At 38.3% G+C, this 105150-nt stretch overlaps 5 protein-coding genes and 1 non-coding gene across 8 annotated transcripts; 3 read left to right on the top strand and 3 right to left on the bottom strand.

Annotated features, from left to right (window-relative positions):
* Positions 1-5167: 5167 nt before the first annotated feature.
* LOC128503618 (zinc finger protein interacting with ribonucleoprotein K-like) lies at positions 5168-19916 on the bottom strand. 2 transcript variants are annotated; one of them, XM_053473760.1, is made up of 8 exons: positions 19638-19916; positions 13987-14370; positions 13644-13754; positions 13091-13213; positions 9979-10105; positions 9056-9166; positions 6527-6637; positions 5168-6267 (listed from the first exon to the last, which is right to left on the bottom strand). In XM_053473760.1, exons 2-8 carry the CDS (start codon positions 14362-14364, stop codon positions 5621-5623), a joined length of 1608 nt encoding a protein of 535 aa, XP_053329735.1. In that variant the 5' UTR covers positions 14365-14370; positions 19638-19916; the 3' UTR covers positions 5168-5620. The 2 variants fall into 2 exon arrangements, with proteins under 2 accessions (XP_053329735.1, XP_053329736.1); XM_053473761.1 differs by lacking the exon at positions 6527-6637.
* Positions 19917-25558: 5642 nt separating this feature from the next.
* On the bottom strand, positions 25559-25630 carry TRNAE-UUC (transfer RNA glutamic acid (anticodon UUC)). The gene has a single exon. It is a non-coding gene; the product is annotated as a tRNA-Glu (tRNA).
* Positions 25631-30382: 4752 nt separating this feature from the next.
* On the top strand, positions 30383-35775 carry LOC128503864 (probable G-protein coupled receptor 34). The gene is made up of 2 exons (XM_053474059.1): positions 30383-30490; positions 34704-35775. The coding sequence occupies exon 2, from the start codon at positions 34711-34713 to the stop codon at positions 35773-35775; it is 1065 nt and encodes a 354-aa protein (XP_053330034.1). The 5' UTR covers positions 30383-30490; positions 34704-34710.
* A 4436-nt stretch (positions 35776-40211) lies between these two features.
* TMLHE (trimethyllysine hydroxylase, epsilon) lies at positions 40212-52718 on the bottom strand. Of its 2 annotated transcripts, none has more exons than XM_053473764.1 (8): positions 52596-52718; positions 48316-48502; positions 47307-47483; positions 46665-46944; positions 46255-46374; positions 44422-44658; positions 43840-43978; positions 40212-41125 (listed from the first exon to the last, which is right to left on the bottom strand). In XM_053473764.1, exons 2-8 carry the CDS (start codon positions 48494-48496, stop codon positions 40994-40996), a joined length of 1266 nt encoding a protein of 421 aa, XP_053329739.1. In that variant the 5' UTR covers positions 48497-48502; positions 52596-52718; the 3' UTR covers positions 40212-40993. The 2 variants fall into 2 exon arrangements, with proteins under 2 accessions (XP_053329739.1, XP_053329740.1); XM_053473765.1 differs by lacking the exon at positions 52596-52718 and adding an exon at positions 48715-49059.
* A 1018-nt stretch (positions 52719-53736) lies between these two features.
* On the top strand, positions 53737-74245 carry LOC128503863 (immunoglobulin kappa light chain-like). The gene is made up of 4 exons (XM_053474058.1): positions 53737-53815; positions 70022-70402; positions 70808-71152; positions 73943-74245. Exons 1-4 carry the CDS (start codon positions 53737-53739, stop codon positions 74074-74076), a joined length of 939 nt encoding a protein of 312 aa, XP_053330033.1. The 3' UTR covers positions 74077-74245.
* A 16260-nt stretch (positions 74246-90505) lies between these two features.
* Positions 90506-96822, top strand: SPRY3 (sprouty RTK signaling antagonist 3). Its single transcript, XM_053473766.1, has 2 exons — positions 90506-90832; positions 95361-96822. The coding sequence occupies exon 2, from the start codon at positions 95453-95455 to the stop codon at positions 96329-96331; it is 879 nt and encodes a 292-aa protein (XP_053329741.1). The 5' UTR covers positions 90506-90832; positions 95361-95452; the 3' UTR covers positions 96332-96822.
* Positions 96823-105150: the final 8328 nt, after the last annotated feature.

Below are 105150 nucleotides of genomic sequence, written 5' to 3'. Positions count from 1 at the left end.
CTGTACAATGGCATACTGGAGTTACTGTTACACTTTGGTTGGACTTGGATAGGCATTATAGCACCATCTGATGATAGAAGTATTAATTCCATCCGATTGATTCAGAAGAGGATAGAGCTATATGGAGGCTGCGTTGAGTTTGTAGAAAAGATCCCGTATATTAATGATTTTAACCCTTCAAGGATCATGCAAATAAGACACAAAATTGAAAAATCAACTGCTAATGTCATACTTGTATACGGGACCAAAAACAATATCCTTCATCTTCAGCAGAATGTAGATATTCTAAATATTCCTGGTAAAGTTTGGATCAGTACTGCAGATTCCAGCTTTAATGTATTGTACAATGTGAATCGAACGGTTAGCAATGGATCTTTACACTTCATCATTCAAAAGAGACACATACCATCATTTTTAAACTTTCTTAGGGACGTGGACCCTAAAAGGTTCCCAGATGGGAAGACCTTTGCAACCTGGTGGGATGAGCTTTGTGCCAACCGTTGCCCGTTTAGTTACAAGAAACGGAATTGCCACGGTGTCGAACGTGAAAGGCACATTCTAAATTCACACTGTAACCTAAAGTTTTATTCTATGAGTTATAATGTTTACAATGCTGTCTACGCTGTAGCTCATGCTTTCCATGATATGTATTTTGGCGCAGAGTTCCAAGATATAAAAAGAACAAACATTCAATATTTTAAACCATGGAAGGTAAAATAAGGATTTATTTTCATGTAAAGATTAATAACTCAATAGTATATTTCCGATAGAGCATACTCTAGAGTGACTTAATGTGCAATAGTAAACTATTTTCAGATAATGCTACGATAATGCAAGGGCTCAATAAAAAATATGTCAGTTCTATAAGCAAAAAAAAACTGAATAGAAAATTCCCATTTATAAAAAGGGTTTTGAGAGAATGTAAGGTTTACAAAGCATTAGGGTACAATAAGTAGGAAAAAGGGAGATGGGATAAAAACGTAACATTTTCCAAAAGTGAGTGGAATTACAATTGCGTTGTCCAAAACGGGAAGTTACCTACAATTAACCCGATCCGGTAAAACCCATACTAAAAAATACCAATTGTGGAGTTGGAAAAGTTGGCTGCTTCAAACAAATTTAAATACAAGTGTTAAAAGATTTAACGTATTCAAGAGGCAGACTCAGAATACAAATATATTGTATAATTAGTTAGCGAAAATGATTATATCTTTCACTGCAATGCGTCCATCGCGCAGTATATGTATTTTTATGCAGTCATTTTTTAATCCGCTGCTGTTCTCGAATTTGCAGTTCCACTATTTCCTTAAAAATGTAAATTTCACAAACCCGCTGGGGGAGAGGGTGTATTTCAACAAGAACGAAATGTCCAATGGATATGATATTTATAACTTGGTCTACTTGCCAAATGGTTCTGTGTTTACTGAACTGGTTGGGAACTTTGATAATTACACCTACCTGGGAAATAATCTGACCATCAATGACAAGTCAATCATCTGGGACAGCAAATTCAAAGAGGTGAGGTATTTTATAAATGTCTTAATATTTTGTCATTTGAAGACTAAAGTAGTAAATTGGTAATATTTAATGATTTCAATAATATAACAAAGTGTATTTCTCAAGTTTTTGAAAACCGCTAAATATAAAAAATATAAATAGGGGGGGGGGAGCAAAAGAGAAACAAACATGTTTTTTTTTTTTTAATGGGACCCTAACAAGTGATCATTATAATAAGCTTTGTTATTTTGTTTCCTATCATTAGATCCCAAGATCTAAATGTAGTAACAGTTGCGTACCAGGATACAGGATGTCTGTTCAAGAGGGCCAACCAGTTTGTTGCTATGACTGCCTTCCATGCCCAGATGGCAAAATTACCAGAGGGTCTGGTAAGTTCTTTGCATAGTTACACCCCTGCTAAAGTACCACTAAGATACTGTAATATTTTACAATCCACCTTTTTCCCATCTATGTCTACTCAACATGTACACAATTTGTCGATCGGTATCATTGGTCTAAATAAACTATGCCAACAGGACATAATCTAGGAAAAATAAATCCTAATAAATCTAATGGTGGTGATACCCTAGGGTATGAGAAGAGCTTGAGAAGCAAACTTTTCGTTCCAAAGCAGTGTTCCTCACAATCATTCAGAAGACACCAAGCTATGTGAAAGAACCATGTGGGTTGATACATTGCATAGTTTGTGACTTATGAATTGTTTAATCCACTTTGGTAAATGCACATTATTGTCCGGTTTTGGTGATTACACAACAGACTTTAAACAGATTAATAGCTGGTTAGAGTTCTGATCCCCTCGATATTGATCACACTTGATATTAGTGAAGACCTCTTTAAATTTCATTTCAGATATGGCGATATGTTCTAAGTGTCCAGAAGACCAATGGCCAAATGAACAAAAATCAGATTGTATCCCAAAAGTGGTAACATTTCTTTCCTACCACGATCCAGTCGGCATTTCTCTGGCTGCTACAGCTATTGGCTTCTCTCTTATGGCTGTTGGATTCCTGGTGGTGCTCATCAAACATAAAAATACACCAATCGTTAAAGCAAACAACAGGAATCTAAGCTTTGTTCTTCTGATATCCCTCATCTTCTCATTCCTCGGCTCTTTGACCTTTATTGGACGACCGCAGCACTGGACCTGCCTTTTGAGACACACAATTTTTGGAATGACATTTTGTACATCAGTGTCCTCTCTTCTGGCCAAAACATTGACTGTTGTAATCGCATTTAACGTAACCAGGACTGGTGATCGTATGCAGAATTGTTTAGTGGTTAAAAATCCAAAACTGATTGTTTATCTATGTTCAGCTATTCAGTGCCTTATATGTTTGTTGTGGTTAATTTTTGCACCGCCATTCCCATACTATAATACGCACACCGAAGCGAGGGAAATCATTGTTGAGTGCAGAGAAGGCTCAAATTTGGTGTTTTATTTTGTTCTTGGATATCTTTTTATTTTAGCCGGCGTCAGCTTTATTGTAGCGTTTTTAGCTCGGAAATTACCGGATGCATTTAACGAGGCCAAGTACATCACTTTCAGCATGCTGGTTTTCTTCGTCGTTTGGCTAGCCTTTGTACCGACTTACTTTAGTTCTAAAGGGAATTCGGTTGTGGCAGTTGAGGTATTTGCAATCTTGGCCTCGAACGCGGGATTATTGTGCTGTATATTTATTCCCAAGTGTACGATAATCATTTTGAAACCTAAGAAAAATCAGAGACGGCGATTGCAAATTCAGTCGCTTGTTATAAAGAATTGCAGTTTGGAAATGTGTTTAAAATGAATAAAATGTTTTAATGGTATGAGGTCAAAGATAGTTCCCAGGCTGCATTCCCGTTTTTCTCAATTTAACGCTTTAAGCGCTGGCTGTGGGAGCACTTTTTTTCCTGGGCAACATATGTACACACACACATACCAACATAACTTTATGTAAATACACTTTTTTTCAAAAAAAATAAATAAAAACGTATAATTGAGATCTTGTAGACTAGAACTCCCATTACGCCATGTCTATTAATTATGATGAGGGTCATGGAAGTTGTAGCGCATAAATGCTGGTGCACCAGTTACTAAAAGGGTGTCGTACTAGTGTATCTTCTCCCTAGATTGTGTTTCTTTAGTATTATTATGGCACTAACCCAATGTCTGCCTACCATAATCTATAAACTTTAAGGCCTGGGTAACAGGAGCCCTTCCTTTCGGGATGCAGACAAGAAGTCCCACTGATGTTTGTGGGCGGTCCCACTGATGTTGGTGGGCGGTCCCACTGATGCCGAGGGGCACACAGTTGTTGAACTGGGAAATTGGTGAGGAGTGGACTCACAAAATAAGCTCCATCTGAAAGCATAGAGCAGCGCAGCAAATATAGAAATTCCTAAGACGTAGACGTAGAGGAGGCTTGCAGAGGAACAATTCAATATGTCACGGAATTATGTACACGCTCCGCTGGGAAATGTGACTTTGGATCACATGATTGAGTCCCTTCTGGCTGACAGTGACATAAGTGTGAAGTTGACATGTTTTTTTTTCTTTTCAATCCTTGCTAATTAAAGAAAAGCTTCACAGACAGACTTGTGAAAAGCACGTTTTCAAAGTTTTTTTTTGTCTTTCGACATAACTTGAACTTAACAGCCTCTTGGCACGCAAGGTTCTTTCATGGATTGTTACTTTGTGACTTTAAGCACGGACAGGCACGTCCGTTTCCTGCAAAGTCACCATGCTTAAAACCAACATTTCTTTCATCATTGGCTGAATGGTTGTACCGACTATTTATTTAGTAAATACTGCACTGGTGGCTGAAGAAAAGATAAAAAAATATATATTTTATCTAAAATTCTAATAGTACATTAAATAGTTTTCAAAATAGTAGAATGCTTTCATCAGTCAAAAACTTGGTACCTGTTTATAACTTGTCCACTTTTCACTGGACTTTTAAGTTCTGCATCGCCATAAATACTTTATCACCGTGAAGCATTTCCTAACCCCTTCATGAACAAGGCTTTACCATCATAGCATCCAAAGCTTTTATTTTTGATATATTTTTTTTTTTTTTTTTTACCATTTTACTATATGTTTATTCAATCATAATTGCTCTTTAGTGTAATGCATTATTTAATATAACGTTAAAAAAATATAAAAAAAAAAAAAGGTGCCATTCATGACGAAAAAAAATTAAAACAAATTTATGTTCAGCAACATTAGTAGAATAGTAAAATAATACCCTGCATCCATATGTTTTTCAAATTTTATAATAAGCAAAATATCTCATAACTTCATTTATTATTTCTTTTACTTTTGGGTTGGGGGAGAGAAGAGTTCAAACTGCAACTCGCATGCCAACTCCCAAGCTAACTCTCCATTTAGTGAATAAACCCCACGTTGTTTGAGATTCTACAAAACTCTCCTACATCATGACTGGAGGGCTGAAACCCCCCCCCCCCCGGCCGAAGAGTGAAAATTGATAAATACTGTAACTGTTATTCTAACAGAGAGAAAAAGGGAAAGCAGAAAGGTATTTTCCCTACTAGCGTATGATGTAAATTATTTAAATTATGTGGAGTCAAGCTTTTGGCGCAGTTTTCCAGAACATAAAAACATACACACACCTCCATTTTGCCTCTGGCAAGATTTTTTTTTTTTTCTTCCTTCTTACACAAGAAGTACTTTTCTTTAATTTTATTCACAAGCATTGAATAGGAAAACAAGAAAAAATACCTTCAGCTCCAATTAGAGATTTAGAAAAGTTTGCTTTTAGAATGGTGGAACATTTTATAGTATTTTAGGAGACACTGTACCAGAGTATTTGCTTAAAGATACAACTGAAAGAGTAAGTTTAGGTGGAGATGGCTGACGTTTCAAATGGTTGCTAAATAAAGGGACTCGCATGCTCAGGGCGTCCTACAACAATTTATGTAGCACTTGCACGGAATCCGTTTGTTTTTTAATAATTTTTGCTCTACCAGCTCCGGGTCATCAAAGGCAACTGCAGGTCTTTTTATTGCTTATTTACCACATTTGGAATTGGCTTTTTATGTATGGAAAGTCTTAAAGTTCTGTAAACTCCATCATATTTTGGACATTGAATGTATATTGTAGTTTCTATCTGGTGTGAGTTCTGTGATGACGGATTAGACATGACTTCTGGCTGAAACTCTTGTTGCACTGATCACATTTAAAGGGTCTCTCCCCTGTATGGATCCTTTGATGCTGGATGAGCACAGAGTTTTGGATAAAGCTCTTGTTGCACTCGCTGCACTTGTAAGGTCTCTCCCCCGTGTGTGTTCGCTGGTGAGTGATTAGGTGAGAGTTGCGACTAAAGCTTTTTGAACAAAGAGTGCACTTGTACGGTCTCTCTCCGGTGTGTATGCGGTTGTGCTTGATCAAGTTCGATTTAACCGTGAAACTTTTGGTGCATTCGGAGCATTTGTAGGGTCTCGGCTCCGTGGGCTTCCCCTGCTTAGGGGTAATACTTGCATGCTGTAATAATGCTTTATCACAAAAGAACCAGCCATATGGAGAATCTCTCTCGTGGTTTTTGGAGATAGCACTTAAACTTCTTTCGGTGGGTCCGACAAAACTGTTGCTTGCCGTGATGTTAGATTTCCATTTTGTCAAAGAGTTCGTATCAGCATTTAAACTTTTACTCAACTGCTGGGAAAGACTATTCTTGCCAGAAACTGTATCTTGAAAGCTTAAACTGCCATTATGTGTGTGTAAATTTTCAGCTTCGGTGCTGGGAACATTATCTGGGGAAAATAGACAATTGTTACTCATACATATCTATACAAGTGCAAGTCTACAGAATACGTCCATAATAAACAATCTCGGAGATCAGCTTCCCATCAGCTACTCAAATCATTTTCAAATAAAGTTCATTTTCTCGAACAGAATAATTGTTTTCGGAGGGAAAAAAAAAAAGGTGTAAGAAAATATCCTGCATTTTTTATCTAAACAATCATAAATACCCAAAGATTCCCCCTTCCAGTTTATAAGTTATTTACTCACATGAGTCAAGATAATTATTTGCCTCTCCCTCTGTTTGTGGACATCCCTCTATGTAATGTTCCTCGTTTTCCTTAATTTGTAACAAGAAGTCAGATTCCATGCTTGAAAAATCTATAAAAATATAATGTAGGTGCCTTATGTGTAAGTAAATAAATGACTGGGCTGAACAAACCCCTGTAGAATTTCAGAGCCAGGACGTGACGCATCCTTAATATAGCCAACATACTCGTGTTATTTAAATATGAACTAAATTGTTATTGAACCATGAAGCACCAATATAATGTTCCTTCTGAATGGACCAAGACCTTACGGAAAGTCACCAAATTCTTGGTAAGTGGATTACTATATATATTTCCAGCTATCAGCAACATCCCAGCTGCGTTCTGACATCCTAGGAATTTTCATTATAAGTCCAATATATACTTACCAATAAAGAGTTGCTTTACATATTCACCCTAGAAAACAATTCATGCAAAAAAAAGATTTACTCCACACTAGGTACACTTGGCCCTAAAAGTCAAAGAGCTGTGGAGCTAAGTTGCTACGTCATAATGAACACCAAAATTGTTATAAATTAAGGTGGAAAAAATGACAACGTTTTCAGTACTAAGTACCACAAGATGTCACTGTTGTATGTTTGACAAACAGGGTAATAATAAAATCAAAGGACCACCGGGTGGCTCATGGGAAACATAATGGATGGTTCTCTCTTTCCAAATGATTACACAGTTAACGAACAAACAAGTAACACAACCCATACTAAGTATAGATAACATGGAAAGATCAAAGTGGAAAAATATAAAAAGTGCCAGCTACACTAAATGCTCTTGGGCAGTTGGTACATTTTATTTAATTTTACTTTGTTAATACAAGCGATTAAATGGAGCTACCGTATACTTTATTTAATACCACTAAAACAAATGAATAGTTATTTAACATAACGTCAGAGCGGATCCTTAACTTTCACAGACCCCTAATCTGTTGAGAAAAGCCCTGGTGTTGGTGACAGTACTGGGTGCTTGTATTGTGTGACGCTGTAAACCCCATTCTGTGGCAAATCCATGCTGACTTTTCCAGGAGGCTAGAAGTCCGCAGGATCCAGTCCAGGATTCTTATGGAGCCTGCATCAGGCACAGGTGCTGGCCATTAAAAAGCCGGCATGGAAACGGTCACCCTCCAGCTTGATGTGGCTTCCATCAACCCCACCTCACCACATTTGCTATCTACAATTAAATTGCCCATTTTTAAGCCATTTAGTGCCTAAATTGATTTACTGCTCCTCTGAGACACCATTAAAGGTCCTGGAATATATCACTCCTGAATTAAAAATACAAAAATATAATATACTTTAAGGCTATCTACTCCAGGGGAATCATGGTGTTTTAATTAGAATAACTTATCTAACAAAATAAAGCGTGGATGAATTTGTTTAATAATCTGGAAATATATTTTAGCAATGATGCAATTGATAAAGAACTGACACATTAGTGAAAACAATCCATTTAATAAGCTGATATATTAATACATTAAATTATTATCAGTAAATCAAGTAAATAATTGATTATTATATTGCAACTCATAGGCTTACACCATACGCTCATACATGCTAGCACCACACTCTTATATACATGCACACACTATCAAACATACACTTGCACACACATACTGACTCTGGCACTATGTCTATACTCTCACAGTATATGTATACTATACACACACACACAGACCCTAACACTATACTGTACATGCACACACTACTCCCCTATGCCTGTATTTACAGCAGTTCACACTCTCTGTGCAAGCTGCGCACCATTGCCTCATTACATGACCCTGCTTGGTGCTTCAGTTCCCGAGTGCCAAGAACTGATTTCTTGTCAGCATGGTGACAGGGGGTCTAATGACGCCCCCTGCCTGCATGTGCAGAAATTTCTCCCCCATGTTAAAGTACGTGAAAGGGAGGCGTCATGGTGGAGATCAGACAAGTTTGCACCCTTGGACTCTTATTGTTGGAAACCATATAAATGTGTATTAAACATCTTGGAAGGGAAAATTAAGGCATTGCGCAGGATCCATGGTAATGGAGCACACATAAACCACAAACAATACATTATACAATAAAAAAGAAAACGTATATTTTTTTAAACAAAATTTGGTAATTTAGTTAATTTGTACGAAAACAAGGAGGGACAACAACGTAACACACAAAAAATGAATTGTCATTGCCCGAAAACTAATGGACCAAAAACAAAACCAGGTCATTATGGTCCATTTTGTAATAAAATTATTAGTGTAAGAGATTCCTGGGTACAGAAGAAGATGTCCACGTGTTTTTATATATATATATATATATATATATATATATATATATATATATATATATACATACATACATATATATATATACATATATATACACATATATACACATATATATATATACATATACATATATATACACACACATATATATATACATATATATACACACACATCACTCAAGCTATTATGACAATGGCCAAATTTACTCACCTTCAATAGGGCTGCCTGGCTGCTCCTGGTCAGATGAGCAATGAGCTGTATATCGCATCACCTCCTCCTGTCTGATTTTATGTAGAATGTTTGGATTCACAGTGGGATAACCTGAAACGAAAATGGAAAGAGGCACTCAATTAAGCTTTTATAAATTTAGCGCAAATATTAGCAGTAAGGGCTATTACAACTGAATGTGACAAGAAAAGAGCAGAACAAAACTGGCCAGGTAGCCATGGGCCCAAGCTTTTTACTGCTGTGCTCAACCGCCTATACTCCTTTATCAATATGGATTAACGTCGTTTTGGTCAACAACACCTTTATTCTGCAAAGATTAGTTGTGCCCTACTCAAGAGGCTTAGATTACGCACATAAACATAATGATGAGCATTTATACGGTACTTCAATCAAACTGAACCTACAGCAGTTCCAAAATAAGTAAATGAACAAAAATGGTAATTTTTATGTTCACACAATTATGCCAAAACTAAAACCTGTCCCTCCACAACGGCTAAAATTCTATAATTTGATATTTCAATTTTTAGAGAAAAAAAGAAGTCTGAATTAGTCTGATAATATTGAAAGTCTTAGTAGGGCTCGACAAACCCCAGGAGCTCAGTCGCGAGGGTGACATAATGTACCTGAATTAGAGAAAAACAGATATGGAACTAGTAAAGCCAATTCTGTCTTTATTAGCGGCTGCTTGCATCATACTTACATAAATATAAACGGACAGTTGATTTCCTACTTATTTAATAGACAAAGAGTGGTAAAGCAGAACTGCCACAAAGAACAGTAAGTCAGATTGAATTAGAGAAGTAAAAACTGAAGTGTAAGGTACGCTACTACCTCAATTTGTAGCTTGATTCAAGGAGAAAAGGTTTAAATATGGATTATTATTGAATATTTTGCTTTATGCTTACCAAGTGAGGCTAAGGCCTCGTAATTCTCTTTCATCATATTCTTGTAAAGTTCTCTTTGCCATTCTTCCAGCTTCTCCCACTCCTCATCTGAGAAATACATAGCTACCCGGTTCAGAGCTGCTGGGGTCTGGGAAATAAGTATGAGAAATGGATGTACGTTAAATACATACTGGGGAATAAGAAACAAGTGTGGGTTTTAGAAATGGATGTACCTTAATTTAGGGCTGCAACTAACGATTATTTTAATAATCGATTAGTTGGCCGATTATTTTTTCGATTAATCGATTAATCGGATAAAAAAAATGAATGTAAATTTTTCATTTATTTAAAATAATTTACTAAACAAATGATGTTAAATACAAACAGCAGAATAAAAAAACTTTGATAATACATTTCTTGTCTTTATTTCCCAACCAGCCCCCCAATATATGCACATTTGAGCCCAGGCTTGCTACGCTGCCTCCCAGACATGCCATGCTGCCCCCCCACCTATGCCACGCTGCCTACCACAGCACTCCACGCTGCCTCCCACATCTGCCACTCCACGCTGCCTCCCACATCTGCCACTCCACGCTGCCTCCCACATCTGCCACTCCACGCTGCCTCCCACATATGCCACTCCACGCTGCCTCCCACATATGCCACTCCACGCAGCCTCCCACATATGCCACTCCACGCTGCCTCCCACATATGCCACTCCACGTTGCCTCCCACATCTGCCACGCCACGCCACCTCCCACATCTGCCACTCCACGCTGCCTCCCACATATGCCACTCCAAGCTGCCTCCCACATCTGCCACTCCACTCTACCCCCCACATGCCACTGTGCCTGATACGCCTTATACCCCCTGAAACACCACTCCATCCTCCCCAGACATGCCACCCTGCCCTCCCCACATATGCCACGCCATGCTGCCTCCCACATCTGCCACTCCACAATGCCTCCCACATATGCCACGCTGCCTCCCACATCTGCCACTCCACGCTGCCTCCCACATCTGCCACTGAGCCTGATACGCCTTATATCCCCTGATACCCCACTCCATCCTCTCCAGACATGCCACCCTGCCTCCCAGACATGCCACTTCTCTACCCCCAGATATGCCACTCTACGCCCAGATATGCCTTATTCACCCTGATACACCACTCCGTCCTCCCCAGACATGCCACACTGCCCTCCCCACATATGCCTTATATACTGTATATGCCTTATACCCCCAGATATGTCACTTCATTGCCCCCAGGATTTAGATTCCCCTAAATTAACCCTAAACTCCCCATTAACCATAACTGCCCCTAAATTAACCCTTAACACCCCCTTAACCACAGCATCCCCTAAATTAACCCTAAAGACCCCATCAACCACAGCATCCCCTAAATTAACCCTAAACACACCATTAACCACAACTGCCTCAAATTAACCCCAAACACCCCATTAACCACAGCTGCTCCTAAATTAACCCTAAACACCCTATTAACATAACTGCCCCTAAATTAACCCTAAACACCCAATTAACCATAACTGCCCCTAAATTAACCCTAAACACCCCACTAACCATAACTGCCCCTAAATTAACCCCCACCTCCCCTAACTTTCAGTAGCCCAAATATATATATATATATTACATACATATATACATATATACATATATATATATACACACACACACACACACACACATTATATATATATATATATATATATATATATACATATATACATATACTTACAGTTAGATGAGTGTCACAGCCATGTGGTTCTGGCCTGGAGAAGGAAGGGGCGGGGCCAGTTGTCACAGTGATTACAGGGAGGGGGAGTAAGTAGGAGCTGCTGCTGTGAGACGGTGAGTCAGACTAAACGGATTATATAATGAGGGGGATTTTTCAGAGCGTTTGCTCTGAAAAAACCCTCATTTTATAATCGATAATAATCGATTCAACTAATCGATAATGAAATTCGTTGCCAACGAATTTCATTATCGATTATTATCGATTTTATCGATTAGTTGTTGCAGCCCTACCTTAATTACCCTGCACTTACTCGGAAACGAGAGGAATCTCAATTTATGCTTCTTGGTAAAATATTTTATAAATAAATAAATAAATGTGTGTAATTTAAGTGGCTCCTAAATTCCAAACAAATGTGGTGATCCCTGCTTTATATCTTTTACCATTAGCTCACATCAGCTAATGATTTGGAAAATGCATGCTTCCACGCGGACCCCAACAAAATAAATTTATAGTTACACAAATGTATTATTACATTATCTGATGGACCAAATGGGAAGGGATGCTGCAAGATGCCATCGGAAGGGAGACTTCAATAACTGTCAACAGTATGTGTCTTTAGAGGCCATGTCTATTTGGAGATACAAATCAAGCCCTACTTACCAGCTGCATTTCTACAAGCCTTCCACAGCTCGAGTAAAATGATCTTGAAGATCGTTGTGGGTACGACTGCATGCAACCGTTATGCCTAATTTGGTCTAATTACTTCAAAGGGACAATCTAATGTCCTTGACTGCCCTGCTATAGAAGAACGCATATCAAAGTACTGCGTGAGTGCTTTAATAACCATTCTTCCAAAACCGGAAAAAATAAAAGCACATGATGTGAATGACGTGCAACCACTCTACAAAATCTTCTTCCTTCTTCCATGACCCAATATATCTGTGTAAGCTGATCAGTGACAGTACAGTACTTGAATGCCAATGAAATCAATGGGCATAATGTTTAGTGCCCTGATAACTTTACTTTCCCCAGAAATGTTAACGAATAGATTGTGATCTTACCTACAATTCTATTAAATGCCTGATAAAGACTTTTATTTGCTAATTCTTAGATTAGGGAAATAATATTACTGCTTATGAAACAGGACAGTTAACAGAATTATTGGTGGAAACAGGGCAGAGGTTGCAACACAACATTTTCTTTATGGGTTCTTTCACAGAAACTGACTAAATATCTTGAACCAAAGACTGCTGGTGTGAGTGGTCAGGTTCCAGCTCTTTTGAGGGTGCCTAACTCAGAATGAAAGCCTTTACTAAAGAAAAGGCTTGTATCTGGTGCTGTTGAAAGAACATAGACTGTAAGCTTCAATGTTTTTCGTACCTTTCTCTGCAGGGCTCTTGGTACGGCAGAACTCCTTTTCAGACTTTGGGACTTCAGAGGAAGAAGCTTTCTCCTCTGTAACTGAGGTTTCTTTGGATGATCACCAAGGCCATCACGATCCTCCTGCATTGAAAACATTATTTAAGGTTGTACCAACACTCTCTCAAAAGTCTCCAAGGCATTCACACCATGCAGTGAAGTCATCACTCATTTCGTAATACTAATATCTGTGATGAGGGTTTGAGAGGCAAGAAAAGAAGATACCATTATATTATTTTTTGTAATGTAGCTGTTAAGCATATTTTGTTATGTTTTCATGCCATCAGAAGTCTACAATTAAGGATCCTTATAATATGAACCATGCACATTGGGCACATAGCAGATGGACAGATATTTCTTGACAATGTTGCCTGGTTTCCGCATATGTGTCCAAACGACAATAGTTCCCTGCTCGCAATTCACATATTTTGAGAGATTAACGTCAAGCTACTAAAAGTCCGGCTGATTTCTTTTTTCTAATGATGTGATTAATTTCAAAATCTTTAAGATGTACCATGAGTTTTGAAGATGCATGTTCTTCAGAATCCTGGGACAGGGACATGTTGCTGGACTGATCAGATTCTGGCTGAGGTCTTTTCTGTTGCTGGAGTAGATTGTCCAGAAGCTGCAAAGAATTCTAAGTCTTAAATAAAGTACAGTTAAGTACCACCAAACATTTCAAACCTGCACACATTTTTTGTGGCACATTACGGAAACAGGCCTGTTATAATATTAAAGTAGAACTGTTTTTATTAATGGTATAAGGTTAATATAAAGTTTTCAATTATTTTGAGATATATGACAGACAAGTAGTTGTGTTATTCCCACCAACCCATTTTACATTGGATATGTGTTACCTGTTTCCTCTCATGTGTTTTTAAATGATGTCCCACTTGCTTGCGCAGCTTGGGGGCACCGGTGGCAAAGAGTGTTGGCACAGCATTCACTTTCAACCTCCGTCTCATCCTCTTGGGTTTCAAATCGGGTGGAGGCAGAGGGGAATCACCGTTCGATTCAAACATCTCATCCTCAAAGTGCTCCGAGCACAGCACAAAGTGCCCCGGCTTTTTCAAGAGAAAGCCTTTCACAAACTCCCGCACATTTCCAACGTCGGTGCGGCTGTGATAGACCCAGGTTTCGGCAAGAAGCAAATCCTTTGGAAAAGAGTGCATGGAAACAGCAGGCGGAAGCTTCCCGCTGTGGTTGGTGCAGCCGTAGGCAAAGCAGTGAGGCATTTCAACCTGCAAAAGAGCAAAGAAATATGTGTGAGAACATAGGGTCCATCTGGACACAGTATAGACCTATAGTAATGGCGACTTTCAAACATAAAAAAAAAAACTAAAATGAAGAGTCAAACTGAATACTTAAAGTGTTATCCCACTTCCCAAACACCAAATGCAATCCAGAATGAAAGAAAAATCCAGCAGCTTAACGTCTTATTATCATATTACTTATGCCTCATGAGCAAACAAAATAAATTGAAATATAGCATTGATTTGCACTTGTTTTCCCAAATTTTACATTAACGACTCCTTATATTTTGCTCACTGGGAGTTGTTGAACAAAAAGCACTTTTCGGATGGAACACGTCAACAGATATACAACAAAAGAACAGAATATATATATATATATATATATATATATACACATATATATATACATATACATATATACATATACATATATATATATATACATATATATATACATATATATACATACATATATATATACATATATACATATACATATATATATATATACATATATATATACATATATATACATACATATATATATATATACATATATATATACATATATATACATACATATACATATATATATTAGACATTCCTGGGAAAAAAGTGACAGGGTATGTCCTCAATCACGCAATCAATGCTTTAAAGTCCCACGGGCTAGGATTATATGATAAAGCTGCTACCTCCCCCCACACGCCATGAAAAGACATTAGTTTGGCTTAGAGCCCTTCTAGGATATCACACCCAAGGCCACAGCATAAAGGTCTACAGATGGGACCTTCAACCTCTCACTGTAAGCAGCCCCGTTAGGCGTGCTTTTCGCTGAGCCGTGTACCATCACAGCGGCGGGGGCAGCATTCCCATCTGTTAAGAAACGGAGATACGTACATAATGCATTCTTCATGCTGTACATGCTAATCCTTCAAACATTTGATTCTCCATGCTACGGCCAGGGAAAAATACAGGAATTCAAAAACATTCATCTGAATTCTCAAGTCCAAAAGCAGACCTGTCAATGGAAGCCGCGGGAGAAAAATGCTACGCGAAAAAATGGCTACATTCAAAAAGCCAAAATTCACACTTTAAAGCCAAAGGCCTTTTACAGAAACAGTTATGCTACAACTATATCACATCGACACATCACAACCTCACATTCTGCCTCCATACCATGCCGCTCGCAAAAAGTATGTATACCGGCTGCTATAATGGCCTGGGGGACAGCCAGCCCAGTTCTGGACTACTGGCTCGTGTATCGTGTAACACTTTACTTCTAAACATATTAGAACATGTACTGGTTTAAAAGCAAAGCATTCATCAGAGCGAACATGAATAATAACTAGTTTCAGCTAGCATAACGAGTGTTCCGAATTAAGACGGCTGGAGAGCCCAATGCTCAGAATTCAATGCATACGCGGAAAATCAGAACAGATATATTAAACTAGAAAGAACTCAACTGTCTGAGACTGCAAATCAGAAAAAAGATCTTAAAATATAAAAATGGGTCAAAGCTATAAAAATCAATGAATAATAATAATAATAAAGAGTGTGTAATAAAACATACAGTGAAAACCTCATAGTCTTAGCATGTTCTGAGTGAGATAAGGGAGGTGTAATTAAAAACGAAATATATATATATATATATATATATATATATATATATATATATATATACATACACTGGCCACTTTATTAGGTACACCTTGCTAGTACCTAGTTGGACGCCCTCTTGTCTTCAGATCTGCCTTCATTCTTCGTGGTGTACTTTCTACATGGTGCTGGAAACATTCCTCAGAGATTTTGGTCCATATGATGTCAGATTTGTCGGCTGCACATCCATGATGAGAATCTCCCGTTCCACCCCATCCCAAAGGTGCTCTATTGGATTGAGATCTGGTGACTGTGGAGGCCATCGGAGTTCAGTGAACTCATCGTCATGTTCAAGAAACCAGTTTGAGATGATGTGAGCTTTGACTCATGTGACATGGTGCATTATCCTGCTGGAAGTATCCATCAGAAGATGTGTACACTGTGGTCATAAAGAGGTGGACATGGTCAGCAACAATACTCAGGTAGGCTTTCGCGTTTTAACGATGCTCAAAGGGGCCCAAAGTGTGCCAAGAAAATGTCCCCCACACCATTACACCTCCATTTTTGGTGAGCTTGTGCAAATTGTGGCTTCGGTTTCCTGTTGTTAGCTGACAGGAGTGGCACCCGGTGGGGGTCTTCTGCTGCTGTAGCCCGTCTGCTTCAAGGTTCGACGTGTTGCGTGCATACCTTGGTTGTAATGAGTGGTTACTTGAGTTACTGTTGCCTTTCTCTCATCTCGAACCAGTCTGTCCGTTCTCCGCTGATCTCCGATATCAACAAAGCATTTGCGTCACACAACTGCCACTCATTGGATATTTTCTCTTTTTCGGACCATTTTCTGTAAACCCTAGAGATAGTTGTGCGTGAAAATCCCATTAGCTTTTGAAAAACTCAGACCAGCCTGTCTGGCACCAATAACCATCCCACGTTCAAAGTCATTTAAATCCCCTTTCTTCCCCATTTTGATGCTCGGTTTGAACTTCGGCAAGTTGTCTTGACCACGTCTACATGCCTAAATGCATTGAGTTGCTGCCATTTGATTGGCTGATTAGTTATTTGTGTTAACAAGCAATTGCACAGGTGTACCTAATAAAGTGGCCAGTAAGTGTCATATGTATATATATATCTCCCCCAATAAAGTTTAACAAGAAAAAACTGTCTAACTACACTTAGAATGAGTTACGAGTTGAAGCATTTTACAAAAGAGCAACAAATCACAAGGATAGCTTTCCAGAATAAATAATGGAGCTGAAGGAAGAAGAAGAAAACGAGAAATTTGAGATTTTTGTGGTTTTATTATTATTATACTATATTTATACTCAATATTTATATGGAAGATTCTATTTTATTATTCCTGGTAGTATACAGATACAGCAGAGGGCCAGATTCCGGCCATGTTTAAAGTGCAAGTCTGTTGCTGCAAGATATGCCGGTACAAATAATTTGCAGTTAGCTTTATTTTGCTCCTGAAGCAGAAGAGTAAAAAAAAAAAAAAAAAATGCAAACGCTTGCTTAACATTGTGCTAAGTGGTTTGGTTGAGCTCCATTCACTGTGTCCCATGATCAGCCCTCCACAAGTTAAGATGAGATGCCTGCGTGATTTCACGAGAAGACAAATTAGACGGAGGGAATTCTCATGACCAGCGGGCGAAGACGTTTCGAGTAATATCAGAGGAATTACGGCAATTAAGGATGTCCCGGCAGTCCGAGCTGCTTTCCTCTTCAGACATCACGCACATTTACAATACCTTTAGGAACCAATTAATTAGTGCTAATTACCGCAACTGTTTACCATGCAGTACGTGCTCAGCTGCAGAGAAACCCCGCTTTTATTTTACGAATGCCAATTAATATTCTTTTGAAGAGACTGCTTGCTTACAAGACATCTCTCGAGATTACAAACCATTGTTCTTGTACATAGGTGGCTCTATACATCCCTCTATGCCGCCGTACAACAAAAACACACTGTTCGTATACACTGATCTTTACGCATGCCGCTCCAATCCATAACCCAAAGCCAATTCCCTGTGCCATGGCAGCTGCTGACCTCTTTCTTAATACTTGCCACCGACTGTGATAAGCCCAGGCAGAGCTTAGAAGCATCCACTGACACCATCTGTTAGGTGGACCATCTCTTACTCAGTCCGGTCAGTGAATAGTCTTCCCTTTTGCTCTATTTGGTTGATAGACAATTCTACCGTTGATCTAGATGTGACTTATACTTAGTCACCCGTAGTGGTTCTGGATACCAACGAGGAGGATGAAGCTCTAAGGATTCCCTGTGAAACAAAGGGACTCATGCTGTGACATGTTAATCTCCGAGACTTCCGTCCCTCTGATCAGAGAGCTTTGCGCAGCTTAGGAACATTCTTCAAAATGAATGATGTCATTACAACAGTCAAAAAGATTTCAGCAGCAAATTTATAATGTAAAAAAAACAAAGTGTAAAAGCAGAGCCCCCCGGCCCAGCATGTGATAGCAGCAAATGTATAGATCAAGCCAAAAAATGGTTTTAAAATAGCTCTAAAAGCAATTGGAAACACATTGCATAATATCAAGGGGATAGGAGAAGAGGAGCCGTACGAGGTACAGAAAGGGAATGTTTTTGATCTCTACGTTGTTCTAAGCAAGTTGCTAGAAGACTGAAGCAAAATATAACTTGGAAATGTTTTATTTACACCTGTCCTGTCATCTGTATGCATAAAGATATAAAGAAACGTGTGCCGGGGATAGTTTGATTGACATTGATCTAACGTTGCATGGTCTAATGATTACAATCAATGACAAGTAAGAACAGTCTCATCAGTCACAGCAGGAATGAAGTATGGTAGACATTTACTTCCCGCTGTCACACGTGCCGTTTACACATAAGACCTTTTTATAACCTATGAAAATGATTGGTCGATGCCTTGCCATTCACAATCCAAATAGTTAATACCCGATGAACCAGTAGCTTACACAAAGATATATTTAATCACTTTTTACTGGGAGAAAATGATCAGGTTGACTATACGCTACAGGTTTCAGTCCACATGACAACTTTCATATTAAACAAAAATTAAAACAAATTGATGGAGATTTATGCTTAACCCCCCCCCTCCCAGAATGACAGAACTAAATAACTAAATTCATCTCATTTATTTTCAAAATCGCTGCGGTAAATAGAAAACAAAAAGCACCTCCAAGCTGCAAAATCAACACAGACATGATATTAACAATGTTATAAAAAAACACCACTGCTTCTGCACAGATAAGTCGTAGTAGTACAATAACACACAAATGGCAATAGACAGCGACACACAAATGGCAATAGACAGTGACACACAAATGGCAATATTATTTATTATTATTTATTGTTTTATATAGCGCCATCAAATTCCGTAGCGCTGTACAATGGCAATAGACAGCGACATGCAATGGGAATAGACACAGACGCACAATGGCAACAGACGGTGACACACAAAGGCAACAGACGCTGACACACAATGGCAACAGACACTGACACACAATGTCAATAGACATTGACACACAATGTCAATAATAGACGCTGACACACAATGTCAATAGACGCTGACACACAATGTCAATAGACGCTGACACACAATATATGAACAGAGCACACATACAGAGCATCTCAATGAACAGAGTTTAATGCTCACCCCGGGCTGCAAACTGCTGGTCTCCTGGATCACAGTCACTGGGTACTAGATGGTACTTTCAGGGTGTGATGTGACTGTCTGATACCCTCTTTATTTACAGTGTGATTACTGCCTACAGCTGCCGATATCCATTCTAAGCCACTCCACCTTCTCCACGCACTTCAGAGAATGTTTGTGTGTTTATACTGGTAAAGTTGTGTTGTTCAGCATCCCGCTGCTTTTTCTCCACATACACTCTACTCCATGTTACTTCTGTATAAGAGAGTGCGAAAGGGGCACTATACAAAGTAGAGCTGATTCTACTTCCCCGTCTACCCGGGACAGACCTACGCTCTCTGTCTGTATTGTTGTTACAGAGACACACAAGATCGGAAGCGGAAGTGTGGATGACACGATTAGCCAATGACAGTGAGAATAAATCTGAGTGACGTTACCACAAACCAATCGCGAGCTCTGTTGTTTATTCGGGCAAAAGCCCCCGCAGCTCGGAGAGAATACAGTACGCGGGGTGCAGTTGGATTCATTGGTATGTGGCTGATCTATCAGCCAATTGGAAGGCGAGGGAGGAGTTGAGTCCAGACGGGACGCCCACTGCTGTCAATTATAGAGTTTTTAAGCACAAAACCGCCACACCTTACGTTTACACACGTAAAGCGTTATAATATTATCAAATAATATTAATAAAATAATAATAATTAATAAAATAATAATAATATGTGTCAGTAGGTAGGGGGTTTACATACATGCCTCACAGCACATGAAATCTCCAAAGAGAGGGCAACTTCCGTGGGGTTAGAGACGCAGTGAGGAGACTTTATGTGTGACTCTGTTACCTGTCCATTTTGTTATTACCTTTTATTTAATTTCAGTGCCAACAAATTACGTACAACTTACACAAAGTTCCTGGCAGGAATGGTGGGCTTTTGGGGCCCCCCCGCTATAACGTGGGATGTTATGCCCCGAAATTTTTAGTTCACCTGTACACATTTCTCCGCTTGAAACCCCTTTGTGCGCTCATGGTGACAGAGTGTGTCGTGGGGGTGTAATGCTAACATGCCACCCATGTGTGGTATCTATGTGTTCATGGGAGATATTCTTTGTGTTTTCTTTCTTGTTCTAGTAGCATGCAGCATTCATCCTCAAACGTGAAAAGGTGGAGAAAATAAAAAACAAAAACATCTTCCATCTTCTTGGAAGATTTGTGGGTGCCGTCTTCTTTGAAATCCTCAGCAGGAGTTCTTTCAGGTAACATATAGTTTGTTGGGATTATTATTATTTTATTTTATTTAGGAGTCGTTATCCCTCCAGAATAAAGAGGCGCGCATTTTTTGGTTCACATCGAATTTTTTTTTCCCAGCTTGAAGCAACTTCGCTCGCTTGTGATTTCGGGGTTTCTCATCAGTGGTGACACTGATATACCAAACGTATGTGGAATTTATGTGCTCAGGAGATATGAAACATTGATTTTTTTTCTTTCTGCAAGTTGGCCAGGATTCAGTGTCCATACTCAAGTATGCTTGGAATAAGAAAAGGTTGAGAAACCTCATCCAAAAATTCTCTGTTCTTGGAATATTCATAGTTGCTGTGGCCTGTTGGTCCCATAGAAGAGCTAAGTGAGGTAGGTGTATTTGGAATCTTCAAGCTTTCAAGCAATATATAGATTGTGGGGTTATTTTGATGGTAATGGGTCTACCCATCAATCTACCCATCAATCTATCCATCAATGCTTTTGGCTCATCTATGAGAATTTCTCACCTTTAAATCTTTTTGCACACTCATGATCATACCTGGGAACTCTCCGGGTTTGACCAGGAGATTGCTGGGTGAATCGAAGAAGAACTGATGCATTGGGCAAAGAGGGCCCTGCTCACAAGCTTACAATCTCATACACAATGCAATCTTAAAAAAAATCCTTTTATAGACACATAACATTTCATTTAACCACATTATCTGTTGTGAATGTCAGCAAGAAGTTTGACACCACCGGTTCAATGAGTTGAATAAGCAGGGTCTTCCTTATTGAAGAGTACACAGGGTAGAGTCCAGTCCGCAGTCTTTTCTCCCCCCACTCCTTAATTCTTTAACAATGTATAGGCAAACAAACGCAAGTCAGTCAGCATACAAACTAGATATCTGAGGATGCAGATTACCAAATATAAACACGTAGATTAGCGTAGATACATAAATCCTATTTAATGAACGTAGAGACCAGACATATAGTCAGACATATAGTGATAAGAGATACCATAATAGTCATAAATCCTTTCTAGTCGGCCTGTACATTCTGCTATTTTCCTGCTATGTATTATTTCTACAGAGGTCAGGAAAGAGACAACCCCGTCCAGGAGGACTTTGATTCTTTTGCAACAAGGCACTTGGAGATAAAAACATATCCCACATACACATTTAACCCATTCATACAAGACAAGCAAGACTTAATGGTAGCTGTAAATCATAAAAATCTTCAACTTCCACACTGTAGAGGATGAAGGATTAGTAGAGAATCTTGTAAGGTGTCTGTAAAACCCTATGACATCCCCTTCATATTGCAGAAAAAAAGCAATGAAAATAGGTTTTATGAATTTAAACCATTGTAGATCTCATTCCTCTCACATTCACGGTTTTACACATGACAACTCTTGTGTAAAAGCATGAAGCACATCCAAAACACATTGATACATGTGACATGATTAATTTACCATCTTGTTGATGTGATGTTGAATTACATACAGTCATTTCTAATGCTCTATTGGTTAAAGTTAAGGATTGGAAGGATTCTTATGTATAATAGTATAGATCAACCTTGCGACTTGTGACTGGAGAGAAAAGAGTTACTCAAGTGGATTAAAGAGTTACTCAAGTGGATTATGCATGTTGCCATACCTTGACGTGAATGCTTGAAATAGATAAAAGGCATCACTGTTTTACAGTCTGTAAGGTTCACTATAAAGTTGCGCCAGGCTTAGTGGAAAGTATCTAAATCGTCACACACAAGAAAGAATAACTTATTGAGAGCGTGAAATTACAGCACCAACAGGAAGAAGAAGAAGAATTGCATTAAACCTGATTAGCTGGTTGTTTGGATCGAAAACTTTCGAAAAAAGCCTGGGGCAAAACATTTATCTATAACAAAATGGAACAGGGTAACATCACAAAGGTTTTGGGAAATGTGTTTACAGCTTAAATAAAGGTTAGACTCTGTGGGGTTTTTTGCATGTTTTACTTGGACCCCCTTTGGGATTCAAATGACCATTCCCAGGGGTCGCCTAAGACCATCGGAAAACACATATTTCACAATATATAATTACATAATTTTATGGTTGGAGGTCATTAGGAAGGTTGAGAACCACTGGCCTAGACTAATAAGGGCTTTAGGTAACGTTATTTCTACACCCCATTTATCTTTTCTTAATGCCACCTGGGCTAAATGTTGCTGATCATGCCATGATGGAATTGATGTCATAAATCTAGCTAACATTCTAATTCACGCTGATGTGTTAACCAGTTTGGTGCTATATGCAAGGGCTTCCCGTTTAATTGTGGATAAATATAAAAGATCCAGACTGCATCGATAATATTAGTGTTTTTATTAGTGTAATATTAATTTACAGTACATATATTTCATAGGTGAGCTATGTTAAAGATGAATTTTGGTGTCCCTATTATAAGGCAATGAGAAGTATTATAAGATATTGTGACAGCTGTGTTTTGAAGCTGCTTTGTGGTGCAGACTTTTCAAAAGTGCCCCAAGGTAAGGAGGTAATATGGTTACTGGTTTTGTATGTATGTTACATGTTTAGCTGATTGAAATGGCCATTGAGAATAAACACAATATAATGAGTTACCTACATTTCCTACTTGGCCAACTTGCCATCTCAGTAGGATGAGAGTTCATCTGAATATCTAGGAAGTTAAAATGCACCACGCAGGGCAGCAACTGGGAACTATGGTTGAATATGAATACAGGTCTGGACAACCTTGGTCAGGAAGGAATGCAGTGGCTAAAAGGCTGAATATTGCAATGTTTGTATTAAAACCAGTCATCATATATTTTTTATTCTTACACAAGTATGTGCAAAGAACCCAACTGTGGAATTTGAGTAATTCGTTTGATTCAAGTAGAAAAGAACAACAGTCACGTTAAACTCTACATATCTATATAACAGTAATCATGTTTTACAATATGTAATATTCAGAATTCATCTATGCCTTCTTTGGTTTTAGAGAAGTGGAAACATCCAGTGGTCTTCTTTGCATGCATTGTATGATTTCGTTCATGACTTTGTACGCTTACATTTCTGCCTTCTACAGATTTAACACTTACTGCTTTTGGGTATCTTTTATCGGTTTTCTTAGAACCAATTCTCCATATCTGCAAGCACTGGTTGCCCCTGTCTTGAGATTCTTCAATTACCTGAGATCTTGGATCATTAAACAGTCTTTTGACCACTGATTTATCCTTGGGCCAAATTGGACGACTCACTTCTCTTATTGTTACGTCTGCTTTAAAAGAGCTGTCCCCACTCTTATCTAAGCTAAGTAATTCAAATGAGTTCATTGGATGCCTTCCAAATGTAATGAGATAACACACTCTTTCCTTATAGAAATCACTGCTAACAAATACATTAGTGTTAATCAGTACATACCACAGCTTTAGAACCATTGGAGAATATTTTTGCTTTAGTTCAATGCTCAAAAACTCAATAACATAACTGATCTGGGCTTCTCTGTCATTAATAACCATTTTGAAATCATGACTTTGGTTCATATAGTTTGCCTGATCCGTGTGCCACCTTTGTTTTTTTTCATGCTCACTAAAGAAGTTTTGCGATCCCTTTTTGCTTAAATTGGGAAATATACAGGAGTCATTGTAACTTAATGATTCTGTGTATTCACCTTTTCTGCTATATCTTATATTATTCATTTTTTCCTGAAATGCGGTGGATCCTTCGATGGCAATGCGTCCAGTAAGATGAGTTTGTTCCCATGCTTTAGAAGGTCGTATATTGATCTGGTAAACCATGGTGCTTAGTAGAGGCCTCAGGTGTGTGTAGATAGCTACACAAACGAAATGTTCATCACCAAAGAAGTTGCTCCAGAATTCTTCACATAAGAAAAGTGCTTTTATGTCATTCATCAGCCACTGACAGGCTGTCAGAAGCACTGTCCTCAGCCCAGCCTCATGTCGACTACACACACATTCCACTAGTTCTCGAGTGTTGATGACTTCTGACAACTTGGTAGCCAAAGAGCCTTCTGATAGCATGTATTCTAGCTCCCCCTCCATTCGGGACATCTCACCTGGGCCACGTGGACATTGAGTTTTTATGAGTTTAGCCAACTCTCTGCATGCAAAAGAAAGGATCTCTTTTTGAGTGACACATCCATCTTCTAATATCCGGAGCTGCACACTCTTCAGGATTGCTTCTGAAAGGGCCTGACAGGCACCATGCAATACATCTCTTGAGCCATCCAAGGACAAAACCTCTTGTTGAAGACATTGCTGAATTAAATTTTTACCGAGGTTCATGCAGGCTGTGAGTAATGATTCCTCCATAAGGCAATGCATTGGCAAAGCCATAGCCTCAGAAAAATCTCACCGTGGCTTCAGCTGAGAAAGGAACGAGTTTACTGAAATGAAGTTGCAAAACAACCCACAATGCAATGCATTTTGGAATGTTTCCATCTTCCTCATTTATGACAAACAATCTAGGTGATTGTTTTGTGACTTCTCACTGTTATTAAATAATGAGTAAATACTGTGAATAACTGTCGATCAAAATTTAAGCATGGAGTTTATTGACAACACAATGTTTTTTTCTTAAAAAAAAAATAATAATAATAAAATAATAATAATAATAATATATATATAATGTTTAATTCATTTGCCACAAGACAAGAGAGGAAAAAAAAAACCTTCATTCCCATACCGGGAGTCGAACCCGGGCCGCCTGGGTGAAAACCAGGAATCCTAACCGCTAGACCATATGGGAACTTCTGCACAAGTCATGAGGTGCAGAACTATTTGACGTTGGTGAGGCTACAGGCCTTCATTCACCTATTATTTCCCTTTAACTCAGTTTACCCCCACAGATTAACTATGAATGCTTCCCATTGGGCTATCTGGAACAAGAAAGAATAAACAAAAAATGCTTTACACGGCACCAAGAGATACCCAAATCACCCAAGTATAAAGGTTTCAAACAGTGGAACCAGGAAGGCACACATCATAATTTTGTGGGGTAAAAATGTTTTCAGTGTTAGGTCATTCATGCTGTTGCTTCTTTGTATGGTGTTTCCTGTTAATACATAAATGAATAAACATTAATATTTTAGAGCTTCTTGATCCAAGGAGAAATCTGGTTGACTTTTGGAGTCGTGAAGGTTTTTGTCTCCCTAAGTGGCAAAATAAAAAAAAAGCTTGTTTCTGTATATACTTGGCTAAGCTGATCTTCAGTGCAGTCTGCCTTTTATATGATATGTATGTTTCTTAGGTGACACTAGGGGGCAGACGTGTGCACAAAGTATACTGATACACCTACAACAATAACATACGGACAAGGACAGGGCAACCCTGGACTTAATATTATGTTTTATTTATATAACTTCCAATACATATATTCAAAGGGTCCGGCAAAACTAGAATTGACAGACTAAAGTGAACTGATACATTTGGTAACAAAAGCACTCTTGGATATATAATCATTCCTAAGGGGAGCAGTTGTTTTTTTACCATCTGTAACAAATAGGCTTACTAAAGGAATTTTGCAACTAATTATTCTTCACTTTTTTTTTTAAAGCCTGATAATTTATCCGCAACTTATTTTCTTCTAAAGACATCCCAAAGACCCCTATTAGTGATTTTAGGTTTCTAAACAGATTTTAGATGGAAAGTAATCAAAAGGCAAAGAACTTTGTGCAGAATGTATGGTAACATATATGTTCTTGAACACTGTTGTAGCTACATAGATGAAACAGAGGCACAACGGCTCTCGTGTCAGCGCTACAGTGCTATATACTGTGATCTATTAGAAGGGAAAAGATCACAATTTTCTTTGCTAGTGCGGTCTCACAAAGTGCAAAGGCGAGTCCACACCGTACACAAATGCCATGCCTGTATATATTGTAGTTGGTCAGGCCATTGATGGTCATGTTGCGCGCTCTCACAGTCAACTTTATACATGACATTTATGATCTGTCATTCAGTAAACTCAATCAATTATGTCTTAGGTTGTTGGTTCTCTTATTCAGATGAAACTTGGTTCATGTTTGTGATCTTGACTAGGTCGATACTAGTCTGATTGGCTGATTGAGATTTTTTTCCCCTCCATAATAGGAACTGTGAGCTAAAATCTGGGAATCACAGTCCTGTGGGTTATTTAACCCTTTCACGGCAAAGCCCGTATATGTACGGGCTCACAATGCATTGTCCTTAAACCCATTAATGACAACGCATTGTGAGCCCGTACATGTATGGGCTTTGTCGTGAAGGGGTTAAATGTTGTGTATTGTTTGTTGACTTATATCTTTGTAGGTATAATAGTATAATAGTAAAGTACATATATTATTACATTTTAGCTGTGTATAAAGCATGTAGGTAGGTATTCACATTAATGCATCTAGTGAATTAATGGTTTATGCATTCTAATGCATATCTTTACTTCCTATACTGAAAGGTCATGGGGCATTGTGTGCAGTCACCACTGCGCAAAGTCATTTTCCTTTTCCTCCCACTGAGGTTCCTGCTTGCACATAGTCATCTTCTATTGTGTATTGTGAACTTGGGCTCTTTACGAAGACAACTGTAACAATAGAATGTCTGCCTATTTAGTGCATTCAAAACCGTGAGAAGACATAGACCAGGTGCAAGGAACAGCTGAGTGTGCACACTTTTCTTTTTTAAACTATGTTTGCATCCAATTGACTCAAGCCCACCTTCTGTGCTTCTTACAAGAATGTAAAGAATCTTAATAATACTTTACATACTAAAAGAATGGTCATTTCAGAGCTAGAATCTGAATGAATAGAAAGGGTACAGGCAGGCTGGGATTTGCATGCATGCATGTTTATATATGTAAAAAGTCAGCCACTGTCAGTGATCATCCACCAACAGCTCTTACATTTACATAAAAAAAGTTTACTAGACAAGTTCTATAAATGCATATACAGAGACATATCTTGGCTAGGCAGTGCCCTAGGCCTCGCCCAGGGTAGCACCCTCAGCTGTCCCCTACCAGTCTCTGTGGCTGCTAGGGGAGAACTGGAACCTTCTGGACCTAGAAGAAAGTGGCCCCATTGACCACTTGTCCCCCAAGTAACGTATTAAATGGCACACATATTTACACACTAACACAAGCTGTAACACACATTTGCTGTAACACTCATTTTAACATACACTTACACAAGGCACTTTTGCTAACACCCACACTTACACATACACACACATCCTAACACACACCATTAACACACGTGCAAACCCCTCACAACTACACATACACACTCATGCTAACATACACTCATACAGAGTCCCTACCTAACTCCCTTACACGCTCTTTCACTCCCTCAGCCCCTTACCCTCTCTCTTACCCCCCAATCATGTTTTCTTCTTTAAGCCAGATGAAGCTATTTGAGGACTAAACCCACAGATCGAGATGAGAACATAAATTATATAATTGTTCTAATGTTCTGAATGTAACACATTTGCAACTAAATCCAGCATCAGAAACACAATTCCTAGTACCGGTAATTTTGAATGCCCAAACCCATCTCATAAATTACATTTAATCATTTGACTGCTAGGCATGGAAAGATGATTGTCCTAAAAAATGAATTCACTTCTTAAAAGTTTTCCATAAGAAGGAATACAAATGACAGATCTGTTACAGGTTATTTCCCTAGAACACTAGATTACAACTGAATTCGGAACAGCGCCTTTAACATTTGGAAATTTATGTTTTCAGCACAATCAATCAAACAAAGTTTTAACGCACACATGAAATAGTTGTGATTGGAATATGATGTTTCACCCTTCGAGACTCTGTGTGAAATGTCTCAGCCTATATAACATCAGCAGTAAAAATATCAAACTGTTTCCAGAAACAAAAATGATTTATTTACCACTAATTACTTTTGTTTTGTTTTTTTGCTGGTATACCATTATATGGGGCAGTAAATATCTGTGCTACCACACAGGTCAGATTATATATATATATACAAAGTTATGAAATTTGTCCATCTCCCAAGAAGAAAAATGTGCCCTGAACTCCGGCGCTACATGGGTTAAATGACCACACTAAATGCTAGAAACCGGTAATGTTCCAGTTTGCAATTTCCTGGATTTAAAGAACACACATGCGGCCCAAACTGGTTGAGAATTCTTTTCATGAGTCAAAATATTTTACAGTGTACCAAATGTACAATTGTTGTGCCAAATTGAAACCGAAACAAACAAACAAAAAACAATGGATACTATAACAGCCAAATACTTGTTTAGTAGCCACTTTCCTTAACCCTTGACTATCTAATATGTAATGTCCCATATCATTGCCAGCATTATGTAAATCAATGTATATTATAACCCTTTATTATCCATTGCCAATCGTATAACAAATGCAGTGGTAAAGAGGTTATAGGTGCAGCAAAAAAGTTATCAACAGTTCTCACTTCACAAACAACAGGTGAGCTACGTCTGCATCCTGTAATATATTCTTCACCCATTTGGCACAGAAAAGTTTGAGCCTTTTTACATAGAAACATAGAAAACACGGAATTTGGCCCATCTAGTCTACCTGCTCTTCTATGCGTAATCAGTTCTTGGTCTTTTTGTAATATTCAGGATTGCTATATGCATATCCCAGGCATGTTCAAATTCCCTTACTGTGTTAACAGCTGTCTTCTCTACTGGGAGGCTGTTCCACTTTTATACCACCCTCTCAGTAAAGTAAAATATGTACTTATCATCTCATTTGACTCTTTGAGTATATCTGTTCCGGTATAAAACTATTGATATAACTGGTATTTTGAGTACAATTACATCTCAACTGATATATGTACCAGTTAACCCTCTGAGTTCAATTAAATAACCCACCTTTTAATAAGTGTCCTTGTTATACAACCGTCAGTTTACCTTATTTTGGGGGAAATCAGTTTTATCAGAATTTGTTATTATAAGGAGGGACACTTTATGGTAACCCCTTAACTTCCAAAAGCAAGTGCAATGTTTTGTGCTCAAACAGTTAATTCACACAATAAATTAAACTAATCACCACCCTGCCCTGGAACTCTCAGGGTTTGACTCTGAGTCTTGGGTTTTTGCCCCAGGGTCTCAGGCTGAAGGGGCAGATTATCAGGGTTGCACAGTCTGCAGCTGCTGTGGTCATATATAAAACTCTCAGTTTTATCTGTTTGAGTATAAGTGATACACTTAGTGGAATCTTAAAATAATGACAGGTCAAGGTGTCCAAGAGGACCAGTGTTACAGCCATTTGGCAAGCACATTTTGGCAAGTCACTACAAATAATCTTCACACTGTGCTATTAAAGGGTTAATATTGAAAGAGTGTCAGGGTCAGCTCATTGTCTATGATCACCATACAGGGGACGTAAACATTACATAGCTTGGTGTTGCAATGTGTATCAATTTCCATAAGTATTGGGTCAGCCTCCTGTAATGTAAAGAGTACAGTGACCACGCCCCTTCTGACCCAAAAAAGGAGCGGATCACAAAACTCTACGTCATCAGATGGAGAACAGCAGGTGATATTGTGGGGAAATGCTGCTCATCACATCTTCAAGTCATTTACAGCAGGAACCTCACACAATCACAAGGAGAAAGAGCTGCTATGACTGCTAGAGGTGAGTGTCTGTCCTTTACCCCCAATGCTCTTTTCTCTAGTTTAGCACTTGAAGGGTTAAACAGACTATAATGGTCTTTGATTGAATCTGATCTGTTTTTAGTATCTGTGTTTTACTGTATCCCAGTTGCCTCCAAGCAGTTTCATAGTCATGGGACAATAAGACGTAGTAAACTACAAGCACCGGTTTGGAAGTTCTGCTGTTTTAATCTAGTTTGTGAAAAAGTCTTAGTTTACTTATTTTTAGAACTAGTTTTTGTGATAGACAACTGTTTAGTATTATTTACATTTCCACCTTTTCATATTAAAATAAGCACTTATTGTGCCCTAAACCCCCAACTCTGAGGACCCTATACAATATATCGTGTCCCCAGTGTTTGAGGTTTAGGGCATTATAGGGAGAGCCCTGATTCATCAATACACGGCAGCGTGAGACGTATGTAAAATATGTAAAATGTAATATATAAGAAAACTTTATTTCCTATAGCTATTGTTTATTGGTTTTCCCTATGTGTTAGAGATATTATTCCAGTGGATGTAATAGCTGTAACCATATCATTAAAAAATCCCAGTCCATAAAACTATCTTGTGTAATAAACGATTACAAGCATTAAGTAGATTGGAGAATCGATAATTACTCAGCATCTCTCATCTCCTACATGTTATCCCACATTAAGCAGATCGGCAGAGGTCCTCATTGGGATCTCTGGTGGTGAAGAACTTCAACTAGATTTGCTGAGATGCCACACCTAAGACGTCAGTATATACCCCAAAACAAGAATTGTGAATTTTTATTGTGGAGCTTGGGCCAACGCAGCCCTAAGTCAATAGACCCCTTATGTTCGCGAGTACTTTACTTATTTTCATTATACCATACTCGTGATGATGTCATTTGTGATGTCAGCAATATTTTGTTGGATGTCTTAGATTGGACATTGCCAGCAGTTATAAATTCTAGAATGCTATTAACAGCAATTTCAAACATAAAACACCAGAGATAATGTTTAGTATAAAAATAATAAAAAAAAAAGAAATGTCACAAAATTGTTGTGAGCTACAGGACGCATATGTTATATTACCGTAAAATCGTACAAATCACATTTGTATTGTACACATATATCATATGCTCGATAGATTGTAAGCTCTTTTGAGCAGGGCCCTCCTCATATATTACTTGTTATGTCCTGTCTACCCATTGTACAGCGCCGCGGAATATGATGGCGCTATATAAAACAATAAATAATAAGATAGAAGGATATGTTCTGGGAAGGCATGGTAATGGCTGATGGAGGCACTTAGACTTAGAGCCACTGTGCAGTGGTGCTGGGGTTTCTGATGTTCTCCTACCACCGACCACACGTGTAATCAGGAAAGCAGTACTGCAGAGCAAGCAGTGAGGTCAAGGTGACAAGAGGAGGAAACACAGTTTCTTCTGCTCTAAAGAAAAGGGGGGGAGGGGGAATAATGATCAAAGATAGGAAAATAAGTATTTATAGGAACCCCAAAAATGTATTCCAAAACACCTGTATTTTATTAATTGAAAATCATTGGCGAGCAATTTAATAGTATTAAAAAAATACTGGATAGTGTTTTGCTGCTGCGCAGCCCACCAGTGTTTCCCTCGGAGTAACATGGCCCTCACTTTCTGAGTTGTACATGACCGACCTAACATGTAAAATCTGGCTTTAACGCTGGTGGATGTAAAACACACAATTATTGCAATTTTATAAACATTTTTTTAATTAAAAAAAAATATTTTGGAGTGCTATCGGTCCCGTCCAGTAAAACCTGTAACTACTGAGTGCCGCAAGCAAATGTTTTTGTGGTGCTTGCTAAGTACTAGTTACTAACGCAGGAAAACAAACCCCATTTGATGAATGATTTCTCACAGACTTGTAAACTCTGCAGCTGTTGGGACTGTTTCCTCGAATCTCCAGGACAGTGAGGTTTCCCATAATTGGGAGAAGAACAGTAAGTTTATTCAACATCATTTCCTATTTAACAAAAATGTAGGTGATGCCAATTTATGATTGATAAATATAATATCCTGGGAAAGCTAACTGCATGGGGCAATTAATGAGTTAAATATCCAAGCTTTAGATAGATAGATGGCGAGAGGGAGATCAAACGGAAGCTGCAGATCCTCTAAGAATTGTGTTTTTGCTTTTTTTTTTGCGAATTACTGTTTTTGGGTGTCGTTTGCACATCGGCTGGAAGTCAGGGGCGTAAAACAGTTAAAGTGGATTATTTGGGGTCCGTTCACTAAAATTTGAGTTGTTAGATTAAAGGGTTAACACAACTCATGTGACTCTCCAACCTGCAAAGCAGCTCAGATATCCATTCATAATATACAGGTTGTTTGCAAACCGATTGGAGTGCCAGCAACTGCGTGTAATAATAATGAAATACCCACGTTAACGAAAAATAAATGCTGTACATACCTATGATGCGTACATAATGATAAAAGATCCTGAAACAAAAAAATTGGAAGAAATGTGTTTATCGACATTTAACTTTAATTCTATGTAATATTTAAAGCCAAATATATATATATATTTTTACCGCATTCCTAATCCAAAAGCGTAGTTAGGCAACATTGATTTTTTTTGTTGTATTTTGGAGCAATCAAACATTGCATGGATATAATATATAAAGAAATAAAAGAGTGGATATAATATATAAGAAAATAAACGAGTAGATATAATATATAAAGAAATAAAAGAGTGGATATAATATATAAGAAAATAAAAGAGTGGAAATAATATATAAAGAAAATAAAATAGTGGATATAATATATAAAGAAATAAAATAGTGGATATAATATATAAAGAAATAAAAGAGTGGAAATAATATATAAAGAAAATAAAATAGTGGATATAATATATAAAGAAATAAAAGAGTGGATATAATACATAGAGAAATAAAAGAGTGGATATAATATATAAGAAAATAAAAGAGTGGATATAATATATAAGGAAATAAAAGAGTGGATCTGTGCTCCTCACCCAAAGTACAGCAACAGGTGTTTTATAAACTGGAAAAGAGCCTGGTGGAGGTAATGCTTTCTTAAGTTGAGCCTAGATACTAAACAGCTGAAGCTACTTTAGTAGACATGGGCCAGTTTACGCCTTAAAACATTTTATATACAGTATGTTACCCGTCAGATACTACTGATACGGCTGGTGGGTGTTTGTAATACTTATGTTAATGCCTTAATAGTTTGTGAATTGGGAAGCTAGTCATGGTCTGAAACAAATATTTAGAGTGATTGGCAAAAGACTTGGTGAGAATGTAAGAAAATAATGCAGTTTGATGCCCAGAAGATAATCATTGGAACGCTTTTCATCTATTTGATATATGCTGCAGAGGGGGAGTGGCTTTGCAGTGGGTGGGGTTACCGTACAAGGGGGATACATTTGCATAGGGGTGGGAGGGGTGTAGGGCAGTTGTGGATGAGGCTTAATGCCCCTCCCATGATCTGGAGATTGAGTATTGTGACCCGGAGAACCCGAGAAGCGGTGCTTCATGCATATGAAGAACTTGTAGAGGAAACCATTAGACGTCAGACAGAGCAGATAACAAGTGGAGCTACAATTACATCATTATTAAAAATAAATGTATTCTTCACTTTAAACTCAATAGTTTCACCACAAGTAATGTGCAGACCTTTTAGAACTGGGTGGCTTTTTGGCTGTGAAGGGTATTCAGGGGTACACATAGTGATTTAAAGGTATTGATCGTGGGTTTATTGGGAAATGCATAAGATGGTTCTTTGTTGACCTTGGTGGATGTTTTTTCACCAACTTAACTATGTACTGTATCTTTACAACTGCAAGACCAGGTAGCTACTGGGTTAGGTAAGTTGGCTAAAACATTGCAGTTACAACACACTGTCTTGAATACACACCATTCAGAAAAAGTGTCTCAGTTTATTGGTTTCCACTCTGGTTTCGTTGCGAAATATCAAATTGCTACCTGGTCCGGAAGGTTCCAGTATGTTGAGAATACAGATTAATAATAACGTATCGTGTATAAAGCACAGAACACAATACCACTCATTGCTCATTGTTTTATTTTCTACTATAGTTATCTAGATTTGCACATAACTTCCACCTAACAAGAATGATTTACATAACAGCTGATATCTCTCTCAGATAGGACATTCTGTTTGTCATAGTAGTGATTAAAATATGTATTTTTGTTTAATTTCCCAGGCGCATAATGGAGTCTCTAACAACGTTGCCAGCTTCCTTGACGACAGAGCTGCATATGTTGGAATACAATGTGTCCATGGCTCTGCATGTAAACGTCTGCCTTATCCATGACGGAGTCCTCTCAGACATACTTCCGGTTATGTACTCGTTCGTGTGCGGTGTCAGTTTACTGAGCAACACTTTAGCCCTCTTTGTGTTTTGGGCAAACAGTCAACGATGTACCTCCATGGTTATATATATGAGGAACCTGGCAGTGGCTGACCTGCTGTTATCGCTCTGTCTACCTTTCCGAGTGGCTTATCAAAACAATGACGGCCCTTTGATCCTCTGCAAGATCATAGGTGCCTTTTTCTACTTAAACATGTATGCTAGTATTATGTTCCTGAGCCTGATCAGCTTTGATCGCTACCTTAAGATTATACGACCTCTGAAACAATTCAAAATCCATAGTGTTTCATGGAGCACCAGAGCCACCCAAGTCATCTGGTTAATTAATGTGGTCTCCATAGTCCCATTTCTCTTCGAACAGAAAAGCAATGAACCCTGCAGTCATAAATGCTTCCACTTCAAGCAGAAGGGGCACCTTGGAGCTGCAATCAATTTTTCTGCAGTGATCGTCTTTTTCATTCTATTATTGCTCTTTGTCTATTTTTATGGAAAAATATCAGCCAAACTCCACCTTGCCTTCCTGGGAAGAACACAGCCACAAACAAAAAGGAACAGCAGCAGGGCAATGAAGAAGACTTTTGTTGTCTTGGTTATCTTCATTGTGTGCTTTGTTCCTTACCACGTTGTGCGAGTCCCTTACATCCTAGCCCAGATTGAAGTCATTTCCAGCCTGCCCTGGAAACAGACGCTGCATATCGCCAATGAGTTAGTGTTGTGTTTATCTACCTTCAACAGTTGTCTGGACCCTGTGATTTATTTCTTCTTGTCAGACAGCTTCAGAAGGGCTATCATGTGCACTTTCCAAGGGAAAATCAAACTCATTATGAATAATCAAGACCACAACAGCTCCTATGTCTACAACCTCCCACAGCCATCGAGGCCCGAAACTCAGCAGTTCTCATAAATACGTACTTGAGTGCCGCTCACTTCTTTATTGTAACAGTGTCCTCTCCTGTGACAGAGGAACAGAGATGCCGAAAGGTATAGTTGTCATGGTACCAAACCTCTACCATTTAACCAGAATTTCCAGAATGCAAGTCTTTGAGTATCGCGCCTGTGATTACCCAGTGAAATATCAGTACACTAATACTTTAATGTGTTCATTAAAAAGGAAACATACAAAGGGGCCCTTATACATTCAGCTAATGTTCACTCAAGCACGGAGACTGTTTTTGATAAAAAGTTGATAATTTTAACAAACATATAGTTTTTTTTTTTTCACTTTTCTCCTGACGGGCTGCTGTCTCTTTTCGGATGTCTGATGTTCCTGCTCTAGAGTCAGCAGTGATGAAGGCTATATTGAAGAGTGCGTAATACATAAATGTATAGAGCCCTTATAGTTTATTTACTGTTTTTTCCTATGGAAATCTGAGTGGAAGTTTCTCATTTGGCAGCCCATGGTGTCGGTAGGCGCATGCACAGTCATTGGGAATACAGATGGATACTTATCTGGTAATGTTAGGTAAATGGTAATCCATTTAATATATTATCATGTTAGCCAGTGTTTGAAAGATGTATTTAGATATACTATATTGTATCATATTTTGTTTAGTTAAATTTTTTGTTCTTACCACCTTGTTTGCTTCTATTGCTGGTTTAATGGCTTGGAAATCCCGTGCACAATGGAGTTTTAGCATACTACATAACTGATGTTCTTTGGGACCAAACCCCTTTTGCCCCTCTTTCCTCTCCTTGGTGTCCCTTTCTTTACTGAGCTAAGAATGTTTGCTAAATTGCTTGTGTAAAGGTGTGTTTACAAAGCAAGTTGTGCACATAGATAACATCATTCTTCAACAGTAAATCCCTGCCTAACTTGGCATTAGCCCTTATATAGTAACTACTGCTGTGGCCATTTAAGAAGATTTGTGTTAGGCAGTGAAAAGTCCAAACAAATGTATGTTTTACTATACAGCTTAGTAGCTTTCATATATATTTTTACTCTCCATTTATCTGCTTCTTAGTGATATGAAATGAATGATATTAAAATAATGCGACTTTGTATACGCGTTCAAAGCTTTGCAGTCACCCCAAGGCAATAAGAATACTGATGATCCTATGCCATAGAAATACATATTATGCCCAAAAATCATGTAGGGTTACCATATTGTCATTATACATTTTATAAGTTGATGGCGAGGACCTGCAAAGTGCTACCCTGCACTATGTGGAATATATCAACAATATTCAATTATAATCAGTTAATCAGTTATATATTCTACATACTACAGGGGGCAGCACTTTACATGTACAGGTCGGCATCATGTGAAATATATATGTGGCCAATGTGGCAACCTTAACCTTACTGGAAGGTGACATCCCCCCTGGAGAGAATGAGTAGAAAACATGGACTTTTTAGTTAATTATATGAACCCTTTCCTTTTAATGCATTAATTTCAGTTTCAGGTAACCTAGACAAGACACTCCATAACATCAGACAATAATGTGACTCCTTTAGAGTCTGTGTATATATAGTGTGGGACTGTTTTAAAGTCTACTAAATATGCTATTGATATTGTAATTTCATTTTTGTATTCAAATTAATTGACTGTTAACCATATAAGCTATAAACCATTAAATACATATGTCGGAAAACTGTACTATTTTTGTCATTGATGTAAATCCATCACCTTTCATATACAAATATATTATTTATCCAGATCGGAAGCAAAAAAAGCCGAATGTTGAGGTATTAACTATGATGCTAAAAGACGTATAAGGTGGTCGCTGGGTTTGTTACAGAAAATTAACCCACAGAAAAAAAACGAGACATCGTTTCTTGAAAATGATCAATTAATGTTTCTTAGTAAGTTTAGTCATTTTCTGCGAATACACCAAGAATAAAACAGTTCTGAGAAAAGGTAGTTAGCACGCAAGATTGCCCGATAAGGAAAGTGAAAATCACCTACTCCCCCCCCCCCGCTGCTCTGCTGAATTTGAGACTTTTACAATTAAATGCGGCAGTAAGAAGAATCGTTCCCAATACTGCTGAATGCCTAAACCCTTCTGAGAAATAACTCTATCACCAAGCCGGGAACACTTTATCACTTATGACACTTGGCACTTAATAGTAGGCGCTGATAGGACGTTGCCATAGAAATTGAAAAACGTTTTACGAGCTTGTGTGTCTTTACGTGATTAAACCTTCGGAGGAATGACTGAAATGACAGATCCACTAAGGGTTATTTGCTTAACATAATCAGCGGCTGGGGATACAAACAGCTGTTAGAAGAGTACCCGGGACCCAGTTCTTTGGGCCGGCAGATGTTAGCAGGCACTTGCCAGGTAAATTAATGTGTTGCATTTCTCGCTAAAATTCTGATGAGAGTTCTAAGAAATAGCGATCAGTGATGCAAACTCATCTTACTTTACTGATCCGTATAAAAAAGAAGAGAAAAAGGTCAAAAGTAGAAACGTCCTGTAGCTTATTTTAAATATATTTTCATATATTTAAGCAGATTTGGCAAGTAATTCATATCGGACATTTCGGCATCAATTATAAAAATATAATTTAAAAAGATACCAGCATGGGTAGCACTATTATTTCAATAAAATGTTACAAGGCATTTTTATAAGCTATAATATCAACTAAAAAAAATTATACTATGGAAAAAATATCTTGATTTAATCATTTTCTCTGGATGCACGATTATTCCTCCCTATTGACTTATCTCTGCGCTATTGTTAAGTTGCTGCTTGTTGTTGATTGGTTCAGACAGTCTAAAGGCGAGGGCTCCAGCACACGAAATTAGGTTCTCCCGTTGATTGTAAGCTCATTTGTTTGTGTCAAGTCCAAGTTGTTCTGCGATGCACTATTTATGTCGTCCTATTCGCCAGCCATACCGAATATGACTATATAAATGTATAAATATTAACAATAATAATGACAACATCGATACACAAGTATGTCCGTTCTGAAGAATGCATTTGCCTACTTCTTTAGTAGGACCGTCACAGACAGTAGTGTCCCCTTAAGAGTAAGATTCAGGCAATATTAATTCCGGTCATAGATGTATACTATAAAAATTGAACTTGTCTTAAACCCCATTTTCCAGGTTGAGCATGCGTGACCTCCCTTTACCTCACATATGTCTTCTCTCAATAGTTCCTCCACTCAAACATTTCTTGTATACGAAACACATATTTGCACGCCAAACACTGAATTCTTTTCTACCTCCTGGGATTCAGACTACAAAGGATCTCAGTTCGCATTCATCCGCTCAGCAGCCTTTTACAGATGCCTTACAAGACGGCTTTCGACGTGACCGAGTAATTACGGCCTTGTCGTTTCGGGAAATTGGATTTAGCAAAGAATGTAAATGAAAATTATACCCTAAGTGTACTATCCACTATTGAATAAATAGTTTGAACAAAAATAATTATAGTCTTTCTCAAGATGAATAATCCTCTAAAATCAGTTCAAGATATCACTTCTTTCTATTATTATTATTTATATAGCGCCATCAAATTCCGTAGCGCTGTACAATGGCTGGACAGGACATAACAAATAGTATATAACATAACAATTTGACTTACAGAGACAACAGGCGAGGAGGGCCCTGCTCAAACGAGCTTACAGTCTATTATTTTGCAATAATCACACATATCTCCGATATCAGGGCAATTATTTTTTTAATTGAGTGATGCCACCATTCTTTATTCTTCAAACCGTCAGCAGTAGCTGATCTCGTTACCTAACTAGAAAACCTTTTCGCCTTTGAAAAACTTTCTCCATGTGGAGTTAGTCCCTTTTCCTCAGACGCCGTGGCAAAGGATGTAAATAAATGAAGCCAACCCAGTTAGAGATGCGTATGAATTAGCAAGACACACTCGTGCCCATAGGACATGTAAGCAAACACAGAACCTAAGTAACACTAAGGAACTTCCCACATGTTTCTTTTTTGTTTCATAGAGTAGTTTTCTACATGCCTCTAAACTGCATTGTGTTACATTGTTATCTTGTATATTCTTTTCTCCCTCAGGTATACTGTATCGATTACATATTTGTATCCGAGCCGCCGTATACAGGCCTCTTTATTGAGCAGAAAGGGGTTTAGATGTCCATATAATATTATTAATATTTTATATTGACAACTTTAATGTTAATTTTGTTTTCTCCCCTATTGTAATAGCACTGTGGAATATATCTATATATATATAATTATATAAATATATTTTACAGGTATTTTTATATGAATTATTATCTCTGTACACAATCATTTTGTTTAATATTTAGAATTTTTTTTAAGGTTAAGTGTGGAGCACATTTGGAAACGCGTGCAGAATATTTACTGATCTAGACAGCGTTTGGAAATATAAAAAGGAGGAGACAAAATCACGAAAACAATTATTATTAGTTTATTTTTTTATATAGCGCCATCACATTCATAATAAAACGCTGACAATAATTTGAATTGCGTACAATAAACATCACTGTAGTGGTGTTTTTACAAATGAAGTTGAGCGCCAACCAAAAGGCACTTAAAATTTACCTAAAAATGTAAAAAAAACAAAAACAAAAATATGGTCAAGTGCCGTTTCAGATGCTGGTCTGAGCGTACCAGATATCCTGCGTCAGATGGGATTTCGTGAACGCTAATAAATGTTGACAATTCCTATATTAAAGCTGAGTTTGCATATTTAGCTGGAAAATAATCTTGGCACTTAGAAACTGAATGCTCGATAGCATTAAAGCAGATGTTTTTAATTCACAACCAGGAGATCGGGGACAAATGTGTATTTCAAAGTGCTGGTGTCCAGTTATCAATGTCCTCAACCATAGTTGACCTTTATGTTGGCCTACATGAAGAGCAAGAGGCTGTCTTGAATTCAGCTGCATGTCTCGTCTTACTTGTCCATAATTCTGTACTTGCGGGAGGTTTAGTAGGAAGGTAGTATATTTTTTAAAATCATATCAGGGAGTAAAATTGGGAGCTAAGAACAAAAATCAGCTTTAAAACCTTAAAAGATAGTCTTGGTCTCGGCCAGTAAAAAAACTGGTTTCAAAAAGTGCGAAAAACCTTCAGAATTCAGGGATTGTGGGAGACTCAATAAGCGAGCTGAGCTCTCTCTGGGTGGTAAAATGCTTTGGAAATGGTTTGCCATGGAGTTTATTATATCTCATCTCAAGCTTTTAGGCCAAGTAGACGTGCAACGTTCAATACATCGTCCCGGGTGAGGTAACAGCCGCAAAGTTGCCTGTATCCTGTAAATGACTCTCGTCCGTGTAATACCCTCCAGTTATCAACAAATAGTACCTACAACAAGAAGAAGCCTTGAATTAAACACAGGTATGAACCGACACTTCATTAAGGGGAGAAGAAGTTCCTATGTGTCCGCAGGGCAAGGAGATGCCCTGAAAGAAGATCTCTGAGCCAAGTGAAGCATTGCTTGCCCGGACCTGTGTGCTGTCTGGGGAAGGTGTATAGACTGGTCAGCCTTCCACCAGCAAAGAATAGACCACAGAGGGACTCAATAGGGAGCTAGGCTTTTATTTCATGATGTCGTAAACTAAACATATATTTAATCAAGGAATAAAGACATGGACAAGGGGTAATGATGAATACGGCTTACCAGCATATCCTTGCACAATCTTGTTTGTTTACATTAAGACAGCGTTGCCAATAAATGAACGGGGTTAATACACACAGAATCAACAAAGGGCCTTTTCATTCTAATGAGACGTTAGTTGGCGTGATGTCGCTATTTTCTGTTAGCGGAACACCTTAAAGGGGTAGAAACTATATTTTGCATTGTGAGGATGCTTTCTTTCACTTGCCTATATCTTTACGTTTAACTCGCCACAACATGCACATGATGTCAACGAAAAGCAAAATCAAATAGTGCCTTACTTGTTAGTGATGTCATCATGTATACAAACGTGAACTTTTTGATTAAAATCTCCCGTCACCGCATGGTATAGGAGAGAATTAATTAACGGAACGCTGATCAGCTCTACATTGCACACTTTCTGGATCAATAAAAATAGACACGTTCTGGAATACTTAAATACATATCCTAATGCCCCTGAATGTGATCTTTTATATAAGGGTCATATATGTTTAGTCATTAATGTCTCTTTCATTAAAACAACAGATTCATTCTCTATTACGCAATCTGTTCCTGATTATCATTACAGCCTAAAGTGTAAACACTGGAGGCTGTAAAGCCACGGGCCAGATAGGAAGCCAATAAAAACAACATGTTAATTTTAACTTCAATTTAGTAAATGTACCATATGAGGTCTTTTGTGCAAATATTTTGCCTGTACACAACTTTCAACACTACAGTGCAATTTTACGCCACATAAGGAACAACCTGATGGTGCTGATTCATGAGTTGGTTGAATGGCATGATATATTGTGACATCTTGATTACTTTAAATGACCTACAAAATGTGGTTATTCACAAGTATTAATGGAAAAAAGCAACAACTGAACAGAAATACTGTATGGTCCCCAATTTAACGTCTGTTATAAGAGAATGTGATCTAGAAAAGGCATTTCTGACCCACAACCCACAAGGAGTGTTGTAAGAGTGCCAGCCTCTGTGAGAAATTCTTAAGCATGACTGTCTTCCATTAATCTATACTGAGACCTACCCTATAGGAGAAAAAAGATATATATGGCAATGATTAAAAATAATGAAGCAGCTCTAGTGAAACATTGTAAAGGGACACTCCAGCCATCAGTGCATATTATAGCTTAGCTCTCCTTTAAATTGCATGTGTTTTCGTGGCTCGGCCCTTTTGCGGAAGTATTCGGAGAGGCCAGGACATTGTAGACAGATTAGAGGAGAAAGAGGTAAGCTGCAGAAACGCTTCTCTTTCTCCACGAATTTGTCTGCAATATTAAGGTCTCTCAAAGTACTTCTGCCAAAAGGCGGATCTAGGGCGCGCACCACGAGGACAGCCTCTCCCCTGTTCCTCCAATCAGCGGATAGGATGTGTGTGGAGGCACCGCCCTTTTGTACCTGAATAATGGAGCTGATAGCACAGAGAAGCAGATGAAGAAAGAAAATAGAAGAACAAGAAGAGGCAAGAGAAGAAGGGGAGCTGCAGAAAAGGAGTCAAGGACACAGAAGCGGTCAGCTGAGAAGGTAGGGAGACATGAAGCGTGAAGGAGTATGAGAGAGTGAATGAGAGTGTGAGAGAGAGTAAGTGAGAGTATGAGAGAGAGTGCATGAGAGTGTGAAAGAGAGTGAGAGCAACAAAAACAAAAACAGTGGTTTACATTTTTTTCTAATAGGGCTGTCTTATATTCAACCCTTTTCTTTTTGTTTTTAAAGTAAGATCCAGAGTTTGGGGGTCCTCTTTTAATCGTTACATATGCTCTGATGGTAAATGCCACAATTTCGCTAGCTTTTTTTATGGGGCCATCATCATCCATGATTCCCAGCATGCTAGGTGCTACACTGCCACCTTGTGGCTAACAATGCTATCTGCAGTATCAGGCAATGCAGAGAGTGCAATGTCGTTTACCAACGTAATATATAAAGTTTAAAACGCTTACAAAGGCAGATTCATGTTTAATACATTACTTGTACAAAGAAAAAAATATGATTATGTCTGGGGCTTAGTCGGTTTTTAATGATTGCCCAAATTCTTAATCTAAGAATCCATGGCTGGTAAAATAACAATAGTCAGGGGTGTCCAACCTGCGGCCCTCCAGCTGCTGCATGACTACACCTCCCGTAATCCTCAGCCAGCCCCTTAGCTGAAAGATGGGAGATGTAGTCCCACAGCAGCTGGAGGGCCACAGGTTGGACACCCCTGCTCTAAATACATAAAGAATCCCATCGTATACATTTACCCCCTTTCCGACCCCCAGCTGCCTGCCATCCAGGAGATGTATTTGGCTCGCTCTGGGTGGAAGTCTAACAAGACCTCCGGGATCATGGGCAAAAAGCGCTCCCATTGAGTTAAATGGGAGCGCTTTCTCTGTCTTCACCGAGACCTGTTTTTAACACCTACCTTTCCTGGTTTGAGCTTCACCCACAGCTCGTTTTCAGGCCTCCTCAGTTCGTTGGTTAGTGTGCGATGTGCGGCATACCACCTCCGTACCACATCGTGCGGTACCGTATTAATAACGGCTCGGTCGTAGTTATTGTACCTGGAAACAGAAGCACAGTGCCATCAATTATGTCTGTATTCAATTCAATATCTATGTTTCTTCTCATTCCTAATCTGTAGGATGAAAGAATGGGGTGGTGGGGGTTAAAACGAAAGAATTACACCTTACAAGAAGGCAAATAGCTAAAATAAACCAGTATAAATTCTACGTCCAAACACAGAAAGGGATTTAAGACGACTTGGGATATTCATAAAGGAATCCTAAAGAACTAATAAGTAAAATATTATTAGAAAAAAAGAAATACAAAATATAAACCAGCCAACTGGTTCTACTCTGGCTTTTAGTTGGACAACCTTGGGTTTCTCTTTCCCCGTAAAAGTGTCGACTCTAAACCAAAGCTCTCAATCAATGGATACGCAAAGCTTAACGCTGACTTCTTGAAGATGTTTTCAGATGAATGTCGTGGTGGAGCAGACACCTACCTGATCATATAAAGCTCTTTATTCCACGGGTAAACGTTGAGCACGGGTCCAATGCCCACCATGTGGTTCTGACTCCCTCCCACGCTCTCGATGTACTCGTGTTTCAGCGGCACGTTGCTGAGCAGCTTGAAATCATCACCGTGGCGTTGACGGACTTGATCTGCGGCGTAGAAGCCGTCCACTAACAAGGTGCGGCCCCCTGTCCCCTCGTGACGCAAGCAATGGAAGAGCTGCATACTGCAACGGAAAAGCGTAGCAGGGAATTGCATTACTACTGTCAACACACAATCCTTATCCTTTGTTACCCACAGAGATGGGACGTTTTTTTTTATTTTTACTGCAAATAAAAGAAAATGGACATATTTGCTTAAAAGGATAACAGGGCAGGTTGAGAAGATACGTGCCACTAGAAGAGCGACGCTTCAATAAGTCCCAAAGGTTTATAGTCTCTGTACGTCCATCCTCTGGGGTGTTCAGAGCAAAAGGCACATTTTGTCAAATAAACCAAAGATGCTTTCATTATAAACACTAAGGCCCTTCAAACACTTTCATTAACAAGGATTTAAGTGAACTGAAGCGTAAAATCCATCACAAAAAAGAAATGATGTTTTTCTTGGCTTTTCTGTAACAATGGGTCCATTAGAAGCGTTATTTTTATTCTCTGTTTGAACAAGTCGATGGGTGTTTGTCCTGCTAATTTCAAAAAGAAACAAGCAGAAGTGGGATAAAAAAAGCAATAGTGGTAAATTCTCGCTCAAACAGGGAGCGTAATGAGAAAATGGGTAAAAACGGGGTGAAGATGAAAAGGACTCAAATGTATAAATCAAGAAGACAAAGAATTTAGGGTTGTCTACATTTTAATTCATTCTATCTACTGTTGGATGCTGCGTTGCAAGGTTTGGGGTGGGTTGTATGGTTTTCCTGATTTTCTGGTATAACCTTGCTGGAGTATCAGTATAAACAGAGAATGTTTCCCAATGTGATTTTTTTTTTTAAGGCGAACACCCAGTATTATTTCAGAGTTTTTAAAATATGACATTGTTTTCTGTGTTTTAAAACTGTACTAGTTGTTAATAGATTCACACAGTCCGTTATTGGTCACGTGTATGTCTTCTAGCTCGAATACCTTAGCCCCATGTAATAGACAGACACTCTGACTCCTTATCATACTGCCTGCGGTAAACAATAGAATGACTCAGTTTTAATTACCCAGCTACTCTAAGTTTTTATAGGCAAGAATCAAGCAGGACTTCATTAGCATTGCCATAAAGAAGCAGCTCAGTGTGGTGTTTGCACCTATAGTATCACATGACTGACAGCAATGGCAATGACACAACCTTCCGGTGCTCCACCATAGGCGTCCACCGGCTGGCCCCGCTAGACACCAGGGAGCCTGGGGGTGCATTGGTAAGTCGGGGGGTGGAATATCTAGGGCAAATTAGGGGGTATAATGCATATCAGGGGGGCACAGTGGCATATCAGGGGGTATAAAGCATATCAGGGGAGCAGAGGGGGATATCTATAAGTAAGGTGCATTATGAATTAAGGTGGGGACCTTAAAATGGCTATTGGTTTCCAAATTTCTGTTTATATATAACATATGCTGACTATGCTACATATTTTACCAAAAATGTTACGATACATGTATTCCTAAGTTTTGTTAACTTACTACGTAGCTACAGGTAACAATAAAGCAATAATATTATACATTTTACCCCAAATGTAAAACTACGGTGAAAACTCTCCCCTGTTTATAGGATGCATTTATATAAAAAAAACAATTATATGTGCTACAGGACGCATAGAGAATAAACCCATCCAAGTGGCACTCACCCGCAGGGCTCCTGGAAGTACGTGGTATCAGTGTGCCGATCCAGAGCTAATTTGGTATACGCGGTGTCACCACGTGAGAAGTCAGAAGTGAGATCCCACATCTTGCCATAAATGGTCTCCCTGCAAGTTTTCCACTGAAAGATTAGTATTCATTTGGTATCCAAATGGTATAAGTTATATACCACTAAGTAACATTAATGGAGCACTCCAACCCTATGTTCATGTTAAATACACATTGAAGACCATTTTGCTTGGGCTCCAGTGCATTTTACTGCTGGCCCATGATCCCCACCGCCCGCGGTGACACACTGGGGGAGCAAAGCTGGACAGTGCTGAAAATCTAGCACTGTCTAGAGATAAACATGACACTTGGGAGTATACCAATTCCAGCGCTCACAAAAATCCATTACCTGATGTGGCTGATGCGCATTGCGACTCTCTCGGTATCTTCTCGGGTAGGGGGGACATCATCCACGAAGGCAATGCCATATAGTAAGAAATTCTGCAGGAAATGTCTCAGTCCTTCATTTGTTTCCAGGAAGTCTAAGAAACTGACGGATGGAACATCTGCCTCCTTGTATATTATTGAATTCCACAAAATCCGAGGCTGGACAAGTTGCTGCTTCTGTCCTTCATAACTATTCTCCATCAACCATTCTAAACCATATCGGGTCATATGTCCATCTGGCCCTTTCAAATAAAAAATAAAATAACAATAAAAAATATATATATAATTATGTATTGGGAGCTTATACCTCTACATTATATTTGATAGGGTAGTGACTCCAACAACTGATTTGTGGCAAATAATTTCTAGCCCTTAGTTCACACATTTCACTTAACTCTTCATTCCTACAATTCTCATATAGTCTATGAAGGAAAGGAGTTCACTAGAATAACATTATTTAATTAGCGCAACTTCTTTTGTCAAGTTCTCTACATTATATGAGTGAACCAACACCAACCAATTTAGTTAGGACCTGATTAAAGCAGCCAGAAGTCCTCATGGATGCTGTTATTTTGATACATTCGGACATAATAATATCACTTACATGTTAGATAGAGGGTTGTCTCGTCCACTCTCACTTGTTTAGGTTTGATGTCCAGTTCCACGCTGGCCGTGTCGAGGCTCCGCTGGTTTGTTTTGGAATTATAACAGGAAGCAGAGCGGCAGTGGTCCCGCAACCAGATGTAATCAAAACGCATACAAGACCCAGAATAGAGTAGCTCTGTGGTGATTTGACAAATAAACACAATATCAAGATCAATTATATCCAATGTTTAGAATGTTGAGTGTATCCGTCACAGTGGATGTTTTGGTCTTCTTCAATTTACTCTTTGACACTCCTTATAATTCATTGAAGACTCCTTGACTTCAATAAACATTATGAAGGGCTGACCCCAGTGAGGTCCTGCTGCAGGGTGAGCCTGGTTGTTCCTGTATAATGAATAGTCCAATCCACAAGACTTCTTCAAAGTCCCCTCAACCATTGGATTATGAATTATACCGGGCCTACCCAGACCTTGCAAGGGTTGGCCCTTCATAATGAATAGTCAAGTGAAGGCATTAAAAGCACAACTTAGTGAATAAACCCCACTTTCTGCCCCAAAGTTATTGCTCTTCTCCTTGCCCCTCAATGAACAATCATCAGCTTACCAACAGGACAGCGATAACTTAATGGGAACAAATAATCATACGGATCCTGAAAACTGCAAGGCTCCTAGTATGCATATGTTGTTTTATTTTAATATGTAATTATATAATATATAGAGTACAAAATGCTAAAATATATATTTGGGATAACAGAGGACCTAATTTAAATATGTAAGAAATCATTTTATTAATTTTCAATGTAGAGCGTTGTCATCAAATATATTACTGGCAGATCAGTCCAAAAAATAGCTTATGTCTATAACAACTGTATGGAATATATAACATGGTTGAATAATAATGGAAAAAAAGCGAACAAAGGAGCTAAAACACTGAGCTGAACATCCTCCCAATTTTGACTATAAGCTTCCCGGTAAAATCCAGAGACCCTGATGGCGATCTCAACTCACCGAGGTGATCATTGTGTAAGTTCCATGAGCAGGCGTGAATCTCTGGTGCCGTACTGAGCCAGCGATTCACAGATGGAGCGGTATTGTGGGGTCTGGATGAAAGACGCGCTTGACTTGTAACCGCTTTTGTTAGGAATCCCCTTGTGACAGGATAAAGCCGTGCCAGCCTTCGACACCACATGCTGCCCTGGAGAGGATCATTCAGAAGATGACACAAGTCAATGTAGATATACAAGTATACGCAATGTGGGGGGAGGCATACTAAAAAAAAGGTGGGAGGGAACAGTAACGACAGGAGAATTCTGTGGTGGACAATTTTTTTTTTTTTAAATGGCAAAAACACAAGAATTCTAAATAAAAGGATTATCTAAACAAATGACCGAGACACATTTTCATCACCTATTATGTGCCATTCAAGATCTAATAGCGCTGGCCTCGACATGCAGCAATGTGTGCACAAAGGTCAACAGAAAGTAAGTAGAAAGCCAAATTTTCTTTGTATACAGGGCACAGAAAAAGATCAAGTTTCTGACCGTTCTCACGACAACAAGTTTTTTTGTTGTTTGATTACATTAGCAAATCACTTGGTTTTAAACCAGTAGGATAGTCCTCTGGAGTCAGTGAGGGTGAGGCTCACATCCTCCGATTTAGCAGAAGGTGGATGGGACTTGGGTTGTTGATTGAATTTAGGAGGCCAGCAAAGGCTATCATTACAGCTACTCCAGGCGCTATACTGTACCCTTCTGAGTTGCGCAACAAAATCTCTCTGCCTTCTTGTGTTTCAAGAAAGTTTAAAGCAATAAAAGCAAATCAGTCTCATTCCGGGATTATTATCTTTTATTAAGCCTCGTTTCTATAACACAAGATTAACTTCACTAGCACACACACACCTATAACACACAATAAAGACTCATCACCCTTTTATTAAATCGTTTTAAGACATTCGGAACAAGCATTACATATTTTAATCTTCTCTGTGAAAAGCTGCAAATTTAATAAAGCCAATGAAAAATAATAAGCCTCTCTCAGATGACTAGCTCTGTGCCTCCTGGTCTGCAATTATACAAAATAAAAGCAGCAAACATTTGGTTCTGAAATATATTAACGGGGTACCACCATAGAAAAATATTATCAAGAATTATAACACATTTAAATGGCTGCTCATGCCCCCCAATTTTCCGTTCATAAGAGTTAAATCGGGGTACATGCAGTGGAACATTCAGCTTAGTATTAAACTCCACCAGGATCCATGGCCACTCCTGCGTTAGTTATATTGTTTTGGACAAAGGAGTCACTCTCCCCATCCCCCATAGATACGTCACTTAAATTTAACTATTAAAACAACTACATAAAATCATCAGGCCTACAACACCGAAAGGTTTGACGATAAAAATGTATGTAAGTTCAGGGAACAAACACTTAAATAGCTTGTCCTCCTATCACAGGAGAGTCGCAAACTGAAGCTCACTCTTTCGAGGACAAATCTCAACCTGCGTGTTGGACCAATCCTATCCAGAAGGACAGTCTAGAAACACGAGGGACCTTCACATGTGCAAAGTTACATGCACATTCTAGAAACTACATGGATTCATCCGTGATGTGCTCTTGCCATTCATCTAAACACTGTAAGCAAGGATGCCCATGTCTGGTCTGAGCGTTTGCTTTTTTGGGATTTTCCCAAGGACAAAAATGTATACAAAATGTGTGAGACTAACCGAGCCAAGAGCAGATAACACTTCATTTGTTTGCTCTACGTAACGCCCCTCTTTGGGAAAGTTTCACATTTTCGCTAATTTTAACCATTTTGGAAGAAAAATCTCCATCTAAGAGCAGTCTAGAACCTTCAGAGACAATATAAAATGCTATTTTAACCTTTTCTGTTTCATAGGGCATCCATCACAATTAGCCTTAAAGTGTCATTTCTCAGTAATTAAGCAGCGTCTTAATGATCTGCTTGCTCATTTACCCAGGGACTGTCTCCTGGCATCTACATACGTACATCTTCCCCTTGAAGTTGGGTTCAGAAGTGAGCCCAGTGGTGACTCTAATGCTAAAGGCACACTAGCCGGACTAGACTCTTGGTGCATGGGCTAGTAGCTCTGAAGAGTGACTCAAGGAGGCAAAGCAGTGCTGGAAATGCTCTTTTTTATTTGAAAATAGAAAAAGACTCACTAACCTGTTTTCAGGTATTCCCTCAGTGTTCTGCCGAAATATACTGACTTGTCCTTAATGCCTAACCGTTTCCTTAACTCCCTGGTATCAAAGGTTGTTGAGGAATATAAAATGAAGGTTGATGAGTAAACGAGATTACTGCAGACCTATCCAGACTGACTAATGTCTATTAATGTGTGTCAGATGTGCTTCCTGACAGAATCCAGGCACCAGGGCACATGCACCTAAACTGTGGTCCACAAAACCACCCTTGTCTTTACAGCAAAATACAAATGAACAGCCTAATATTTGGATACATTTATTGCCATCTTATACTTTTTCTGTTTGCTGACGCAAACTGAAGTTCTTTGACATACTACACAGTATCAAAGCTCGGGCATTCATCATTACTGGCCAGTCTGTTAGAGGTCATCTGCTCAACGAGGAGACTATAGGCTGCCATAAGACACTTTGGGAAATGCCACTATGACATCCTCGTGGCTGTTCAGGACACTTTACATAGATATTAAGAGTATGCCATCATGATGCAGATGTGACTGCACCACTTAGAACAAGAGCAATTCTGGTTCAAAGTGGTGCAACCACCATAGCATCTCCAGCCATTTCTCCACCATCACAAAGTACCAGAACTTTAACCAAGGAGGGGTGAAGTACTGAAGGAATGATCACGCCAAATCCAAGATCATCTAAATCAGACACCTTTCCAAATGGTACATGCCCCCCCCCCAACATTTCAAGTGTTCAAATCAGGACATCCGTGTTGGGATTGCATTTAGTTTTTCTTCTGAAGCCCCAAGGTTCAGTGTTTCACCACGAAAAAGAAAAAAGGGTGGAAACAAGTGCAACAAACGTGTCAACTGAAGGGTTACGGCCAGCACCAGACCCCCCCCCCCGTCTTCTTTACTTCGGGGGCACACTCCCCAAATAGATGTGTCTCCACCTAAAATTTGCTTTGGAAACTTTGTGAATTAGCAAATTCAGAGCGCAATTGTATTGTTATCTTTTATTATTTATTTCATTTGTAAAAACTATAACAGGCTAATTTAGTAAAACCTAACTTATCGAGAAGGGGCTGGTCTACCGCAACACCAGCAACTTCACCACGTATATACAGTTATAGCATCCGTATACTGTCAATAACCAACAGTACACCTGAAACAAAGTCACACAAATTACAGAGAAGCAACAGTAATCACATCATACACTAAAACCCATTAAACAGTTCCAGGGGGCAGAAATAGGGGCTCTGCAGCAGGAGTAACACCTGAGGATGGGGGAGGGGTACTCCTGGCTTTTGAGACACGCTTACAACGGATCTGTTTACCATAGGTTTTGTGATTTACAATATAACGAACATCTGGATTTTTTTTTTATCAGATTGACAGGCATCGCCTGCTTATTTGCATACCTGGGAACTTTCTGACCCTGGGCCCCTAAAGATTCCATGTATGGACTTATCTAATGCATTATCCAAATGACTCTAATACCGGCCCTCATGCCATAATTTAAAGATACACAGATTAAGTCACCCGTATTCAAGCAGGGATACCAACCATGACATACAAGTAACAAAAGCACCAGTTGGCATCTTATACATGATCACAGCAGTGCAGAAAAGCAAGAAGTCTAGATTGTAAGCTTGCGAGCAGGGCTCTCTCCACCAAATGTATCGGTTTGTCTTAGTCTGTCAATTCTTGTCTTGTCATATCCCTTGAATTTATGTATTGTATTAAGCGCTGCGTAAACTGTTGGCGCTATATAAATAAAGGATAATAAAAAGTCGGTTCTAAGTTATATGATGTTGGCCAAACATGCCATAAATACTAGCATCAGTAAGTCACGTGGCTACCAGGTTGACCCCGTGTTTATTCACGATTTGTAACCCCAACTTCCGCCGAGGAAGTTTAATGCCGGGACCCCAGACCAAGAACTCTACAAACCACTCGCACCGCTCAATTTATACACACATGTAGAGAACATACGGGATGCTGCACACAGCACAGCTGCACCCTGGGTAACTTTCTCACAGGCTTCAAAAACATGCAACATTTTCCCGAAATTACAATTTATAAATATATAACATATAAGAAAAGTAAAATGCCGCCTACCTGGAATTTAGGGGCCCCAAATATGATTTTCTTTTGGTTGGACGGTTACACTGGACAGCACGAGCCTTGTTTACAGCATGCTGGGAGTTGTAGTCATCTAGTCTGCAACCCAAAAACGGCTGAAACAATATGGAACTACAATTTCCAGCATCCTTTGCAAGCGGCAAATACGCTTCATCTTCCAACCAATGAGTATCTACAGGCGCAAGGCATGCAGGGAAATGTAGTCCAAATTCTGTTCTCGTCAGGGTGTTTCGCAATGACGTGAACATTAATTCCCAGCATTCCAATCGGTGTCATGCTCTGTTTCAAGCTAAAGCAGCTTGTGCCTGTAGGCTGTGTGAATAGTTATAGCACATCGGAGGTGTCTTTATGTATTTTGTTTTTAAAATACAATTTTGATTGATATTTATGTGGAGAATATTTTAACTTGCTTTGTAAAAATGAGTTATTCGAAAGCCTCAGACTTGACTCTTCAGGTGAACCTGAGCCTTAGGGAGTTGTGAATTTTCAACACATGGACAAAATTTGACCTTAAAAATTATGGAAACTCAAAAGCGCCACAAAATGATGCCACAGCTGTTCTACGTTTAATTTTAGTTACATATTTCCAAGCAGAAATTGCCGAGGCGTTATTAAACGCTAATCTGCCGCCACCAGACAAGCCAGGAGAGGATTCTCTCTGCTCCTGCAGGGGATTCTGGGTAGATGAGTGCAAATTAGGTACCTTTGTACCTCTATATTCACTTGATGTATGGACCCCTTGCAGCAAATGTATGCTGTAGTAGACAGCCTTTAAACAGAGCTCGGGACAGAGGTGCAGAAGCCATATAACTTTATGGACAGCTTTGTTTTGTCCTCCTTGGAGCCGGAGGTTCATGTTCCTCTGTTGTCGTCCGCTACAGTCCTATGTGAAGAATGAAAATAGCGGTCGGGCCACATACCTTGACCTTTGTCTTCTGAGGCCTCTTCCTTCCGTCCTAAACTGAAGTCTAGGGAGTGTCAAATCTTCTATGATCCCCTCAAAAAGGGACCCTGAAGACTTCAAGGGGGATTGTGGCCAAAACGCACAGCCCCTCCCCCCCTTAAAACTAATATCGGGTCTTCAGTTACCCATTTAAAGGGAAAATGGGCAGGGATCATGGCATGGCAAGCTCCCGCGACCTGGAGAAGTGGTGCTCCACCTGGCAAACTCCGGGTCAAACCTGGAGAGTTCTCAGGTATGCTCATTGCACAAGGCTTAGAGCAAAATGTGAAGCACACACCATAAATTATGGGGTGAAGGTGATGGAAAACACCTCCACTTATAATGAAGGGGGTAGCAGAGGTGTCCTTAAACACTTTTCCACATCCACCAGACAAGACCAAAGCCTGGCTGTTCCCCCAGAACTCTTGCCATCACTGCAAGGGATTCTGGGTAATGCTTTAAAACACCTCTGCTACCTCCTTCTTTTTAAGCAAAGGGGTTTTCCATCAATTTTACCCTGCCACAATTTATATTGTGCAAGCGAAAATAGGAATTAAAACCATGTTTCTTTAAGAGTGCATTTTTTTGTGTGTACCTTTCGTGATTTGTCTGCAAGTTTTCTTACAGGACAAGTAGTGTTTATTTTTAAGTACTCTTATCTCGATTGTATAGTTTAATTCACTATAGAAAAGTATATGGCTAAAACACGTGTGCGTGTGTGTGCGTGTGTGCATGTGCGTGTGTGTGTGTGTGTGTGTATTCCTTGTGCTACCCCAAGCCTTAAGCCAGTATCATTACCCCAGTCTGATGAATCCTATGAAGGACAAACCAGCTGTCCATGTGGTGATCTGACTACTGCACCTCATACCTGAGTTTTGGCTAAAGGCTGTCTTGTACAGCAGGCAATTACTTTCAAGGGATCCATGTATAAAGTGGATATAAACGCACAGATGGTAATTGTTAACTTTATTTGCATGCGCCTACCCAGACTCCCTTGTGGTTGTGGCAGCACCTTGAGATTTCTAAAGGAAAAACAAGCCTTCTGGCTTGTCTGGTGTCTGTAGATGAGTGTGTAATAATACTTCTACTACTCCCTTAATTTTAAGTGGAAGGGTTCTCCTATCACCTTTACCCACCATAACTTATGTAATTATACATATACCACTGTCTGTATAATTTCTTCTATTCCGTATAGTATTCCTGGTTGGGAGTACTGAAATCAAGTTATCTCATGAATTGCTGACATGCTCTTCTGCCTTTTGGCTAAGATCCAGCGTAGTACCCTATGGGAAGAGGGGGAATCACTTAATCCTCTGGTTTTAGGACTGCCTATGCAAGGAACCCGAGGTGCAGATTTGCCCTGGTGTAATGCTGGAGTCACGGTTGCACAGATTGCACGGTCTCACTGGTGGCCTTTTCCTTGAACATGCACACTTTCCCCCCTGACCCTTATGGGCTTGGGGTAAGCAGAACTTTTTTTGAATTCAGCTAAGCCAGAAGTGGCAAGCTCTTATTTATTTATTTATCAATCACTCTTTTTGCACAATTTTGCCTATTAATTTTGGTTTGATTTCACGATATCAGATCCACGGCAAGGCCATCACTATGTTTTTGATCACGTTTTTCGGCACCATGTTTTTGGTCACTGTTTCTTTTTGTTAGAGCGGTGAAGCTTGTTTCTGTTGGAGGAGGTGTAGGGAACCTTATGGCTGATGGGTGAGACTTGAAGATCCGGCCCTCCCATGGGGGAGGGAAGGAATTTTTTCTGGGTTTTCCCTTTGGGGGAACCCAGAAAAGTCTACAGGCTTCCGCTGCTCCCTAGCACGGAATGCTGCACCCAGGAGCACGCACCTCGGGCTCCAAAAAAAAAATCAAAAAAAAAATCACTGACCCGCTCCTAGATAGCATGTATCCATATTCCCTGCATGTTTTCTTAATACACTAAACCATGTTTTTTGCCCTTTGCCCGGGAGTAACGTACACTCGAGGTTTGTACTGAATGATTTCCCCGTACGATGCATAAAATCACAGTGTATGTCTGAATTTATGTATGCAGGTCATTGTGTTATTTATACATGCACTTGTTGATATTGCTGTTTGTCTCATATGATAATTGGAAAGGTTTTGGTCTGTAATAGGCCAAGTGAGCTTATTACAGACCTATTACAGTCCGAAGGCTTACCATGAGCCTAGACGGGCAGTTCAGCCTTCTGTCTGAGCTCCTCGACATACGGCATTTGCATGATTTTGTGACATTTATCATTTTCTTTGCTTCCATCTAGTGGCAAATAGCAAAAATATATATTTTTGCTTCAACTTAGACACAAATACACAAAGTATATGATGCACTGTTATTAATCTTAAATTGATTGACATATACACAAAAATCCTGCTGATTTTCCATGTTTATTAGAAAAACATGCTATTTATTTACACAAAAAGCTAATTTTAACTTTTGTGTAGATTCAGAAACATAAGCTGAGGTTTAATAGCTTTATTACACATAAAAAGAAGATGATTTCCTTGATCTCCTAAAAGCATAAAAATCTTATTTTGAGCATTAAATACAGTAACGTAGTTTAGTGTTATTCTAATAAGCTTAAGTTATCTGTAGACATGGAATCTGTCATTGTTGTAAGTCTTGTGAAATTTTGGGATGACTTTCCGGCTCAAACCCTAGACTTGAGTTGATTTTTTTTTTTTTTATGGCAATGCTAACGAAGTCTTGTTTACCCAATGAAACCATTTCCTCCGTAGACTTTCATTAGCCAGAGTGTCAATGTCTGGGTGAGTAAGACCAAGCCATTCCATTGTGTAACACAAGGCAGCCTGATAAGAGGTCAGAATGTTTGTCCAGTTGATTAGGCTAAGATGTGTAAAAACATTATGCAAATAATAAGATCTCTTATTAAGTTCATAAGGGGGGGGGGCAATTCCTAATAGGAAGAAAACAAGCTGATGTGTCTACTGGCCTGGGTTCTAACACACTATTGGTGTTAGAAAATGTAACTCTTCCCACAGCTGCCCTTACGGAAAGTAGGGAACATTCGTTGGTACGCTTCATGCACATGCTCAGTAGAACTTCCATTCTTGTCGATGACGGTATCAGCAATTGCAAGCAGGTTATATGAACAATGATGTTTTGACACCATACATAGCAAGTGTACTTAGTAATGCCTACTGATATCAGCAGAGGCAGCCAGGGGTTAAATGATTCTCAATTCCCAACCTTAATAACAAAAGAATACCAGTACCAATCTGCATTCACTAAAATGTACAGGAGTCATGCAAATCAGCACCCTAAATGCATTTATTATACATAGATTTATTTTAAAATACAGTTTGGTGACCAGACTGTTCTCTTAAAATGGTTTTCTTGCACTATTCACGCACTTGAATGAGACTGCTTTCCAAACCTAATATTAGTTTCATGACATGTGTTACGAGTTAATTCATATTGTAGAAAATAGAACAAAAGAATTTGCCTAAACTCAATTAATGGAAATACTTTTCGCAGGGGAACATAAGTATAAGCCATAAAAAGTAAAGAGAGAAATGTAAGATGCGCAGGAATTGTTCTCGTATAACCTTTACACAGCGACCAATGGGAAGAGAGACAGAAATTCCTTTCCTGTGTTGTATTTGAATAAGGCTGCCAAAATTTACATCTCTGGAATTTTCTGTATTGGGCCCTTTTGTTTATTTCTTTGTTTATTTTCCATCAGAATCAACAAGTTGTTATTCATGTTTTTCCCATGACAACAGTAAGTATATTAATAATATTCATAGATAATAAAATATGACTTTTTTTTTTTTACTTTCAAGAGGTTAGAGGACTGCCTTTTTGTTTCCTCTTTTTCCCATGTCTTACAACGCCTAGATTATCATGCAGTACAGTCAGTGGTATCAAAATGGTGTTTATTGAAGAAGAAACAACTGCATTTGTGGCCTCCTTGAAGAACCTTTCAAGACTCTCTGGTCTTCTCCAACACACTATCCACCTCCCTACAACATTGCTGAAAGATTCAACAGGGACTGCAACTTGCTTCCTGCTGCAGTCCCTCTTCCTATCCCTAAACCTTCTATCCACCCTATACCTTAATGACGATGCAAAGCTTGACCTTGGTGTTACTCCCACCACTGAGCTATTTCTAGGATGTTATATGTATGCAAAAATGCATAGCACATTCCCCCCCCCCTAAATCATCTGCTGTATTTAACATCTAGGACTTTGGGGACCTTATGCCTAGATCACCCTGGAGCCTTTCAGCTTGTTTCCGTTTTGATGCCTTTTATGTCTTATAGAGGCTTCAATTATGCAAATAGATACAAATGTAGCTCAACAAAGGACCTCACTTGTCCTGTGGTATATCCCTGTAAGGGGTTAAAAGCTTATCCTTTCATTATTTGTTTTATTTATCAGTTTTCTTGTAATTGAAATTTATGAGTTTCCATGAGCTAAGATATGTGTTTTGTTGTTGTTTACAATGTTATCATTTAGTGTCCTTTGGTTCATGGGAAGCTCATCTGCATAGTTTATTGGGTCACAAAAATGTCACAGACACAGTTTCTGTTCTTCAGAGTGAATGAATACTTAACCATTCTTAAGACCAGACATTCAATATACGATCTGTGACACATAGTAGGGCAATTCACATACAGCACAAATCATAAAAAGATAGGCAGTTTTTAACAGACACAGGAGGTTTATGATGAAATTGCATAAAATATGGTTTGACATATCAGATAAACACCTGGAGAATGGGGTGGAGTTGTCACAAGGTAGGGGTGGATGTGGGTTAAATGAGGGAGTTGAGAAGGTGAGTGGGTTAGTCCTCCTTCTGTCCGCATGAGCATAGTCTAGGTGCTGTGCTTCAATACTTAAAATTGACCAGGTTTTCCCCTGTCACAGTTGTTCACCTTGTTTGCTCACTCATCGAGATTTTAAATGAATATCACTAATCTAATGTAAATCCTTTTCATCCACAGCTTTTTGGAGTCTCTTGGGGATCTCCCCAAGCGTAAGATGTTCTGGAGTTCTCTTGTCGTTCTTTTGTGTATTGACATTTTCTTAAGAGATCCAGGGGAGCCTGTTGAGAAAGCCTGCTGAGTGATGTGTTGAGTTATGATTTTGTGGTTTGCAGCCTAACTTTCTGAGTGGGTCAATGTGTGGCAGGCTTATCTTCAGTTTGTTTAAAATTATTATGTCGTGGACATTCATGAGAAGGAAAACAGATATGACTCTACTGGCCCCCTTCAGCCCTAGGTCATAACCCTTTCCACTGCTTGTAATTTAGAGTGCCAGGCAATTAGCTTCCCACTATATTTTGAGGGCAGTATAAGCATTATTAAACACTCATCTACAGACACCAGACAAGCCAGAAGGTTTGTTTTTCCCTCAGAAATCTCATGGTGCTGCCACAACCACAAGGGATTCTGGGTAGGAACATGCAAATAAGGTCAACAATAATCACCTTTTGCCGCTATATCCACTTTATACTTCATGCTGACGAGCTGTCCATGAGTGGTGAGCTGGCTATTGCACCTCTTCCCGAGTTTTGTCTAAAGGCTGTCCTGTACAGCGGGCAATTACTTTCAAGGGATCCATGTATAAAGTGGATATAGAGGCAAAGGTGATAATTGTTAACCTTATTTGCATGCACCTACCCAGAATCCTTTGTGGTTGTGGCAGCACCATGAGATTTCTGAGGGAAAACAAATTTTCTGGCTTAGTTGGTGTCTGTAGATGAGTGTTTAATAATACTTCTACTACCCCTTTAATTTTAAGTGGAAGGGTTTTCCCCCCATCACCTTTACTCACCATAACTGTGTAATTATAGGACAATTATAAGCAAATTACCTTGTTTCAGATTTTAAGAGTGGTTGTTTCCATGTACTTAAGTTGAACAAAGATGATTAATACATAATCTTCGCACTGTTTGTAACATAGTTTTTTCTTTATTTATGCTGGATTGCCTTTGTAGTTTTGAGATAAAGAAATTATGGCATCCAGGAGACCCACCCATTTCACAGATTGTACATAAACATATTGAAAAAAAAATGGTTATAGGGTTGGTATAACACAATAGCAATTAAATACGCTGAAGAGGACAGTTCATATGTTTTTATAACATTCCCTACATGCTCAAAAAGTAAACATCATAATGTACTCAGCTGCTGCTAGACATTGGTGGCCTAAAGGCATGGCAAGGTGGCCCTTGGATTTTAAAGCCGGCAACCATCAAATGGCTTTATCATCAAGTATAATCACCTTTTAAAAAGTCTTATTAAATAGGTACTATGTTAAAATGTTCAATTTAGGCCCATATGATACTGTTTGTTTTCTCTATTTGGGATGGAATAAATGAACAGCGCATGTGAGTCTAAAATAATAATTTATTTTAACATTTTGCTTTATTAGTTTTAAATAGATTTTTGTTTAAAAAAGTTATTCACAGTAAGCTTATGCAGAATTTTTATTGGGGTGACTATAAAAGCAAGAATGTTTTCTACCCCTTTTAATGGTTTTTATGGCTGTACAAGACATGAATTAACAGACACTCTGTTGCAAGAGATTAATTAGCACAACATTTTTGGACTGGAATTGTAAAAACAAATATAATTTATTAGTAAATGTCCTCTTTTACAAGAACATTGTATAACCGAGTATTGGTAAGCAATTCGGTATGATAGACTTCCTTATATGACTCTTTTTTTTTTGCAAAGGATGTGAATGAGTTGTGATTTAATGAAGAATCAGCATTCCTTCATTCAAGATCTGCAGCTGTGTCTGTTACCCTTTCATTTCTCCGTTTACTATGGGATTGCTGAAATGTTCTGTTTTCTGTGTTCTTTGGTAAACTGAGTTGTAAAATGGTTAATTTTCCTTTGTCTGATTATTTGCAGCTGGTAAAGTAGTCTGGCTGAGCCTGCTAGATCATGACCCCATAGTCTTCCGTTTCTCCCCTCTCCAGTTTTGTGTGAACAGGCAACTAAGGGAGAGTATTTCCTATGAACTGAAAGCTAATTCAAATGATAAAAAGTGTTATCTCCCAACATGTACCAATGATTCCATCCAAAAAAGCTAAAAAGCTTGCCAAGATTTTTAGTTCAGTTGAATACGGACAGAAAAAAAAATCATCAATTAAGCAGAAGCCAAAAATGTCAATTTTTAAAGATACGTATTTTTAATAGTCCATGGTGCAAGTGCTTCCATATCAAGTGAGGGTGGGGAAAAAAGCAAAACTCCAGAGGAGCCACAGTGCATCACCGGAAACCCAAGTCTTCTTCATTATTATAAAATGTGTCCTCCACTAGCCAACCAAAAGGTCAGGGCAAGTGAATACTCAGACTCGTACACTTGCAATCCTGTGCTGTGCTCAAAACAGGTGTAAGCAAAGGTTTCTTGTACCCATGGTAGACAACTGGGACATTTGTTGTGATGATGGACAGACATACTTTGTGTTTGGGTAGTACCTACCATTTGAACTATTTATACCTAGATAGGGAGGATTCATGGTTATAATGTATTCTGAAGTGAAGATGTCATCAACTAATACATCAATGAGAAAATGAAGTTAGAACTCTTGACGTGCCTTTAAACACTGGTCAAGGTAAACATGGAGATACCAATTTACCAGAATTATCCTTTGGTAGTTTTCCGGATTGATTTTATGAGCAAATGAAACATTCTGGAAACCTGAAACAACCTTTAGGTATGTTAGTTCTACACTAACTTAGTTATATCCAGAGGTTGGCAACAATGCATGTGTCTGGTTTCTTCAGCTGTGCTAGCTTTTGGAACCATGGGTTTCCAATTTCCAAGAGTTTATGAGAAGCCATTGATCACTTTTCCACCTTTCTTTTCCCAGTATTTTAAGCTTATTCACCTTTTAAGAGCACCAAAGATGGAGGCTGTGAAACATCCAACAGATTGGTGGGATTGTCCGCTCTGATGATGCTTCATATTTAGCAAGAACGCGTTTTCAGGACTATCTCTATGTATTCTTATACACTGCTGCTAAATCATCAATTATCATATTTGTTACTGAATATACCATTTCAAAACAGCTGTCTTTTGCACCTTGTCATGTTCTAGCACATGTTTTAACAATCTGCCTTAAATGAGTCATTCTAGAACGTATAACACGCTGATAAACCAATACAAAATTAATAAATTGTTTATGCCATTAAATCATAAAACCCTTGTTGATACAGCTGCACATTACTAATAATACACTTGCCAGAAAAGAAAGATTTATAAGCTAACATTTTAGAACGAAACGATAACTTACAAAAATCACTTATTGTCCCCTAGATACATTATTGTTATTGAAACCTCGTGTCACTTCTTTTTTGTGATCAATGTCCTGGATCAGTGATGGAAAGTCTTTAATTATGTGGATTGTCACATACCATTAGGAAAAATAAGTTAGGGGGGTATCCAAAATTACATTTTAGACAGAATGAGTGCTGTATAAAAAGACTGGCAGTTGGACAACAATAACTAGGATCGTGAACCTATTCTCCTATCTGGCCCATATGGCCCTATTCAGTGCCCATGTTTTATAATTTCTCACGGCTGATTTTTTTTCCCCTTCATAATTCATCTTATATTGTGGTGGAAGGAAGGAAGCCTAGCTGGGATGTTTATATGTTCTGTCCTGTCTGATATGTCTTGGTATTTCTCCCAGTGGCCAAAAATCTGGCAAGCAATTCCCAACTGAAGCATGAGAAAGTTTCTTTATTCCATGTTTTCTTCTGCCTCTCACATAACTGGAAATTCTTAGTGATTAACTCAGAATAGGCACAGTGACTCTTATATTCCAAGTTGAAAGATCATTCGTGTTTGTCATTTTTCTTCTTGTAAAGCATGTTTTGCATACAAACGGTTATACTTATACCGTACACTAGACTATGTATGGAACTGCTGCTGAGTTTATTATTTAATATATTAGAAAGCATGAAGAAGTAATAAAATGACACATGATAAGGTAAGGGTTACTGTTGTAAGCGCAGTTGCTAACTTCCACCACTAGATGCCCCACTGCTGTTAACCCCCCCACACGCAAATAGAGAAACACAAGTTCACAAAAACTATAAGAAGAAGCAAAACTGTACTCCAAACTGGGTCTTAAATATACTACATTTTAATAAATATCTCAGCTACAGTACAATTCTTTTTGGTGTAAGGTAGCATTGAAAATTACATAAAAGTTCCAAAAATTTGTATACAAAAGGCAAATATCAGTAGGTTAAGATACCATTGAAACCATTTATACATTTATAAAAGCATGCAACAATTATGAATGACAGTGACATCAGAGTCCTAAAATTATGATCATTTGGTTCTGTCCCTTTTAGTCTCTAACAAACTCTGAAATCAATGCTAAATATGCCAAAGGAGAGGTTTCTGATACCTGACAAGTATACTTTAATGTTGAGGATGACGGCAAAATCAAACAATCATGAAAAATAGATTTATTTAGTAAAGAGAGAGCGTGCAGGAAGATTGTGGTTACAACTTCCTGACTTCAATATGCATGATAACGGGCCAACTTCAGTGACCGTGTCCAGCAAGAAAAGCTCAGCTGTTTTTAAGGTATTGGTAAATTAATGAGGTTTTTTTAAATAACATTAGTTTTGACCTATACATCATACAGGGTCAACTAAGTGCTTATGCTAAAGAAATTCACCGTGGTTAGTAAGTTGACACTCCAACTCTCCAGCAAAGTGTCCTGCCAACTTAGTAAATAAATTCCTATCCATACTATATTTTTCCAAATATAAAGCAGAATAAAGAATAATAAGAAATGGAATAAGGTATGACCTATAATTTCTTCCATTGTTCCCACTGTAGTCATCTTGTGGCGTTGGTATTTTTTTAACAATGTGCTTTATGTACTGTATATAATTTACATACCATGTACACTAAATACATGTACACTAGGTAAACGGACTCTGGTTTAAGATGATTGTAAGCTTGTGAGCAGAGCCCTCTTCACCTAACGTATCGATTCGTCTTGCTCGGCCAGTTCTAGTTTTGTCGGACCCTTTGAATGTATGTACTGTAAGAAGCACTACGTGCATTGTTGGTGCTAAATAAATAAATATAATAATGATAATAATAATAAGGGGGTTTACTCTATGATCTGTATGACCTGCCTGTGATTAAGCCATTAAATATTTCACTGATATCGCCCAAGGTATACTGTAATCCCCAAAAGGGCCGGTACACACACTAGGTGGCAGTGTGCAGTATTTCTCCGATCGAATGACTTGCAGAAAGTAAATGATGAAACTGCTGGGTTTATTAAATCTCCAAGGAAAGAGATATGAGTGGGCATGATTATTCTGGATAAGAAACCAGCATTGATTCACAAACCGGTGGTTTACAAGACTGCCCATTAGCTTTGATTGGGTTTATATCTAACCTCTAGAGTGCTGTGGCATGTAGCTACTCTGTTATAATGGTGCTGTTCCTGGATCCATTACACGCACTTATAACTTTGTTGTTTGCGCGTCATTGTCCCATGACGTACGGTAGTATATGTTAAATCCCATTGGCTGTTCAAGAAAAATTCCGAATGAAACACTAATTGACAAATCCCAAATGAAATGATCTTGGGAGATGTGACATAAATAGCTGAAACACAGTTCTATACTAATGTACAACCAGAAAAAACACATTGACTTCATATATATATATATATATATATATATATATATATATATAGAAAGGGCTTTCATGACTAGTCACATGAGATAGTTAACCATTGTATTAGCTGCTGCATCTAAGTGGTTCTTTTCTCAACTGATTTCTATTGCATATAATAATAATACGCCAAATACTTGTGTTGAACTAAATTTACAAGGTTACCAATCAAGGTACGTTAGCTCAGGTATATGATCAATATTGTCAAAGGCCATACATAAATAAACAGTCCTGAAAAAAATAAACCGACAATAATAAAACTAGAGCTAAATTTAGGACCAAAGTTGCAAAAAATAAAAACATATGTTGACTATATATATATATATATATATATATGTGTGTGTTAGTTTTTTATATATACATATATATTATTTTTTATTAGTACTTTGCAATAATAAAACTAAAGCTAAGTTTAGGACTAAAGTTGCAAACCCCCCCCCCAAACAATGTATACCCTCTGTTTTTGTTTTCCTACATATTTATAACATGCCCCCAGTGCATTAACAAAGAAAGATGTGATCTTTTACATACTATGGATAAACAATTTTGTTGTTACTCTAATGCCAGATTTGTATTGCACTCTTATTAAAGTGAGTTAGCATTAAAGCTTGGCAACTGCTGCAAATTATGCCCTGTGTACCCGACTTGAGCATAATGGACACAAAAGGCAGCCTAGGGACTTGCTTTAAAAATAACTTTGGCTTTGTCAAAGAAAATGTGTTAATGCACCCAACATTTTGAGAAGTTAGAAGTTTCAAGCTGTCTTCTCAGAGTGACCTCCACTGCCTAACTCTAACAGTAATCCAGATGCCAACCTTCACTTACTGCTCTTACAGTGAGTGACGCGGGTGTTCAGTAGGGTGTTTCTCTGGCCTTAGCTGATTGGCTGAGGCACATGCTGACATCAGAGCACATCTTCAGGCCAACAGGACATGAAAAAGAACAAGTCTCAGTGAAGTGAAGTTATTTTTAAAGTTTACCGGCACAATGGTTCCTCCATGTGCCCCTGTGATTTTAATCTTGCCCTACAGTCATTGTGTCCTATTTTATTTTAATTAGGGCAGAAGACTATGAGGCCTCAGTATTATCCCACTTTGATAAAGAAGTTGTGCATCATCCTGTGTTTGTCATGACATTGGGCCTCAGATCTACCAGATTATTCCGAATCACTTCCAATTTCACACCTACAGATAAAAATTCTATTGGTTTTGGACAAAGAGTAGTTTAGTGCAACACGTTTATCCTCTATGTCCCCCTTAAATAACACATTGTACGCATTTGTTATTGCCCTAGCATGCTCTATATATAAAGTACAGTAATGTAATAGGAAACATGATCATCTGAAAATATGTGATAATATATTGTAAGATATAAGTCTCATTTTAAACTACAATGTTTAGGTAAAATAAGTCAGATACACCTGTAAACAAAGTATTGCCTGCAGAATACCCAACCAACTTTATCTTTCAAAAGCAGCTAAGACTTTTTCTGCTTGAAGGCCTGTGTTTTTCTGGTGATGAGTAATATCAGTTTCTTGTAGGTACACACAAAAGGAAGACGTAACCACAGACACAAAAGGTCACATTTGTAACTGATATTGTCCCTTTTTATCTCATCTTATCTTAATGCATTAGGTGTATGTCGGTCGAACAGATTCTACCTTTGAAGTCTATTTAATATACTTCCTGCGCAAACCAGTGCTTAACAGACAAACAGATGCATTGCAGCTAAAGCCAAGTGCAGATATATAGTGGATTATTATCCCTTAATCACTTATTGTAGCCAACCACTAGCAATGGACGACAATGTGGCCAGTTGATCACCGATTTATTAAAGAAATCTTGGTGGCGTTTGGCCGTATGTATGTTGAAGGTTCAGGTCCTCATTAGTATGTTTGCAGATTTGTTCACAGAACTTGGATTTGATGGCAGATAAGAACCATTTGGCCCAGCAGGAGCAGATTATTAATAATGAGTTGTTTGATGGCTCTGGCTGTTGCATTTTGCAACCTTTTTTAACTGTTTGGCTAATTTTATTGAGAGTTTGATGTAATTTAAAAATGCTTGTCCTGATTCGATTCAAGGTTTGATTTTGTCCAAAAGTTGGGATTCAGAGGGCTTTGGTGGGAATTTGGCTACATCCTTTGTTCCATTTGATGATCTTCTGTTGTACATTACATAAAATGTATCTTCTATCCTTAAATAATATCAGAAAAACACTGATAGTTCCCCTAATATTTCTGGTGATCCTTTGGCCACCACTTTTCATCCTTTTCTTGCCTCATTTCTTGTCTATTCAGTGTCTAGTCCTAGAAACGTAAGTCTTCATTCGTTTATTGACACACTGGCGAGTGACTTTTAGTTTTAATGCGACAAATCATTCATTTAATTAGTATTAGTAATTTAAATTACTGATGATGAGACTACAGCGAGAAAGAAAATAGAATGGGGCACCTCAGTTCTTCCTGAAGGCGATGAGGTTATACATAGTGTAGAACTGTGCTGGAGACTCACTACAATCAATGTCATATCGCTGGCAGGGCTGCCCCATCAGCTCCAGTCCGGCCCTGTATATGATAGTACGAAATGTATTTGTACACCAGTTCCAAGCGTTACAATAAACTCATTTATACTCGAAATATTTCTTGTGGGTAGGGACATAAACCTTGGTGAGGCTTGTTAAGTTTATACACATAAAAATTTGTTTGTAACCAAAGCTCCAAAGCTATATATGGTATTTGCAGAAATATGAAATTGTGTTCCAATTTTATTTTGAGATTGCTCTACACTTCTTTGCAGGCGGTAGAGTTAAAGTGGTAAGTGACTAAAGATGTCACATGAGTAATTGATGTCAAACAGGACCTTCACAGCTATCACAGGTGCTCAAAAGGTGCGTTTAGAAGTCTTCTTTGTTTTGTTGCTTGTTCCTCTTTTGGCTTTTTTGTTTCTTCAAATTCTCTCTTTTTATTAGCATTTTGTTGAAACAATAACAGGAAGGCAAGATACATGTAAAAGAGAAGGAGGGGATAGCGTGAGTTATTGACAAACCCTGTAACCCACAGGTTAGTGTCGGTGTGCATGATTAAGAGTTCACAATGGGCTACTTAATGGTCACTGCTCTTTTTTGGTTCTACATAACAGGTCAGTAGTTTTGTTCAGTGTATTGAGCCTGATCACCAACGTGCGCAAAGTCTAATTCCTTCTATATGTGTTTCTAAACTATTTCCAGACAATAGTTGGCATGTTGAGTAGTTCTAGATACCGTAGCTTTTATTACTTTGTGTTTGTAGTAGTAACCTATTTAAGTTTTGTAGTTTAGGGTGGTGTGTTTATATGTCCATTTTCTTACCAAAAAAGGGAAAAGTGAGAGAAAAAAAAAAGACAAATCATTGGAGGTGCCATTGCAGTCCTCCAAACATGAGCAGGTCTATTAGTAAACATCTCAAGAAACATTAACACGTCAAGGGCTATACTGCAAAGCCTCTATTAAATAAGCAGTTGGAAACACTTTAATTAAATAATCTTTATCTAACATATCTATATATTTATCTATATATGAATGGCCGGCTCTTGTACGTTTCAATTAATGAGCTACCATTATACAGTAAAATATATAACCATTTGACCTATTTCGTGATCATATTGGGGTATTTCTTAAGGAAGGGTCAAAGTTGTACATATTTTTTCATGTTGAAAAGAATGGGAAATTCAAGACCAATATATGTATTTTAAAATGCCAAAATATAGAGACAGTTAAGGTTTTTAAGTAATAATGACGGGGAAATTGTTTACTTTAGAAATTGGTAAATATCTGTACGGGGGATGGTAAGGGAGAAAAAAGGTACTATGCTTAATCTATACGTTATTTTTCTTAATCTCTAAAATGTGAATTTTAATACTGAAATGAAAGACACAAAGGGCACTTTTCTTTTAACGATATTAGTCTACTAACTAGATTTTTTATGTTAAATGGAAATTTGTTTAGCCGCATGTGTAGCATTATATCAGTAATGATCATGATCACTTGAGAATTTTGTAGTTACATATTTAATCCAGTGTTTTTGTTGTTACAAGTAATTAGGGTTTCTCAGTTTTTTCTGACTATACGAAAAGGATTAAATGTGGATTTGCTCTTCATAACTTATAAAATAATGAAAAATGTATAATGAGAGAAAAATATTGATATCAAAGCTTACATGATTCTGTATTTGTGTGTATGCTGTATATATATATATATATATATATATATATATATATATATATATATATATATAAATATATATACCACTTGCCTCTATTGTAATAATGCTACAGTAAATGGTGCAAGATTCAGTAATGTTACTTTAAATATGAATGAGGACAGTTTTTGTCATTTAATAAAAGTGAAATCTAGGAAAAGCCATGGAATTTTTGTTCAAAAATAAAAACCTCTCTAAAGTGTCATTTATTTATTTTTTAAATAATAAAAACACATTTTATAATTGTGTTTCAGATTAAGAATGCCAGTTACAAAAAATGAGCGGAATACAGAAAAAAATATAGAAATAAATGGTTACAAAACATTGAATCAATTTACTTTAACAATCAATGCTTTTCTATTGCAACAAAACAAATTAAAATATATGCTGATATATAAAAAATCCTCATTCCTATGTTTTTTTTTTTATTTTAATATCTGATAATTATGTAAACCGCTAATAACAACCAACGATTAAAAAAAAAGCTTTATAAGAACAGAAAGTAGACTCTGACAGCTCAGTTAGGCTACCTGTCGGCTTAAATATACATTTTACACCGAAAGCATACTTTATAAAAAAAACATTAAAATGACTCAGTGGAGCCGAGTTGCCAAACAATATTAATAGCAAATCTCGCTATTTATTTTTATAAATGATGGTGGAGGCGTGCGGCCGCCATCGCGCATGTTTTATAAATGTGCTTAGCTAAAAGCCACATTTTGTCTTTAATTAAAGGATTGTGGAGCATACGCTTCATATAAATTATACAAAAACATATCAAGATTTTATATTTTGAATTGAAATGATTACTGGAAGAAGAATTGTGCTTGGTATGATAACTGCAGCTCGACAACTTACCAGTTAATGAACTACATGAGTTTGCGGCGGGAGAAATATTCCAGAATCAATAGTAAGCAGAATAGCAAATGAAACCCCAAAATTAATTATGCTGCAGAAAAAAAAAAAAGGTAATGAATTTGCCACGAAATCCGACAATAATCTGAAAGAGGTGTGTGCAAACCTTAGAGTCAGTTCTACAGGTGTAGGCGCTGTGGTAACTTAAGTGTTTTACGCATTTGAAGTAAGGGCTGTATTTACTAAATGGTGTAAATGTATGGGTTGCAAAAAAAACAAAAATTAATTGTTTGGATGCTCTTCTTTGATAACATTTTTGCTTTTGCGTTGACATGTTTTTAAAAAAAATGTTACCAGAATAATATAATATAGCACAAAGTCAATTTAGAATTAGACACTGGCTGGATTCTAAATTGAGGACTCCCATCTTCAAATCATACATTGAATACATGGAAACCACAGTATACAGTTAGGTCCAGAAATATATTATACAAAAATAAATTCAAGTTACAGTTAAATAATAAATATGGGGTTAAAGTAGTAGGAAATGGTTAAAAATTATTATAATGGCTAAAATTATTTAATGGTGCTTGTTCCAGCACTAGGTTTTACTTGTATAGCTTATGTTTTAAACATTTTTATCATCTCAACAGCTCCTAAACCCTCCTTTCAGGCGACTGGAGCACCAGATGGTCCCAGCTTAGAACAGCCACTTCCATCCATCACAACAGCAGGAAGGAACCCTACCCTGACATGTCTAATGAAAGGGAGCAAGACATCTGATCACGTGGTGTACTGGTACCGTCAGAAGCAAGATCGACAGATCCAGTTTCTGGTGAGCTATAGGGAGAAAAGTCGGCCGGTGTATGGAAAGGGAATCACAGAAAGATTTATTCCCGAAGTGGAAGAGTCAAGTAATGCATTCCAACTGACTATTGGCAATGCTGAAATAAGTGATGAGGGAGTCTACTACTGTGCAGTATGGCTTACCAACCAGTATGTTTTCGGAGGAGGAACAGAGATCAGAGTGCAAGGTACGTAAACGTCTGCATAGGGTATATTTCACACTATACATTGATGGAATGCCTTTCATTACTACAGTCACATCACTGGTCTGGTTGGGGACCTTATATATATAATGGGTTGCTCCCAAGGAGGGATGGAAACCTTTACCCATGGGAAAGCTTTGACAAGAGGCCCAGTAATACAGACGCCAAAATGCATTTGATGGACAACATGCCAGGGAAAGCTAAAGAGAGCCCATGAAAGGAACAGAAATTAAATACAGTGAGGGTGTAAATGCCACCTCAGATTCTTTTCATTATGATTATCCTGGTGGCTATTTATTCTACTGCAAGCCATAAAGATTCTGGGGGGACAATTGTTCCTTTTTATTCTTAAGGTCTTTATGGCATTCACAATTATGTTCTTTCTTGTAGGCACAGAAGATACCCACCGACCACATCTGTCTCTTTTTGGTCCCTCTCTCAAAGAGATCCAGTTCCACAATTCTGCTACTATTCTGTGCCACACTGCTAATTTTTCCCCCAGTGCGTTACGTGTAAAGTGGCACCTAAACCAGATATCCATACCTCATGGGACATTTACCTTCCCAGTCATTAAGAATTCCGACAATACATTTGAGCAAACTGCTGGGATTACAATCCCAGCCAAACTGTGGAAGCAAGGAGCTGAAATCATGTGTGTATCGGAACATGAAACGGGTGTCCAAAATGTAAGCGCAAGAACTTCCACTGAAGAGCCATCAATACATGTCCAAGAAGGTAAAAAATAAGTGTAGCAATGTTTTCAGATTACTATATTTCAGATTACTGTTATTTTTACTGCAAGCATTCTTGTGTACAAACATATAGTTTAGCAAGTGAATTTGGTTTCATTTCGTTTTCAAGCTTCCTTTATCTGTAGACCTGGAGGCTGCCATTGTAGGCGGTCGTGTAACTTTACTTGCTTAAGCACCACAATAGCTTTATTGTTCATGGCAACGCTAACAAAATGCAGCTTGCCAGTGAAATCCTTTCCTCTATAGATATGAATTAGACAGATTGTCAAGCTGGGTGGTTAAGAGTGAGCCGTTCTATACACATGACTAACATTCAGATGTCTGAATGCATTATATTATGGATTTAAAAAGGAAAACAGCAGACTATTTTGAAAATCATTTTTTTATGTTATACTAATAATAAAATATTTTGGCGAGAGGTCCCCTTTCAAATTAGCAGTAGTGATGTTTTATTAATTTCACAAATAATACCTTACATTTTACCAAAGAAATTGACTCCTGGCAAACCGGCATAATCTTATTATCTTGCATGAAGGATCATGCGATGTGGCACTTACATACAAAACTTACTAACAAGATGCGTGTCCATTATGCTCGTCATATAATTGCAAAAGCAGGCATTGTTCAAAGATTACCGTATTTGCTCGATTATAAGACGAGGTTTTTTCCTGAAAAATAACCCTCGTCTTATAATCAGGGTCGTCTTATAATCAGACCTCAAATAGGTCTGATTATGAGACTAAGATCCAGATCCCCCGCAGCGATGCAGGGGACCTGGATCCTCCGGTGTTACCCCCCCCCAACTTACCGGTGCTTCTGAGTCCCCGGTGCTTAGTCCGGGCTGCGTGTAGAGCTCTACGCGATACAATCGCGTAGAGCTCTACATGCTTCCCGGACTAAGCACTGGGGACCCAGATGCAGGGGACCTGGATCCTCCTGTGTTAACCCCCGACCCAACTTACCGGTGCATCTGAGTCCCCGGTGCTTAGTCCGGGCTGCGTGTAGAGCTCTACGCGATATAATCGCGTAGAGCTCTACACGATACAATCGCGTAGAGCTCTACACACTGGGGACTCAGAAGCACCGGTAAGCTGGAGGGGGGGGCATAACACAGGTGGTCCAGGTGTTATGCCCCCTCCAACTTACCGGTGCTTCTGAGTCCCCGGTGCTTAGTCCGGGCAGCGTGTAGAGCTCTACGCGATTGTATCGTGTAGAGCTCTACGTGATTATATCGCGTGGAGCTCTACATGCTGCCCGGACTAAGCACCTGGGGCTCAGATGCAGGGGACCTGGACCCTCCTGTGTTATGCGCCCCCCCAACTCAGAAGCACCGGTAAGTTTGGAGGAGGGAGGGGGAGTGTTAAATGGGGGGTGTAAGGCATTTCTGGAGGCAGAGTGCTCTGTGAAATGCCTTTTAACCCCTTTAATGCCACTCTGCCTCCTGAAATGCCTTAAACCTCCCTATATGCCACTCTTCCCCATAATATGCCTTTTAACCCTCTAAGTGCCAGAGTGGCATATAGGGTTAAAAGGCATATCATGGGGCACAGTGGCATATAGGGTTAAAAGGCATATCATGGGGCACTGTGGCATTTAGAGGGTTAAAAGGCATATCATGGGGCACAGTGGCATATAGGGGGTATAAGGCACTTCTGGGGCAGATGTGCATAACTGGGGGGCAGGTTGGAAAATAGAAGGAAATAAAACCAAAATATTTTTCTCAAGCATACCTTTTATTAAAAAAAGTGTTTAAATGAATTAACATTTACTGGTAAAACTTTTTTCCTATAGGGTCGTCTTATATTCAGGCTTTTTCTTTTTTTCCTAAATTAATATTAAGATTTGGGGGGTCGTCTTATAATCAGGGTCGTCTTATAATCGAGCAAATACGGTACTTTGGTTGCCATATAACCGAATAAGCTAATCTTTTGCCATACATTCCTAATTGCATTGATCCTAAAGTCGCTGCCGAATTTAGCTTGACTGCCGTCAATGTGTCTGTGAGTCACGAGTCCAACCTCCCATCGGAGTCTGCCAGTTGTGTGATCATAAATATCTGTTAGTGGAGTAGGTCGCATTTGGCAGCCCTAATGAATGTAATGGGGTTTTGGGCTAGCTCATCTTATCCCAGGTATCATACTGATTTCTGTTACTCTGCAAGTAGGTAGTTGAGAAAACCCAGTTTTAACTGTGGTTAACTTGACCATTTAAGCCAACTCGCTCAAGTTGACTTCAGTGTGTTCCCCATGGAGTTTTTGATAAAATGTACATATACTGTATGTATGTATATATATATATATATATATATATATAATGTATTTGCAATTAAGTGCATAAACCAAGGAAATGCATGGATTAAGCATTTAAACCATCTGGTAATGGGACAACGGAAGTGGATAGTGTAGCCTTTGGTATGTTCTTTTTTTTTGTGTACGACACAGCATATGGTCACCACTTCTGGGAAAGGACACGCGATAAAAAAAAAGTAGACTAAAATATTGCTTACGACTTTTCTCAAGGATGGAAAGTACCCATGGGGAAGTATATTATCAAATGGAAAATTCTGGTGCTCCTGATGAATGTATGAAAATGTACTCTGTTTAGTGAATAATGAAAATGCTTTAACAATGTATATAATTATTATTTCATCAGGGAGAAAGCGTTCCTATTTTATTAAGTTCACAACTAGCCTGTTACTCATATTAATAACTGATCGTTTTCACATGAAATATATATATGTGTAAATACATCATTATCTGCACCCTTATTCCAGATGAACCCTCTTTTCCTCTCCATGCTTTCATTACCTACGCTGCACTCCTCGCAATCAATGGAACGTATGGATTTGCGCTCTTCCTCTGCCTGATCAAGAGAAAGTTAAACCAAAGACAAAGCAAGAGGCTGTGATATCTCCAACACGCAGATCATCAGCGCTAATGCTCCTTCTACTCGCATGGACAAGCAATAGTTGTGCTTAATGTGGTAGACAGATGGCATCTATATTTCCCTGCTTTTATATGTGAACGAATACATTATTAAAGAAAAATAAATTCTTCGTAATAAAATGTATACTAAATCTTTCTCGTGATTCGTCTTTTGTTTTATGTGTTTTCCTATTTTTTTTTTACTTTCACAACTGATGTTGACACTATAATTGCCTTTGTTTTAAGTAGTTTTTTGTAATCTCTGTGTAATATAGTGTTATTAATCATAGAACATTGTGCACTTATACTTTAATAATACCATTTTGGTCTCGTACTATTCTGTCATTATTTTCTCATGTAACTTTTCTTAGTTGTAGCGAAGTGCCACTCATATGAGGTTGTGGCAGCACAAATCCATGTACCATCATAAATAGAGTGTATGATGTGGTAGATGCATACCTCGGAACGCTCTGTGTTTCACCCCCAGAATTCCGGGAGCAGCACCGGTTCTGGGGTGACACCTGAATCCCCTGGGTCGCAGGAGTCGGGGCCTGACACGTCCCACTTCCTGCCCGTTTCCCCTTTAGGTGGGGGTGTTTCACGGGATGTCAGCAGGAATGACCACTGACATAAGTAGTCAGTTCTGGCCGCGTCCCGCAAGGATAGGCTCCGGGTATCCGGAGTGCTCAAGTTCCCAGGTATGGGTAAATGGTATGACTGTTACTGGCCTGATGCACTCCCGAACTATTTGCGTGTTAAATTCATAATGGAGTTATAGGCTGGGGCTAGTGCATACAATAATAAAACGTGCACGTAGGGGTCCGAGGTGCTTACCAGCATGTGACACGTGAAAGGGTGCAGTGCGCTTAACATCACGCTTACACCCGGTGTGCAGCACCCAGTCCTGGACTAAGGACTGGGGACCTAAAAACAACCTTGAGGCTTCATGCATTTCCAGCCCTAAGGCCAAAGGACGAAGCTTCCCCGCTCTCACAGGTACTCGCTTGATCTTAGCCAAAAGGCCAAGAAGCTTCACCTATTTTTTTGTACATCTTATTTTTACACCAAGCAGGGTGGGAGACCCAGCAGTCAAAACTATATATTTTAGCGAGAAAGCTGTGTGCAACAGCCCCCATTCAACATTAGGACCAAGCAGGCCCTTAAGCATCCCAGCCAAGAAAAAGTAGCCCATGAGGCATCTTCCACCATGGAAGGTATAATGAGGTCCAGCAGTCCTACTTCACTACAGGAGCACTATCAAGATACTTAGATGGTGGTATACCACCTGGCCTCTATTGATAGCACTTAGTGCAACCTGGGTCACTTTAGTAAGAAGCAACAGCCCAAGACATGCAAGATGCCCTTCAAAGTCACTATCTATAAGACATAAACAGAGCAGCAGATGCTTCCTATTCAAACAGCTATATAATGAATACAACAAAATAAAATCCAACGTGTATTGGATACGAATACATTACATAAGTTATGGTGGGTAACAGTGATGGAAAACCCTTCCACTTTAAATTAAGGGGGTAGTAGAAGGATTATTAAACAGTCATCTAAAGACATCAGACGAGCTAGAAGGCTTGTTTTTCCCTCAGAAATCTCATGGTGCTGCCACAAGCACAAGGGATTCTGGGTAGGCGCATGCAAATAAGGTCAACAATGATCACCTTTTGCCTCTGCATCCACTTTATACATTGATCCCTTGAAATTGGATAAAATTACAAATAAAGGGATCTAGCCTGGTCCTTTTAAATGACACTGAACTCCTAACATTTAATTGAATTGTAATGGATTAACTTTAGGTATATTTTATTATTTGATTAATGATGTCATATTTTAGCATAATTGTCAATTGAATCTCTCAGTTTTATGTACACCGTATTGTCCTCTCTGTTGGGTGTTGCCTCTCTCCCCGTCATTGGTTCTCTCTCTCTCGTCTTCCTCCCATTACAGATAGGCTGTATTGATTGCTTTGCTTTAGCGAAATCAGGCAGTGAAATGAAGTCATTTGTGTCTGTCTGTGACTGCTATCAATTCTTTGAACGGTATTTGCATTTCATGTTCTCTAAAGGGATCTGCGTATTTTGCTGTATATATGTACGGGTTAAACAGTAGTTAAATATGTACTGCGCATGCATACGATTGTCCCAAATGATGCTTTTCATTCAAATACTTGAATAATTTTTTGATCAGATGTTATTATATTTTATATGTTCAACATCTACGAAATACACTAAATGTGATAGGTTATCCCTCTTAGGAAAATGTGTTGGATCCATACGTGGTTGCATACTATTCTGAAGAAAAACAAACCCCAGGATATCCATGTTCCAGCCAGAAAGGGTTTTCCTAAAATGCCTGATAAACTATTTTTACGGATTCCTCAAAGGATTAATCGTTTTGGCTTAATGGTACAACCACCCACTTCTTGTCTGCACTGAGCGTTTTAGGGCCCCCAACATTCCGTGTTTGGCCCCTGGCTGGACTGATCAAGGTGCTAGGCTTTGGTCCACTTCCAGCCAACAACTGCTCCCCCAGCTATAGTTAGGAGGCTTACACGGTGTTGAGTGACCGCAAAGACTGAGATGACCCCGGTGCCTTTTGTTTTAGAAAAACTTCCCTGTCTATGGCTTTCAGGTCACTGACTCACCGAGAGCCCAGAGATCGCTGACTTTCTACAATCTAATGATTTTTTTTTTCCTTCTGTCTGATTCTCCTCCAGCCAAGTGCTTCCAATCACAGGGTGAGACAGAGGCTCAGTCAGGCCTAACCTAATTACCTTTGATTATATCTAATGGGATGAGGAGTCTAATAACACTTAAGCTTCCTTCCTGTTGCAAGGATCATATCTATTGCCTATCAGTTTTTATATATAACAATCAACTGCAGACAAATGCTATAATAAATGTATATATCGAGGAGAAAGACACAGATGCATAAGCTGGCTGGAGAGTCTCTTTAAAGAAAGTTTTATAAACAGTAATTTCTGTTGAAATACAGAAAATCATACAAAGATCGTAGCTACATTATGTATGCAGAACCAGTAGCCATTCTTGGATTGCTCTAACATGTTTGATATCGTACTGTTGTGTATCTACATTTCTTTATTTCAAACAGGCAGAATTTCCTAGCCACGTGTAACATAAGCCGCTTTATCTAAAGCTTTCCCTCCATCATGTCTGCCCTTAGAGAGTGATGACTCAGGTTATTGTAAATTGACACATGGGAGGTGGATAAACTGCCAGGGAATAAGAAGACATATCTAGAACCTTTAAACGCAGTTAGTCCAGGTTCCAGACTAATTCTGGACAAATTCTTAGTCCAAATGCAAAAATGAAATCTCTCCCACTCAAGAAAGTTAAGTTAAGTTAAGCTTAAGGTATCCTCACATCATCATTAAAAAAGCTAAATAAAGTTAAAGGAATTGAAAAAGAATAATCATTACATATCTGCAGATGGCCCACCCCATGCATGGCTAGGACTTCTTCCACCATAAGCCACTCTCCGGTATTCTAATTTATTAATTGAGTCCATACCAGGGAATCTGCTGGTGAAAATATCTGTGTAGGAGGATAGCTTTGGATGTCAGAATGAAAGTGAGGATGATATGGAAAATCAAATGAATGGCTTCATTAATTAATCAACACAGGAAACATATAGGAAGAAGAACAGAGACGAGGAGTATCCCAACCTTCAAATTGCTAAAGGTGAAATCACGTTACTTAAATTAATACTACGTTTTAGAGAAATACCAGATGTCTGCTGCTGAACATTACATTATGACAGGGCATCTGCTTATTCTTCTATCTTGTAATATCTTTTATCTCAGTTCCGCTCCTGTCTGTCTCCATTCTCACTATCCATGAATCTGTCAAGAGACTCAGGTACATTTTCCTTGGCATATTTATTAACCCATATGATTCCTACTAGAAATAGGGGAGATTGTTGTCTGTAAAGATGGGCTAATTTTTGGTTGCCCGTTCTCTCTTATAACCCTGCTATTTATTTTATAAGATGAGAATGTAGTTAAATCAGTGTTGTGTTGAAATACTTTGGTTACATGGATAATACTTGCAGATCTTTTCATGGAGACGAGGCAAGATTGTTATATTTCCGGCTAAAGTACTGGAGATTGCCTTGCTTTCTTTCATCAAGATTCTATTGTATAAGCTGTTTGGCAGGCTTATGGAAAGAACCTGCATTAGATGGCATCTATATAACACCAGTAGATCAATTATAGTACTAAAAGAAAAGGGCACAATGAACATATTAAAGGAAGACCTTCAAATTCTCCATATACACAACTGGCAATAAGCTTAATATATGTTAAGACATACTGGGACAGAGGGCCCAGCTCCAGTTAAGCCTTCATAGGCCTCACCAGTAGAATGCCTTTTGTATCCCTTCAGGCCCGCGTGAGCAAGGAGGTCCACATCTAGACTTCCCATTACACTTGGGGTGGACTACAGGAGATCATGAAAGGGTGAAATTGAATACACAAGAAGTTTGAGAGCAACTTGACTAAGACACTTTGGGGGATATTAACCAGACCCAACTGATGAAAGCCAAACTGGGGGTTTTAGTTCCCTTGTGCAGAATAAAATTTGTCTTGCGTTTGGGGTTTTCGACTTCCCTTGTGTGAGGATCAGAATATGTCGACTGAGATTGTTCCTCTGTAATGGCACAAATGAGCTAAAACTGGGACTGCATCTTAGGGCAGGCTATTACGTGACTGGCTGTTCTCAAACCTTATTTTTGCATGTTAACCCCTTCAAGGATCTCTTGAGGCTCACCCTAAGTTGTTAAAGTTAGTCAACACATGGACTTCCTTGCTCACTAGTACCTAGAAGGATACCAGCTATGCTCTGCTGAAGAGGCTTATGAAATGGATATCTGTGGTTGTTGGTTTACTCGTGCAGAGGATATTTACATTGCATTTTGGTACTTGGCTGCTTTTAGCTTAGTAGTCAATGAATACATCAACAGAGAGTTTTTTTCTCTCTGTAATGACACAATTGAGCTAAATCTTGAGATGCTCCTAAGCCAAGGCACACTGTGAGCTATTAAGTAGCTGATTGTTCTCAGTGGCATTGATCTCAAACCTTTTTTGTATTTTATTAAACTTAAAGAGAACTTAGGCACCTGACTTTATTTAAGTAAACAAAAATGGCCTGATAAGCTTAATTCTCAGCAAAAATAATGATAAGGGAGATGGGAGTCGTAACTCTCTAAATAAGTTGCACCATTTCTGTACTTGTACTTTTATTACTATCCTTTTATCACGTGATCCAATGGTCTAGGTATCTATAAATGGCTTAACTTGTAAACTGATTATATGGTTATGTTCCCACCCCGGCTCTGCAAAGGCTAAAATATATGCCCTTTCTGACTTTATCCATGTACATATCTGCATTACAGCAAACCATAGCAGCTTCCTTGTGACATTGGCTATAATCTATCGTATTTTTCCAATGTAAAATTACATTTACATGTTTTATTCAATACATCATGCTCTGTCAACAATAAGTCCATTGTCTTGTTGGAAACAAAAATTTCAATATTCAAAATATTTGGAAAGGACAGAAAAAAAAACAGCTCCTGGAAACCAGAAACAGAGCGTCAGATGAAATAAAAGAGAATCATGCGAGAGAGCAGTGTATCAGAAATCAATGGCTGGAGGATGTAAACGTCTAGCAGTAATCCTATCTCATGCTTACCACGCACAGTCCCTTTCCTCTAGCGAACGTGAACAAGAGATTCCGTCAATGCTGTTACCGGAAAAGAAGTCAGTTTTACGTGGTTCTGCACATGTGTTCTCCAAATATGTAATTGCTTTATCTACCATATACTTTTATTTAACTTATCTACCATATACTTTTTTGGGTTGTTCCTGTTGAAATCAGCTGCCTATAAAAAGTGTTGGGCTTTGACCATGTGAAATTAAAATGAATCAAAGCTAACACAACCAGGCCCTCCAATAACAGAGGACATAAAACCCAAATGGGATAATCATCTATACATAAAAGGATTGAGTTCTCTGATTATCCTAACTATATATTTTTATTAATATAAATCACACATCTACAATTGGGATAAGCAGTACTACCCACCTACAACAAATCTTCTGGTCCCTAGATGATGAGTTGTAACATATGGGCTCCTGGGTCCTGGGAAAGGTAAAAAGGTAAGACACTATATGGAGTACATTTCTCTACATAGTATTTAAATACGCTAAATTTTTATGTTTTGTTATTTTATGCTCTCTACCCTTGGAAAGCGAATTTGAACCTGTTGTGCTTCCCTGTCATGCTTCCGCGTGCCTAACCTAACTCAATGGTGCAGTTCTTACACGCCCATGGCTACTTATTTGCCAAAGGTATAAGTCACCTGTGAGAACGCAGGATGGAATTTTCTGAACATAGCAATCCCTTGTTTTTCTTACAATGAATAACAACTCATCAATTTAGTCTTCTCGATTTATCAGGAAATTCTCGGGTACGGGTACGTGGCTTAATGCAAAAACAAGATTAAGCTTCTGCTGTAATCCAAAAAGCCCAAGATTCACAACAGAATCTGAAATGCTGATGCACTACAGATAGGAAAGATAATAAGAGATGTAAAATAAGATCAAAATATAACCAACAGGAAAGGCTATTCCCAGCGGAGATAGCTATTTATAGGCGGGTAGGTGGAGTAACTTCCCCTTACTGATCGGAGACAAGCTTCTGCTCATGACATCATGGTGAAAAGCGTTTAGCCACAGAGAAAGTTAACAGTACATTATAGTTATGGTCATTCTCTGGAAACGTCGAGTTAAAAATACACTGTCATTATGTTATAGTTAAGCCTCTTTGATTCAGGCAAATGATGCTATAGTAAACTTTCTCATCATTATCGTTAATAAAATGGGAAGTCTAGGTCTGGGAGCTGTAAACAGACCACTATTGCATGTTATAGCTCATGCCTGAAAATCTTGGCCAGTCTGTAGATCTTGAGTTGTCAATCATGCCATTGGTCGGGACATGCCATTGGTCGGGACAGCTGATGCAGTGGTTCTAACAATGGTGTATTCTGGCCTAGGCCTCCAGTCGGTGGGGGCAGTTTACAATCTTGAGGAAGCAGCCCCCCCAGTGTGCCGCTGCTCAATGGGATGATTACCAAGGAGATCTGATGACAGCACAATATTTTAAAAACACATATTTTTTAACGCAGGGACGCTGATTACAGGGAATCTTGTAACCTTTAAATCTCCATATGGGGGATTGTTCAGCTCCACCCATGTCTAAATTAGCCACACCCCTGAAATGTCTAGCCGTGCCTACTCCTGACTCCCAGAGAAGGAGACCACAAACCTTGCATACCAAGGAAGTTCTCGGGTATGCTGATCAGAAGCAGACGGTATCCTTAGTGTTCCCGTTGGCTGTGGGATTACTGCGGCATCATGGTTTCTGCTTTATTATTAAAACACTAAGGCAATAAGCATTTTCATTTAAATAAAAGACAACAACTGTCTGCAATACTCAACTGCAGCCTATGCATCAATACCATACTTAAAAAAAAAAAAAGACCTTTCTACGGGTTATATATACCATTGGGTTATAATAGCTGATTTTATGCATTTTGGGTCAATCAGACCATGGAGTGATGAAAAAAAACAATTTAAATGTCAGAGTTCTACACAGCATTTTTTTAATAAAAAAAGAAGGAAGTTAATAAATAATGTAAAGGAACAAATGGATTAATGAAAGAGAGTGAGAGAAAGAGATAGATAGTGAAAAGGGAAAGGACAAGGAGAAAGCCAGTGATATTCCTGCATTTATTGATTGTATATGATTACATTAGGCACATCAAATATTCATAATGACATCCCACAAGAGGTCATTGTGTGCATTCTCTCCAACGCTGCATTGACTAAGTTGTGGGAACAGACAAAGAGATAATACCATGAGCCATGGTCAAGCAACCTTAAGCTGCTTTTGGACTTCAACTCCTATCATAATCCGTGCTAAGTAAATAGGCCTCTACTTTAGGATATTGTCAAAGTAACAGCTGAAGCAGCTGTACATTTCAGAGGCATCTTGGAAAGTGTTGCAGATGAAGAACATCATTGTCTTCTCTTACAACCTGGCTTGAGATTAATATGTGGACATTAGCATTCATCATTATGAACTGCATAGAAAACCCTAGGAACTATGTCTACTAGATGTTTTAAAGTGACCTGCCTTGTAAATAATGTATCCTTATAGTGGGCCCTTATAACATTATAGGATGGCAGGTTTGGAACTCCCAGGATTGTGGCCAGCAGAGAGGGACATGTCGGTATGATGGACATACCTGGGAACTTTCCAGGTTTGACCTGGAGATGTCTGGTTCTCAAGGTCAACACCCGAATCCTCCGGGTCCTGGGAGCTTGACATGCCCTGCTCCCCGCCCATTTGCCCTTTAAATGGGGGTGTTTCCCGCTGACATCAGTGGGAAACACCCCCACAGACGTCAGCGGTATGATGATGGACATGTGGTCGCGTAACGATAAGTTCAGATAATTTCATATGCATTAATTGTCCAGGGGGCTGCCTGGGACACTGGAATATTCCTTTAAAATATGTTTATAAATGTAAAAAGGGATGAATTTACCTAAAAAGCATATAATTACAAAGATTTTGGAATAATTTCAACACCCCAAAATCTTATCTTTACTTGTTAGATCAGTGGTTCACTTCTTGTACCTTTTGTCTTATTATGTATGGCATTTTTCATGTATTAACTTTTTCATTCTTTATTTTGAACTTTTAGATTTGCTCCTAAATCCCAGAGACAGACACTACATTTCCTCAGATAGAAAAGGGAATTAAGCAGCACTCGGAGCAGCCTGTATTAAATTATTCATAGCTGATAGGGAAAGTGTTTTGTGCCTTCTATCTCCTCAGAGCAAAATGCTTACAATTAGCCAAACAACCAGACTAATAACATTTAAATAAGGAAAATTACCTGTTCTTTTACCCTTTTCCATGTGAAATATCTGACAGCTGTAAAACAAATTAACCATTTCCGTACTCAATGGGAATTCCATTTCAAGTCTGTGCTTACATATCCCCACCATAGAGAAACGCCTAGTCACCCTAAGAGGGAAAATACTATTCCACATGTATTAAATATATGGCACAGACTTTGATGACTTCACTTGATTCCACTAGGGAACGCGCAGGATCGCTGTTGGGAGGCGCTCTTTCCATAATATACCATTCAGACGCTAGCGTGAAAATGGTTAACTTCACACTTAATATTTTTTCTAATTATCCAAACTATAATGTGCTCTTCCAGTTTGTCCCAGCCCATTACATGGTGTCATGGGCCACAGTGATATTTGGAACTACACATTTTCCAATGTATCTCATTTATTACTAATGTGTTCTTTTAAATATACTTTAAAACGGCATTGTTTATTCTTATTCTGAACAAAAAATATTAGGGCTGGGACCCCACACGTGTGCCGTATGCACAATAATGACACTATGAAATATGAGGCTGATATTCAATCATTTTCCAGGACTGTTTTTTATTCCCAGTCCGGCCCTGGGCGTTTGATAGTACATAATACAAATATACATATAGTGTTAGAGAGGCTTCACCATACCTGGGGACCACCATCTCACCCGTTCTCTGGGTCAAGACCTGAAACCTCCGGGTCGCGGGAACAGGGTCTTGACATGCTCTGCTCTCCTCCCAATTTCCCTTTAATTGGGGATGTTTGCCCTCTGACATCAGTGGGCAGTCCTGGCCGCGTCCCGCAAGGGAAGGCTCCGGGTAGCTGGAGCTCAGAAGTTCTCAGGTATGGGCTTCGCTTGAGTGAGACACACCCCTACGATTCTTTTATTCTTGGGACCTGTCTACTAAATGTATGATATAAAACATTATTAAAACCACTTTAATAATTATATTTGCCAGTCATGCATTTTTTTTTTTAAAGAAATTTAAAAAAAGGTAAACATTATACATCTAGAAAGTGGCAGTAAAAGCCTGCTCGTTAAAATGATATAACTATTCATATGTATAGAGAACAACAAAAATGGAGCACCCTGAGGACTTCAATAAGTATTGGTGCGTGCACTTCGTACAATCAAAAGGGCTTTGCCTGTTTTATTGGTTTTCATATGGCAAAATAATCAGCATCAAATTAAACAAAACAGAATCCTCGCTCTCCTGAGCCCTTACTAAACAGTACGCTTTAACTGTTACTAGACCTTCCCCTTCTTTTCAAGGCTTTAGTAGGTTTACATGGTAGATTTAGTCTAATTTACGTCTACCTGGCTGTCTTACTTTATAATATACCTCTCCAACCCTTCCAATGATCTCATGTGGTCCATGCCACCTTGCCAGGAATTTATTCTCCACTGGGGGTACTAAAACTGGTACCCTGTCTCCAGGTTTTTCTGGTCTTGCGTGGCCTTCTCCATATGTTCCCAAACTATGGGCACAATAGCTGATAATTCCTGCATTTGAGATACATGCTCAATCACACCGGTGTGAATAAAATCTCCTGAGAATTTGTTCTTTTGTCTTGTCCACTCCTAGATGGCCCCCTACAACATGGCTATGTGCGAGATTCAGTATAGTGTGCGGCACTAACAACTGGTTTATTATTTCAATCTTTTTTTTTCTTGACCCAATATAAGAGATCATTTTTTAACTTCAAAATGTGGAAATTTCATGGGTGTTTCTGAATTAGTAAGAGATCCATTCCTTACTGAAATGGTATTTTTGGCCACTGATGAAGTGGGGTCAGACCATTGTGCACTTTTAATGTTACCTGGATTAACATCTAAATTAGTGAACTCAATGTTCTCCTCAGAATTTTCAGATGGTTCTTCCTCCCTCGGTTCTAGGTCGTCGCCAACTTGTGTCTTCTTAGGGGATAACACCTTATTGTTTGACTCATCACTGCTGTCTATGCTAAAATATCAGCAGAATATATATGAGGAGTGGAGCGCTGGCCCACCCTTCTCTCCAAATGCTCCCCACCAGAGACCCCAAAATACACAGAATAAAATAAACAACAAGTCACTGTGTACAACTCCCTACTCACAATTTATACCCTGCAATATTTGGGGTACTGTATACACACCCCTTGTTAGGATTCCAGGGATATTGTCATAATATATATAATATTTTATGTGACTGTATGAGTGCACTATTTTGCATTTCCCTGCTATTCATCACTATCTGGCGGTTCCAAAGCCAACGATGCATTCTCTCTTTTACATTAATAACATTTTTACTGTGTGGTGGCAGGAAATGCATTTTCAGTTCATCTGCTGCAGCTATTAGATTACCAGGAAATTGCTGCCTGGACAGCAGCCAGGGCTGTTACTTAAAGGCCAACGCACCCAGAGGAAGAAAGAATGAAAGAGCAGAAAAAAGATGCTGGACAGAGCTTCGCCATCTAATGGTTCAGCCTGCTGTATAAAAAGAGGAAGACGTTAAGACGTTGATGTTATAGCAATAATGCTGATTAAATTAAAATGCAAAATATCTTACAACATTCCTAATGTGTTCTAGTATAGGATTAAGGACTCTTTTTCTTGTGACATGGGGCAAGAGTGCTGCATTTCTGGCAATCTATAATAACATCCAACTGGTATCTATGGGACTTGCTTGGGATTGCTCTATTTAGTTTTTTATATATATATAAATGTGACCCAAGTCATTAGGTGATATTGGCTATGAGTTGCAGTTGCCACACAGTTGTTGGTGCCTTATGGGCTTTTCATTTTAAGTAGAACTCACATCTAGCGCTGTGAAGGATTCCATTAAGAACCCCCTTCGGCAATATGGAACCCCCGCAATCAGAAGTAATAGTACCTTACAAGACCCCCCATTGGTCTAATTGGGGTCATGACCTATACAGCTATGACACAGGTTCCTCATAATAATATAGACATGTTATATGCACTGTTATCACAAATATTGTATTTCTTAGTTACAATAATTTAATTTATGTTGGGGTTCCTCTCCTAGGGCCTCTTAAAAAACAAAGACAATTTCTGCCCCTAATACAAAGGGACAATAGTACTTCTCCATGGACTATTCTTGCCACCAATTGGCTGCTTGAAGCAGTCAGTCACTGGCAGGAAAGTGTTCCCATTAAAATCACTCATGCACACTAGGGTCCCTTGCCCCGAGATTTTCCCTAGCCAGCACAGGCCTAAGTGAATCACGTGCAGAGAGATCCGTTCGGCCGATTCTGCATTACCCCCCATACATTTGCAAAACAGACAAATTTAAAGGACCACACAGCTATCATGTGCATTAAAGTGCATGTGATCGCTGGAGGGTACCTTTAAGAAAACAGAACCCTATGGTTTTTTTCAGTAGTGACATCTATAGAGTGAAAGAAATCCAAAGGCAAATCAAGTCTTCTTTAGAGGTTGAGAAAAAGTGAGAGTTTTAATGTTGTGAAATGACCCAGGTTGTCTGATTTTGGAAACACATGCATTTGTGCAGTGAGTTTTGGAATGCGTGAGCATTGTTAAGGCTGCAGTCCAAGCAAACCAAATTTGAAAAAGGTTAGCGCTCGCAAAAATAGATGCCAAGGATAGAGAAAAACCCAAAACAGATGGTGTTTCCAAACGCCAGAAAACTAAATGAGTATATTTCGATTTTGTCCTTTCTATAAGCTGTGTACCATTTTAGTGGTGAAAAACTGTGAAAATAAAGTTTTTCCATTTTTGCCCACTTTTTCAGATCTAGTCAATCTATTTCTCAGTGCAAAATTTCCTTATAATACGGTGGGAAATAGTTTCAACGCATACATTAAAAGACCTCCAAACTAAAATATAATTTGATTTTATCATCCAAACAATATACTCGCAGAAATGTAATAACTGTAGATTTACATTTAGAACCAAAAAAATGCACATAACATGTCTGTTAATATTTTGTACCCCTAGTCTATCCATCATTTCTCTAGAACCAACACAGGCATTCTATTAACATTCTATTAACTGGTATGTATCTGGTGATGAATTGCTCAGGGAAACATTTACCAGACTGGTTTAACTGGAACATTTCTTTTTTTTTCATTCTCCCCTGGGATGTGAAGCGCAAATTTGACTTCTTAGTATCTACTTGGTTGCCCATTAAAATAGTCTTCCTAAGCCAGTGTTCAGCATGCTTATGTACCAGTTTGGGTGGGCGCTTGTTGAAAGCAGGGCTTTGTTTTAAGATGGGATAATCTTTTGTCTAAACACACACTTATTGCTAAACAAGGTGACAAAGAACCTCTCGGTCTTTTGTAAATAGACCAGTGTAGTCTTTGTCTTGTCACCATATTGTTTAGATAAAGACTGTATACTTCAGTGGTAATGTTAAAAGAACAGTCCAATAGTAAATACAGCTCCAACAATGAAGAATGGATTTCGAGAGGATTCTGCTGAATCCCCTTATTAATTTGGAGGAAAAGTGTATAATATAAGGTGACACTCAGTTATTCTATGCATTATGATGTCTAGAGTATCCCTTTAAGTTGTAGTCTTATATCAAGTAGAGGAAAATCGTATTGGTTAGAATTTGAACTTGTCTGGTTCTCTCAAAAGATGGCGCTAAGGAAGCCATTTACTGATATAACGTATCAAGGAGTCATTTCACTTTTTAATGTGAACTTCTCAAGTTTGGAATACTTTATACAGCCTAGAATCTGATAACACTCACATTCAACCTTGACATGTCCTCCTAGTTTCATGTTGTAGCTAATTGTCCTCTGATACAAGTGTGGCAAAGAGTGTCCAACCACCACTTATTTTGTATAAGTGTCCAAGGGGAGATGTCAAGCCCAAGGGTGGATTTTTACATGACAGCAGGTACCACCATCATGGTAGAAACTGTAGCATCAATGATGAAAACGAGTAACTCATTTAATAGATGAATAGGAACCAAGTGAGAAGCTTGTAGGACCCAGGCCACTAAAACAAACTACTAAAGTGACACAGGAAGACCAACAAGAATTATATATAAAACTACTTTCTGGACAACACAAGGTATTCTGCATCACATCATATTATACTGTTTTTAAGAATATCTGGAAAGGGGTTACAGCATAGCGTATACTTAAGTCAACCACAAATATTATTTGAGCTACAATACCAGCACCTTATGACATTTCTACCAACTTTGAGTTCGTATGTTTTTCCCGTAGTCATCCTTTATGGTTCACATTTATACAGATATTCGATTTACTAACATTTCATTGTTATAGAAAATTAGTTACAACTGATCTTTTTGGTCCGTTACACTGGATAAAGTCAACTCTTACAAAGAAATAAGTTAACATTTAGTACAGGTTTATTGAAGTTAGGCAGGAAACCCTTCACCCGATGAGAAGGCTTGCTAATTTTGGAAATGGCTAGAATGACAGGTCTCAAAATAGATTGCTTGGACATCTAAATTTAATTACTTTGTCTGTCACATGCTTCTCCTCAGATTCTGTTTGGAGAGACATGAAGCCAAGTCTTTTCCCTGTGCCAGTTTAGGAAATCCTGCTATCCTCTAAAGATACAACCTGGTATTTTATTTCCCACTGGTGACGACAAAAACATACATTTCCCATAATGCAATATTTGGCATAATATGATATATAAATATTTATGATATATACTAGATACTCACATTTATGTTTTGCTCTTATTAGTTTTAGTTTCTACTCTTTCATTTTTGAATGAAAGACCACATGATTAGATGTCCTTAAAGGTAAACTGTCACTCTTACATTTTATAGCAAAATTAAAATGCTATATAAAAAAACTTGCTAAAATCAGTGATTTTACAAAATGTGAACTAGAGACAGTTCAGAGGAGGGTGACTAAAATAGTAATCATTTGCATGATAAAATTATCATGGATGACTAAGGGATCTCAATACGTATAGCTTGAAGGATTGAAGAGACATAAAGGACGTGGCAAAAACAGTTAGAGCAGGGCTGTCCAACCTGCGGCCCTGCAGCTGCGGCAGGACTATATCTCCCATACTCCTCTGCCAGGTCCTTAGCTGAAAGAGCATTATGGGAGATGTAGTCCTGCCGCAGCTGGAGGGCCGCAGGTTGAACACCCCTGAGTTAGAGAGAGATTTAACAAAATTAGAGGAGGGATGTATATTTAAGAGAACTGTGAGAACAAGAGGTTGTAGTCTTAAACTATAGGGTCAGAGACTTAATGTAAGGAAGTTTTACTTTACTGAGAGGGTAGTAGATAAGTTGATCTGCCTCCCAGCAGAAATAGTAGATGAGTAGTACAATGAGTAAATGTAAACATACATGTGAAAGGCATATGGCTGTCCTTAAGGACCGATGTTCGAGCAGAAGTTATAAACAGACTAGTTAGGTTGAATGTTTTTTTAATGCCGTCAAATTCTATGTTTCTTTAAGGGACCATCCAGACCCAGACATGGAGAACATGCTTCATCAAATCGCAATTTAGAAATAAATATTGTCTAATGGTTACAAAATATTCTAAATATTGTTTAATTGTTACAAAATTTAAAAGGCTAATATTTGTGATAACTGAAAAACCAAAGGCACAACAGGGTAACTGGGGTAATTTACAAAATCATGGGGTTACTTTCCTCCTCTTATGTCAATGAGAAATGTCTGGGGGACAGTATAACATTTAACCCCATGTGATCCAACATCCCCCAAACGTAATAACTCTATTTTGAGCCTGGGCCAGACAAATGGCTGCCTTAAAATGATTTTTGCATTATTTTTCTTTGTTTAATTCTGTTGCTTGCAGAGCCATGGGACCGGATACAGGGAAGCCTACAGGGAGAGCTAATGGACTGATTCAGTTTCCAAAGGATGACGCCACTTAGGCATTAAGAGAGAAAGGAGAGAGAGAGAGAAAAGAGAGAGTAAAAGTGAGAAAGGCTGAGCCATGAGAGACTGAGATGAAATAGAGTGGGATACATGCATTTACAAAATCTGCAAAACCTTCAATAATAAACCATCATTTCTCCCTTTTTTTAGACATTAAAATGTGCATTATTTGAGAAAATAAAAGATGTTTCCTGAGACAGCCCCTTGATGTGAGAGAGCACAGAGCAGGGAAGCTATAGGGCAGATAGAGGAAAACAGATTATAAAATGAATGTACAAGAATAAGGAGAAAGCCAGATTCATAGCCAGTGAGAGAGAATGACAAACCCCACCCACTAGGCCCCGCCCCCTTAACTCATTCACAAGATCAGCTGAAAACATCCGCATTCACAAAACAGACTGTCACAGATCAGCACCACCTCTCTGTGCATTCAAGCCGTATTAGACTGTGCGTTCACAGGCGGAGAGGCAGACAGTGGGAGACTCACCAGTGCACCTATAATATACCCCTGCACTTACAAATATATATATTATATATATATCATACATATATAATAAAACATCATCTTAGGATTTAATAGCAAGACCATCTGACGTGTAACCTTCATTCTGGGGAAGTCTTCATTCTGCAGCATCTTGGAAACATCATTCTTGCAGACAGCTTGTGACTCCAGCCTTGATCAGTGGTGTTTTGGAGAGAGACACACCTTGACGTCTGCAGCTTCCACCAACTAAGGAGGAGTATCCATTGAGACTTTTCACCTAAGTGGGATGCTTCTTAAAGGACAGATACTGTAACAGCATTTCTTCCTATATTAACCTGGGTGGGAATCGCATTCACTTATAGCACCATGGACCTGCAGTCTCACAGAGGTAAGTTCCCGCATTCATTTGTGTTCTTTTTTTCCAAAATGTTCATCGTTGGCATAAAAATATCATTCTATGATACATCTGCCATTAATAATAAAATAAGATTAAACCTACAAAAAATATTGCTGTTGTCTAGTGCATTCACACACACACACACACACATATATATATATATATATATATATCTTACAGTTGATACAACATAGCTGAGATGAGATATTAAAGGTTCTAAGATCACAGGCGCTGAATATTGAAAATGATTCATACTGGTACACACTGTATAATTTTTATTTACCACTATTTGGATGAACATGGCAGTTTAATGTGACCTTAAATGTATCCTGCTGCATATTTTTCTTATAGAAGAGACTTGGTATATATCATGGTTCTAAATTCAACACAAAAAAAGGTTTAAAAAAGATTATAAAATAAAAAACTGTCCTGTTATCCGTTGTCTCCTACCCAAACTAGACCTTGTACTTATTTTTATCTCCATTCATATGCCCCACAACCACTCCTTGGTACCTTCTTCTTGGTCCAAAATGCAAAATACGTTTGGCAAATGTTTTAGCAATCTGCTTTATTTACAACGTCACATAATAAATTAATTAAAAATACACGGTTTGGCCATATATGCGCATCGGCGTATTTGGCCCTTAGATGCACTCCAGAAATGTCACTACGGAAGATTAAAGATGGATACATCCCATTCTCTTGAGTCGTTAAGAGCAAAATGCAGATTGGAAATTAAATATATGACATACAGGTTAAAATCGGGGACTCGATAAGATGTAACTAGTACAGACAGAAGGGTGTGTAAGCAAAGTACAGATCTGTAGCCTATCATACAACCCTATAATGTAACAACACAATTGTCTAAGATGCCAGCAGCCCTTGGAGTGGTAGATTAAGTCGTGGATCCTACCTTATGGTAGGTGATGATACCGTATATAGTGGGAATATGTATATTATCATAACCTTCAGTAACCAATTGCTCGCCATCATCAGTACTGTATTTGTAAATAACAATTTTGGGCAAAGTTCTAAATGTGGATTAATCACCATGAAAAGCAAAAGAAGTTCCCAGTTGATTTTCCCCCTGTTTGATACTTAAGATTTTGATTATTTGACCTCATTGACACCAAAAGAACAGTCCCAAAAATCTCAATGGATGTAGCATACATCACAAACATTAATTACGGTACATGAATGAGGATGGAATATTTTCTTCCATTATTCTAAAAAATCTTTAGAAGATTAGAACGCACGCACGTTCTAAAAATACGAGGCATAATCTGGTATATAGGCTCTGTAGAATGATGTAGAAATGGAAAGATGGCCCTGGCCAGAGTGGAATTTCTACCATATATTAGCGCATTGTTAAAGAAAAAAGCCTTTGTAGAATTCTATGTGTTAGAATGGCCAATGCACATAATATAGTATCCCAAAGCTGATCGTCGCAATATATGACCACCGATTGGAGATTCATTTCTTTAAACATGAATGCATTCTTATAGATACAAAGTAATATCCTCATACATCATCATTAGGTTATTTAAAAGTATATTTCACACAGTCCATAGTTGTTGTAGTTTATGTTATGTTGTTTATGCTAGACATGTATACTAAAATTAACTACAGATTAATTTAAGATTAATTGCCTATTAGATGTGCATTTTATATGATATTGTTGATGTTGTTGCTGTTTGCCCAATTGCCACATATGGTTGCCAGATGGGTTCTGCAACAATACTGGACACAAATGACACAAGAAAACACAAGACATCAAAGCATTGGTTACACAAAAGAGAAAATTCTCAAACACAGGACACTGTTCGGGAACCAGCTCGGCAGGCAGCCATATTGCCAGAGAAGGAAGAGCGGTTGAGAGATTTAGAGAAGTGTGCAATATTATCTCTAAAACAGTAAAGAAGCTGACGCGGCATAGCTAGATTATTGGAAAACGACTGAAATTGCTTACATGCAAAAATATATTGACGGTATTTTTTTCTGACATTGAATACGTAGACAGGGCACTGATACCGAAGGCTCTTTGCAGCCACATGCAGTTTATGACCTGATACTGTTTTTTTTTTTCTCTAGTGGCTGTGATGTGAAGTCTATCAAAGGGTTAACAAAATGACCTTAACCCTTGGAAATCTGAGTTAAATCTTATTTTAGACATTTGTACGCAGGAAGCACACAGGTCAAAATCTACAGCCAATATATATAGAACTGCTGGTTATGATGCATCACGGTGCATCATGGGAAACATGGCTTATCCCACCCCTGGATACATGTGAGATACCAAGTAATGATAATGTGTAGAAAATATCTCTGAAACTGAGAATCAGGGGCATATTTAAGAAGTTAGACTTATATTATGTTACATATATAACTGAAACTTGGCAATATCTATTTTATGATGTCTGCCCATTAAAAGCCCACTTTTTATGGTATTTTTTTTCTTGCAATTTGTGAACCAGTTAAATCTTCGTTTCTTTGTATTAAATGTAAAACACAGTGTAAAGCGGCGTCAAAGCCATTTTGGAATCTTTACGGTACTACGGGTTTTTGTCCCGGTCTTTTGATGCCCAAACCTGGCCGGTGAAACCACAGAATCGATGACCTTGTTTCACAGTAATATTTTGGAGCTGGAGGTCTGCATAGCTGAACACAGACAGAAAATACGGTCCTAAAATTGAAAATATGTCAGTTGAAACAAAAAGGTGTTCGTTCACACACAGGATGACATGTGCTTGAACATGCCTTAGTACATGTCGTCCAGCGTTTGCTTTTGGACATATCTCCTTCATACAGGTTGTACTCTCAACTTCCACAACAGATCCATGAAGCTCACTTGCCCCTGGCAAGGAGTACAGAAGTGACACTGCTGGATCCATGATACAAACATCTGGACCCTCAAGGCTTCTTACTTAGGGGTAACAGTTTGAGAATTTAGGAAAGGGAATATTGAACGGTCTGCGGTGGTTCGGTGGCAAATTAAAATCTAAAAGATCTGAGAGATCTCCTCAAGGAATTGTATACAACTATGTGCTTTGTTATATGTGAATAAAGTGAATATATATATATATATATATATATATATATATATATATATAGTGAATTAAGGCAGTTCTTGGTTTATATCTCCCTTATCTCATTAGATTGGGGGAGTTGAGTTTCACATCAAAATCTAGTGAAACATACTGTTAGGGGGTATTTGTACCAAGTAAAATAAAGGGGAACATAGACTGATGGAATAGGAGACAAACATTTTTTCACCTACTGTGCCTTATACGATAGCGTTGTGTATATTCTAGACATGTTTTAATGTTTTCGCTGAGTTCTCAGCTTTAGAAACACAACTCAAGCCTCAAGCTTTCTTTCCCTAAAAGTATTACTTTTAGTATTAGCTGATTAATAAAGGAAGAGATATCTCGATTTAATGGTCATTTTAAAAGGTATATTGAGGAGGGAGTAATCTAGTTGCATTAATTCAGGAAAGAATTGACTTCCTTGTAACCCTGAGCGGCTCTTTCTTTCTTGGCACAGTGTGAGAGTTAAACTTAATAGTACTGATTAGTTTTCCAGTTGTAACCAACATATTTCCTTAATCATCTATTCATATGTAATGATCGGTGTATTGTGTGAATGCTAGTTAGGAGTTTGCTGAGTGAGAAGATATTGGGATATTCCTTAATGGGAAACTTTGACGTCCATTGGTAAAGTACAGTAAAGGAGTATTTCCTCTGACGTTGTCAAGAGAAGACATTCCTATTATCTCTACTTAATGAGCGATGTCAGAGACGCGGTACATGTGATACCACATGGTCATTGGGTACTGATATGCTATGCAAACCGTTTATGAACAATGGATGCCACAGGGTAAACAAGTCCATAATGCAATATGTATACTATTTTTTTTCATGAATATTGAACAACCATGAACTTAAGTCTAAGATTTATTTTTTATCTTTACAAAATAGGCATTAAATGTCTAGAGTATATACAATACAGTATAGCAATGGTTGATATTTGAATGTAGTAAGGAGGGTTTATTCACTAACCGGAGAGTTGACAGGAAAGTCTACTGGGGAGTTGTGGTTTCAGCTTCAATATACATTATGAATGGGCTAGCCATGTAAGCTTCTGTTGCAGAAAGAACATGGCTGGACCTACATAATATAAAGTTAAATCAGTTTCTTAAAAGTTTTCATACCCTTTAAATTATAAAATATGCAGGGCCAGCTCAGAAGTCCTTTTGTTTGACAATCCCACCACTGTTGGCCCTATTATAATTATTGAAGTGAAGGAGATGTAACCATAACTCTTCTTTTTACCCTCTTGTCATCAGAGGACAAACTCTAATAAAATTAGTCACTTTGCTACAATGAAGATGTTTCACATAGTTATTTTAAGTCTAGACTACATTATTTTACTGGACAAGCTTTAATTTTTTGAGAGAGTTAAAGGTTACTGGAAAGAAATCTGTTCCATATGCTAACATTTTTTTTTTATATTCCTATAGGGTCATCAGATGTTCCGTGATGGAAAGTACCAATTAAAACATATTTCTATACAAAGACTAAAACTGTAAAAATAGATAAGGGAAGGGGTCCAATGAACATGGATATATCTACTGGAGACATCCAACAGGTTCTTTCCATTGACCAAATTCGATCTATCCGGGCCAATAATGATTACGTGGAGCGACCTACAGTCTCATTTATGCAAACCTGGTCTAATCCTTCCCTTTCACAACATGCTGCCAAGCAAGAGTGGCCTCATGATCATCTGGTATCCTACAATCACCACGATCTCCACCGTAGCCAAAGTCATCAACATCCATCACAACATCTTTCACATGAGCTAAGCCATTCCAGTACAATAAGTTCTGTTTCTCGAAGCACTACTGCTTCAGACCAGAGACTGTTAACTGGGATAACTCCATCTCACTCGGGGCACTCACTCAGGAGGACGCAGCCAAAAGATGGTGACCTTAAGCAAGATGAGTTCATCAAAGGAATAATGGAGAAGCCAGATAGATATGTAGGTCATCTCTTCATCTGTGAAGAGTGTGGGCGCTGCATATGTGATGAATGTACACAAGTTCGGAACCTTCCTTCGTGTTGGGTTTGTGACCAGAGGTGCTTGTGCTCTGCAGAAAATGTCATCGACTATGGATCTTGCCTGTGCTGCATCAAAGGCCTATTCTACCACTGCTCTACTGATGATGAGGACAACTGTGCTGATGACCCCTGTTCTTGCAGTCAGGGATCCTGCTGTGCCCGTTGGGCAACAATGAGCTTCCTCTCCTTCTTCATGCCCTGTTTATGCTGCTATCTTCCTGCCAAGGGTTGCCTGAAGCTCTGCCAGAAAGGCTATGATAAAGTAAAAAGACCTGGCTGTCGATGCGAGAATCATACCAACACCGTCTGCAGGAAAATATCCTCATCTAGTGGCACACCTTTCCCAAGGCCTTTTGATAAGCCAGTATGACCTACCGGCTGTGGTTGGATATGACCCTATATCTCGTTTCTTCTTCACTACTTCCTGCTGTGCTCTTTTTCACTGGTGCCAGTGAGAGTGAAAGCCTTACCAAGACCCCATTAACAATTCAGGAATGTAAGAGAGGTTTCAGAACATTATAAATACAACAGAGAGGAATGGGCACTCTTCGTATTCCATGTTGAAAAAGCTGAAGTAGAGTTCATGATGTGACCTTCCCGCACCATGCCCCTGGAATATTGTTATCAGGAAGTCATTCAAAATTGGCTTGATTGTGATATCTTCCATCTGACAATGCAGACAACCAACATCTTCCAAAAAGAAAGGACTCTCGTCTGTCCATTGCTCTCTACAACATTGGCTGAGAAAGTCAACAAGTCCATCTTTCGTTTGAAGAGATTATCGATTAAAGGAAAATTATGCACCTTGTTGTTTCTAAAGAAAAAATATTGGACAAATCAAGCCTGATTAAACAAAAAGAACGTGGAAAAAGTATAGTGAGAAGATATGTGGATTTTACCAATAAGATTTCAGTGCTTATTCAATTGAGACCATGAGCATACCATTTAATTGCAAACCAGGAAATGTTTATTTTTTATTATAATTTTAAATTTAGAATAACCTTTGCAAATGGTGTGTAGGTAAATAATGCATTTTGCCACATATCAAAATATGATATAAACCAAAGAAGATACACTTTTGCATGTCTTCTTTCTGAAGACTTACCCTACTTTTGGTTTGGGTACCAGACACAATTTCTCAGGTGGTAACCCAGCTGAATACCAGGTATGTCAATGCATTGTTCTATTTTCTGACACACAAAAAGGGCAAGTTACCATTTCGTCCCCAATTCCTTCATTCTCTTGCAAAGTAACTGCATTCATAGTGTTCTGTGAATGTTTTTGAATGTTTTTGTTATTTATATGACATTACTTTAGTTGCCCAATATGGAAAACCAAAAAAAAAAATGCATTACAAATTATAAGGTGCAAATTATAGTAAAACTTGGATCATGTAAGTTTGGTGAGCATTGTGGCATAGAAGCTCATGGTCTGTATTAGCACTTCTTGTATTAGCGCTTCTTAATAGTGAACCATTAGCAAAACACAATGGTACCGAGGTGCTATTTGTTTTTGGAGTGGCGGATGGCTGTATAACGCTTACACACAACAATGGAACACTACTTGTGCCAATAAGAATTCGCTGATTCTTTGCATTATGATGAAATTATTTTGCCAGGTTTGACGTAGTTTCAAATGGTAATGTGTGAAAGTTACAAAAATGATTCCTGATATAAAGATTCCATATATTTCCAATAGCTGAACATCAGCTGTGTCCAATAATTTGTGGAAAAATTAAAAAATATCATCATATATTTTCCATAATTTTAAAATAAAAATAATATTTGTCACTTTTCTCAAACTATTGTTTTTTAAAAAATATTCTTTTTTTCTATTTTATATTCTATTTTTAATTTATTAAATATAAATCATTGAGTCTAAACAAATAAGAAAACATATAAACATATTATATACAACCACCAACTGTAATATTACATAAGGTATTAATAGTTATAAAGTAATTTTTGTCCCACATCAATAGGATTTTCCATGTCTTCCGTCTATGAAGACAAATCGCTTGAGTTTTGAGCAGTTTCAACGTTAGGCTTGTAGATTCTTCTTTTGTTAACTATTCGTATTGGACAAAACGAAAAACATCATAAAAATCTCACCTTTACCATGTAGGGCTTATTGTTTAGAGTTATAGTGCACAGTTATAGAAAGATCTGTATGAATAGGCCTACTGTTTCCGACCATGTGAAGCTGTCACCTCCATCTGAAGTATTATTGTCTCTAGAACCAAAGTTTTCTAGAACAGAGAGAAGTCGAGGTTGCATAAAACCATCTGAACTATATGTAAATTGATAAAAAAATATATTTTTGAGGCAATTTTTACAGATAAATTACAAAATATAGTAGTTGGAAGAAATATATGCTCTTATTGTAGTCTGGGTCTTGACGCCAGAAATGTTGAATGCATGCCGATTATTGGCATGATGTTGTTGACTAAGCATGAACCCTCTTTTGATGAAATGCTGTGTATAAAATAGCACTGACTGGAAAATATCCAAATCAATCTTCATATGGAAAAAACCTCATGAATAAAAAGTATTTTTATAGAATATGTTTACCGTATATTGACAGGTGCATAATATGTATAGTAATATAAGCTTTCGTGTGAGGGAGAAAAAAAACCCCTTTCCAGGCCCTGTTTTTCTGTGGAGTTTTCTCACATTCTATACTAGAATATGCACTCTAAAAGGGAGTAAATATTTTCTCCCTTTTAGAGTACATATTCTAGCATAGAGATGTGGGAAAACTCTCCAAGTTTTTTCCCCAAATTTACATTTTTGTCAATTTAGGGGAATAATTTGTTTTTGAAAATGAAGGAGAAATGACATTTGGTGCAAAATACTAGGCTTCTTATGATGCACAGTTATGTTGCATACCACATAAAATCTTGATAAATGCATGTATGCACTTAAAGGCAGGGGACTATCATTTGATTTCCCATAATGCCCTTGAGTAGAACTCCATTTTTAAAATAAGCAGAGGGTGATGAGGGAACGTGGCATGTTGGTAGCCTCCCCCATCCCATCCAAGATGAGTGAACATCCAACTATATTCATAATTTGGCATTTTTCTTCCATCTGTTCCCCATCTAAAAATATAATTTCATTTTGTCGACCCTTTAAGTCTTTCCCACTGGAAAGACTGGAAAAAAATCAAGCCAAGCATGATCTCAACATAGATCGTGGACGGATTGGGGTTAAATTGAATTAGTTTATTTACAAACATAACACGGATATAAGTAATTTTCTATATTATTTAATAAACATTTCCAATTATACCCAAAATGTGGAATCACTGACAGAAGTTAATGTTATTTGTTTCTATGTTGGATCCACCAATTTATTCCTGAAATATTCAAATAAATAAACCCCTATTTAACTGAAGGATAGGTTGTGATACGTCTACCTCTGATCCATAAACCTGGCATGGACCATAATATCACTAGTGATTTCACCAATGTCATTTCTCAAGGTTACTGGGAATTACTGAAATTAATTATTTATAATCCTTCCATATCAGATAACTTCCTTTCCCCTCCTGCTTGTTATCATTCTAGTAGACACAGCCAGATTTCCTGGTTAACACAACGGGCGTTGAACAAGAAAACAACACATACGCACACATATATGTGTATATATATATATACCGTATTGGCTCGAATATAGGCCGCACTTTTTTCCCCCACTTTAAGTTTTTAAAGTGGGGGTGCGGCCTATATTCGGGGTCTAGCGCCCGACGCCCGGGACATGCAGTCCCGGGCGCCGGGCAGGCAGCGGGGTTAAGATACAGATCCCCCGCAGCGGTGCAGGGGACCTGCATCCTTCTCCCCGATACGCTCAGACAGCCTCCCCTGCCAGCACTTCCCACGGGGGGGGGGGGCCGGCACGGGAGGCTATCTAAGCGTTTTACCTCTGCCCACCCCCGACTTACCGGAGCAGACTCCCGGGTGTCTTGCGGGGCCGGCGGGAGACATTTACGCAATACGCAAATGCAACTTCCGGTAACGGTACCGGAAGTTGCATACGCGTATTGCGTAGATGTCCCTCGCCGGCCCTGAAGACACCCGGGAGTCTGCTCCGGTAAGTCGAGGAGGGGGGGCAGAGGAGGACAGCGGCAGCGTATCGCGGGGAGGGAGGGCAGCGGCAGCGTATCGCGGGGAGGGAGGGCAGCGGCAGCGTATCGCGGGGAGGGAGGGCAGCGGCAGCGTATCGCGGGGAGGGAGGGCAGCGTATCGCGGGGAGGGAGGGCAGCGTATCGCGGGGAGGGAGGGCAGCGGATCTCGGGGAGGGAGCGCAGCGGATCGCGGGGAGGGAGGACAGCGGCAGCGTATCGCGGGGAGGGAGGACAGCGGCAGCGTATCTCGGGGAGGGAGGACAGTGGCAGCGTATCTCGGGGGGGGAGGACAGTGGCAGCATATCTCGGGGGGGGGAGACAGAGTGGCAGCATGTTTTTTTTGGTGCTTTTTTAAAGAAAAAAAACTTTTTCTTTAAAAAAGCACCAAACTTTTAGGGTGCGGCCTATATACGGGGGCGGCCTATATCCGAGCCAATACGGTATATATATATATATATATATATTCATTAAACATAATTTCCAGTGCATATGCTAGAAAGTATGCTAATTACGAAAAATAAAAGAATGTGATCTAGAAAGTAGTTAAATGTATAAAACATTCATGTTCTGAATTTGGATTGTTGTCATGAACTAGAATTTACCTTTTGCCCATATGGTTTCTGAAGTGAAATCTGTGTCAGATGACGTTATATGTTGGCTAATTTTTGGAATAACTTTAAAAAGATATTCCTCAGAATAGTAAAGGTGTAAAGCGGGGATATGCAAGACGTGTGTCCCTAGCTGCTGGCCATCTGCAAATTCCAGGGCTCCGCCACGAGACCTACATGGAGGAATATTAAAGTTCATACACAGCTGACCATCAGATTGCCTTTTTCTGACATGAAGTGACCTGGGTGCCTTTACTGAACTAAACAGGAAGTGCCCTTACCCATCTTAAAAGCACATCCTGTCACATTATCGTCAACATTATTTAGCATTTATGCAAAAAACAATGATTTCAGAAAAGAATATATGTCTAGAGCTATCAGAGACGTCACTGTACCTGATAACAGCCAATAGTCCAACATGATAACATCTTGGACTCGTACAACTCCCTCTATAGACGTGATATAACCTAGAACAATTTTGAGGACCTTCTTGAATTAACGATTGGCAGTGAAAACTACACTTCTAGTGATTTCTAAGAAGAAACACTGACCTAAATGTGCCCAATTACTGAGCTATTGAAAGAACTATAACTTTGTTGGAATGTTCCTGAATTCCATTGTCCTTTTGCTTCCGTGTGTACCCTACAAACAATTGAAATATTCTAACATACATGAGCATTTTAATCTCATGCCCCATAGCTGAGAAGTGACAAATATGCTGTGCTTAACATTGGAGTTTATTCACCAAAGGGGAGCTTGCAGGAGAGTTGTGGAGGCAAACCTCTTACTTCACTATTCATTATAATACTATAAGGTTTTTCTGGTGCGAAGGGCTGCGTTGGCCCTGTGTAATGCGTGATTCAATGTATAAGGACATGTTTACGAAATCTTACTGATTTAACTACACATTATATAGGGCCATCCAAGCTCTTCTTGGACCATCATTCTGCATAGTGAAGTCAAGGACCAGAAAAACAACTCTCAACAAACCAACTCTCCCTTTAGTGAATAAACCCCCTCAACATCACATATCTAAGTCCATTTACAAACAATGCTGTTAGACACATGAATATAATTGGTTTATATATTCCGTTATTGGCACTTAAACTGGCACTTAAGCTAAATTTAGGGTAGAAATCATGTCACCTTATTTAGCTTTCCTGACTTGTCAAGATAGGACTCCAAATCCACACATAATATATGCTGGTGCTAAAATAACATTACATATTTTATAAAGATGATTATGCATTAAATATTTTGAGATGTTATAATTTAATGTCAACGATCATTCTTAACACATTTGTTGTCCCATCTAACATTGAAATGATAGCCATATTTTTTCTGACTTGTATATAAGAGGACCTTCCTATAATTTCTCCCTATGTTTAAAATAATGGGTATTGTTGTTCTGTTTTTTTTATAAATGACATTCGGGATAGCCTCACTTTTTTTGAGCAACGCAATTTAATTTGACTATCTACTTAAAATAAAACCGGCATTACATTTTCTAGATTGTTGGAAAAGATGGGGTCTGGTTAAGCTGAATTTATCTGTGTTATCACTGTATCGAAGGAACTATTGTAACAACATGTTTAACTGAGATTGCATTCTGTTAATTCGTTGTTCTCAGGTACACAGAGGACCGACTTTTAGTAGTTGGTTTCATTGTGAAACTGTTTTTATGTGTAAGAGCAAGGGGGGTACTTTGTAATGATGATTCTGCAGCCATATAGATTCAGATCATGCGCAGTCACCTTCAAAACCATGGTACTGTACATCAGAAATCCCAATTTTTTTTTAATGAAAAATAATTGAATGCAGACGATGCATTATTACTTAAAAATGTGGCTGTGTAAAAGAATTACAAAAAAAGAAAAGGGTCTATATATTAAGGCACGTTTTTGGAAAGATAATTATCCTGTGTAGGTTAAAAAAATATGATTTCATTAGAAGGAATAATATACAGAATAAATGAAAAATTATATACGTTCTGTGATCCAGGAAAAAAAAAATACTGTTCTAGAAACAGTTAAGGAAATTGTTAATGGAAAGTATCCACAGGACATATTGTAATATGTACATTCAGATATTATCCAAGTATATACATATATCTGGTGTACACCAACTGATTTCTCTTAAGGTACATTAGGAATTTGTATTGGGTTCCTTTATCGGGGACCGGTGAGAGGGAAGTGGCCATGATTAAAAACTTCTGTATGGTCACTGCCGTCATTCCCCACAATGTCTTAATACCTTTTTTTGTATAGCAGCCACTGGTGCATAGCATGCTGGGACACCTTATATTCCCAGCACATATATTTAATATATTAAAAATGCCATATGGTGTGTTATCGGATGCAATAGGCAGTTTTTTCAATAATCTGTTAATATACCATTTATTTTTATTGATAAAGCCACTGCAACAGCTGCATCGCCATTAAAAATATTTTCACTATCTTCTATAAAAACTGCCTTAATTTATGGATCACTCACCCCCTTCCTCTTTTATGTACACTTAATAAGCTAATAACTTATCGCATACGCATCTTCTTCACTGTCAGTATCTAAATATTTTATTATATCATGGACTCTGCACCTTATGTGTATGTGTGCAAAAGAATATAATATATAGAAATTGTAACCTTGAATATTATATGAGCAAGAAAAGAAAAAAACCTAAACAATTATATGCTAATGAAACCAAACTTCAGACTCTTCCTCTTTGTTCAAAGTCGCTTTGATATATTTTTGTATATATAAAATGGTATAGAAATCACTATTAAAGAATATTAATGCGGTGAATTTTGACATAATGCCATGTCTGACTTCTTAGTGCATTTTTGACTTCATGCTTGATAGTTCTTTCATCGGTAGCGCAAGAAGAAATATAACAAAATAAGGCGATACATTTATTTAAGACAGCAATGGTTTAAAGAACCACAAAACAAGTAAATAAACAGCCAATAACGGTAATTAAAGGGCAAGGACCTGGGCTAATTTTCAGCAGCGCCAAGGTTAACAACCCCATTGCTTTTAAGGAAAACCTACACAACTCTGACATCATAAACCTGGCGACTTGGTGCCTATTCTTTTATAATAATTATCCTTTATAATTTATGCAGTGCTTCTAACAGTCCATTCGTTCAAAGGATATGACACTGATTTAACAATTCAATCCCAAAATATACCGTTTCTGAAGGTAAAATCAACCATATTTAAATATCTAAATTTAAAACGGTCCCAGGTTAAATTGGTCACAGGTTAAATTGGCCATTTCTTGTTCTTCAAAGTTCTTTTTTTAACGAATATAATCCTTGAATCACATCAATTTTATTTTTTATTTATTTTTTTATATGAAAAACAGCATACCTGGATTTTGTTGTAATAGAACACATCTAATGGGTGCAACACACACCATGTTTGCGCTCAGAGCTACTGTGTTTAAGCAAAAGGCACTTAGATACTGAGACACTTTAGGGAAAGTACGTATTTTTCAATATTTCACCTGCACTTTATTAATATTTTGTGTCTGTGATAAAGACACCGGGTAGAGACTGCATTTTTGTTGCTAAATAAGTAATAGAAAAAATGTCTTAACAATAATTTTAGCAAATATATTAATATCAGTGCATTTCTCAACCAACACATACATTAGAGTAGCTCTAGCATATTGCATTAGATATAGGTCGCATATAATACTGTTTTAAGTTATATGCTACGCAGACGATAAACCAACTTCTTTGGTCTTGCCTTTTTCTGTTAAGTAAAACCCAACCTATTCAACGTTCATATGAATTATATTAGAGGTGAAATAACCTCCTAATGGATTGCTGGTTCCTGGCTGTTAATAAATGTATTGTCTGGGTAATGTACACGTTATCCTTCCTGCTTGTTCCTATGGATCTTTCTGAGTATTATCATTAACTATTGTCCTACATCCATTATGACATAAGTAAGTTGGATACTAGCGCTATAATATCATAAAATGCTGCATTTATTATAAAAGACATCAGAAAGCTAACCCAGTGCATACAATTCACTCTAATGTGCTTTGCTTTAAATACACGGTGCCATGCAAGATATTTGGGGCATCATAGCCATTTTATTCCATTATATAAAACATACATGTCTGAGTAACCAATTCTTACCTATTGAGATGTATATATATATATATATATATATATATATATATATATATATATAATATCACCTTTATTATCACACCATAGTGTACTCAAACAGCAGCAACTTTTTTGTTTAGTTTTTCGATGTTTTCTAAAGGAAAATATAATATTTAACAAATATAGCAATGCATATTTTGTCAATGGATCACAACATAATGTATATGAAAATAAAGCAAGATACAATACTATGTAAGATGTTGCAAATCCAATATTAATGTCAGTAATTCCGTGATATGCATGAATTGCTTACAAAATGGGAAAAGTAAGAGAAG

The sequence above is a fragment of the Spea bombifrons genome, chromosome 8 (genome assembly GCF_027358695.1).
Source record: "Spea bombifrons isolate aSpeBom1 chromosome 8, aSpeBom1.2.pri, whole genome shotgun sequence".
Classification (NCBI taxonomy): Eukaryota; Metazoa; Chordata; class Amphibia; order Anura; family Pelobatidae; genus Spea; species Spea bombifrons.
This window is presented reverse-complemented; position numbering and strand designations above follow the sequence as displayed.

What these genes read in the sequence shown, in the direction of transcription:
- SPRY3 (XM_053473766.1), top strand. Translation starts at nt 95,453, where the DNA reads ATGAACATGGATATATCTACTGGAGACATCCAACAGGTTCTTTCCATT.
- LOC128503863 (XM_053474058.1), top strand. Translation starts at nt 53,737, where the DNA reads ATGGCATGGCAAGCTCCCGCGACCTGGAGAAGTGGTGCTCCACCTGGC. An exon ending in AACAGAGATCAGAGTGCAAG is followed by an intron (nt 70,403 to 70,807) that starts GTACGTAAACGT and finishes TCTTTCTTGTAG; the next exon opens with GCACAGAAGATACCCACCGA. An exon ending in ATCAATACATGTCCAAGAAG is followed by an intron (nt 71,153 to 73,942) that starts GTAAAAAATAAG and finishes CCCTTATTCCAG; the next exon opens with ATGAACCCTCTTTTCCTCTC.
- LOC128503618 (XM_053473760.1), bottom strand. Translation starts at nt 14,364, where the DNA reads ATGCCTCACTGCTTTGCCTACGGCTGCACCAACCACAGCGGGAAGCTT. An exon ending in GCCAGGCAGCCCTATTGAAG is followed by an intron (nt 6,638 to 9,055) that starts GTGAGTAAATTT and finishes ATATTTTTATAG; the next exon opens with ATTTTTCAAGCATGGAATCT. An exon ending in AAATAATTATCTTGACTCAT is followed by an intron (nt 6,268 to 6,526) that starts GTGAGTAAATAA and finishes TATTTTCCCCAG; the next exon opens with ATAATGTTCCCAGCACCGAA.
- LOC128503864 (XM_053474059.1), top strand. Translation starts at nt 34,711, where the DNA reads ATGGAGTCTCTAACAACGTTGCCAGCTTCCTTGACGACAGAGCTGCAT.
- TMLHE (XM_053473764.1), bottom strand. Translation starts at nt 48,496, where the DNA reads ATGTGGTGTCGAAGGCTGGCACGGCTTTATCCTGTCACAAGGGGATTC. An exon ending in ATGCGCATCAGCCACATCAG is followed by an intron (nt 46,375 to 46,664) that starts GTAATGGATTTT and finishes GAAAACTTGCAG; the next exon opens with GGAGACCATTTATGGCAAGA. An exon ending in TACTTCCAGGAGCCCTGCGG is followed by an intron (nt 44,659 to 46,254) that starts GTGAGTGCCACT and finishes TTTCCGTTGCAG; the next exon opens with TATGCAGCTCTTCCATTGCT.